General features: G+C 39.3%; 4 protein-coding genes and 2 long non-coding RNA genes across 9 annotated transcripts in view; 4 read left to right on the top strand and 2 right to left on the bottom strand.

The window, feature by feature from the left end:
• The window catches only part of cicb (capicua transcriptional repressor b), a 71435-nt gene extending 67026 nt beyond the window's left edge, over nt 1–4409 (top strand). For both annotated transcript variants that reach the window (XM_022674322.2, XM_049480714.1), the window contains exons 19-21: nt 149–283; nt 374–505; nt 2220–4409. In XM_022674322.2, the coding sequence (XP_022530043.2) occupies nt 149–283; nt 374–505; nt 2220–2509 (557 nt within the window). In that variant the 3' untranslated portion in view covers nt 2510–4409. The remainder of the gene's footprint in view (nt 1–148; nt 284–373; nt 506–2219) is intronic.
• Nucleotides 4410–6084: 1675 nt separating this feature from the next.
• On the bottom strand, nt 6085–20751 carry znf526 (zinc finger protein 526). Its single transcript, XM_007250867.4, has 8 exons — nt 20543–20751; nt 18522–19007; nt 17101–17258; nt 16007–16108; nt 13995–14791; nt 13372–13498; nt 11042–12619; nt 6085–8217 (listed from the first exon to the last, which is right to left on the bottom strand). The coding sequence occupies exons 2-8, from the start codon at nt 18787–18789 to the stop codon at nt 8056–8058; spliced, it is 3192 nt and encodes a 1063-aa protein (XP_007250929.3). The 5' UTR covers nt 18790–19007; nt 20543–20751; the 3' UTR covers nt 6085–8055.
• Nucleotides 20752–22996: 2245 nt separating this feature from the next.
• Nucleotides 22997–44595, top strand: gsk3ab (glycogen synthase kinase 3 alpha b). 3 transcript variants are annotated; one of them, XM_007250866.4, is made up of 10 exons: nt 22997–23295; nt 33206–33393; nt 34088–34171; nt 35288–35398; nt 36464–36594; nt 37508–37712; nt 38443–38538; nt 40247–40433; nt 41570–41647; nt 42868–44595. In XM_007250866.4, the coding sequence occupies exons 1-10, from the start codon at nt 23187–23189 to the stop codon at nt 42933–42935; spliced, it is 1257 nt and encodes a 418-aa protein (XP_007250928.1). In that variant the 5' UTR covers nt 22997–23186; the 3' UTR covers nt 42936–44595. The 3 variants fall into 3 exon arrangements, with proteins under 3 accessions (XP_007250928.1, XP_007250927.1, XP_007250926.1); XM_007250865.4 differs by having other exon boundaries at nt 22997–23361; nt 42871–44595; XM_007250864.4 differs by having other exon boundaries at nt 22997–23361.
• Nucleotides 44596–49561: 4966 nt separating this feature from the next.
• Nucleotides 49562–66705, top strand: LOC125802487 (uncharacterized). Its single transcript, XR_007439620.1, has 3 exons — nt 49562–49683; nt 50664–50746; nt 66596–66705. It is a non-coding gene; the product is annotated as an uncharacterized LOC125802487 (long non-coding RNA).
• A 719-nt stretch (nt 66706–67424) lies between these two features.
• Nucleotides 67425–141615, bottom strand: erfl3 (Ets2 repressor factor like 3). Its single transcript, XM_007250863.4, has 5 exons — nt 140679–141615; nt 81283–81517; nt 70564–70679; nt 68702–69732; nt 67425–68234 (listed from the first exon to the last, which is right to left on the bottom strand). Exons 1-5 carry the CDS (start codon nt 140698–140700, stop codon nt 67614–67616), a joined length of 2025 nt encoding a protein of 674 aa, XP_007250925.2. The 5' UTR covers nt 140701–141615; the 3' UTR covers nt 67425–67613.
• LOC125802492 (uncharacterized) lies at nt 132466–133466 on the top strand. Its single transcript, XR_007439625.1, has 3 exons — nt 132466–132531; nt 133152–133191; nt 133402–133466. It is a non-coding gene; the product is annotated as an uncharacterized LOC125802492 (long non-coding RNA).
• Nucleotides 141616–144179: the final 2564 nt, after the last annotated feature.

Raw genomic sequence — 144179 nt, 5'->3', positions numbered from 1 at the left:
AGCCCTGTAAAAACGATGCACACTGCTGATTCATACTGGATTAAAGCTTTTCTACAGTTATTACTAGAGATGGACAGATCAGTGTTTAGGGGGTCGATCGCCAATCAACAATAACGTTAACCATCTCTATTGTCTTCACGGTCTGCAGATTTGGACTCGTCCACTGAGGACCCCATCTCTCCGAAGAGAAAGAGCCGCCGCAGGTCCAGCTGCAGTTCAGAGCCAAGCACACCCAAAAGTGCTGCTAAGTGTGAGGGGGACATCTTCACCTTCGACAGGCCAGGTAATATCCCTCATACCTTCCTCCCCCTGGAGAGATAAATTCATACAGGATGTCTTACTAAACATCATTAACTCTCTCTCTTTCTCTCAGGTACAGATGGAGAGGATATTCTTGGGGAGCTGGAGTTTGATAAAGTCCCGTACTCGTCTTTAAGAAGAACACTGGACCAGAGGAGAGCTCTCGTCATGCAGCTGTTCCAGGAGCACGGCTTCTTTCCCTCAGGTAACACAAACACACAGACACGTGGTCCCCAAGAGTAAGATTGTGACAAAACTGTTGAAGACAATTCAAGGCGCAGATACTCTGGAGTCTGAGACTAATCTAATGTGAATTAAGAAAATTATTTATTTTTATATAATTTTCTGAGCACTTCTCAGAAACTATAAACTAGCTGCCACCACAATTAACAAAGACAAATCCCAACAGAAAGAAATAATATTCAGCCAAAACAAATAAAAATAAAGGAAATTCCGGCACAAAATAAACTCCAATAAAAAAGACGAATAAATATAAAATTGAAAATGAACCAACTAAACTAAATCCAAAATACTGAAAAAAATATAATCTAACAAATTTCAAAAGAGAAACATTAAACTCCACACAATAGAAAAACAAAAAAAATATATATTAACGAAAAAAAAATTCAAAATTCAAAAGTATATAAACTGTCTAGGTGACAAAACCAAACAAAGAAATTGCGCCGCTCACGCTTAGATCACCGCTAATCTCCTACTGACAACAAGCTATAAGCTAATTGCCACCACAGTTAAAAAAGAAAACAAGAAAAAATCCCAATAGAAAGAAATAATATTTAATCAAAACAAATAAAAAAGGAAATTCCTGCACACAATAAACTCCAATAAAAAAGACGAATAAATATAAAATTGAAAATGAACCAACTAAACTAAATCCTAAATACCAACATAAATATAATCTAACAAATTTCAAAAGATAAACATTAAACTCCACACAATAGAAACAAAAAAAATTATATTAACGAAAAAGAAATGCAAATATCCCAAAGTAAATGAACTGTCTGGGTGACAAAACCAAACAAAGAAATTGCGCTGCTCACGCGCAGATCACCGCTGCTCTTCTACCAACAACAAGCTATAAGCTAACTGCCACCACATTTGACAAAGAAAACAAGACAAACCCAATAGAAAGAAATCATATTTAATAAAAACAAATTAAAAAAGGAAATTCCTGCACAAAATAAACACAGAAGAAAACAATTTTTTTAATAAAAAAAAAAAACTCAAAAGAAGAACAGATATGAAATTGGAAAATAACCAACTAAACGAGTCTGTGTATAATTTGTCCTTTGGATAATCAATTGAGAATCAAAATCATAAAATAAAAAAAAACATTATTTATTTTTTTGTTTTTAAATAAAATACCAAATACAAAAAAACGGCTTGTAATTATTACTTCCTTAATTTCTCTGTGATGTGGAGCTGAAATTAGCTTTCATTAACTTTTATTTTTGCACTATTTAAGGTGGGACAGAAAACTTAGCTAGATACTGAAACATACTACTAGTTTGGTTCTAAATATTTTTTATGCTTATTATGAAGAAAATCGCCATAAAACATAGCGGTAATGTAGTGGCCATTTTTGCAGTGATTCTCTCAGCCCTCTGTTTGGAGTGTGCCTCTAAAAATATTTGTTTAAAGGGCCATGTTTCCCTAACACTACCACCCCTCCCCCCCTCCAACTCAACAAGAATTGGGACACCCTACCCCTAGACATGGTAAAATGGGATTGGGCCTAAGTATACATACTTCAGCATCCAAGACAAGTCAAATGTACAATCACTATTCAAATCATCTGTACTTGAGCTGTAAAATACTGCACTTACTGCTCATCGACTATGATTTAAAGCTGCTGTAATCACCCTGGCCAACTCAGCAACTGTGTTTCTGTCCCCCTGCAGCCCAGGCCACCGCTGCTTTCCAGGCGAGGTACGCCGACATCTTCCCCACGAAGGTGTGCCTGCAGCTGAAGATCCGTGAGGTCCGTCAGAAGATCATGCAGACGGCCGCGCCTTCGGAGAGCATTGGGATTCCAGACCTCGCCTCTTTACCAGGACCTTCAGGGCCGGCGATCAGCGAGGCAGGAGGAGGAGGGATGGAGCTTTCTGAGAAGGAGGCGGGGCAAGAGGAGGAGCAGATAAGCTGCGAGGAGGCCAGGAACGCAGGCGATTCGCTGGACTCCACCAGATGAGTTTTGCCAGGCAAGACGAGAGGAACAATGAAGTTTTTTTTTCATCAGAATTCTCCCCTGGTGCAACATCTGCATAAGACACACACATCTGTAATGCTCTGAGATAAAGAGTTTGAGTGTGGAGTGAGGGGGAGGCGTCCCGAGGTTACGGGATTTTGAAACCGAATTCCACAGTATTTTTCACGTTGTTGGAAAAAGACGTTTCCATGCAGAAGGTCACATTTCCGCAGTCTGCATACACCCGGGACGTATTTACGCACATTTCTACACAACTAAACACACACATACACACCACTGTTCATTGTCTTAAATATCCACACTTGAACTTCAAGCATTATTTTATCTGCTAAGGCTTCCTTCAGACTTTTGTGACTTAAGTACTTGAGGACTTTGGAGTTGTCGGGTGCGACGGCACGAGGCAACGCTGCTGCCGCAGAATCGGGACTCACGAGGGCATCTGTTCAAGACCTAACTGGTCTTTTTCTGTTTTTTTTAAACGTGGCATATATGGAAGTATCGTTATGGGCGCGGATGGTTTCTCCTAGGCTCATGGTTTACCGCCAGTCATTGTGAGGCCGGCCTCCTTTGGCTTGGTTTTAGAGATGATGAAGACTTAACGGACTATATATTTTGATATTTTGATCATTTCCTTTCTCTTCCACAGTGTTTTTTTTTTCTTATGTTTGTTATTATTATTATAATTATTATTTTTTAAAGACTTTTATCTGAAGAGCATTTTGTCAAGGCACTGATTATAGCCCAGCGAGGGACTTACTAGCTAGCTTAGCGTGTTAGCACAGCCATTAGCAAGCTCCTTCTTCCTATGATTGGCTGCAGTAAAGGCTGGGATCATTCCGAAGCTGCCGGGTTTTTTTTTGTAGGTCAGCCATGAAGGAAGACGTTACTGGAAGGGAAGAGAGTGCGAGTCAGTCGGTGGGCACATTTACGGCCATTCGTTTGGACAGGTGACCTTTTTCCATATATATATACATAATTATATATATCTATATATATATATAAATATACAGCGACATATTTAATTTGCCATTTTTTCTCATTGTGAAATGATGCAAGTGAGGAGTCGAGAGGATGTGGGAATATATTCTTAAGGATTTATTATAAGACATTTAATAACTTTTTAAAAAAGAAGAAGCAAAACTTGATTTTTAAATCGACTCGTAAATTTACATTTAATTAATTTTGCATTACTGTTCTTATTAATACTGTTCTTGTGGATTTAATCCGTATATTCTTACATACTGTATTTTTTTCGTCTTGCTTTCCGAGAATCGGGAGTTCCAGGACAAGAGCAAGAGAGAGAGAGAGAATAAAATAATTAATTTTACTCCCAGCTCGTCCTTGCGTACTTCCGCAACTCGCAACTTTAAACATTTCCTTTTTTCTACCCGTAACTTTAGGACCGCTGAGACGTTCTTCTTTTCTCTTTTTTACGTACAAATATTATCATGATCATGTCGTGTCGTCCAGCCCGGTCGTTTAGTTCTAGCTCTTCTCCACTAACATTCCTCCCCAACTCTGTTCCTTCCTTTTATTCATCCTTCCCCCCTCAATCCTTCCTTCTTTTCTTCCTTTCGTCACTTTATTGGTCTTTCTACAACTCAATCACTTTCGGTTGAGAAAAGAGAAAGAGAGAGAGAGAGAGAGAGAGCAGCAAGAGGAGGAGGAGGAATAGGAAGGAGGCTGGGCGTCTGATGGTCTGATTTTTTTAATCGTGCGAGGCTTGTTCGTGTTGTACTTAGTTCCAGTGGAGTCTTGTGGACTCCACGTCATATTAAGGAGCAAAAATAAAAAGCATTATTAAAAAGGTTCAACAGTGCTATTACATGAACTGAACGTGTAAAACAAAAGGAAACAAAAATAAATGACTATGAATATGAAACTTGTTTTGTTCTCTAAATATAAGGGGCACTAAACCCTCTGATTTTTGCTGACTCTGACTGAATATTTAAAAAGGGCTAATAAATGGAAGGGGCAGTTTGGGAGGGGCACGGCTAATGTATGTGTTTAGAGGCGTGGCAGGAGAGAGATCTGATTGGCTGAGCTGCAGCAGCGGTGTTCCTCTGATAGTAGTGAGACGCAAATGGTCGGAGTGGGCGGGAATTTTTGATTGACTGATCTGCATATTGTCATGTGTCTTCGTACCAAAGTATACGGACACATCATCCTCGCCTATACAGCCTATACAAAAAATTAAGAGACCACTTTAGTTTCGGAATCATTTTCTCTGATTTAGCTATTTATAGATATATTTATATATATTTATCCTTGTATCTCTGTATCTGTCATATTTCAGGTATTAATAGAAAAATATGGTTTAGGGTTTAGTTGCTCTTTAAGGTGCTGTGACTGTAATCAGAGGATTGCAGCTTTGAATCCCAGATCATCAAGTGACTCAAATCTGATTTGAAGAAATTGAATTTGGCACATTCACACAGCCATGAAAAAGTCACAGTGAGCAAAAACTCTGATTTGAGTTGCTTCAGCCTGGTAATGTGAACATAGGCTTAGACCCTCCAACCAACTAGCTGCTCCACCTAGCTTCTGTTGGTCATTCTCTAGTCCTTCAACAGTGGTCACAGAACTCTGCCCACAAAACACTGTTGAATGGATATTTTCTGGTTGTTGGAGTATTCTCAGTCCAGCAGTGGCACTGTGGTGGTCTATCCCGTGGGGTCCTCCTGACCATTTAAGAACAGGGTGAAAGGAGAAGGAAAACAAAGTATGCAAAGAAACAGTAACAGTATAGAAATGCAAAGTTGTCCTACTGTATATGCTCAGTGGAGCTCTGAGATAGACACTATGAGCCCTATTTTAGTGATCTTTAGTGCATCGGTCAATTATGCATAATACAGGTTAATTTAAGGCATCAGTGTCTTTGGTATTATGAGGGCGCAAAAAAAAAAATGTACATGCACAAAATGTTCTTAATTAATCAGGGGTATGTGTTTTGGGCGTAATGAATAATTGAATATAAACGTGAAATAAACCAATAAGTGTGCCAGTTGCCATTTCCTTTAAGAGACAGGTGTGCTCGGACTTTGGCGGGATTGTATCTGAACAGCGCGGCACTTTTGTGCATCTCACCAGAGGAAACTGACCTGCATGTTCATGCTGTAAAAGGTACGCCATCAGCTCATTTAAGGGAGCAGCAATGGTATTTTATTCTGTTTAATTCGGGTTTGTGCTCTGCAGTGCATCTGTGTGTGTGTGTAACGAGTGGAGGTGTACAAGGGCTGAGGACGCACAGTGCGCACGCCGCTCCTACATGGCTAAGGTAAGATTGGGGGGCTGACTGTTGTCAGGGTTTTAATCAGTCAGTGGCGCACCGTCAGTGTATTTCCCACCGCCAAGATAGAAACTCACTTCCAGACCACCATGCCCATCAGTGTGGATGTATTCCTAAACGTGAAAACTGACTGTTAATGGGGTTTAAGATAGCAACAAGCATCGAGACGCACCCTGCGCAGAGTGTACGATCCGGCCCTGTATATTATTTGTTTTATCAGCCCTGTTAAACACGCCCATAATCTAGAAAACTCATACAGAGACAAACACAAACTGTTAGCTTTTATTTACAACATATATTTGACAACTTGACACTTGAGCTGATCATATAGTAAAGTAAAAAAAAAAAACAAAAAAAAAAACACATTTTAAGTTATAAGATACTTAAACGGACAAGTACAGACCAGGAGAACAGAGTTTTTTTTAGACTGGGTCTTTATGAGATCTCCTGTCCATCCCCTGTCTGAATTCACATCACTGGGCCCGAGGCGAGAGCTCTACTCGGACCTTCTCGCTTCGTGCCGGGTTTGTCCTGTTTTAGCGTGTTTTCTGCAGTCCGTTCCATCGTGGTTCTGAGTTCATCAGGCTGGTCATGCTGGGCTTAACCCTGGCTCCAACTAGATCGCTTCACTTTTCTGTAGCCCTGTTTTTCTTCTTTTTAGGAATGCTTTACACTGTGACTGATCATCTTCTGCTGCATGTGTAGCATACAGACTATTACCTAATACAAAGTGTGACCTGTTTCCTTGTATCTCTGTATCTGTCAATTTAGTATAGACTGTGTGGCCAAAGTATCTGAATTTCTGCTCCTCCACCATTTCTGCTAAAATAAAGGGTATTTATCACAATATTACAATATTATAGACTTGCTCTTGCAGGCTTCATTGATATCTAGTTTTTATTTCCACTGCTGACAACAGCTTTAAATGTAGGTTAATACATATTGTGGAATCCCACAGGGCTCCGTTTTAGGGCTTATAAAGTTGTCATTAATTGTGACTTTAAGGCGCAATTTTTTTTTAAGTCAAGCTAGCGCTCAATGTTAATCTACACAGAATTCTTTACTTAAAACCTTTCAATTCCTTTTCATAAGGTAAAGCGCTTCTGTTTATCTACAGTAACTTAGATTTCCAGATTTTTTTCGAAGGCTAGCCAGACAGCTCTGCACTGAGGAACCCTGAGTGTTCCAATAAGGGCGATATTAGCTAGCTAGCAGTTTGTCCCACATAGCTTGTTTTAACACAGTAAATGGGAAGGCTACAATCAAATATACTCGCCTCTGAATGGCAAGAGAGCTAAGTGCTAGCCATGGTTAAGAACAGGTTACAGGCAGATAATTCTCACCTCTGAACGACAAAAGAGCTAACTAGTGCTTAGTGCGGTTAGCAGCTAATGCTAATACTGCTCGAAACTATAACCCAGTGGAGAGGCTTTACTGCTACTAACAAATTGACTGGTAAAATTCATATTACAAGGCTTGCTCTTGATTTTTGGGGAAAAATGAAAGGATTTTAAGTGCGCCTTATAGTGCGAAAAATACAGTAAGTGGGCTTACATAATAGATGTTAGGACTTTGCTGTAAGGATTTGATTGTATTCAGCCACATCATAGAGCATCAGTTACTGGTGAGACGTCTGTTACTGGCTGATGTTGAATAAATCATTCTACCACTCAAGTTCCTCCTAAAGATGGCACCCCATCACTCTAGAGTAAGAACTGCAGAGCCCAAATGTCTGAGGCTTTTATTCTATTATATTATAGATTATACACGATTTGTGAACACCTGTTAAAAATAGGTGCAAATGCAAGTAGTTAAATGCAGATGTTTAGAATTCTGGCAAACTCTTGTAATTTAAGCTGAATTGTTTCTATCTTCCTCCTCATACTTTAAAAATAACATTGCCCAAGTTAAAACACAGGGCAGACTCCTCTACATTTACAGTAAGATCTTATATTAATTGAAACAACCACAGAATTTGAGGTATTGGTCCTTAACTGTATGCTTCAAATGCAGCAGACACAGATCAGGTTAAAGAACGCTGGAGCTGAACATCCAGGCATTTCACGCTCACTGTAACAGAGCCAGCAACCTGTCAGATACTCATTTCATAATTCTCAAAACTCCATCCTCCCTCAATATCCCCTCCAGCCAGCTATGGCCCCTCCATTCCTGTAGTTATCCAGCCCAGCCCCACAGTATGACCATCTCAGTATGCCACTATCTGCTCCATCCCTTCATGTCACATCAGCTGCAGGTTGTCCAGTGTGATGGCTTCCATGTTGACCCCGCCCTCCAGTGCAGTGTGGTAGAGCTCTATGGCCTCGGCGAGGTCGCCGCTCGTCTCTATGATGGCTATCGTCTCCCCGAACTCATTACACATGATGGTGGGAGTGCCCTGAGTCTGTCAGATAAGGAGAAGGTAGAAGAAAAAAAAAGTTTTAAAACATTCAAAAATATATAAAAAATAAACTAGTGCACCAAATGTTAATGCCCTAAAGCACACATTATGTTAAAGAAATTAACCGTTTTACCTAAAAAAAAAAAAAAAAAACACTCTTTTACTATTTATTTTACTTTAGTGATGTTAATACTGGGTGGTATGACCAAAAATGCATATCACGGTGTTTTGCAAGATTCTGATGGTTTCATGGTATATCATGGTATTTTTATTATTATTATTATTTATTTATAGTTTTTATAGACTGGGCTTAAATATAGCTTTGTGATATACTCTACTGTTAGGAGTACATAAAATATAAAACTCCTAAGGCTTTATTTACTCTTGGGTTTACTTTGTCCCACAAAATTACACTATATAAGAAAAAAAATAGACTTTATTAGCAAAAAAACGGCTGAAGAATGTGAACAATAGATACTTCAAAAAATTTAATACGGCTTCCTTTACAGAACTTAATATTTGAAATAAAAAAGATAAAACTATAAATTAACCTAAAATACTCAAAATATAGGTATTCAAGAGATATTTGTAATTGCACAAGTAAAACAAGTTTAATATCAATTTAGAATTTGTTATTATTGAAGCCATTAGAGGCATTACAGTATTAAAGCAGCTGTTTGTCAGTTTATCATACTTCCCTTGGTTCTCCAGTCAACAAATTAATTCAGTTCAGTATGCATTAATATTATTCTTCATGCTACAGTATTAATATATTTAAACAGGGCTATAGTTACTCATATTGTAAGGAGCAGCAGCAGCAGAAGCTGAAGTAGGGCTGGGACGACGCGTCGACATAATCAACGTCATCGATTACGAAAATACATCGATTTGCATAACGCGCGTCGGCGCGTCGTAAACATGGCGGTGCCTGTGGAGAGCATGGACTCCGGAGAGCGATCTCCAGCTACAAAAAAACGCCAGCGGGCATCTCAAGTTTGGGAGCATTTCACGCAAAAGGGCAACAATGTGGTCCTCTGCCATATGTGCAAAATGGGGATGGTCTATCACAGTAGCACAACTGCTATGCAGGAGCACTTGAAGCGCAAACATCCAGGAGCACTATGTCAACAGGGTCACACAGTAAGTTACCGTTTACATCAGGGTCTCCGCGGGTGTCCTTAAAAAGACTTAAGGCTGTCTACCAAAGGTTTTAAACCTGCCACAGGCAGAAATTATACATTTTTGGTTTATATTTGTGCATGGCATTTCGCAGTTTCCAGAAACAGTAGCATTATTCATAAGTTCAGGTGTTTAGCTAAGCTAGCTGCCTTAAGTTATTTTAGCTAGAGCCGTCGGCGCTGCGGTGTTACACCGTTTTCTGTCACCGTCGGAATTTTGTGACCAGTGCTCACGGTTATGAGCGTTCATTGGCAAAACAGAAGCTTTCTATACCTACACCTTACCCTCAGCCCTAAACTTAACTGTTTTGGCCAGTCGGGGTAAACATTAGAAACGAACACGTTTCGAATCGGCCAGTGCACCGGTCTGCTGAGAACTACTTGCCAGTGGTCACAAAATCTAGCGGTCACAGAAAACAACACACGGAGGTGGTGTATGGGAGCTTATCCATTTTTAGCGTTATAGATCTAAACAACGTGCTGTACATGTAAGTGATTATAAGTGTGGGGTTTGGTTTAGTAGGCTTGTGTTGTTGTTGTTATTATATATAAATATAGTAATTTATCGTTTGCTTTAAAACGTAAAATAATAGTTATTTAAATATGTTTCTCAAAAAATAGATTAGTCGACTAATCGAAAAAAATAATCGTTAGAATAATCGTTTAAAAAATAATCGTTAGGGACAGCCCTATGCAGGAGTTCTGTTCTCATGTTTATCCAGGTAGACCAGCGTGAGACTGAGCTGAGCTGCCCTTACTGTGCTTCTTTCACGGCTCTCTAAACTTCTACACGGCACTCCACAGCGTCTCCTAGCGATATGGTGGTATGTGAAAAACACGTCAGTTTTAACTTTCTCTCTAGTATACCGCCCAGCACCCATTACTACCGTCTCAAATTTAGAAGGTAGATTAAATTTAATTTATGCTGAAATATGCTTTAAAGGGGTCATATTACGCAAAATGTGGCATCAGCAGATGAGGGTTTTGTGTTTTGCCGTTCAGCATGAGCTAACACCAACGTGTGGTAAACACTCAACGTATACATTGCATTACATTTGCATAGGCTTCAGAGCCTGAAAAGGACTTAAACTTGCAAGAATTGAGCTGAAGAGATCTGTGAGTGATTTTGTGTAAAGAACTTCATAAACATGTTTTGTATAACCCATAGATCTATCATAACTTAATCATAATATGTCACCTTAAATCTCATTAAAAGTAACACTGGCTACCCACCACCCCTCACTTACACACACATACATACACAGTTCCTCATGATAAATGCTAAAGCTCTTTGTTAACCTTTTATTCATCACATTAATAAGAGATTGTAATTCATAAGTCATCAAAACCTAAAACATATATAATAGTATAATAATAAAGTAAAATAAAGGCTCTAGTCTTTGCAAATTACATCACACTACAAAATTATTTTGTTTCCTATTCAGAATACAGCAATGTACCGTCATTTACATTTTACATTACATTTACACCATCGTTTTCCACTCTTACAGTCATTTGTTTATCGACATTAATTTATATATTCACTATATTAAAGAAGGTGAAAAAAAGGTGTCAATAATTGCAATTTACCACTGGCTCAAACATGTGCTCAAGTTCATTTCTTGACCATTCAGTAAAATACGACCTACCTGAGTCAGACCAGACGTCTGGATCTGTATGAGCTGTGGCTGTCCGATCTGGACCCCCTGCTGGCAGAGAGCCGGTACTGCAGTCGCGAGATTCATCTCCGAGGTGTTCAACACGGCAACCGTAGCTACGTTCCCTTCAACTGTGGCCTCTGTGGTGAGGATGTCCTTCACCTGCTCTGCCTCCTGTTGCGCGTGGGCACGCGTGTGGGTCTTGCGGTGGTTCCTCAGGTTGGAGACTGTCTTGAAGGCCTTTCCGCATTCAGCGCAGGAGTGCGGCCTCTCGCCGGTGTGCGTGCGCCTGTGCTCAGCCAGGTGCATGCTCTGCACGAAGCCCCTGCCACAAAACTCGCAGCGGTAGGGCCTCTCGCCAGAGTGCGTGCGCAAGTGCTCCCGCAGGTGCGTGTTCTGCCGGAAGCGCTTCCCGCAGACGGCACAGGGGTACGGCCGCTCCCCCGTGTGGACCCGCTGGTGCAGCGTGACGCTCGAGGCTGAAACGAACAGCTTCCCGCAGACGGGACAAGGATGGGATTTTCCTGACGTGGAGCCTGAGCCTCGTGGGCGACCCGGGCCTAGTCCGTGACTGAGCTGGTGCAAGCGAAGGTTTGCGGGAGAGTTCAGACGCTTCCCACATATAGTGCAGTCAAAGTTCTGTTTGGGTGCCAATGAGGGAGCCTGCTGTGTTGCACCGCCAGCAGTGGATGCCTGCTCACCTACTAGGCCTCCTGGGAAAGGCTGTGCAAGGTCAGGGTGCTCCTCCAGGCAGTGGATGTCTCGCTGCTGCTTGCGCAAGAATCCCTCTTTGCAATGGGAGCAGGGGTATGGCGCCGGTGCTCCTGGGTGCCGCAAGAAGCGGTGAGCTGCGAGCTTCTCCGGTCGGACGAAGGTCGCAGGACACTCCGGACAAGGAGAAGGCGCAAGGTCGCTGTGAAGCAGGCGGTGCTGCCGCAGGTTTGATGACTGGCTGAAGGCGCGGTGGCACACGTCGCAGCGGTACGGGCGCACCCCGGTATGCGTGAGGCCGTGCCTGCTGAGGTTGGCCAGTGAGGAAAATGTCTTGCCGCAAACACTGCACTGGAAAGGGCGCTCGCCCGTGTGCGTGCGCAGGTGGTTTCGCAGGTGGATCTGCTTCTTGAACGGCTTCCCGCAGACGTTGCACTTGAAGCGCCGCTCATTAGAGTGGGCCGTCTGTCGGTGGCTCAGTAACCGGATCTGTGAGGTGAACGCTTTACCGCAGGTGGAGCAGGAGAATCCTAAAGCCTCTCCAGTAACAAGAGTCTGTACCGTGTCCGCCCCTCCCACGCATCCTTCCGTACTGGTCGAGGTTTGGCCGTTAGGGACGTCTGAAGGCACCTGTAATGTCGCAACAACCTGCGTTGCTGGATACTCAGAATCCACCCCGTTCTCTGCTACCACAGCCACCTGACAGGCAGAGGCTGCCGCCTCCAGAACGGTCTCATTCGAGTCCAGTTCGGCAGTTACTGGAGCCATAAGGGCTGCCTGCTTCTCCTTCCTCCATGCAGCCTCACGTTCTCTCGCCCTCTGCATGATGGACAGAGGAATGCGTTGAGTCAGAGGGACCTGCAAAGACAAAATGCAAAACTGGTTCAAAAGATTTTTCCTTTTTTACTGAAGCACTCTTAACACTGAAATACTGTGACTGAAATTCTCGAGGACATCACCCATCCTTCTTCTCAACCATTAGAGCGCGATCATTGAAACTAACTAAGATTGAAACTAAGATGTGCTAAATGTAATTATCATACCAACAGGTATCAAGAGCCTAGGTTCCCTTACAGAAGAAAAAAAATCGTAGCTTTAACTAGGGCTGAACAATCAATGTTATTTTATTGATTTGAATGGGCACGATTTTTCAACTGCGATTTGAATTAGCCAATAGCATGTGTGTGTGTGTCTGTGAAGACGCAGCCTGCTCTTCCAGAGACACATCACGTTGTTGCGGCACATGTGCTGTAATGCTGTGATATCACCATGTTTGTAGTCCGTAGAGTGCTGGGAATTGTAGTCTTTGAGCTCATAGACACGTTTTTTTCCCTTTTCTTGAAATTTAAAAATAAAACTGACAACTGCATTTAATATGAGAACCCTGGGAATATTTTGTGGACAGAAGTTTATAATCATATCTAGGTTTAGGGTTTTAACAGATTAAAAATAATCGCAATTTAAATCACAATCGCAATATTCAGTGGAAAATTGCTATTAGATATTTTGCCCAAATTGCAGCTATTCACATTAAAGAATGAAAGGAAGAGTGAGTGTACTGTCAACTGGCAGCTGGCAAAAGAATAGGTAAGTTGTCTTTAAATACATACTGTGGACGCAGGGTTGGCAGGCTCGCGGTTTGTGTGTGTGCGGCGGTGGTACAGGAACTTGGTCATGTTGGTGAAGGTTTTGGCACAGAAGGGGCATCTGTGAAGAGGCTCAGATGTATGTGATTTCCTGTGAAGTGAAAAAAAGAGGAAAAGAAAGGATTAAATCACAACGAATTTAAACAATATATTTGGAAATATTTCCAGTTACATCTGAATTCATGCTTTTAATCCCAGAAAAAAGGCATTTGAAATCCTGATTAAAGGGATAATTACTGTTGTTTTGCCGTTTTCCTTGGGTTATGAGTGCTCTGCACTGACTCAGCTCTTAATTGACGCGAGGAAATGAGCAGGTGGAGGTGGGGCTGGTGACATCATGGGTGCTACATTGTTTAATATCGCAATATATATCGTCGAAAAAATAAAATGTTAAATGTAAAATTTAAAATTCCAATATCGAGCATCCCTACTTTAAGTAGTTTTGAAACCAGTATTTTTACACTTTTACCTAAAGAGTAAAATGCTTGCGTTGATACTTCTATAGAAGTATTTTTAAAACCCTAGTATCTATACTACTACCTACAGAGTAATGAATGTCAACACTTTTAAAATCCATGTTTCCATACCTGTGTATGATGAGGGTCATTTCTGTAGTAAAGCTGTGTCCACAGTCCACACACAGGAAACGGGCCTCCCCAGAGTGTGTACGCATGTGTGTATGTAGCGATCCCAACTTCTTGAACACCTTGTCACACTCCGGACACTCGTGCGTTCCTTGCTCGTGGACCCTCAGGTGCGCCGCCAGCCGGTTGGCCGTGGTGAACGTCCTGTTGCACTCCTCGCACTGGAGGCTGGCGGAAGACATGGAGGAGTTTAAGCCCAGGTCGTTGGAGCGGCCGGTGTACGATCGTCTTCCGCTCAGGCTTCTCCCCGGTCCCATCCGACTCCCGTTCTCCACGTCCTCTCCATCTCTCAATACAGAACCGTCTTCATACCCGAGCATGACCCCGGTGCCCCCGCTTTCTTTGTCCTGCGCCAGGAAGTGCTCCCCCTGGTGGTGGAGGAAATCTTCCGGAGTGCTGAACAGCAGGTTGCACTCTGAGCACTCGTACGGATGGATGATCAAAACCTCCTCCTCGCCGTGCTTCAGCGAATCAGAGCGCTCGATGGCAGGGATGAGATTAAGCGCAGTCACACCATTCTCAAGCTTGATTGGCTCCGAGGGCAGAAGAGGGGGGAGGAGCTTGGCCTTGCGGAGGGTTGTAGAGGCAGAGCCGTCAGCGATGGCTTGAGCAGAGCAGAACTGCAGGCGGAGCATGGCTGAGGCGGAGCCGGGCAAGGCGGAGGCGGAGCCTGGCAGAAGGGTGGCTCTGGATGTAGGTGCTGGTTTGGGCTGGATCTGAGCCTGCTGCTCTCGAAGAGCCTGGAATATTGGCATGAAAATTTATTAATTTTTCAATTTAAAAGACATTTTTTCATTTTTCAAAACTGATACAGGAAGAGTCAGGTCTGGCTGACCCACATGGAAACAGCACATAAACCTTATATATGGCTAGAAATAGCTAAAAAGATATGTAACATTTTTAAAAACTGCAGCATCATACCTCTCTGGTAAGAATCTGTGATTAATCCACTGTGGAAAACACTCAATTCAAATTTTCTTTCAGATTAACTTTCTGTGATTAGTTTGCTGCTTTATTTCTCATGTCTATTTTAGTATTAACCGCTAACAACAGCGCTGGCTCTTTCGGTGTTCAGAGGTGAGTATATTGGACTGTGGTCTGCATGTTTACTGTGTTAAAACAAGCTACGTGGGACAAACCGCTAGCTGATTGTGCTCTGTCTTACCGGAACACTCAGTGTTGTGCTGCATTTTCTAGCGCTAAGTGCTGCTAACCATGCTAAAGTATTGGAAATCTAAGCTTACTGTAAATAAACAGAAGTGCTTTACTTACCTAAATAAACAATTTACAGGAGAGAAAACTGTGTAGATTAATATCTAGCACTTGTTTGACTTACAGTATTACAGTTTGGTATATTTAGGCACCCCCCCAGCAGCGAGAGCTGCGGAATTAGAAGGGAAACATGGTGACACCCCTGTTCCTTACTAGTGTCGCTTAAAATGTGCCTTGTAACCTGCTGCGCCTTATGTATGAAAATAGACATTCATTCATAGTGCGCCTTATAGTCTTATACTGTAATCAAAAGAATTTTCAGTAGAATTCTTGCTTCCTAAAATATTCAATAGCTGCAGCCCTAGTTTAATTTAGCTACTGTGTTTTTCTTTTTATAACAGCAAGGAGCTCCCACCAACATTACAAGCAGCTTTTATATTAATCACAGTGTAAACTTAACCTCCTTATATTTCAGTTGAGGAAAATAGTAAATTATGTAAATCACTGTCTCATAAAAAAAAGTTCTTTACAAATTTCTTACAAAACAAATGTCTACTGAGATTCCCTCTGCAGCTTCTTTAGTTAAAGAAGTACAATCTTGATTATCACATTTTGAAAATCTCATCAAATCAATATTTAACTATAATTCTATTAATCAAATTAATTCAACTGAGCTTATAGTCCTAAATAGCAGTCAATACCTTCATAGACTTCATAGTTGCAGCCCATTAATCAGCACATACCTGAGCCAGAGTCAAGATCTGTCCCGCCCTCTCGTCATCCAGCACCAGATTCTGTACACTGACCACAGGGGTAATCGAACCATCCGGCTGCAGAACATAATCCTGAAACACAAATTAGGATCAGAATATGCTAGCATTGTTATGCAAAATACTTGTATCCCCATGTATGCATGTTTTACTTTTTGTCGTAACTTCTGTCTAAAGAGACTCATGTGAGACTATTTTAGTAGTCAACTAATCTGTGGATTATTAGTTTGATTAGTCGCAATTATTTATTTTTTGTCCCACCCTGCATTTGTACTTCCTACTAGTGAGGAGAGCTAAACGTTTAGGCCCCAAGCCCAATTTTGCAGTTCATTTTGATTGTTTAACATAGCTTTATTAAACTAAAAATTACAAGTATATTAAAGTATATTATAGGAAACAGTCGGTTATGCCGACTAAGTGTTGCAGCCCTAGATCATACAGGAGAGTTGTTGCTAGGCTTATTTATGGTAAAACCAGCTGCAGAAATAACATACTGTTCTGTATTTCAACTTATATGATAAAATCATACATAATTCATAATCAGAATAAATCTGATTTATATCCATTACAAGATAATTACTTAGAAAATATGTAAAATTTGTGTGTGTGTGTGTGTGTGTGTGTGTATATATATATATATATATATATATATATATATATATATATATATATATATATATATATATATATATATGATTGCATGTTTCATCTGTATTCTGTATTTCATCTGTTTCATCTGTATTTAGCTGTACAGGGCTATAATAGTAACATTAGCTGGGCTTAGCCTTAGCATTTGTGGACACATTGTTCTTTACATTGCATCAGGAGCTAATGATGAATGGACCAACAAAAATACTCCAACATGATATGGAATAAAATCTTTTCACATTAATTTTCACTGAACGCTAAGAAGGAGTTTTGTTCTCAAGTAAAGTTTTTAGAGAGGTTCCAGTGCACTTTCAAGTCAACAACAGGTTATAGGGCTACTCATACTTAATCTAGCAGATGGATATGTTATGTCAGATGCTTTCAGTGAGTTTATAAGCGACTGCTGGGTGTATACTCACAGCCTCGGACATGTTGCTGTGTGTGCTCATCTTGCCGTGTGTCTGTCTGTGTGCCATCCACATCTCCGGAGTGTCAAAGAGGGCCAAGCATTCCAGACACTGGTAGTGGATTGGCACTCCTGCCACTGCAGCATCCGTTTCTGTCACCTCACACACCTCTGCCAAACAATTACACACCAATAACACAGATCACAGTCTGTAACAGTACTGCAGCAAATTCTCGAACAATAAAGAGCAATGAATCTCACAATAAAATATATTCACTATACAATATTATCATGATAATGATGGATCAGAAGACAGTTCTCTATGATGCTTCACAGGATAAAATACTCCTAAATAAGTCAATACCAATAATTACGGATTCTTCATATTCAATATTCTTTATTTTATCTTTAGATTTTAATGCCACCACATGGAGTAATGAAGCAGTGAGTAATGAAGTCAAATTTGTGAAAGAGCTTTAGTTGATTATTTAGTATCAATAAAATATCCGTATTTATGGACATGCATTAAGGATGTGTCGCAAACAAAAACGATCCAATAATTCATATACGATCATACTGATATTTTGTTCCATTTATTAATTATTATATCATATTAGTATCTTAAAAGAAGTAATTTTTGTTTTTAAAAGAAGTAATGTTTGACTTTTTAATACAATGATCACTTGTGAACATTTATGTGTTAAAAGTAATATTTATTTTATAACATTATAAAGTACAATAAATGGACATGACCACAATCATTTTTGCTGACCTCAAAATTGCCTACTCTGTTTAGTTAGCAAAAATAGGCCATTAACAGTAACTGTATTCCATTATGATTTTTTTTGTACAATATTTTAACTTTTTATAATAATCATTTTTATTGATTAGAAGTTAATCGCTCTTTAAATATAATGAGTAAATGCATTTTTACACTACAGTTGTATCCTCATATCAATGCCTTAAAATTGACCAAAACGGACAACAATTTCATTCATCTTTCAATTTGTTTTTTATAATTTTATTGTATCATTTAATTGATTTTTTTTCAGCTAATATGAATGCACCCAGCACTAGAAAGCTGTGGTTTTGGTACAGCATATATTTTTTTTTGGGGGGGGGGGGGGGGGGGGGGGGGTAGCCAGCACACTTCGAGGAAAGCGCAGCAACCCAGCTTTGACACATCAGCTAACAGACGCCTGTGCTGATTATATTACATAAGAAGTGATAAGGGGAGAGAGAGTGCCATCTACCCACCCTGAGAGAACATAGTCAATTGTGCTCTCTCGGACTCTGGCTGCTGAGGGCAAGCAGCATTATATAAGATTTCAATGATCCTCAGTTTATAGTGACAGCACCTTAGTCTGCTTGATACTTCTAAGATAATACACAGTCCGAAACAATGTTAGAGCAAACTCGTTCCCTCATACATACCGTGATCTCCATCCAGCCCCGCCTCCCTCATGTGCATCTCCTGATGCAGCAGCAGTTCCTCCGAGTTCCTGAGGATGGCGCCACATTCTAAACACTGGTACTGGCTCTCCCCCGTGTCCTCTTGGCAGGACACAGCCTCGGCGTCCTCGCCCTCAGCGCCGGTGTGTATCTGCTGGTGTATCAGCACCTCCTCCAGAGTGTTGAAGAGCTGCTGGCACTCGCTGCACATGTACTGATGCTCCACATACTCCTCCTGCTGGTCACCCATGGTCACTGCAGTGTGGAGGAAACTTCGGTCCTGGGTTTGTATCGCTGTTGCTGTTTCTTTTCCCTCGAGTTACAGGCGTGTTCCAATTATTAGAATCAGAACCAGAACACAAAGAGTTCTATAAAGGAAGCTTTTAGTTTGAAGAGTATAATTTTCGATTTTTCACAAAGCATTTTCTTATTGAAGATGGTCCCTTAGATTCATAATGACTGGACAATCTGGAAACAACACAAAAACAAACACAAAGCATTACAACGTGTATAAAAAAGTACTACAATGGTTATCAACATAACAAAATATTACACACTGCAGTTTCCTGACTAATTACTAAAGATGCAGAGCTTTCAGACCTCAAATAATGCAAAGAAAACAAGTTCATATTCATAAAGTTTTAAGAGTTCAGAAAAACAATATTTGGTGGAATAACTGGTTTTTAACCACAGTTTTCATGCATCTTGGCACTTTCTCCTCCACTAATCTTACACACTGCTTTTGGATAACTTAATACCACTCCTGGTGCAAAAATTCAAGCAGTTCAGCATGGTTTGATTGTTTTTTTTTTTATTGCTCTTGTCGGTTAGTTTTTCGCATCTGCCCCTTGAACACGGAATGATTACATTTGCTGTTATAAACTTGCGAGTGCGAGGCGGCTGCAGGCTTTACTAGCAGTTCTTGCAGTTGCGTTTTTTTGAGCTGTGTGTGCCGAGAGACCCTGATTACAGAGCTCACTCCCCGCCCCACACTGGGGAACTGGGTGATGTAGGGGTTTAGGGGCGGAGCAAAAGTAAGAGCTGATTGGGCTGAGCAGTGTGCCTTCGATAGTGGTGAGACGCAGATGGTTGGACATCACTATCTGCATTTCAAAGTACACAGAAATCATCATCCTTGTGCTGCAGAGACAGAACTGACTGCTATATGTGTTTTTTTTAAAGATTAGGAAAGGTTTATAAAGTATTAAGCAGGACTGATATGTTTCATTACTTAAGAAGAAGATATTTAAGCTAACAATTTAAAAATATGGTTTAAGATTTAGTGCCCCTTTAAAAAGACTATAATATAATTTATTGCTGTAATTTATTATAATTTCTGTCACAATATATCATCAGGCCTACATATAGCAAAGGAAATTGATTAAGTATTATTGTATTGAATTATAGGTCTTCAACTGTAAGCTACAGTGCTGATTACCTGTAGAGTCCCTAAAACATCAGGGTTGAAAAATTATATTTTAAGGACTTAAGGACATATTCATAAATAAAATTGAGGGAACTGATTGTTAAATTTAGGGGGCAAATTATTAAATTGAGTAAACAGATCGCTAAATTTCCCCTGCAGCTCCAGTTTTGTTTTCTCTTGGATTTAATAGCCATACTTCTAGATTCCCCTAGTCTGAGCTTAGCCCCCTAATCATAAACCTGTATTATATGTTAGGGACGTCTGTCTGTCTTTATGTGAGGCTTTAAGACAGCGGGGCTCCTAAACCCGCTTATTTACCGGGTAAACTACACGTTCAGACCCGTTAACGCGTCTTTACAGCTCTGTTAGCGGTATTATTAAATATCTAAGCGAGCTAGGCCCGTGGCGAGCAGGTGGCGGCGCTCTCCGGGTTTGCCGCCCTCCTGCCCGGCCTCTCTGCGCCGCGCTCCCTCCGCAGCGTGGCGGTCGTCAGGCGGCGCTCTTCACTTTTCCCCGCAGGTCCGGCGCGCCTGAGTGCGGCCTGCTTCCCCTTCCCCTCAACCGACCAAACGCTTACCTCCCGGCCTCCAGGTCGCCGCGCTGCGCTCTCGCCACTCCGCGGGCACCTCGGAGCCTTCCGCCGCCGAAACGAAAACACGCCGACCACAAACCCCCGGCTCTTCCCGCTGAAACCAACCGCTAAACTCGCGCCGCCGGCGGTGCAGAATTCTACCGTTTCTCCATCCGCTGGGATGCTTCAACGCTGCACACGAAGCACCGCCCCGTTGTATCGACGTAGCCTCTGCTGTTGAGTCTGATTGGACGGTGGGATGCCACTCAAACGTTTGTTGGCGGCAAGTGGTGGCTGCGTCCCAAACCACATAGATAGATAACTACTGTAGTACACTAGTCTGTAAATAGTGCACTAGTGACAGCGCTACAGTTTTTTTTAAAGACCACATTTAAAAATGAGTTTCTTTGATTTTACCGAATTGAAAACTTCTGGAAAATAATCAAGACCAATCAAACCAAACTGAATTGCTTGAATTTTTCCGCCAGTAGTGGCATACATTTATCCTAAAGCAATGTGTAAGACTGATGGAGGAGAACATGCCAAGTTGCAGGAAAACTGTGATTAAAAAACAAGTTTATTGCACCAAATATTGATTTCTGAACTCTTAAACGTTATGAATATGAACCTGTTTTCTGTCTGCTATTTTCTGTCAATAAATGCTCTGAATGACATTATTTTATTTGGAATTTGGAAAAAAAATGTTGTCTGTAGTTTATAGAATAAAACAACAATGTTTATTTTACTCAAACATATACCTTTATATTTTTGTGTATTTATAGTGATGTGAAAGCTTTTGTTTCCTTTTTTTGTTGTTTTTTGCTCATAGTAAGCAGCCCCCTTCAACTTTACATGCAGATGTTATGTTAAAGGAGAACTCCAGTGTGAAATAGACTTTGGGGTTTAGTGAAACATGATAACGAGTACAAACTTTTGTTGAATAGCCCACCTTCATTCACCCACAGCATTAAGAAAGACAGCTAAGTGCATTTAGCTGATGCTCCCAACAGGCTTATAATGCTATTCCACCTCCACTTGCCTCCAGCATTTCACACTTTCTTTTTTTTTAAGTGTACTGTTTTAAACCACATGTAAAAAAGAAGAATGTTGTTTTAATATTAAGTGTAGATGCAACCTCTATACTCTATATAATATTTTTATTTCTGTACAAGTCTGTATCTCTTACTTTGAATTTCTTTAATGAGCCCCTAAATGAACATGGTAGGTGTTTCTAATAAGGCAGAGGTAAATAAGTAATATATTTATGCTAAGGTTTATAGTATTTGGGCAATTAGACAATTTTGATACAATTAATTAAGATCACAAAACAATATACTATACATATATAGAGATTATATTTAATAAATTATATGAAATATATATATATTTGATAAATTATTAAATGAGGTTACAAATCAATTTGTTTGAGTCACAAAATAATATAATATGATGGTGTGGTGTAAAGTATACAGTAAATATGACACAGTATTATTATTTTGTTGGAATATAGCTCTTCAAGTATGGATCTAGTGTATATAAAAAGTATCATGGTAAAATAAATGTGTCTTTAAAACAATTTCATTCAGATCAATAAATCCCTCTCTCACCCTTGAATGAATAGAACATTTTTTAAATTGGGGTAATGCGTCATAAAATTGAGGGAACTAAGGAAACAACTAATTAAATTGAGAGAACAGATTATTACAGATACAAATTATTAAACTGATAGAATCACATTTTTAAATTGGGAGAATGGATTGTTAAATTAAGTGAATAAATCATTATATTGAGGCAAACTGAGAGCACAAATAATTTAATAAAGTAAATGGATTGTTTAGTTGAGGTAATGGGTTGGGGTAATGATTTCAAAAGTAAGAGAGCAAATTATAACATTGAAGTAACAATTTATAAAATTGAGGGAATAATTTATTAAACTTAGAAAATAAATTATTTTATTGAGGGAGCGGATTGTTAAATTGTAGGGACAAATCATTGAATTGAGGAAATGGATTGTTACATTGAGGGGATGAATTATTAAACTGAGTAAACAGATTGTTAAATTAAGGAAACTATTTATTAAATTATTAAATGTATTAATAAATTATTAAATTTATTACATTTTGAGAACAGATAGTTCAGTTGAATAAACAAGGGAATTCATTATTAAACTAAGAGGATAGATAGTTAAGTTAAGTCAACAAATTATTATATTCAGAGAATGAATTGTTCATTCGAGGTAACAGTTTGTTCAAATGAGTGAATAAATTATTTGAAAGGTTTGTGGCCAAATCGAGGAAAACATTTAACAAATTGCGGGAATTATTTATTAAACTTTAATAAAAAAATTCTAACATTTCTAAGATATATATTTTTATTTAACCAACAAACCCTAATCCTAATTCGGAAAGTGATGCAGGTGAACTACATTTCCCAGCAGCCTCTGCGCTCAGCACGCTGCCGCACGTCAGGTCGGACAGACTGGGGGGGAGAAAGAGGAGACGTACCAGCGAGCCGCTCCAGCGCTCTTTATGTTTTATTATTTTTATTATAAAGGTGCTCATATTTTAAATTGGCACCTCGGTTAAGCGCGTTCCTGCCGACACCCTTTTTCCCGCCCCCCCTGCCCCCCGCACTCTCTCCGAAAACCAAAATGAGCGGCAGCGGGCGGCCCAGGACCAGCTCGTTTGCCGAGCCTCCGGGGGCTCCAGGAGCCGCCGCGGCCGCAGCCGGATCGGCCGTGGCCGGCGGGAGCGCTTCGGGTAAGTCCGGGGCTGCACAGGCCTCCGGCGCTAGCTCGGCCGGCTTCGGGAACCTGAAGCTCAGCAGTAAGTATGGAGTCGGGGCGAGGATGAGGCGGGGAGCTTTATTCGCGGGTCGGTTCCAGAACGAGGGCCTGGGGACCGGGTTGATTGTTGGCGTGGTTTCGGCGGTAACCTACTTTAGGTAGCCGGTTAGCTCGCTAGGCTAACGGCCGCTGAGCTTTAGCCTGCCCTGTTTTTGTTAACGGGAGGTGAAGGGCTGAGATTGGGTCGCCCTGGTGGTTAAAGCAGCGCGATAATCGAGTTTAATTCGAGTTTTATGACACATATGTGGGAAAACAAGCCGGTGCTGATCACAGTGATAATTAATTTAACTCCCGTGAAAGAGAAAACACGTAAAATCATCGTTAAACGACGGTTCGCCGTTGGTTTGGAGCTCACTAATAAGAACAAAGCTCAGTAGCTAGTAGCTCCTCTGCTCCTGTAAACAACTAGTCAATTAACTAGTTAATTAACCAAAAGCAACAGCCTTATTTCTGACCTCTACAGTATCCTGATATATGCTCAGCAGCCTTAAGTACAATTTTGTTTTGTTTGTGGACGTTAGACTGGCAGCCAGGGATGTGGGTGATGTGGCAAAAAGGCTGCAACTAACGATTTTAGTATTCGACTAATCGGGCTGTTTTCCGATTAGTCAACGATTATTTTTGCCATCCATTTAATCACTGTATTCTGTGAGCACCACTCCTGTTCCTATTCCTGTTTTACCTCCAAATGCACACATGTGAATGTCACCCTGTTGATCAGTGTCTGCTTTAACATAATTTCGCATTGCTGCTAAAATAAGAAATTATGAAACTTAAATATAAAAGTTATATTCATTTTGCGTTGTGAGGTTGCTGTGTTGTAATTGTGAGTCTTTCCGTTTGATCTGTTTGATTGATTGCCGACACATGGTCACGAATTACAGACTCATCTGGCTGCTAGACATATGCATCTCTCTGTACACAATCCTATTGGCTGTAGGTATTTACTACTCTTGACTCACAATGGCCGACTAGTGTAGATATCAAACCTGCAAGATGTTTGCTGGGCATGTTGCTAGCATCTTTCAGCAGTTCACACTATGTGACTTAGTGAGCGATTATTGATTTGTAATCTCTGTGAGCTAGTCATTATTAGCTTAATCAAATGTGTCTTAGTACATCATTGTCAAATGAAGGTTAACACTACGTGATCTCATGACTCAGTAAACACCTAGCTAGATAGTTTCCTGACCACTGCAATAGCCTAATATTGGCTACGTAATCTCAGCAGCCTTAAACACTATTTTGTATATTTTGGACATTAGACTGGCAGCCAGGGGTGTGGATGATGTGGCAAAAATGCAATACACAGATACATTAAGACTAGGGCTGCAACTTACAATTTTAGTAATCGACTAATTAAATTAGTAAGTTGGTCATTATTTCTGCCAGCCTCTGTATCCTGTGAACAAATCCTGTTCCAATGCCTGTTTTACCTCACCCACATGAGTTACGTTTGCACGTTTGCACCTGTGAATGTCGCCTGTTGTCCAGTGTATACATTAGAAAAATGCCACACAGCAAATTAAATGAGGACTGATAAAAACTCTGAATATTAAAGTTATTGAGTCTTTCTGATATTGTGACTTGCACACTATGTGATGCTACAGGGTCATGAATTAAAGACTCATCTGTCTGTTAGTCACTTTCTTCCCACATTCTTTCTCTTGACTGGTCTAGATATCAAACCTGCTAGACTTTTGCTTGGTACGTGACTCCAATTTGTGATCACTTGGCTTGTAATCACCAGTTCGACTCCGAGCTGTAGATGACTGATAAACCGGGCTAAAATAGTGTAGTGTGGGCTAGTAATTAATAGCTTAATCAAATGTATTTGTAACTGAGCAAGTGACTGAGGAGCCCTTACTCCTTTTCCACTGCGTTTCTGTCTCTGGCACTTTTTAGGGGGTGTCTTTGCTATCATAATGATTGGAAAAGTATGCCTTGTGTGGCACAAAATGCGCAAAAAGGCATATACTACATCTCCTAATTAGTTATGGATGTGTTTTGCCATTCCCTTCAAGTGCCAGGTGCGCTCTGACTTTGTCCGATTGGTATTTTACCATCTGCGCTCACGCTGTGAAGGTGTGTGAGCAGGTCATTTGTGGAAACAGCAATGATTTTATTTATTATTCTATTAATTGTTGGGTTTTATGCACTTCTGTGTGTAGCAAGCAGGGGTGATGAGCGTTAAATGTGTGGCATGTTTGCGATGCCAAGATAGCAATGAGCATCTGATGTTGATGTCTGTCGAGGTTCTAATCAGTCAGTGGCGCACCTGTGTTTTCCATTGGAACAGATAGCATTAAGCCAGAAATTTACCTGAACACAGTGAACACACCTCACATTCAGCCCACTACGCCCATCAGCATAGATATATTCACAAGCATCTTTTGCTATTTTAACGACGCAGGTGCAAGACGTGAAAATAGACTGTGGGCAGGGTGTAGGATAGCAATGAGCATTGCGACCCACCTTGTGTAAGGTGTACAATGCGGCCCTTATGTATGTATGTGTGTGTTTTGATGTCTAAAATTTGGCCAATAGCAGTACACAGCCCATCACAGCCTTTTTCCATCTGTAGATGCCTCTTTAGTTTGCCAGTAATGCAAAGTAATCAAACTAAAGAGAAGGTAGCTGTGGAAACTCTCAGTGTCCCAAACCCTACACACTGGTGCAAACCCTTCCTGTTTAAATTTGCATGTATTCAGGGTGCCTAATCTTTTTCCTGGATGACTGTACACATGGTTCTTTGATAGTTCTTTTCAGTTCCTTTTTCAATCATGTAAGTGGACATTGTTATCATTACTCCTTCACTAGGCCTGTGCTGGTTTACAGGGTACCTCAGGCTCCTGCTGGTCAGTGCATGGGATTGGCCCAGGATTTAGGAAAGGTTTGCTTGCAGTAGACGTGAAGTGTCATGAACAGCAGGCGACATATTTTGAGTTCCTGTCTAATCCTGGCAGGAATGTGAAGGCTTTTAAAGAATATAGCAGCTCATGCTATAGAGTGTTTGGAGAACTGTAGAGTGGAAAGGTGGTTGCATTGTAGACAAGATGTTTGTTATATTATGATAAAATACAGTGCGTTTATACTACTGTGTGCGTGTATCGGTGCCTCTGCGTCGCTCTGCAGTTTAAGTCGCGAAGGCAGGAATGTGTGGGCGGGAGAGCGAGACCAGGTGGACCAATCACAGCTGCGACTATCTGCATTGTGTAGTTACACTTCCACTGCCTAATTAAAGGGTCTTTTATTGTTGTTTTGCTGTTTTCTTCGGGTTTTGAGTGTTCTGTGCTAACTGGTGGGGCGGGGCTGGTGACGTCATGGGCACTGCATTGTTTAATATCGCTTAATATATATTGCTGAAAAAAAGAACATTTGCAATGTACATTTTTTTCAATATTGTGCAGCCCTATCTACAATCCACATTATAATAGTGTTCAGTGTTCTCCTGATGTTCTCATGAACATTAAACTTAGCTAGTGTAAGAGAGAGGCCTTTAATTGCTTAGAAGTTACTTTGGGTTTCTTCGTATCCTCTCAGTCTATTAATAATAATAATAATAGTAATGGTAATAATAATGCATTTTATTTATATAGCGCTTTTCAAAATTCTCAAAGACACTATTGCCTTGATGCCTGATACATGCCTTGATGGTTTTATAAGCTTATTCTGCCTGATGAGCATCAATGAAATTAAATTTAACCATTGATTGACAACACCTGACTCTAATTTCACCTTCAAATGATCTGATAATCCTAATGGTTCACATACTTTTGCCACTCTGGTTCATTTCCTTTAGTAATTAAATGGTCAAGTCTTATATTTTCTCTTATTGTTTTTATCTACATGTTAGGGCTTTTAAGAGGTTTTAAGTCAGGTTTATGTAGGAATATAGAACATTCTCAAGAGTTAACAAACCTTCCAACACTATTACGATGTATTGGATTGTTATTTTTATGTTTCACAAGGTTAAATGTACAGCTGGAGTTAGGGACTGGAGTCTGTAGCAGTGGTCTTTCCCACCTTCATGGCTTAGATGGTGTTTTCAGAGCCATTAACTGTGTGCACGGTAGTATGTCTGTACAGGACATGTGTATATGGTGTATACAGTTGATGATCCTCACTCCTGGATTGGTCATGGGTTGTGTGGAAACTTGGTGTTCAGTGTGGTATCAAAATTCCTGCCCGTATTTTGAGCCACATATTTCCCATTCCTCTGTTGTGGGTGTAAATAAGTGAGAAATTGCTTAATTGTTTTTTTGTTTGTGATTTCCTCTTCGTTCAGACCCATAGACTCCACCTAGTCTACAACCAACCTTGTAATGGATTACCTCAAGTTCTTCCCTCCGCAAAATAAGTCCCACCCCAGAAGGAATAATTTACCAGCAGTTTCAAGAGAGTGTTTGTGCTTTCTATCCAACGATACAGTGTAGGCTCTGTAATCACTTCAACCCTGATTGTGAAGAAGTGGGTAGAAAGATGGATGGCTGGATGGATGGATCGATTAATTAATTAATTTCTGGGAGACACTGTGACCCAGTTGGTGCTAGGTTTACCTCACAGCTTTTGAGGTTGTGGGTTCTTTTGTCCTTAAAGGACCCACATCCAGTCTATTGTAGGTAAAACAGAAGAACAGACAGCAGCACAATCTCTTGCATATCTAAAGTGTAATTATAGTTTTATTATTCAGTTCTGGATTTTAATCTTAGTTTTGCATGGTGCTATCCTGTCAGAGAAAAGAGCAAATGCTGCTTATATGCTAAAGCTTACCAGAGTAAGTTAAATGAGATACACATATATATATATATATATCAGCTTTTGGCCAGGGTGTGAACCTCCTAGAGAATAAAAAAAAATCTATATTGAATAAATATAGCCATACACAGCTTAGGAAAAAAAATGATGCGACCACTTCAGTTTCTGAATCAGTTTCTCTGATTTTGCTATTTATATGTTTATATTTGAGTAAAGTGAACATTGTTGTTTTTATTCTATAAACTACAGAAAACATTTCTCCCAAATTCCAAATAAAAATATTGTCATTTAAAGCATTTATTTGCTGAAAATGAGAAATGGCTGAAATAACAAAAACGATGCAGAGCTTCAGACCTCAAATAATACAAAGAAAAGAAGTTCATATTCATAAAGTTTTAAGAGATCAGAAATCAATATTTGATGGAATAACCATGGTTTTTAATCACAGTTTTTATGCGTCTTGGCATGTTCTTCTCCACCAGTCTTACACACTGCTTTTGGATAACTATATGCTGCTTTACTCCTGGTGCAAAAATTCAAGTATTTCTGTTTGGTTTGATGGCTTGTGATCATCCATCTTCCTCTTGATTATATTCCAGAGGTTTTCAATTTGGTAAAATCTATAACTGGTATCTTATTTTTTTCAGAACTGTACATTGTTTATACTAGTTGCCTACTAGTTGAGTAACACGCCTGCCGGTGACTCTTCGTTAGCTGTACGAGGAATAGGGAGTGATTTTTATCACTTGAGTTGTACTTGCAGGGTAACTTCTAATTCTGTTATGTCACTTACGGTGCTCACTTAACACTGTAGCTAGCATTGTGCTAAGTGAGGAAAGTTGGAGGTCTGTACCCACCCAAAGTAAGAGCGTAAGGCTAGTTGTGCTGTCTGGGACTCCTAGCAATAGATAGCAAAGATACAAGCTAGATATCTTATGTGCTGCTCAAACAATGGCCACTAGACCTTCTCTTTCTTCTATCGGTGTTGTCAGTCAGAATTGCGAACTTCAGTTCTCCACAGAATTCTGCTCGCTTTGATCACTGTTACAAGTCACTGACCCAGAAACTGGCCGCCTAATCTCAGATGTTTTTTTGTAACAGCTGGTTGATTTCCGCCTTTATTCAAATATACAAACGGGTGTGTTCCTGCTGAATCAGTGATAACTTGCACACCGCGCACAGTTCGGACAAATATCAGATATAGGTCACTGGCAGTGTTGGGAAGGTTACTTTTAAAATGTAATCCCTTACAGATTACTGATTACATCACTCAAAATGTAATTTGTAACGTAATCAGTTACATTACTTCAAGTGAGTAACGTAATCTGATTACTTTGGATTACTTACAATATTGTCGTTTTTTTAAGCCTGAATGAATGTAGCAACCACATCTTGCATATTATTCTTTTATTTTTCCTTCCAGTTAATAGATAGACAAATAAAACAGCCTTTTCAATCACCCTATAAAAATACTTATGAAACCATTTAATCAAACAATTTTATAAAACACTTCTATAAATTGATGATAAAATCATTAAACACCAAACAATGTAACAACAACTGTAAGCTAACTATTTGCAGGTTTGCCACTTTCTGCAGGTGGATTTTTTGCCAGGATTATCTAGGGGTATAAATCACAAGATTCATTACGATACGATACAATACGATTATTTTAGTCAGCGATACGATAATTTACGATACCTCAAATTATGTCTTTATACGATACAATTCGGTCCAATAGGATTTAATGCGATTACAATCTGTTCCTTTTCTAAGAACTCACAAATGCAAACAAAATATAATTTGAATGTTTCATTATTAAATGTCAAATGCAGTGTAATCATAAACAGTAAACAATAATTCACTTCAACACTTTAATTTCCATTATTTAAGTTCCATTTGAGAACATCAAATGCAGAAGAAATTGTAAAAAAAAAAAAAAAAAAAAAGCGCCTGTTATATTTAGAGTTTACAATGTGTGTATGGATGTTGGTGATGAATAGTCAATCATTCTCTACATTTCCTGATTCAGTAGGGTCTTGACAAACAAATTACAAAATTTGTAATTTATATCACAATGCATTGAAGAGTTACACTGCATTATATTAGGTGTCCACCAGGCGTCTCTAAAGTGTTCAAAACTTCTCCAGTAAATCTGTCTCTATACAGCCAGAGTTTGTAATTTTTTTGTTTGTTTGTGATAAAATAAATGAATGTAAGTCTATTTCAGAGTAATATTAATACTTTTTGATGAAATGACAAACAAAATCACACGTATGCGCGCTGTGGGCGCACTTATGTTTAGCAGAGGGAATTTGGTGACAGCGGTTAGGCATGCCCCTCCCCCAGCCATTAGGAGACCAATCAGGGAAAATTACGTACCAATGTTTTCGTCTAAGGGTGGACTATTGGTTGAAATAGGTGTCAATCACTTTTGTGACGCTGGAGAAAGGCTATGACCCGATTTGATTGGATTGGACTGATACAGCGCTCACGTTATTGGTTCAAAAGACGATCACTCAAGAAAAATAGTGGTTTGTGGACCGCTGAAAATAAACGCATGTTTGTGAGGAGAAGTGAGCAGGCGAATAAAGGACTTTATGGATATTTTATCTGCGGTTCAGTGCTGTACTGTGGATGCTGTGATAGTAAGTGAATTTTCTATAATGTAATATGATGTTATTTTATATACTTATGATATTTTATAAGGCTATTTTGTTGGGGAGGCGTGTTCCCCATGTAAACAATGTGAAAAAACAGGCTGTTTTCAGTTGGCGATTTCTGGCGACTGGTTTCATGTAGATGGTTGTAAATTTGCATGCAGGTAGTTAAATTAGTACTAAAGAATATGAGTCGGTTATTTGGTCGGTGTGTTTAGAATATTTGACGCTTATAAGCATTCTACTTTACATAGTCAGAACGGGCCCGCCGACGGGCTAGGGGGCGCTTCTGCAGTGAAAACATTCTGAGCAGGAGGTTGTGAATCACAGAATATTCTGATGTCGTGATTTATGTGAATGTGTTTGCGTTTTGTCAGTGTTGGATTGGAAGACCAACAATAGAAAAGTACCGCAATGTAATCCATTTATTTTAGCAGAGTAACTGTAATCTGATTACCATTTACTGAAGAAGTAACTGTAACGGATTACAGTTACTCATAATTTGTAATCTGATTACGTAACGCCGTTACATGTAATCCGTTACTTCCCAACACTGGTCACTGGGGTGGGAATCTTGAGGCACCTTGCGATTTGATTTAATTTACGATTCATAGGTCTGCAATGCGATTATTAAACAATTATCAATGCATCTTGATGCATCTTTTTTTTTTCTCTAAAAATATTTTTTTTTTCCACTTTGTTTCACTTATCGTTATTTCAATTAATGATAAATAATTAATACAAAAATCTCACATTAATGCTGTTAGGATAATGGTTAGGTAAGTTTCAGCTTAACAGCCTCACAATATTAAAAGCAGCTACAAGGAAACCAGAAAAAAAGGTGATTATACTGGTCAGCCATAACATTATAATGTATATACAGAGCTGGTTTTAATGTTGTGGCTGATCTGTATTTGATCTGCATATGAGTAAAGTATTATGCAAAGTATATAATAGAAAGTTACGTATTTTAATAGGCTTTGTAATTTTTTATATACACACAGGAATGGGTTCTTAGAGTGGCTTAACTGGACTTTAATGTACATGTAAATTTGAATAATTGTCCATATAATAATAATAATAATAATAATAATAATAATACCATAAGTACAACAATAATAAACATATTATTTATATGACATTTATTAAATGAACATTTAAAAAAATATAAAATGAAGATAAAAGTGCAATAGCAGCTAATATAGTGTTCTTAAAAGCAGTTAAGATATAAAATGAAAGTAGTAAAAAAAGAAGTAAAATGAGAAGACAGAGGTCAAAAAGAAGAGGTTTTGATGTTTTAGTGGAAGTAAACAGCCAATCAAACATTTCCCTCACCCTTATAGGTCACATTTATTTATTTAAGATTTATTTCTAGTTTTCTCCCATTTTTTCCCCCCAATGTAGCTAGGCCAATTGTCCCACCCATTCATCTGCTAGTCAGCTATATATGCCTCCCTGTCACTGTGATGCCACAACACATGTATCGGAGGAGGCATGTTCTAGTCTTAAACCTCATTGTGAAATCAGACCCCTCCTCTTATTGAACTGCTGCTGATGCCGCATTGCCAAGTAGCATTACAGCGCACTCTGAGGAAAGCGTAGTGACCCAGTTCTGATACATCAGCTCACAGACGCCTTGTGATAATTGACATCACCCTTTGGAGTGATGTGCGGAGAGAGCGCCATCTACCCACTGACTGCTGATGGCAAACTGCATGATCAGGATTCGAACAGCGGTCTTCTGATCATAGTGGCAGCACTTAGCCCGCCAGACCACTCGGCGACCCCGTTTAGACTAAATAAATAAATTGATAAAGGCTCCATCGCTCATTCATGACGCAACTAATAGGTTTTAAAGTCGATGTTGTCGATTACGTTGCCTAATCGTTGCAGCCCTAGTGCTCAACCAATGCACCATAAAGGTGCAGGATATAAGAGGCAGCCATCATGAATATGTATTATTGGGAAAAGTACTAATGGCTAATATACAAAACACAGCTAAACGGTCAAATATAGCCATGAGTTGTTGACCATGGCAAAGTCTTATTTCATCTGTTCCATGCTGTTTACATGCACGGTCTGTGCTGCGTTCTCTACTCGCAGCCACTCAACGTGCTGCGTTTTGTACATCTGCACTGCACGACGTATTGAAGACAATCTGACCTTTTAGAGGAGACAATGTGCTTGCGTTGTTTATTGGTGCGCGTTTTTGTGCGTTTAGATTTATGCCCTTGTGAAACCAAACCAAACAGAGGGAGAAATGCTCCTAGTAAACAAACTCATCCACTGATCTTGACCATAGAAACCAACTACAGTTGTAAAAACACCCTAAGAAAGAAGTAGTCCAGCAGTGGGTTCTGTCCTTTTTCCTGCTCCTGTATTTAAAGTATAACCCTTTCTTTTCAGGGGACAGCGGGAAGGTGACCACGGTGGTAGCCACACCTGGGCAAGGTCCAGACCGCCCTCAGGAAGTGTCCTACACGGACATCAAAGTGATTGGAAATGGCTCTTTCGGAGTGGTGTATCAGGCCCGGCTCATCGACAGCCAGGAGATGGTGGCAATCAAGAAGGTTCTGCAGGACAAGAGGTTTAAGGTAAGAACGTGTGTATATATGTTATATGGCTGTATGTACTGTACTGTACAAAAGGTTTTGTATCTCTTGATCCTAGTCTACAAACTAGCTATGGATATTTTGAAGTAAAGACGAAGCACTGTTGTAAGTAGCTCTGGATGAAGGCGTCTGCTAAGTACCTTAAATGTAAATATTTTAAGCACCTAAGCATTTCAGAATAATAGTATAGTCAACGAGGAGAGCTTTGGAAACACGTTTTAATGAACCTAGTGATGTTAAAATCTTTCAATTTTATTTGTATTTGTTGTAATACTAGTGTTGTCCTTAGAAAACAATTGCAGCCCAGAAAATGAGCTGTACAGTACTTTTATTGTGGACACATTTATGCTCGTGTTAAATCTTTGCATCTAATATTTTTCGTGTTTTATACTTTTTCACATGTGAATCTGTCGGTGGTTCTTTGCATTGTGACAGAATTCATAATGCGTTATTAAGAATGATTTCTCACAAATTGATTCTTAAGATTTTTTTTTTGTATGTTTTATTTTAACATTTGCAGAAAATTTGCTATTAGTAAATCAACACTACTTTTACTACTTTTTGTGGTAGTAAAAAGTCTTGTGTCTCAAATGTAATTATGCTATACTTTCAGGTTTTCTAAAGAGTCTAATTCTCTCTCTCTCTCTTTCTCTCTCTTTCTCTCTCTCTCCTACAGAACCGAGAACTACAGATCATGCGGAAGCTGGACCACTGCAACATTGTTAGGCTACGTTACTTCTTCTACTCCAGCGGGGAGAAGGTACCAAGACTTTACCTTAAAAGTACTTCTAGTACTTCTAGTACTTCTAGTAGCGTGCAGAAGTTGGCCTTAAGTAAAGTTTTTACATTATTTTGAAAAAAAAAATCAAATTTCAGTCAATTCAAGTAAATTGGATTAGGCCTGTTGCAATAATTATTAACTTATGGTACGTTAAACTTGAAAATGACTCATCATTTTGACAAATTTAATATTACCGTTGTGTTAATTTGCATGTATTTATGCAGATACTATTCACCATGTACGCTGCTCTGAAGGAGGAAAGCATGGGAGCAGATACACACAAATACACACTCTGTACACACACAGATTCACTGCTGTTAGTGGCTTTCACACCATTCACCTGATTTCAATAAGGGATACATTGACATCTGTAAATTCTGTTATAACACATGTCATTTCCTGCATGTGCTCTGGGGCAGTGCATGACAGCTAGGGCTGGGTATCACTTAACTTTTTTCAATACGATATTTTACGTTATTTTAAATTTGATACAGTTTTTTTATGCCTTTTTTAAATTGTAAAAAATAAGTAATAAAATTTACATTTCTCACTCATCCTATTTATTTAAAAGTCAGCATGAATAATCTCATTCTCATACTGCCACCACGAGTGAGTGAGCGAGAGAGCAAAAGAGTGACAGTGCCCTTCACACGTTCACTCTCACTCAGCACAGGTGACTGGTCTTTATATCATAAAAATAAACTGATCTTTGACTTCAAAAGTAGGATCTGTTCTGTTCACTGAGTTTGCGAGAACATCCCAATAATAAATTGTTTTATGGCGATGTATCCTGGACCAAATTATCTTCCACCGTAAACGGAAGGCCTTATTGGATTATTATTATTTTTTTTGTTGCAGTCCACATGTGTGACCATTCAGGATGCTTACGTAGCTCAGAACAAACCCCTGCTTATATTTTCTGTACTACACTACACCCCTTTTGCTTTGGGAGACACCCGTCTTGCTCCCTCACATTTTTCAGGCTTCTTTACAAGAGTGCGCTTTTAAAACTCAAATAGTAACAGTCAGTGACGATGTAAGTAACGTTTTTTTTTTACATATGGACCTCTAATGTTTTTTTTCCATCTCTTGTAGAAAGATGAAGTGTATCTGAATCTGGTGCTGGATTATGTACCAGAGACTGTGTACAGGGTGGCACGCCACTTCAACAAGGCCAAGACCACCATACCCATTATCTATGTCAAAGTAAGTGTACAGCATGGTCTTTTACCCCTAAAACAGCATTTATACTGTAGAGCTGGGTTTCGTTACCCCAAACACACTCACAAACTCTGATGCAGATGTGTAGTTATAAACCTGGATCTGGATGTACAGTGGTATTTGAAAGTGTATGAATAAATATGACCTAACACAACATCACAGATGGGATGAGGTTCTTATGCTGGGTTACAGTGTTTTCCTTTTTACAGACATAACACTTCATTTAAACCAAAAAAAATCTATTTTAAGTCTATTAACACATTCTTCCTATATCCTTCTGGCTTGTGCACATGATCTTTAGCAAACTGCACATGAGCAGCAATTTTCTTTTTGGAGAACGGTGGCTTTCTCCTTGCAACCCTGCCATGCACACCGTTTTTGTTCAGTGTTCTCCTGATGATTGACTAACATTAGCCAATGTGAGAGAGGCCTTCAGTTGGTTAGAAGTTACCCTGAGGTCATTTTGAGACCTTGCTGACTATTACACACCTTGCTTTTGGAGTCATCTATGTTGGACGACCACTCCTGGGGAGGGTAACAATGGTCTTGAATTTCCTTCATTTGAACACTGTAATCTGTCTGATGATGGATTGGTGGAGTCCAAACACTTTAGAGATTTTTGTAACTTGTCTAAAATTCTTACTAAGGTCCTCAACAATCTCTTTTGTTTGTGCCATGATACGCTTCCACAAACACGTAATGTAAAGGCTTTGATAGATCCCTGTTCTTTAAATAAAACAGGCTCTTCCCACCTACAACTGATTATCCCATTAAATTAAAATCACCTGACTTTAATTTCACCTTCAAACTAACTGCTATGTAATATTGGATAATTTCCTCAATAAATAAAGCAGCAAATGTAATATTTTTGTCTCATTGGTTTAACTGGGTTCTCTTTAGCTACTTTTACAACTTTTGTGAAAATCTTATGATTGTTTTATGTCATTTATGCAGAAATCTAGAAAATTCTAAAAGTTTCACACTTTCAAGCACTACTGCATATAATAAAACATCTGCTGTAGCCGGTTCTAAACTGTGTCTCTTTTTCAGGTGTATATGTATCAGTTATTTCGCAGTCTGGCGTATATTCATTCCCAAGGCGTCTGCCACAGAGACATCAAACCACAGAACCTGCTGGTGGACCCAGACACAGCCGTGCTGAAGCTGTGTGACTTTGGAAGGTGGGTTTGCTTGCACTAATCGTTTTTCTTTGTGAAATAGTTTGGTAGCTTATATCTTGGTCTTTAACATAGGGATAAGAAAAGCATTCAAATTCTTTAATTATTATTAAAAAACTACATAGAATTTTTAGCTAGCTGTAGATGTTTTAATTACCGTATTTTTCGCACTGTAAGGCACACTGTATTATAAGGCACATTTTGGTGGTTGGGGGTAGCTAACTTAGTTTAGTAAAGCTAAGCTAAGTAAACAAAACTGTGATAAAAAAAGTAAAATGAATGCTGGATGTTAATCTACACAGATTTCTCTCTTTAAATAAGGGTTTATATGAGTGAGTAAAGCACTTCTGTTTATTTACAGTAAGATTAGATTCTCAAATTTCTCCAGCACTAGAGCTGGAGCATTAGCGGCTAACTACTGGCGATTAACGGCTAATACCACCCAGCAACACTACACTGAGGAACCCTCAGTGTTTCGGTAAGCCAGGAATATATTAGCTAGCGGTTCGTCCCACGTAGCTTGTTTTACGTGCAGACTACAGTCCAATAATACTCACCTTTGAACAGAGAAAGGGCTAGCACGATAAGCAGGTAATGCTAATGCTGCTCTAGCAGTGTTAGCCAGGGTTAGGAGCAGGCTACAGGCAGATAATACTCACATCTGCACGGGGAAATAGCGGTTAGCCGCTATTCTAATACTTTTCTAATGCTACTCCAGCCCCTATGCTGGAGAACTAAAATTAAGCTCCTTTATAGCGCTGTACTTCAGTGGAGTAGCTTTACTTCTGCCCCTTACAAACTTTATTAACCTAATTAAAGGATTTTAAGTGCGACATATATTACAAAAAATATGATTATGGACATGACTATACTTCTGCATGTGTAACTTTGTGTTGTGTTTGTTCTTTCTTCACAGTGCAAAGCAGTTAGTTCGTGGCGAGCCGAACGTTTCGTACATCTGTTCGAGGTATTACCGCGCCCCAGAGCTTATCTTCGGAGCCACCGATTACACCTCCAACATTGATATCTGGTCAGCTGGCTGCGTATTGGCTGAGCTGTTGCTGGGGCAGCCCATCTTCCCCGGTGATAGCGGGGTTGACCAGCTAGTTGAAATCATAAAGGTGAGGAGTGTGTGTCCTGACTAGAACTACTAAACACAACCCTGCTCAGTTTTCCCCTTTAACAGGCCAGTTGTCTGTTGTCAGTTGTCTGCCTGATATTACACCACCAAATCTTGAAGATTTTTTTAATTCAAGCTTTACATTAAAAGCTTTCATAATCATAAAATGTCTCTTTTCTGAACTTTTTTTATATCAATATTTTTCTAAATACAAATCAAAACCAAACCATTAGTTTTGTTATGTTTGTCTCGTTTTTACGTCTGTTTTCAAACATGCAGAATTTGGGTTGATCTGGAATTATTAAGTGGAGTAAAGAGAGAAAACAGGAAGCTTCTCTGAGTGCCCTGTAGGAGATTTGAAAGCCCTCAAATAAATAATTTTACTGCAGAAAAAAGGGTTTTGTATCACCTTTTAAAGTTTTTGTCCCATTTTCTCCCTATTACCCAACCCAACATGTTTAGTTCATTTTTAATATATATTTTTTTAATTCTGTTTATGCTTTCCTCACTGTGTGTTCATGAAATATAATGGTATGTTTAGTCAGCATGGAAGCAACACTGATCCATCTGAGCAAAGAATTTAAATATCATATAAATACAATGTGTAACTGAAAGTAACTTGTATATCTGTTAACAATAACTTTTTTTTTAAACTGGTATTGTTACTATGGTAACTCCAGATTCTGTTTAAGTCCAACATGATTTCTGACGGTCCTGTTCTGTTTCTGCAGGTTTTGGGGACGCCCACAAGAGAACAGATCCGGGAAATGAATCCCAACTACACAGAGTTCAAATTCCCACAGATCAAAGCGCATCCCTGGACTAAGGTATGTGTGTTGCGTCTGAGCTCAATTTAATCACACTCTCAACCCATGTCGGTTATTAGGCTTTTCTAAATGTGGTTTCTGCAAACAGTACGTTGGTTGTGACCCAGATTAGCAGGCTAGGCTACCTATTAATCATTTGCATGTAAGGGTTGCACTGAATATGTGGCAACAAAAATTTGGCTCTGATCTTTCAGCTGAAAAACAGCCAGTTTGTGAAGAGATACTAAGTGTGGTAAGTAATGCGGTTGAAATCCCGGTCATGCAGCTTGCCATCAGCTGCCAGAGCTCCAAGAGAGCACAATTGGCCTTGCTCTTTCTGGGTGCGTAGAAAAGAGAGATGGAAAAAGGAAAGTAAATCACCAGCAGAGAGCACTTTTTATTTTGGCACTTAAACACAATCCAAACACTGAATCCCAAAATGTCACTTTGCTATTGTTTTTATTTTATGTTTTCATTTTAATTCTGTCAGACCTGTCAGACATGCAGCCCATTGCAAGGACTTATAATTAAAACGTTATCATTTATTTTATGTTTGACATTTATTATGTAGTTCATCAAGAAAAGGCAAGGTGAAAGTGAACCTTTTATTTTTCTTTTCACAACTAGCTTGTTCATTTTAGATTTGACTGTGAAATAACTTTCGTAATGAAAATAAAATGGCAAAAAAGCTTTTTTATTTTTATTTTTTTTTCCACATATGACCCATGCTCAAATGAAAAATCAAACTGCAAATGAAGTGAATTAAATTTTAGCATATGTCCACACAATTGGGGAAAAAAGTGCAAAACAGTATTTGCATTTTCATTTTAGTGTTTTATTTCATTTTTATTGTTGGAAGGATTTACCTCCCATATTGTGTACAAAGATTTTAAATCCAAAAAATATATATATTTTTTATATCTAAATGGCTGGTGTTTAAAGGATTAATGGAGAAATTTAGTGTGAACTGTACATGAGCTGTAGTGAAACATGATAAAGAGTAATAGTCTTTCTCCATTTACCCCCAGCATTCCTAAAAACAGAATTCAGTGGGCCTGACATTTAAAATAAGGAACTGAGAACTTTGAAAGTGCACAGGTAGTTCATAAAAAAACACGGTTTATACACACAATACCTTTAGGTAGTTCTGTGGGCACCGCCATCTTGAAATTAAGGTACAGTAAGTCAACTGACGAGTATAAAGGAATAAGTAGGAAAGAGGAACAGATAGCTAAATTATTTCACTGGGAATCCATGAATTGCAGCTGTTCCTAAAAATCTCTGTAATGGTACTGTGTGTATAAACAGTGTTTTTAACAAACTATCTCTGTCTTTTTTAAATATCAGGGTCTTTACCACCAGTAAAGTGTGGAGCGTCTTTGAGCTTGTTAGTGGTGAAAATAGTGATTTTTTTTTTTTTTTGCATTAGCAAAGCATTGTAAGAAGTAGTCCGTATAAAGTGAACATTATAAGTTATAAAATTGCAGCAACATCACACAGACAGATTTCAGGTTTCTACATATGAGTAAATGTGAATGTTGTTTTATTACAGATATATACTACTTTGTTTAGTTTTAGAATCTGTAATTTCATCATGACCTGTATAGTACGCTACATGGAGAATAGTATGTTCCATAATTGTAAAGGTTCTCTAAAATGATCTGCAGACAGGGTTCTTAAATACTGCAGGTCTTTATCTGAATGTTTTGTGTCTGTTTGTGTCCGTCAGGTGTTTAAGCCCAGGACGCCTCCAGAGGCCATCTCGTTGTGTTCTCGTCTGCTGGAGTACACGCCGGTGACCCGCCTCTCTCCGCTGGAGGCCTGCGCCCACGCCTTTTTTGATGAGCTGCGCCAGCCCAACGCCCGCTTGCCCAGCGGCCGAGAGCTGCCCATGCTCTTCAATTTCAGCCCTGTGGGTCAGTGCAACAAACCCACACAGACATGCTAACGTTTGGTTTTCGAGTAGTTACATGCAGATCCTTACTCCCTGTGATGTAAACTACATTGTCTACTAAGATAGCATTAGATTTCACATTATATAGGCCTCCAATATAGCGCTTGCCATCTTCTAATGTGAGAACAGCACTTTATTGGAGGAGCTCCTGCTGTTCCTCACTGTATGAGTGTTTATAGTCTAATAAAACAGAAAACCAACAGCAAACGGACAAAGCTTTTGCAAATATTTACTCAGAAAAGAGATGGATAGAATTGTGCAATCGATCCACAGCTCTGAAAAAAGTTCCTCTCTTCCCCCAGTCTAGCCCAGAATCAATCCTGGGAGCAGATTTGCTTAATTTGGGTTTTTAATGGGGTCTTAAAACACCCCAAAACGCCAGATTCGAGGTGTGAAAATATTAAATACTTTAATACTGGAGAACCAAGAGAAAAGTGACTGATAAACAGCCATTTTCATACTTTAATGTCTCCAGTGGTTCATGTTCAAGGTATTTTGAATTGATATTAAACTTAAACTGTGCAATAGAACATTTTGAGAAATATTGGTTTGGAATGCTTAAAACATTATTATAGGTATTATACGTCAATTTTTGCTGTTTTTAGGAATATTTAAAGTGTTTTCTTTTAAAAATGAATCAGTGTTAAAATTGTTGGCATCTCTCTTGTTAAGTTGTGTTTTTAACATGTTTCAGTTTGACTATATCAATTGTTTACATTCTGCCTCTCTTTTTCTGTAAATTCCTTTATATATTGTAATTTTGTGGAACAAAGTAAAGTCTAATCAAAGCCTTAATTTGGAGCCTAATTTGGAGTTTGTTATATGTGCTCCTGACAGTAGAATAAGTCACATATCTGTGTAGAAGCCCAGTTTTGCAAAAATGTATATAAGAAAAATAATAATAAAAATACAGTGATGCATTGTAAATCTGTAAGAATCGTAAAAAAAAAAAAAACAAGATATGAATTTTCTGGTCGTACCGCCCAGCATTAAAAGGACTGAGAATCACCGCCTTATTTGAATAGCTGATAAAGTTACTCTAACCCTGACACAATCACACCCAGTGTATGTGATTCATACGACTCTTCTCTCCCACAGAGCTGTCTATCCAGCCACAGTTGAACTCCACTCTCATTCCTCCTCACGCTCGCTCGCAGACGACATCTGCTTCACACGGTACGGTCTACTCTGTTCTCCTCACCTTATATATATATATATATATATATATATATATATATATATATATATATATATATATATATATATATATATATATATTTATATATTTAAATAAGGCATTTAAAAGTTGGGACACATTTAAACTCTGCTGATATTTCATGAATGATCATGTGACCTGTGGTGTTCGTACACTTTGGTTTGAGTGTAGAGTCGACTCATTAAGTGAATCTATTCACAAATCAATGACTAATGCTTTAATCTGGAAGTTTAAACTGAGAGAAAAACGATTTTCAAAAATACATTGTTAACTGAAAATTAAAGGAGAACTCCGTGTAAAATGGACTTTTGTTGTAGTTAAACAAGATAAAAAGTTCTTACCTTTTGATGAATAGCACACCTTTGTTCTTCCACAGCGTTGTGAGATCCAGAAATTTTAACAGTTTGTCCAAACTCCCTTCAGACTGGGTGATGCAGGGCATTAATTTGCCCTGATAAATCACTTTTTCCACCGTTATCCAGCTCAAAGTAGCTCCACACCTCCTTGCTAGAATCTGGAGAGCCCTGACATTTAAAACGAGGCATTAATAACTTAAAAAGTGCACAAGAAGCTTATTAAAAAACACTATTTACATCCCATAATGCTAGCTTTCAGCTCCGTGCGCCACCATCATTGTATTGATAATGACATAGACATATATATGCATAGACTCCGCATAGCATAGCAGCCAGCACCAGGAGGCAGGCTAAACAAAATCTATGTTTATATGTCTGTCATTATCGGTAAAATGATGGTGGCGCTTAGAGCTGAAAGCTAGCATTATGGGATGTAAACAGTGGTTTTTAATAAGCTTCTTGTGCACTTTTTTGTTAAGTTATTAATGCCTCGTTTTAAATGTCAGGGCTCTCCAGATTCTAGCAAGGAGTTGTGGAGCTACTTTGAGCTGGATAACGGTGGAAAAAGTGATTTATCAGGGTAAATTATGCCCCGTTTCACCCAGTCTGAAGGGTGTTTGGACAAATTGTTCAAATTTCTGGATCTCAGAACGCTGTGGGAGAACGGAGGTGTCATGTTTTACTACACCAAAAGTCCATTTTACACCTAAGTTCTCTTTTTAAATTGTCTTTAAATAAAGAAAATTTCCTTATACCTGCAGATACCCTGTCAGTTCTACTCTGTGTGTTTATGCATTAGTAACGAATGCTCTCTGTGCTTGCAGAAGGCGGTGTGTCAGACAGTCCAGCCCAGTCCAGCTCGGCACCAGGAGCCCTGAGCAACAGCACCTGAGCGTTCCCTCTGTGTTACTGCACCGTTCTCCCCTTTTCCCCACTTCCTCCTTCTCCTTCTCCTTCTTCACCTCAACCTCCCACTCCTCCTTCTCCTCCCCTCTCACTTCCTGTCATCTTTCCCTGGCTCCTGCCTTCTTCAAGCTCCAAATCCAGCTTCCTCACTCGCTTCCACACCCACAACCTTGCCCAGTCTCTGAGCCCTACTGTTATGGCCATGTGTCCACTTCCATGGGAGCATGTTTTTAAACTTTTTTCTTTTTTGTTTTCAGCTCATTGTTGTTTTTTAATTTATTTTATTGATACAGTTTGCCTCGCTGACCCCTAGTGGCAGGAGGAGCAAAGCACATTTAACTGCCCTCATTGTTCGCCCTATCCTGGAGGTCCACCATGTTTTATTACATTTTAGACAGACTCACACAACGCAGATGTAGTCGTTCACTTTAGCTTGCTCTTAAATGTAACGTTGTTGTTTTTAGCTTGGTTTCTTTTTCGTTCTTAAACAAGAGACCATGTCCTTCAAGGGAGTGTGCATTCAGAGTTTTTATTCTTTTTCTTTTTTTTTCCTTTTTATGAATTAGGAATACTTCAGCTATTTATCACACTTCTCTATCTGCTGCACTTGAAGCGTAGGGTCAGTTACCACAGAAACAGTAAAAATCACAAGGTTTCCTTAAATCTTATACTTATAAAAACAAAAATGCTACTGAATAGAAATAAACCTCTTTTGTTAGAATTCAGTGGGCAGATCCTGAATTCCATGAAATTAAGTTTAAAGTGAGCCACTCTGATTCTGTGATCCTCGATATATCGTAAGACAATTCCCTACAATACTTAATAGCATCTGTGTGTGCTAAATAATCAAATACCAGAAATTACAGATTTATTGATGTCACTTTCACAGAATTTTACATCCAATATTTTTCACTGCAGCTTCACTCTATTCGTTTGATTATAGCGCCACCAAGTGGAGTAATGAAGCATTAACTTTAGTAAATCAAATTGGGTGGCGATAATAGTCTTAGGGAGTTTAGAGAGTCTATGCTTCCTTAAAAAAATATTAATATGTGATGCCACAAATCAGTACAATATATTGCGATATCCATATATTGTCCCACCCCTAATCTATGCTATTGTCTGTGGTGATGAACCTTGCAATACATGTACATCAAATAGAGGTCAGGTTCAGAACAGCTGAATTTCTCCTTTAAAGGCTGCTGATCTGGGCTCAGCGTTTTTGTCTTTCACATCCCAGTAAACAGAATGAAATGGGTGGACAGGGCTGAGCTCAGAGCAGTTCTCTTTCTTTATTCTATTTTTTATGTTATGTTATTTGTGAACCCTGTCTTCAGCTTGGTCGAAAAGGATCCAGACTCTAATTACAACAAAATACAAGAACATTTAACATTTAATTCCCCCCCTTTTTCCTGTGCTCTAAGCTTTAGCCACATCATTCCATTGGAGTCTTTATATAATACCACAACACATCTATCAAGTGTGTGTTTGTGTGTATGTGTATGTATGTGTGTGTGTGTGTGTGTTTCAGTAGAGTTAGGATTACGTCTATGTTTAAATGGCTGCTGACCTGTGATGATGAATCTATATCATTGTAAGTATCAGAGCTACACACACACGCGCATATATATATATATATATATATATATATATATATATATATATATATATATATATATATATATATATATATATATATATATATATATATATATATATATATATATATACGTAGACCGATAAAGCATAGCATTATGACCACCTCCTTGTTTCTTATGCCCATTTATTATTTTTGTTCCTGCTCTTCTGATTATATAGGAGAATTTACAGTTCTATAATAATTACAGACTGAAGTCCTGTATCTGTTTCTCTACATATTTTATTATTTTATTATTAATATCCTCCTTTCACCCTGTTCTAAATGATCGACCACTTCTGAGCAGCTATTATTATTTAAGTAATTGGTTTTGCTGGTAGTGGTGTACTGATATAGAACTACAGGATGACTGAACTTGAACAGATTCAAGGTGGAGCAGATAGGTTACACTCATAGCACCTTTCTAGAACCCCAAGGATGCTTTACAATCACGTTTTTCATGCAACCACTTACACTCAGCACTCATTCACCAGTGAGAGATTCACCGGTGGCAGCCAATCGCGCACAGCGTACTCTCAACCAGAAATGACCGTCCACCTGGAGGACTCCAACTGTTCTTGTGGCATTAACATAGGACAGAGTACCAATCCAACCCACCAGGGCAATTTAGAGTATCAAACTGTTCTGATCTCCATGTATTTAGTCTTTGGACTATGGGAGAAAATAGAGGAAACCCATGCAGACACAGAAAGAACATAGAAACTCCACCCAGATAGAGACTTGAACCCAAGACACCAGCGCTGGGAGTCAAACGTGCAAACAACCCTGCTGCCATAAAGTGTCTAACAGAGTGTCATGATAGAGTGAGTAGACACAGTGTTTAAAAACTCCAGCAGCACTGCTGTGTGTCTGATCCACTCACTGTACCAGCACAACACTACTGTACTGTCTTTGGTGATCCTGTGGAGTCCTCAGCATTGAAGAACAGGGTGAAAGAAGGAGGATTATAATAAAATATACAGAGAAACAGATATAAAACTACAGTCTGTATTTATACTGTAGAACTTCTGTAGAAGTGTCCCTATATTCTCAGTAGAACTGTGAACAACAATGGAGAATAGGTGTAGAACCAAAGCAACAGTCATAATGATGTTATGCTTGATCGGTGTATATATATGCATACATACACGTATGCTGACCTCCCTAACTGAAACACTTTACCCCCCTGCATTTGGAGCCGTCTCTCCTGCCCTCCTCCCCTCCCTGTCCACCCCACTCTGTCCTCCTCTCACTGCTAATATGTAAATATCATGTACCTTTTACCTTTTTTGTTATTTTTTTGTTATTATTGTTATTCTATTGTTCTTGTAACTTGATTTTTGTTTTTCTAGTGGAGTAGTGCTGGTTCAGGTAGTGGCCAGTGCGTCTCTCTCTTTCTCTCTCTCTTTCTCTCTCTCTCTCTCTCTCTCTCTCTCTCTCTCTCTCTCTCTTTCTCCTTCTATCTTTATATCTCTCTTTCTATCTCTTTATCTCTCCTTCTCCCAGATTCTCTCTGCTGTACATAACACTTCAACTCTCACCCCCCCTTGGCCTATTGAGGGGGGACTGAACAAAATTGAGTCTCTCTCTCCCTCTCTCTTTATCTCTTTATCTCTCTCTCACACATCTCTCTCTATCTCTCTCCCCCTCCTTGCTTTGTTCATGTGCTCCCCTCATAAATGTTGTTTTGATTATTTTATTTATTGTGTTGCAACAGTTTATTTCCTTTTTAGTTGTCTGATGGGCAAATATCGTCTCTGTGTGTGTTGTATGTGTGTGTATGTGTGTGTGTGGCCTGTCATTAGAATAACATTCATATCCCAAACTTAATGTTATCTTGGAAAAAGTGCTGGACATCATTAATCCACTGTTCAGGCCGCTCTGAGAAACTAGTCATGTAGAATGTTCTGGAAAAGCAGGCGCTCACACACACACACAGACACACACAGTCCTAGCTGATTATGGGGGTGAACGAATGGGTTATGGGAGGGAGAGGGAGAGAGAAACTGTTTTTGTTTGTTGGTATAAATAATTAAGCTCATTAATAAAGTGATGAAAAGTGACTTGCTGTTTGTGGTGATTGGATGTCTGGAAGATAATTGAGAGGTAGGTGTTTTGCTAACAGTTCAGGCTGCTAAGAAAAAGCAGTTCAGGGGAACTGTGGAGGATAAAATGGTATTTTAAAGTGCAATAAACTAAATAATTGGCAAAGAATTAGTTGTAAGAAGCTGTTTCGGCAATTTAATTACGAGGACTTGTTTCTGTTTGTCTAGATATCTATTTATCTACTGATCGATCTAGATATCTCCATATCTTGCAGATCAGAAAGTATTTTTAAAATGAAAGTAAATCTGTGCAGTTTTACAGTTTGCATGTCTGATTTTAAATTAAATATTTACATTTCTTCTGATATGACACACTTCTCTTGGGAATCTTATGGAAAGTCTGTAGTTTTTTTTAAATTTATTTATTACCTCTGGAGTGTTATCAAAAGGAAGCCACAAGCAATCAAACAAATCTGAACGGCTTGTTTTTTTGCACCAGGAGTAAAGGCATAAAATCACCCAAAAGCAGTGTGTAAAACTGGTGGAGAATAACATGCCAAGATGCATGAAAGCTGTGATACAAAATCAGTCATTCCACCAAATACTGATTGTGAGCTCTTAAAACATTACTATTTTTGTTTCTAAATTAATATGAACTTGTTTTCTTTGGTGTTTTTGAGGTCTGAAAGCTCTGCATCTTTTTTCTTTATTTGGAATATTTTTAATTTTCTGTAAAAAAAATACTCTAAATGTCACTTAGTATTTAGAGTTTAGAAACAATGTTGTCTGTAGTTTATAGAATAAAACAACAATGTTCATTTTAGTTGAACTCGAAGAAACCTATCATTTTTAAGTGATCTTTCGATCTATGTGTATAAATTAATTTGCCAGTCTTAGTCATTTCTTTTTTTTACCTTTAAATGTCTATTAGTTTTAAGATTAAAGCTTTTAATAGGTGAGTTTAACTGTGGTTATTCACAGAATATTGTTGAGATTATTCTGATGGATTTTTTTCTTTGACACCAATCTATTTTTTTTTTTTCCAGTGAAAATAAAAATCTCCATTCAGTGTGCTGTATAGCCCAAGACTAGTCCTAGACTGGACTAGTCTTCTCTGTCTGGGAAAATAAATAAAAAATGAACTGTATCATCTCTGTTTCTAATATACTGAGGCATGTTCTCTTAGCAAACGTTGTTTCAGTGAATATCAGATGATAACGTTTGTCTCCTTAGCATCTCGCGCTTGTGAAAGGCCTTGACCTTTGACCTCTGGGCTGACCCTCAGCGTGAGCACGGCCCTACTTGCTTGGCACAGTGGTGTCCCGTCACTGAAGTGTCTCAGAAAACTCCGGGCAGCTGACCCGCTCCCCGAAAGGCCAGACAGAGCGAGCAGTGACGGATGAAGAGAAAGAAAAGAGGAATGACAGACAGAAAGATAAATAGATGAGTGGATTGAGAGATGGAGCTCTGTGGAGCTCGTAAAAAAGGTGATTTCTATCTTCTTATTCATTGATTGATTTTTTACATGGTACATTTAATATTTGAGACATTAAAGCTATATCGGAACACACACACACTTTAAAAAAATAGGCTTAAACAAACCAGAATATATTTTGTACTTTAGATTCTAAGTTGCCACATTTAGCTTTAAGGATTGATTTGTGATAGGAGCATAGTGCTGCCCATGCAAAGAAATCACTATTTTTACAACATGAACAAGCTCAAAATAGCTCCACCCCTTATTGGTAGAATTCTAATTAATGTTAATTAAAAACATTGTATATACACACAGTACCTTTTGGTAATTCACAGATTTTGATGAGCACGAATTAATAGGTAGAATATTAAGAAAGATTGCAAAACTAGTTTAGAGGAAATGCCTGAATATTATAAAGATATTTTTTAACAACAGCTGCAGTTCATGCCCCTATCACTAGCATTGTAAGTCTGTTGGGATCATCGGCTAAAAGTGCTGTATTTTAGAATGCTGAGGGTGAACAGAGGTGGGTTATTCCACAAACGTTTATACTCATTATCATGTTTCACTACAGTCCAATTCACTAAGGATTTCTCCTTTAAGTTCTATAAATTGTAAGGTGCCCATCGCCAAATAAATGCTCTAAATTATATTTTTATTTGGAATTTAGCAGAAATGTTGTCAGTAGTTTATATAATAAAACAACATTGTTCATTTCAGTTAAACACTCCTATTAATAGTAAAAAAAAATAGTAAAAAAAAAAAAAACCCAGATGATTTTAAAGTGATCTGTCGATTTATGTATATAGTTTAATTTGCAAATGTTAGTAATTTTTTTTCCCTTTAAATTTCAATTATTCTTAAAACTGAACTTGTAATAACTGAGATTAACAGCGATTATTCACAGAATATTGTTGAGATTAATCTGATTTTTTTTATCCAGTTACACCAATCTCATTATTCACAGTAGGGTTGCATGTAAATGCTCTAAATGACAATATTTTTATTTGGAATTTAGGAGAAATGTGGTCAGTAGTTTAAAGAATAAAACAACATTCATTGTTGTCTGAAATATCACAGTTTACTTCTCATCAATCACAGTAGAGTAGAATTTTTATCCAGTATGAATGTAAATTGTGTGTATATTTAACAGTCGAAAACTTTTCCAGTGGCGGTGCAATGCATATGTAATCCACTTTTATTATTAATAATTAAATTAGTTGTAGCGACTAAAATTAATATATAATAATTAAGTAAATAAATCATATAAATAAACAAATATAAATATAACTAAATCATTAAAATGAACCAAGTATTAAACTGTTCAGGCAATTAAAGTAAACTACGTAAAAAAATAAATAAAATTAAATTAATGAAAAAACAAAAAAAAAAAACAAGGGGGGTATTTTACGCTGTTGCACCACGCAGCAGCAGCAGCGGCAGCTGCGCATGCTCAGTGAGTAGATTGGTAAACCCAGTTGCAGAGTGGCGGGAAAATAAACGAGCAGTGTGAGCTCTTCAGCCAAAACACAGTTTTCATCTAAATAAACTCACTAATACCCTGATTTTATGATAGGTAAGAGTTCTGAAATATGTTTGGTGCGGTACTCTGGAAGTTCTGTAACTTTAAACGCTACTGTTATGCTGTTTTACTTAAAGTAACGTTAATAACAGTAATGCAGGCTGCTGCTGCAGCGCTGGCTGCGGGCTAAGCGGCTAACATATCTGTGGTAACAGTTAATTTCTGCAGAGTTACGGTTTAATTTGAATAATACACCGTTTCAGTTGTAAAATAATTTATATTTCTTGGTTGTTGTGCATGTATTTATCAGATATATGTGTATATTTGTGTGGATAATTTCGTAACGCTAAATAAGGGAGACACTACAATGTTGTCTAGTTGTTTTCATTTTGTTCATATAACTTTATGCTATTAACAGTTAAGGGAATTCTGAACTGCATGGTTTTATTGTAACAATGAATTTGGAGATGTGGATGTTCTTATATTAACCTTTTCAGACCTGAATTAAGAAAATATAGAAATGCTGTTTTTTGTCTGTAATTTACACAAAAGTCTAATATCCTAATATAAACTGTATGTAAAAATAAAGCTTATTAACTAACTAAATATTGAATTGCTTATTTGATGTCCATTGCATTGGAGGGCTGTGTTTAACATTTGTATTTCATATGTGATATTGATATACCTTTTTATAAAAACAAAATGCATCCATAATCATGATAAGTGTTCTAAATCACATAAAATTAAGTTAAAGAATAAATTTATTCAAATTGAAAACAGGTCTCAATTAGTATTATGTGCAACAAAACATTTTTTAAAAATGTGATGTCCATTGGAATGGTTGCAAGGTCTGAAAGTAACATAAGTAATGTAAAGCAGTTCAGTGGTAAAGTGTCTGCTGTTGCAGCACACATCAACAGCAGTGCATGCTCAGTGAGTATGGTGAACTCAGCAGCAGATTGGTGGGAAAATATCACAGTAAAAACACAGTTTTCCTCCATATAAACTCACTAACTTCTCTAATTTTTTGATAGGTGGGAGACATTGTCCCGTGGTGCGACTGCCCTGTGATGCTGGGTCGCTGCTGATGACGTGCAATTTTTTCATAAGGATCCAAGTAAGAGAGAGCGTGCTTTATGTTCTGTATTTTTTTTCTTATGCAAGATTTTTTACCTGCAGGTAATTATCTATTTACATGTATTTATTTTTCTAAAGAAAGACCTTAAAGTGTAATAAACCCCCTAATTTTTGCTGACTCCCCCCTCAGCTCAAATGTAAAAATTGCTAAAATAAAATGTGTGGGGTCGTTTGGGAGGGGCACTGGATAATGTATGGGTACTGGGTGATGTATGGGTTTAGAGGCGGGGCAGGAGGGAGAGATGATTGGGCTGAGCTGCAGCAACAGCAGTGTGCCTCTGATAACGGTGAGAAGCAGGTATTTGGATGTCGTCACCAGAGGGAGGTGTTATTAATTGATTTGCACAGTTGATCCTGTAAGGACGCTGCAGAGGAGCGTCCTTTTATTTACCAATAAAAGCGTTTTTAAAGGTTTGTAAAATTTTAACACACTGACGCTCATTTCATGGACACCCAGAATCTAATAAGTTTCACAGTGTTTTTTTTTTCTTTTCTTCACTGAACTATTGTGTATTGAATTTATGTTAAGGTATGCATCCTATTAAAAAAGTTAAAAAGAAAACACAATATTGCATCGCTACTCTGAAAGTTGAACTCCTACCACGGTACGTTCAGGCAGGTAGTAGTACATTTATATTTGATCCACATAAAACAGATTTCTTTTTCTTCCTTTGTTGAATGCACAAGTTGATTTGAGCAGTGTTCCTTGTGTACTAGGTTACATTTACAGTGGGTACCCCTTCTGCAACACCACCCACCCGCCTACGGCCCCCACTGTACAGTGTTGTAGGGTGTCAGTATATTCTGCCTTCAGCCCTCCGTATTTTTTTTGCTTTAGTTTGTCAGTTGGGGCAAAACTTGGAGCACTCCTGATCTGGTTTGTAGGCCATTACTAAAAATCTGCAGTTGCTTATTGTAAACAGCAGGGGGAGACAGAGCCAAATATAATTGAGTCTCCATGAATGCCTTTTAGGCCTGTTGCTTCTCTGAAGTTTTAAGGGGCAGTCGAAACCCAAGTGGAAATACAAAAGCATGCAAAAAATGTGTTTAGAATAATATATCCCCTTTACTAGTAAATAAAAGAAACGGCATTGGATTGTCAAAACTAAATAATATTTATATTAGTGGTGTCAAATCATTAAAAAAAATGTATGTGTGATTTATATGCTGGTACTTCCCTCTGTTTGTTCAGAGGTAGACAGTAATAGTGTAATGTGATTTAGGTCTCTGACATTTTGAACTGTATTATAATATCTCAGGATAGTTTTGATGCTTTTTAAATTAGAATATTGTAATGGGCTGAGGTTTGAAATATACATTCATACCTGTCAAGTCTCCCGTTTTGGCCGGGAAACTACCGTATTTTACTCCTCTTTCCCGCCGTCCACCCGTATTAGTATTTTCTCATAAATTTCCTGTATAATATAAAAAATTTAAAATTTAAAAATCGTGGTGCCAGTTCAAGGAGAAAGTCCTGCCTTTCAGGAGAAACCGCCAATCAGCTTGCTGGTTTTGCGGAGCACAAAGGAGGGTCAGTGTGGGGAAGACGTCCGCTCCCCGCTGTGAGTAAAGGCAGCTAGTCGGAGCAGCTGATGGATATACAGAGATTTTTCTAATTATGTTAGGCTAATCATGTAAACTGTGATGAGATTTTTCTGATAGCTGGTTAAAAATACTCGTCTCCGAATCAAAACACAAATTTAAACCTTTTAAAAATAAAAAAATTACAGCTTGTGACTCAGCTTAACTAGAAATGTGGAGAGGACCGAAATTAACTGAACTGATCAGGGGTGGAGTGATCAAAAGAAAGAAGTATTAATTAAAGATTATTAATTGTGTAGGCCCCTTAGGACTACTTTTTACTAATAGAATATATGTGGTCCATGTCCTTTTAGTAAAAGCTCATGATACTATTTTTAGGTCACCAACAGTCATTTTGCAGAATTTGTGCACCCTTTGTTCAATTTTAAATCCATTAAATAAATAAAAAATATATCATATAAAAGAGTGCATTTATGCCATTTTTTAAATATCTAGAAAAGGGTTTTTAAGGGATACTGAACCTTCGTTGGGCTGGTGGGAAGGCTTTAAGCGGACGGAGGAAAATATCCCTTATTGTTAAATCTAAAACTTGACAGGTATGTACATTGAAAAAAATAAACACTAGTGTAACTCCATATTCCACACTTAACTACCTAGAAGTAGGTTGATAACTTGATAAATGTGCGTTAAAAAAAGTTTCCAAAATAAACCTGTATAATAACCTATTAATGTTGACATTAGGGGTGTGCCATATTGTATCATACGCAATAATATCGCCAACATCTTTAAATATGTAAGATATGTGAACAATATTATACCCTACAATATCGTGCCATATCACCCACCCCTTATTATCACATCAAGATACTACTTTGTTGTTGTTTTTAGCAAAATAACAATTTATATTGTTCTCATTTCCCATTATGTATCTACAAGAGACATATTATATCTGTCCAGTATCATTTATTTTACTTTAATCCTGGATATATGGAGATATTTGGAGTGCATTATTATTGTTATGACATTCTGGATCATTGACTTCTGTTATAAATCTGATAAAATTCTTGTGTTTTTTTTAATATCTCAGTTAGAGGTGTGCCATACCATACAATTTTCATTTTGTTGCAGTATTCTGATATTGTATTGTGCATCGTGATATTACCCACCCCTAGTTGACAGACCTAATAGTGTTGTTAAAAAAGTTTTGGGAGGAGGAACATGCCTGAAGGACCTCCCCTTTCCAAATTTAACATCTTTATAAATACACTGCATTTACTCATGTGTGATGATGAGTTTTCACATCCCTACTTTGCCCATCTCCTCCTTTCAATTCTGTTGTCTCTTTATCCTGACTCTACTATAAGAGAGGGGGGAAGGTCTTCCTACAGCCAGCTGAAGCTGCCCAAACTCCAGCCTAAAGTTCTCAAAGAGGGGAGTTTTCTCCCCTCTCATCTTCTCTTCCCAAATAGCCACAAGCTGATGGCATGTTTCAAACAAGCAAACTGTTTATTAAACTGGTGCTTTAGGGAATTTTCGCTGATGTTCTGTAGGGCTGGACCCGAATATTCGGGTATTCGGATATTCGTTCCTTGAGTAGGTATTAGGGCTGGGGCGGTATTCATTTTTTATAACCGCGGTAAAAAACTAACGCATCACCGCGATATTGCGGTTAACCGCGAGACCCCAAACCACCCCCCGCCCCCCCCCCCCCAAAAAAAAAAAAAACACCACAAATTTATTGGTAACAAATCTTTATTCTTCAAACCATACAGCCTACATACAACCTCTACATAAACCATAAATACAGCATAACAAGTGAACATATGCTGCCTGTATAATTCGTCATTGTACAGCTAACCTGTCTTTTTCCGAGCAGACTTTTTGAAGGAGGAGCTTGTCCGCCTCCCCCTTCTCCATCCATAGATCTATTTTAGGGCTGGCCCGAATAGCGGTTTTGAGCTCAGGATATTCGGCAGTAATTGGTAGCGAATATTCTAATATTCGTTTAAAAAAAAACGACGAATTAATCCACAGCAAAATTTTCCACTGACCCCCGGCCCCGAAAAAAATATATTTCTCACCCCTTTCCTCGGGCCGTTCGGGCTCAAGGCTCAAGAAGTCTGTGATAGGCGTCTGTTTTTTTTTTAATTCACACTCTTCTTATTTCTCATTAAATATCTACTAGATACAGATTATATCTGTACAGTATCATTTATTTCACTTCCCTCCTGAATATTTGGAGTGCATTATGTCTCCTTATGTTGTGTAGTTATGTAGTTTTCACCCCAGAATTTCTGCTGCCTCACACCAGGCTTCGGCTGCATCGCAGGGCAGGAGCGCAGCTGCGTTACGGCTATTTCGTTTGAATTGTGCAGTGCAGAGTATTACAGATTTTGTATTTTTGCACTTGGGCTATTAGCTCAATATTAAATATTTCGTTTGTTTATAAATTATTTTATATTCTTTAACCATGTTAAATTATATTCGATTGGAGGAAATTAATTCAGACATCATTTCTTTTTTGTCCCGTTACCGTTCCGCAAAAAAAATCCTTCTTTTAATCCCGCATCAGCCCGCCACATACACAGTTTTGCCGCACCTGCCCCGCGGTCCTAAATAAATTTAATAAATTACATTTAGTGCTTAAAATTAAAAAAATATTTATTAAAACCGAGCTGAATAGTGCGGTCACGTTTCTTACCACATTACAAAAAAAAATCGGTGTGTGTGTGCGCGTGTCGGTCCATTCTCCGCTCCTTTTTTGTGCTTAGGGTTTTTTTGTTGCGTGCATGAGAATCACTGCGTGATTATTACAATTTTCTTAACTATTTATTAATGTGCTCCCACATCCTCTGGATTGATTAAACTCCTGTTCCCGCCAATAACAATTCAGTTCTGTCTGTGCCGCAAGATATCCTGACGGGACCCGCGTCATATAATATGTTGATTAAAATGTCGTGACGTTAAGAAATCGGCTCGCAAGAGACAACCGACCAAAAAAAAAGACATTAGTTCCATTTTAAAATAATAGAAACCTGTCCTTTATGTTTGACAATTTTTGTTTCACTTTACGTGTCCTTACTCATCTGAAGTTTATTTATCTGAACTGAGTTTTATATGGTTATATTTGTAGCGGTTCTGAACTCAGTTCCGCGTGCTGTGAAAGAGACAAGGCGCAGCGCATTTTACCTCAGACTTGGTCAGATAACAACATTTCAGTAAAGATGGTGGTTATAGTTTTATATCATTGCTTTGCTGTTTGAACTACACTTCAACCAACCTTACTATTTTTACCAAGACTGAGGCGCAATGCCGCGCGTTCTCCGCGCGTTCTCCGCGGTGCTCACGCAGAACAGCCAGCAGCCAGACAATGAATTAATATATTTTACTTTCTCAAAATGTGACCACGGAACACCTTACATGGCTCTATGGTTTACCTTGAGGTGGGTGAATTAGTTTGATGTGTTGGCGAGAGGTGCAGACACCACTTTCCGGCAAATCTTGCAGATGATTCTCTTCTGTTCTGAGTCTTTTTCTTCCTTTTTTCTCAACTTACTGAGCCTGCCCTGTAGCTTCCATTTCCGAGCCAATATTAGTGCTGCTAATCTTCACTCTCTTCAGCAGCCTCAATGGAGACGAAGTGAGCAGGAGACTCCAGAGCTGTTCTGACCTCAATGAGTACCACGCACCACGTTTTGCTTAACCCATTCGCTGCCGCGCCAGTGCAGCAGCAGCACAGATAAATGACAACATTTTTTATATTCGATATTATGAATTTTGAGATCGTTTGACACCAATATCTATCGCGATCAAAATATATTTGATATATTGCACAGCCCTATAGTGTAGGACTTACACTTGACATATTAATACTGAATTCACCACAGTTGTGCTTATATGGAGCATTTTACTACCGCTCAAAACGCAGTCAATCAGATTTGACAGCCATAAAAAAAATGCGGTAATGACGGTAATGAGCTCATCACCGCGGTGACGTCCCATAACCGCGGTATTGCGGTAATAAAATTATCGTCACAGCCCTAGTAGGTATTCGGTTTTTAATTTTGGTATTCGGATATTCGTTTTTTTTCTCCTTTCCAGAGTTCCACCTCACTCTAACCACTTCTGTTCTCGCGGGTCCCGTCAGAATATCTTGCGCGCGGGACAGAACTGAACTGTTATTGGCTGGAGCGGGAGTTTAATCCAGACGATGCGGGAGCAAATTAATAAATAGTTAAGAAAACTGTAATAATTGTAAAAAAAAAAAACCTAAAGAAAACTCTCAACGCGCAGGATGGACCGACACACACGCACACACCGATGGTGTTTGGACTGGGGTAAGGAAAGGGACCACACTATTCAGCGCTGCTGTTTTAATAAATATATAAGTAAATTTGAAGCATTAAATGTAGTTTATTTAATTTATATTAGGAACGTGGGGCGGGAGCGGCAGAAATGTGTATGTGGCGGGCGGGCGCGGGATTAAAAGAAGCAATTTTTTTGCGGAGCGGTAACGAGACAGAAACGCGGAGCGTGGAAGAGTGGGTTTAAAAATCAGTCTCGCGCAGACCTCTATTATACATGATAAAAAAAAATGCAGGCTCTTCGAATTTATATAATAAAACGTAAGGGGTAATGTGGCAACAGTAGGGGCTAAATCGGTTACAAAAGCCTGGCCTACAAAAATGATGTCTGAACGAATTTCCTCTTATCTAATATAATTTAAAATGGTTTAAAAATATAAAATAATTTCTAAGCAAACGAAATATTTAATATTGAGCTTATAGCCCAAGTGCAAAAATACAAAATCAGTAATATGCCCTGCACAAAACCTTTAACCGAAATAGACCAAGTACAGTTTACAATGACTGTCCTCTAATATAATCAACAATGTTTAAGAATATAAAATACTTCCTGAACAAACGTTTTTTTGTTTGTTTTTTTAAGCAAATAGCCTAAGTGTGAAAACACAAACAGCAATTTACTGGGCTGGCTTGCGCAGCGGAGAAACCGTGCAGCAGCAGCCTCGGTGTGGAGCAGCAGAAATTCCGGGATGAAAACACAAAGAAATCTGGGCTAAAAACACAGAAAAAATATGGGGTGAAAACACAAAAATCCGGGATAAAAACACCAAAAATCCGGGGTGAATATGTCTCGTCGGTCAGAGCAAATTGAACATTTTTCAGTGGATTAAAGGGGCCGTGATTTGCTTTTTTTTTTTTTTTACCTCTTTTTTTAAAAACGAATATTCGAATATTCGCTTCGAATCAGTGCCGAATATCCGGAGCTCAAAAAACGCTATTCGGGCCAGCCCTAATGTTCTGTAGGCTGCTTGGTTGCAGTGATGTCGCTGGGTGAGGTGCAGGCCCACGGCTGCGGATGTGATGCCCCTGAGGCAGCCTCCAACTCAGAAACAGAGAGAGAGAGCTGGAGAGGAGACATGGCACATTTCCAAGAAAAGTCAGAGAGTCTCAGAAGAAAAAGGGAAGTGGCATCAAAGTGTGGCGCCGCTGTCGACTCCACTGAGCTTTCACTCTCAGTTTCTCGCTGTGAGAAATACAAAACCAACACTATCGCAATTCAACAATGTAGGTCCCAAAAAGGAAGCTCTGTAAATTACTCCCACAGCCACAACATCCAGTATGAATTTAGATACATTGTGTGAAATTTTAAATTCATACTGATTTGTGTAGCTTTTAACAGTCTCACAGTAACAACAGAATCTGCAGTGTGTGTGAGTGATGTTTTATAGTCTGGCAGTAATAACTGTGGAGTGTTTTTGATCCAGTATGAATCTGGAATGTGAGTGTTTTTTAAGAGCCTGGCAGTAATAAATGTGGTGTGATTTTGATCCAGTATGAATCTGCAGTGTGTGTGAGTAATGTTTTAGAGTCTGGCAGTAATAATTGTGCAGTGATTTTGATCCAGTATGAATCTGCAGTGTGTGTGAGTAATGTTTTAGAGTCTGGCAGTAATAATTGTGCAGTGATTTTGATCCAGTATGAATCTGCAGTGTGTGAGTGATGTTTTACAGTCTGGCAGTAATAACTGTGGAGTGTTTTTGATTCAGTATGAATCTGGAATGTGAGTGTTTTTTAAGAGCCTGGCAGTAATAAATGTGGTGTGATTTTGATCCAGTATGAATCTGCAGTGTGTGTGAGTAATGTTTTAGAGTCTGGCAGTAATAATTGTGCAGTGATTTTGATCCAGTATGAATCTGCAGTGTGTGAGTGATGTTTTACAGTCTGGCAGTAATAACTGTGGAGTGTTTTTGATCCAGTATGAATCTGCAGTGTGTGTGAGTGATGTTTTACAGTTTGGCAGTAATAAATGTGGAGTAATTTTGATCCAGTATGAATCTGCAGTGTGAGTAATGTTTTATAGTCTGGCAGTAATAAATGTGGAGTGATTTTGATCCAGTATGAATCTGCAGTGTGTGTGAGTGATGTTTTACAGTCTGGCAGTAATAAATGTGGAGTGATTTCGATCCAGTATGAATCTGCAGTGTCAGTAATGTTTTATAGTCTGGCAGTAATAACTAAGCAGTTATTTTGATCCAGTATGAATCTGCAGTGTCAGTAATGTTTTATAGTCTGGCATTAATAACTGTGGAGTAATTCTGATCCAGTATGAATCTGCAGTAGGGGTGTGCCAGATCATATTGTATGCGATAATATTGCCAACATTTTTAAATATCACATCAGGGTTCTACTTTTTTGTTGTTTTTAGCAAAAGAAAAATTCACACTGTTCTCATTTCCCATTATATATCTACTAGAGACTACTAGAGATTATATCTGTCCAGTATCATTTATTTTACTTTAATCCTGAATATATGGAGATATTTGGAGTGCATAATTATTAGTATCATAACATTCTGGATCATTGACTTCTGTAATGAATCTGTTAAAATTATTTTATATTTTATTTTTTATTATCTCAGTTAGGTGTGTGCCACATCATATTGTATGCCATAATATAATGTAAATTTCATTTTGTTGCAGTAGTGTATTCTTAAAATATTTTTTTTATTCAGTTTTGTCATATCGCCAAGAGTAATGATATTATTTTAGGACCATATCACCCACCCCTAATCTGCAGTGTGAGTGTTGTTTTATAACGTGACTGTAATAACTGTGTAGAGATTTTCATCCAGTATGAATCTGCAGTGAGTGATGTTTTATAGTCTGACTGTAATAACTGGAATTGTTTTGATCCAGTATGAATCTGCAGTGCGTGATGTTTTATAGTCTGACTGTAATAACTGGAATTGTTTTGATCCAGTATGAATGGGCAGTGCAAGTCGTGGTTTACAGTCTGGCAGTAGTAACTGTGGAGTGATATTGATCCAGTATGAATCTGCAGTGTAAGTGATGTAATAACTGTGGAGTGATTTGAAATGTATGTATGAATCTGCAGTGTGCAAAGTTTTTAAATTCATACTGGTTTGTGTAGGTTTTACAGTCTGGCCGTAGTAATTGTGGAAGAATTTTGCTCCAGTATGAATCTGCAGTGCAAGTGATGTTTTACACTTTGATCTTAATAATTGGGGAGTAATTTGAATCCAGTATGAATCAACAATGTCTTTTTATTTTATTTATACTGAATTGTGTAGTATTTCAAATCTGACAGCAGTAATTTTGGAGCAATTTTATTCCAGTATGAATCTTCAATTTGTAGATTTTCCAGTCTTATATAAATAATTGTGAAGTGATATAAATTCAGTATGAATTTTTAAAGTGAATCATCATTTGAGGCTCCAAAATTAGGTTTAAAAAAAGATCCCAGAAATCCCAGCACACAGACGGGTCAGGTGGTATTAACCAGTTTAATTAACCCTGATTACGTTTAAAAACAACACAAATAAAAGAAGAATTAAACGTTACATTGTTATTAAAACTCAACCTGTCATTTATGAGCTGCAGAACCACAAAAATAAAGAGAAGAAATAAGGAAAAAGAGAGAGACCATTAAACAACAAAGAAATACAGTTTTTTTTTTCCAAATTATGTAATCCCACAAATGAAAAAGAAAAAAGCACAAGATCAAGAGAACAGGAACGTTACAAAATAACAATTATATGACATGACTGGAGTTAAAATCATACGCCCATCCCTCCCCCTCTACCTCCGCCTGTCTCATTACATCAGCCTGAATATAATTACAGTTTAGTTCTTATTTTACAACAATAAAAATAAAAGTTGTAAATGTTACAGGTCTAACACACACCGGCCGGTTAACGGAAACGAGAGACTGCTCCCCAGAGGATTCGCTTTTCAGTGATCAACACAAATGGATGATGACACCATGAGAAAACATGATTCATTAAAAAAATAAAATAAGTCAGTACTGATAACTATAAACAGTAACATCGACATCAGAAAAATAAAAGAATAAAACCAAGATGGACCTGTTCACACACACCTCCCTCCATCACACCCACTCAGCAGCCGGTCACTGACCCAGTAAACCCCTGGTAGAGCCGGACTCGGTTCTGAAGCTAAAGAGGTGATCATGGACAACTTAAATCCAGTATGAATCTGCAGTGTGCGTAGTTTTACAGTCTAACAGTAATTATTGTTAAGCAGTGTGAATTCAGTATGAATCTTTAATTTGTGTACATTTTACAAACTAGAAATAACATTTAAGTGATTTTAATCCAGTATGAATTTGCAGGATGTACTTTTAATGGTGCAATTTGAATACACAGTATGAATATTATCACTTGCGTTTATAAGTTGCACTGGAACTTTTAGAGTCCAGTATGAATCTAAATGAGTTCCACAAGTAAACAGTTTTGCTTATCAGTAGAATACAGTAGACTGTTAAAACTACATATACCATTTTATACTAAACGTCATTGGTTCATCCCTGCAGAAACCAACCAACCAACCAATCAAATCACCCAGAAAGACCCAACCTAATCCAGCTCAAACAGGGCTTTAATCGGCCAATTAGAGCAGCCTGTTCAGAGTCTATCAGTGTAGAAACCGTTGGACAGGTCAGAGCGAGGGGGCGGGGCTAAGCAGTCAAGGGAGAAAGCCGATTGGTTGAAGACGGAGTAAGGCAACTGTCAGTTCCATAAAGAGTACATGGAGGGAGAGAGGAGGTGAGGACGTGCAGTCAGGCAGGCTGCCAGTTCCGTAAAAAAAGAAAAACGTTAAATACTGTACAGTGCGAACAATATGCCCAATAAGATCCTCTGACATCACGTGACTTCCTCTACCTGCGGCTCCTGATTGGCCCTCCTGATTGAGTCAATACTGTGCTCACGTGTTCTTCCCACTGGGCTTCAGTTCAGTTCAGTTCCATCAGTTCATCTTTTCTTCTGTAGCCCAGAGGATGAACAGATAAAACACACACACACATACGCACACACACAGCTTGCATGCTAAAGAGTGTTGTGGTTAAAATAACTTGCATCAGGTGAAGTTTAGAGCTCTGTTCGGTACAAATGCATCTTTTTAACCTTTTCTCCATGTCTACCATATATATTTCCAAAGTACCAGTCAAAAGTTTGGACACCTTCTCATTCAGAGTTTTTTTTTTTTTTTTTTCTACATTGTAAATCATTCAGCCTATGAAGGAACACATAAGAAATCATGTAGTAGTGTTTAACAAACCAAAATACCAAAATGAAGCTGTTAACTTGTGGTTTCTGAGGCTGGTAATTTTGATTAACTTATCCCATTTAACAGAGGAAACTCTTGCTTCTCCTTTCCTGGGTCAGTCCTGATGACAGCCAGTTTCATCATAATGTTTTAGATGGTCTTTGTGACTTTGCTTTAGGATATGTTAGGATAAGGTCTTGCAATTCTTTGAATTGACTGACCTTAATTTCTTTAAGTCCTTTTTTTCTTTACCAACTCTGCCTCTTCACAACTTTACAACTGATGCTCTCAAAAAGAAATAGTAATTAACTCTTGAAGTATTTTGTTAAACACTTTTGTTTACTAAATAATTCAATTTATTTTCTTAATGGTTTAGATGACCTTAGTATTAACCTACAATGCAGAACATTTTACAACAATGACATAACACTGAATTTATGGTGTACCCTAACTTTTGACTGGTACTGTGTGTATACTGCTAAACTTTGGTTGGTGTGTTGGGGCTGTGTGAATCCAGTGCTCTTTTTTTACCTGCACTGTCTGGCTCAAACTACAGTTCCCACAATTCTGCAGGAGGTTCACTTGGGTTAGCAGGTTGTGTCTGCCATGCTGGTGCTTTGGTTTTGCATCATGACTTAACTTAAGTGCATTTACAGCATAACGCTGAGCTGCACTGCGTTTTACATTGTAGGCAGTGTGTACATACAAGTGTGTGTGTGTGTGTGTGTGTGTGTGTGTGTGTGTGTGTGTGTGTGTGTGTGTGTGTGTGTGTGATGCTGGTTTAGTCAATGCTTTGGGAGTGAATGCTCAAAGTACTAAAATAAACAGATCGACCAAGCATGCTAACCCTTTAAATGCCTCAACTCCAGTCTCAGTAAAACACTGGTCCAGTCCAGTCTGTGGCCTCGGCTCAATCCAAGCAGTGCTGAGGGTCAAACACGGCCAAGAGTCCAGGAATCTGGCCAGCAGATGAACTGGAAAGTGGGCTAACAAATTTCTGAATGGCAGTTTAGCAAGTGCAAAGAGTACCAAGAGTACATCACCCTCAGCCTGCTTCAATATGAAACCACTCAAGAGACTCAGGGTGAATCCCATGTCTCCCCTTGGCCCTACCCCTTACCCCTACCCCTTCTTTTCGAGTGTAATCCTTCCCCTTGAAACGGAGTTACAAGGGGAAGGGGTAAAATCCTACCCCTAGGAATTGGGACAACCCTTCAAGCACCCGGTGAAAGGTGAATCTTATTGAAAATAGCCTCCATAATATACTAGAAATTGTATATCACACTGGTTCCCAACACTGGTCCTGGAGCAGGTAATGTGTTCCAAAAACAATATAATGTGCAAGAATATGGGTCCTCAGTGACAGAGGAATCACTGGTATATCACAATGATGTTTGTCAATGAACAATAAATACATAAATAAATAGCACTGATTTATGACCAGGCTACTAGCGGTGGTGTGTAGGTGACGCTGCTGGGCTGATGTGATGATAGCAGTGGAGCGCTAAAGTTCAGTAGCCTAGCTGCTGGTTAACTAGTTAACTTTAGGGCATTGTATGTGTACAGAAAGGGGGCAAGATGTGCAGAAATTAATTAATATTGTCCATTCCTTAATTCCTCTGTGATGGGGAGCTGAAATTAGCTCTGATTATTTTTTATTTGATTTATTTTTTCCGTTCCGCCTTAAATGCGGTAGCGCCTGCCGTCTGTTGCACCATTTAAGGTGGAACGGGAAAGTTAGCTAGCTAGCTAGCTACCGAAACGAACTACTAGCGAACTTTTTATGCTTGTTACGAAGAATTCAGCCATAAAACATCAAAACTACACAATAAACTAAGGTAATACAGTGCTAATCGTAATTTTTAACATGGAAAATACTTTCTTTGGTCGCTTGTTCCGCCATCTTACCAGTCATTCTCATACCCCTCGGTACGAAGTGTGGGTCTGGAAAATCTCAGTTTGAAGGGCTAACTAGCCCTACTCCTTACCCCTACCACTTCATCCTAACAGGAATCGGGACACCCCTACCCCTTGACGTGCACGCGCAAAACAGAGGGGTAGGGGTAAGGGGTAGGGCCAAGGGGAGAAATGGGATTCACCCTCACACACACAGTAGGGATGCACCGAATATTTGGATACCAAAAATTTAAGACATTTTTTTTTCTTTATCTGGCAGGTGCTGCGTGTTAAATGCAGCTTGCTTATTTCTACTACCAGGGTCTGTTTTCACACATGCACAGACTGAGACATCCCAGAATTTTTCGGTTAAGATTTTACATGCACTGATAAATGTGAGCTCAGCAAATGTTCTGCCGGGAGACCAGGAGAAAAACAGTTATTAAACTAAAATCTACCTCTCTTAATCAGATGAGTGATTGAATGATCAAGTAACTGCATTAATCATGTTATAATTTTTTTTTTTTTTTTTTTTGCAAACAAGACTGTATTTATACAATGGTGAAAAAGTCTCAAAAATAATAAAAAAAACCTGCTAAGTTCTGTGTTCACCCAAATTATTTATTGTTCTCTTTTGGCCTAATATATTCATTTCGGTGCATCCCTAAAGGAAAGGCTAACGGATTTCTACGCAAAGCTCTCAAACCAGATTCATCCCATCACACAAACAGAACAACAGTGGAGAGTGGAATACAACAGAATCAATCAGGGTGTGGTCCCAGACAAAGAGAGAGAGAGAGAGAGCAGGCGAGAAAAAGAGAGACAGAGAGAGCGAGACAGAGACAGAAAGAGAGAGAGACTACTGAGGCAAGCTGGTTCAGATAGAGATACAGGAGTCCTGAGAACTTACACACAGATCACAACACATGCACACACTCACCCACACACACAGCCATACACACACTCACACACATTGTTAGAACTTGTAATAAGTAGCAGTTATAAGTCTTCTATTCCTAGACTATAATAAAGACCATTACGCTTCCCGGAATAAAGCCGATACAAACGTCAGGTGGGTGGGGATCTGTGTGTACTTTGCATGTTTGTGTGAGTCTGTGTGTGTGTGTATAAAGTGTGTTAGGAAGGGTCCCTGAGGGGTTTGGCTGGTCAAGCTGGTTAGTTGTGTGTGTGTGTGTGTGAGTCTACTGCACAGCTTTTTAGAGCGTTCATGGCAGCCCCTCTCTTTCTGCGAAGCAGGAAAAAAAAAACAATCCCGTCCAAACGAACCACATCCTGCATCCACCTGTGTGTGTGTGTGTGTGTGTGTGTGTGTGTGTGTGTGTTTATGTTGATTACTGAAGTCCACCAATCATCCGGCCTCTCTCACTCCTGTCTGCGGGGGGGGGGGGGGACTTTTTGGGGGGATTCGCTTTGCAGGCACTTCACTGAATAAAAGTTCCTTTCACAAATAAAAGTTGTCCTCCAGTGCCAAAGGTCAAAGACTCCTGAGGGTCAAAGGTGTGTTTGTGTGTGTGAACGTACACATAGTGCTCTTCATAATTGTTTGGAACAAAGAAATTCCTTGATTTGACACCAATCAAATCCATCAGAAGTGACAAAATACACTTTCCAGACCCCAATAATAACCCTAATTTAAGGATACACTTTAGTTAGACCATGATAAAACTACAATTACATAAGAGACAGTTTTAGGGGAGGGTGTCTATTAGTTATAGCATGATTTATATTACTAAATAGATTGGGCAAATTTCAGTTAAAGAAAAAGCACTTAAAAGAGCTGCAGAATTCTTGGAAAAGGAGTGGACTAAGATTAGACCTGATCCCATTTCTCTTTTATACCCCTACCTCTTGTTTTTGAGTGCAATCCTTCCCCTTGGAACAGAGTTACAAGAGAAAGGGATGAAATTCTTGATGTGATAGCAGTGGAGAGCTAAAGTTTAACAATCTACTGCTGGTTAACTAGTTAACTTAAGGGCTTTTTTGTATGCCTTCAGAAAGAGGGCAGGGGGTACAGAAATTAATAATCAAATCCTTAAGTTCTGATGATGTGCAGATGAAATGAGCTTTTATTTTTTTCCATTCCACCTTAAATACAGCAGCTTCTGGAACGAATTTTTTTTTTTATAAATTGAAACTACACATTAAACTATGGTAATATAGCTAGTGGTTAACGAAATTAAAATTTTGGAGGTTTCTTTGGTTGCTTGTGTTGCCATCTTGCTTGTAATTCTCTATTTAAGTGTGCTAACAAGAATCGGGACACCCTACTCTTAGGTGTGAACACTTAAAATGTGTAGGACTAAATGGTAGGGCCATTATGGTAGTGCTAATATTAACTGGGTGACACTGTACAAAAATAAAAGTATTTAGCACCAAATATTGGGCAACGAAAATGAAGTGAAACAACACTTTTATGTGGATTCAGTGTTGAATATTTTTATATTAGTTTACATGTAATACATGTTGGCAACTTAATTTATGTTTAGAAAATGTACGAAAACCTAGAAAAATGTACGTATTTAGTATAGACTTTTTTTTTTTTATAGAAGTTTTGGCCAACATTTAATTTTGGTGCATCCCTGTTAAAATGTGTTCTTGTAATTGCAAGGTTTGAAAAGTGTATTTAGGAAATAAACTGTTTATAATTTAGAGCAGAGATGCATTTTCCCTTTATCATGGAGGGCACTGTGTGTGATTGGTGTGTGTGTGTGTGTGTGTGTGTGTGTGTGTACGTGTGTGTACATCTTCCTCCTTTGTCAGTATGGTCATTGCAGAGTTCATCGGTCGGCTCTGAACACACTTATCCAGAGACGAGTGCAGAAGGGGCAGGAGGTCCTGGTCAGTTGTGTCAGTTCAGGGCTGCTCCTCAGGTGAGTGAGTGCTGGTGTGCATTCGTCTGTCAGTATCATTGTTCTCCAACAAGGCCACGTTCCATCTCAGTCTACAGGAACGTCAGCAGCCATTGTTCTGGAGTGTTGCATGTATGTACACACGTACAGTACTGTGCTGAAGTTCTAGGCCATCTGGGAACATTGCTTTATAAAGCTGTTTATCTGGGCAGTAAGTGCTGAACGTTAGAATTAATGCTAATTATCACTGACATCATACACTGGGGGTTGTGTATGTGTGAATGGATAGGCGGATGTGGCCAGTCAAGGCCTGATACCTTGTGAAGCTCTCACCAGCTCAGAACAATAGAAATAACTTTATAAACTAAAAGGAAAATATTCTACATTTTTAGCTTTTATTACTGTTGATAATTTAAGACTAATTTACAGTATCAGTCAAAAGTTTGGACTTATTCTTTCTTCTTATTCAGTGTTTTCTTTTTTTTCCCCTCCAGACTATGAAGAACACATAAGGAATCATGTTGAACACAATGTGTTAAGTGGCTGGTAAACTTTTCTGAGCTGGTCCTGATGAGAGCCAGTTTCATCATTACATTTTTGATGGTCCTTGCGACTGCACATGTGGATACTTTCAAAGTTCTTGAAATGTTCAACTGTTTTCAAGGCAATTTGGTTGCGATATCAAAAGACATTTTTGTTAGGGGTCCTACTGTATTTTTTACATAATGTATTATTCATATTTATTTGCGTTGATTCTAATGTTATATATGCAAATAAAAACATACTTGCTGCCCAGATTATGGCGTTTAAAGCCGTTTTCTTGAGTGGTCTAGGACTTTTGCAGAGAATTGTATGTCACCAGTCATTCTTAACAGGGAGCCCCTTTGTGTAGATGTGTATAAATGTGTGTTTTTGTGTGTGTCTATGTATCAGCAGTCCTTGTTCTCCAGAGAGAGCTGGGCTGTAGCTCGGTGCAGTTCGGCGCTGACCCTGCGGTGGCCGTGCGGGGGCGAGTTCTCGGCCTCTCCGCCGCCGCCACTCTCGTCTCTCTCCTCCCTCTCTCCGTTCCTCACCTCTCCTCTCACCTTCTTGTCCTCGGCCTCCTCAGTGTGCTGCTCCTGATCCCAGCGCCGCTTGAACCTCAGCTTCAGGGGGATGCACTGAGAGGGGGAGTGAATGGGGGCGAGTCCTGTGGAGGCAGGCGGCGTGTCCGGCTCACTCTTCACCACAGGGCCACCACGCGATGAAGAGGAGGCGGGGCTGAAGAAGAGTGGAGGAGGGGCTGGGGCTTTGAAGACGTCCTCCTCCAGGTCGTCATAGGGCAAGGTTGCGGCGGCCGTGCCGTTGGACTGCCGTTTGAAGCCGTGAGGATGATTATGATGATGGTGCTGATTATGATGATGGTGCTGATGATGGTGGTGGTGGTGGTGGTGATTGCGTCTGGGGGCAGAGAACATTCCAAACTCCTCATCCCGTTCGTCCACTTCTTCATCGCTGATGTCAGTCACCTCCACCTCTTCCTCTGATTCGATATCAGAGATAGGCTCCACCTGCGCAGAAATTATAGTATCATTATTTTTCTTACTATATAAAGCACACTTAAATTTCTTAAATTTTCCCCAAAATCAACAGTGCGCCTTACAATCCGGTTTGTCATATGTATGAATTCTACCAGTCAGGTTGTAAGGGGCAGTGAAGCCACGCCCCTGAAGTGCAGCGTTATACAGGAGTTTCCGTTTAGTTCTCCAGCACAGAGGCTGAAGTAATATTAGAATTAACCGCTAACTGTGCTAGGCACTAGCTTTTTTTGATATTCAAACGTAAGAATTATTGGCCTGTTGCCTGCTGCTGCAGCATTAGCTACTAAGCACTAGCCCTTAAGCTGTTCAGAGGTTCTATCGGCTTTTACATTGAATGAGAAGGTGTGTCCAAACAAAGTTGAACAGAAATACATGATCCACACTGTCCCAGCTTTTTCTGACTTGGAGTTGTACCTAAAAACTAAAATTGATCTTACCTTGATTTTAGGCAGGCCTGCACTGTTAAGTGAGCCGCTGGAGGAGGAGTTGGAGACGAGTCCGGAGCCGCTGGCCGAGCTCAGATCGCTGCCGAATGAGAGCGAGGAGCCAAAGCCTGAGGTGGAGCTGGAGGAGAGCGAGCCCTGCCGACCCTGAGCCTCACGCTGCTTTCGGCCCAGAGGTGGGGGTTGCAGCTTAAACTTGAAGGGTGAAGAGTGGTGGGGCTCGTCGGCAGAGGCCAGAGGGTGGGTGGCAGCTGCTGGGTGGGCGTGGCTTGGGGGCGGAGCCGTCAGGCCGGACGGTAATTGGGCGGTGATCACACCTCTCTCGGCTCCTGTGATAGCCTTGTCGGGCCGGTGCGGCTGGGGCACGATGATGTTGGGGTAGTGGAAGAAGGCGCGGGGGCTGAGGTGGTAGTTATAGACGCTCTGCGTGTGCGCCTGCAGGTAGCGCTGCATGTCTTCAGGGTTGAAGGAGAAAATGGAGCCCGGCATGGGCGAGAGACTGGGTGAGGGACTGTAGGGCAGGTGAGATCCACCGGGGGTCATGGACAGGGCAGGTGAGAGAGGGGGCGGAGCTAGCAGAGCTGCAGAGCCGCCCGGTGTTGCCAAAGGCGACGCAGGGAAAGGTGATAGAGGCTCCTGATGAACTCGATGACCTGCGACTTCAGGTCCACGATGACCCCGGTGGGCCCCGGCCCCACCGTACATCCTGAACAGGGCTTCGTGTGACAGCCGAGGGTGGACGGGTCCCCGGAAGCCTCCTGCTCTTTCAGCAGCTCTCTCCGAGGCTCGCTCCTCTCCTGGGCCGTTGCCGTTTCCCTCTTCGATCTCAGAGTTGACGGAGGTTCCGTCGCTGCAGTCAGAGACGGAGCCGCGGGCCATGCGCCGCCCCACAGTGCCGAAAACACTCGGACTGCGCAGCTCCTCACTGCTGGGTGAGAGCACCTCCGACGGTGTTGATGGAGGGAAACGGAAATGAGTCCCTGCTCCAGTGGGCACCGGAGGAGCACTCTGAGGAACGCCAACACCTAGAGAAAGAAATTAAGACCAGAGGACATATTAATAAAAGATTTTATAAGGGAAAAAAAGTAGAATCTTAATTTTGATAAAGTAAGCCTCTACAGGCATTAATACGATTCAAATACATTCAATGATACTATATATTTTTTTTTATAGTTCTGTGAATCTGGGAATATATATATATATATATATATATATATAATAATATGGACTTAAGAAATAAAGTTGCCTGTAAGTTAGTGTAGAATGTACTATCTAAGACCAGTTTGAGGATGTCAGACAAAAACAAACAGTTGAATTGTTCTTAAATTACAAACAATTTTAAATAAAAAATGATTTACCTTTTTAAAATAAGATTCCTATCATGTTTCCACAATAAATATTTTAACATCTAAGATAAATTCCTTTCTTAATCTTGCCCCTGAAGTGTAAAGCTCTAAATACATTCTATTTTCATTCAATTAAAACTATTTAATGCATCACATTTGATTACAATTATGTAATTTGATGGTACAATTTCAGAAATACACAAGTAAATAAATGAATAATTTATACAGATCTAAAAAATTGCCAAAATGAGCGTATACGCCATTAAACGTTATTTGAATTCTATTCCAACCTTCAGATTGATGCACTATGATGCATCAATGCATTTTCACACCCTTAATAGAGATGGATAGAAAGCGTGAAATAGAAAAACATTAGTGTGTGTGTGTGTGTGTGTCAGCGTATGTAGGAGTGTAAAACACAGTGAGTAGGCAGTTTGTGTGTGTATGTGTGTTGATGCGTGTGTCAGGTCTGTGTAGGAGTTTAAAGACAGGCAGTGGGTGGGACCGTACCTGAGGACCCCATGTCTATGAAGGGATAGTTGACGAGGACCAGCTTGTTGAAGTTGAACTTGTAGGTGAAGCGCTTTCCTTTAGTTTTGTGCAGGATCCTCTTGTTGTAGTAATACCTACACAAACACACACAAATAAACTTTTTACACAGAAAAAAAGGCACGTCAAGTTTTAAGAACAAAAAAAATAGCTATTAATCATGTCTTTCATACTGAGTCTGAAACAGACTGACTGTGTGATTTTTAGCTCTTTTTATTGTATTAATATCAGGCTGACGAATCAGCACTGAGCTCTGTAGAGCATTCTTGCGGAAAAAAAATTAAATCACGGGGACCGAAGCAACACAACTGATTTCGTTCAGATCAAAACACAAAAGCCAATACATTACTATGATTAATGTGCGGACTACAAAAATGCACAGGATAAAAACAATATATACAGCTCTGGAAAGTTTCTAAACAAGTCTCTCCTGCTATTTATAGGTATATGTTTGAGTAAAATAAAAATTGTTGTTTTATTCTATAAACCACGGGCTTTCAGACCTCAAATTATACAAAGAAATAGCCCTGTTTTTTTTAATCAGTTTTTATGCATCTTAGCATCATGTTCTCCTCCACCAGTTTTACACACTGCTTTTGGGTAACTTTTTACCTTTACTCCTGGTGCAAAAATTCAAGCATTTCAGCTTGGTTTAATGGCTGTGGTCATCCATCTTCCTCTTAATTATAGTCTAGAGGTTTTTAAAAGAAACTCATTTTTAAATGGTCTCATTTTTCCTCCAGAGCTGTACGCCAGAGCAGAGCTTAAATGCTGGTAAATCATGTACTTTACTTCGACTTCAAGAGGTGTGAATACATTTGCATGACACTGTATATTACATTACGAAAAGGGTGTGTGTGTTAAGGGTCATTTGAGGACTGCTGTGGTCAGTCTACTTTTGGTTTACATAACCCACTGATAAATTCCCCCCTTTCTTAATCCCTTTATATAATTCTATTCTCTCTCTCCCTCTCTCTCTGTCTATATATTAACCTTTGTCCCTCTCCAGCTCTTTACATAACATCTCTTTTCTTCATAATGCTCCATCTATTTATATAACCCCAAACACACCACCTCATCCTTACAGCAGACAAAGAGGAAGAGAGAGAGAGAGAGAGAGAGAGAGAGCGGCACGATACATGGTTGATCTTCTGCTCTGCCGCCTGCAAGCCACTCATTTGTGTGAATGGCAGGTTTAAGAGGAGATGCTGACAGAGATGCTTTTTAAATGCTTATAGGACATCGCATACCTGTCTGTGTGTGTGTGTGTGTTTGTTTGAGGTGTGTGGTAGATTAAGGCGAGACAGACGGATACAGGGAGAGACGTGTGGTCTATTCTGCTGGTGTGTGTGTGTGTTTTGAGAGTGTGTGTGAGACACAGAGAGAGAGAATTATGGTTATTAAAGGGAGTCGTGAAGACAGGCTCGCTCTCGGTTCAGACAAAAACAGATCAGTGGGCCAGCAGACTGGGAGCAGTTAGTGTATGTGAGTGAGGGGAGAGAGAGTGTTAGACCCACACAGATTGGGTGCTGTAACACATTTCCATATGTACACTTTTTTCCACTACCAAAAAAATGGAAACAGTCGTGGAATCTGCTTCATAAAAACAAGCTTGTGAAAATATAAAGTTTGCAAAAGTCAAAGCACCATCTAGAGTAAACTATGAGATCTACGTTATAAAGAAAATTAGAATGTAATAAATTACCACTTCAAGCTTTAAGGTGACTCTATAGTAGATGTGGTCATCGAACCCCCAACCCTGTGATCATAAATCGGAAAGCAGGGGTCAGATCATAGGGTCCGATATGCCACAGAACGCCTGAAGCAGATAGGGTTATAAGCCAAACTTTGGCATATGTGGGCATCGAACCCACAACCCTGTGATCATAAATCGGAAAGCAGGGGTCAGATCATAGGGTCCGATATGCCACAGAGCGCCTGAAGCAGATAGGGTTATAAGTCAAACTTTGGCATATGTGGGTGTTGAACCCACAAGCCTGTGATCAGAGTTCAGAAAAGTGGGGTCAGAACATAAGCTTATTTATGGTAAAAGGCCCCTGAAAAACAGATTAAAGGACCCAATTGTGGTAGGTGTGGGTATTAAACCCACAACCCTGTGATCATAGTTTGGAAAGCAGGGGTCAGATCATAGGGTCCAATATACCACAGAACGCCTGTAGCAGATGTGCTTATGAGCCCAACTGTGGCAGATGTGGGTATTAAACCTACAACCCTGTGATCATAGTTTAGAGAACAGGGGTCAGCTATGCCACATAATGCCTGGATTAAATGGGGTTGGGAGCCAAACACTGACATATGTGGGTGCTGAACCCACAACCCTATGATTAGAGTTTGGAAAGTTGGGGACAGAGCATAGGGTCAGCTAACCTTGGAACAGACAAGGTTAAAGGCCCAACTGTGGCAGATGAGGGGCAAGAAAATCAAGTTACTAAAAGCCATTCCAGGTAATTGAAAGTCATGCCATTCCAGATGAACACTTCATAAAGAATCTAAGTGTCCAAACTTTTGACTGATACTATAGATGTACAGTGTATTAAGGGTGGTAGTGCTGTGCCCATACTAGCCCATAAAAACACACATTGTCCCACCTCAAAAGTACACAAACAGTCCTGCACTTTATGAATGGCTTTCTATGAATGGAAAAGGAAGTTACCTGCTGCTTTCATTTAACACACACAAAATCACAGATGTACAGAAGAAAATGAGCTTTAAAGCTAAGCTTTCTACTTCCTATACCCACACAATATTAACAAAAGTATCAGGACTCCTGCTTATTCACTGTTGCTTCTGAAAGAGTTTATCCTGCTTTTGTTGGAGTAACTGTCTCTATTGTCAATAGAAGGCTTTCTAGATTTTAGAGCATTGATTTAAGGATTTGATAGCCTTCAGTGACAACTTCTGTCTCAGACTTTACTTTAGAGTGGAGGACAGTGAGTTAAGAACACAGTGATTAAAAACTCCAGCAGCACTGCTGCACTATCTGATCCACTCACTGTACCAGCTCAACATAGACTAACACCTCATACGCCACCAACACCATGCTAATCAGTGTTACTAAACAGTAGTACAGACACACACTCATACATATACACTCTTTCATACATACACACTCATACTCACAAATCTTTTCCCTTATTTTTCCCCATTCATCATGGATTTGGGCTCTACAGTTAAAGCAGGGCTTTGAGAAATGCAGGAGGTTTTCCAGGAAGCAATCAGATCCAGCAGCAGCGAGCGGGATTACCCACCACACTGACACTACCCCGAATCTATCAGCAATCCATAAAGCAGATATACTAAAAATACACAGATTACACAGAAAAAAACATACAAACACACAAAATCTCAAACACAGAATCACATCACTGTGGGTTGGGCGTGGAGAACATTAACGATGTGGCTCTAGTGGTATGCACAGTGTTTTCACTGAATATTCACAATAACATTAAAAAATTCAGAAAACAACAGTAGAGCGGCAGTTTTGCTAAATTACTCTACAAATATTGACATGAAAAAAAGCTTGTAATGCAACAAATGTAATCTAAAAAAACACTTCAAGAGAAGGATGATATTAAGCTCAGCGAGTCTGCCCTTCCCAATAACAGACTAAGCAGCAAAATCGCTGGTGTGAGATTTGATATATGGTCGTGCATTATTAAATGTTTTTAGTTACAAGTTATATACTTCAAGATTTTAGATATACCAGATCTTTATATTATGACACCCAATGCCCAAAAATCAACATCTCAGAAAATTAAATTATTATATAAGACTTTTGGCATTGTGGGCAGTGTACCAAGTCCTGCTGGAAAATGAAATCTGCATCTCCATAGAAGTTGTCAGTAGCAGAGGGAAGAAGCATGAAGTGCTGTAAAATTTTGTGGGAAAAACAAAAACTGCACTGACTTTAGACTTAATAATAAAACACAGTGGATCAACACCAGCAGATGACATGTCTCTCTAAACCATCACTGATTGGTGGAAACTTCACACTAGACCTCAAGCAGTTTGGACTGTGTGTCTCTCCATTCTTCCTCCAGACTCTGCTCCCTTATTTTACAAATGAAATGTAAAATTTACTGATGATCAGTGATGGTTTGGAGAGACATGCCATCTGCTGGTGTTGAACTGATTTACTGAACTAAACTTTTCTATGATATTTAGATGCTCCTGTATATGTGTGGATTAAACATTTAGCTTTATGCGTGTGGTACATGTGTTCTTGTGAAATGGATTGTAGGTGGTACTTGGAGATTTTTAGTTTGGTCATTGTTGGTACGTGGTCTAAAAGGTTTGAGAACTACTGTTGTAGATGACTGGGTCAGAACATCTCCAGAACATCAGGCAGGTCTCGTGAAGTGTTGCCAATATATAGTGGTGAAACAATACTCAGTAATATGGAGTTGGTTTAATTCCAAACATCATCTTTTTTTCTTCACTAAGTGTAAGAGTGTGTGTTGAAGTAAAGGTTCTTGGTAAGCAGATCATAAGCCTGGACACATCCACAGCCTCTACTGACCGCTGGCTGATAAACATCATGCCGTGCGTGTGTGTGAGCGTGTGTTTCCACGTGTCAGAGTGTGCCACGAGTGTGTACTGTGTGCATGTCTCTCGCCCACCGAGCTAATAAAGAACGTATTCTGCCCTTCACAATAAGATGTATACAAGCCTGTCCCCAGGCACACTCTCTCTCACTCTCTCGACTCCCTCACTCACACACTCGCAGTCGTCACCATCCGCCAAACAAAGAACATTATTGTAGCTCCAGATCTGACCCACACTCACTCACACACACACTTGGTCAAACTCAATCAAGAAGCAGAGCTTGAAGGAGACCACTTCAACCCAAACACCTCCAACAACAGTCCGCCAATCGCAGCCCTGCTTAAAACTTCTCAGAGTCAAAGCTGTGAAAAGTATTCCCAATCTTTACTCTGTAGGTGAAGTATAGATACTAGAGTTTAATTCAAGTAACTATTCAATTCAAGCTTTTTACTCTTTTTTACTAAGTAAATGTGTTTAAAACGTATTGCTTTTAAAACTACTTAAAGTATAAAAGTAAAAGTAATATAAGGTAAAAAAAAAAAAAAGCCATTAAAGACAAAAGCTTAGGCCGAACCACAGAGACGTATAGTGCACTACACTACCCCTGCCCTCCCCAAAACACATTTTTCTAAAAGCCATAATGTTCTATTAAAATGTTGATGTTGATAAATGTGCATATATGCCCATTGAAATTGAATGTGGTTTAGTACAATATAAATATATTAAAGTTAAAAGTTAAATCTTAGGAGTTTGTAAAACTGGATGGAGTTCTCTTGAGTCTCTGCACGGATCATCTTCATACTAGACTACATACGTCTGCTATGTTCTTCCTGGAGTGTGTGGGTGTGATGGATCACAGTATAAACCAATAGGGTGTTGGAATGGTATATGTTTACACTTCTCTACATCCAATCACAATTAGATTCACTCTATCTGGATGGAGAGATTTATCTGGATAGGGGTTTTATTTAATGATGAGAAGCCTAAAGATGAAATGAAATAGGAGTTCCAAGGCTATTTTTAAAATGTATGGAGTGAAACTAAAAAGCTGTCTGAAAAATAATTACTCCAGTAAAGTATAGATAACCAACATTTCAAGCACCTCACCTCAAGTGTGAACAAATTGTCTATAGGGTTGGATTTTCATGGCCGATCTGGAACACCACTTTCATCGCTTAATTGTCTACACAAAACTTTTTAATTACTTTCTGCAGTTTACCTGAAACTTGTCTGATACTCGTCGCAAATAGAAATTCTTATCTTAAATAATTTGAACACCTGAAACCAGTGTCCAACTGAAGCTGGTCCTGAGCTTTATTTTTTTGTAGGGATGTCAAATTATGTTTCAACAAGTGACGTCAAAAGTTTGACTACATAAAGGCAGCCTAAAGAGTGACCCTTTGTGCATCGGACACGGTTTCCATTGTGTCCCGGCAGTGGGACGATGGTAGCGGGGCGAGTGGGACGATGGCATCCATCCCCCTCCCCCAACCTAGCCCACCTCCCCCACCCTAGAGCCCATGGGAAGCAGTGTGCGTCCTGACCCGCCATGGAACATCAACACAGGGACAATGCCGTTCCATTCCGCACAGTGCGGGAATTTCCACACGCGCCAGACAGGAAAGAGAGGGGCGTCGGGCCGGAAAGAGCTGTAGGTCAAAGTCATAAAGTAGGAGCTGGAGAGCACCTTCACAACCTCACAAATCACACCACACTCCAACTGTGAGATACTTTATATGGCCAAATGTTTGTGGATATATGTAATAAATGCATTTATTTAAGCTAAAACCATTGCTGACCAGAGGTGTAATAGAATAATAAAGTACTTTGTTACGTTACTTAAAGTGGCAGTCCATATTATTTTGTTTCTAAACTGAAAGCAGAAGCATTTCTTAGTGGAGAAGAGATAAAATAATGTGTTTAATGGTACCAGTGTGCTGAAACGATCATCCCTGCTAAGCCTAATAATATATTCATTCTAAAATCTGGGGTGTCGGCTCGCTTTTCCCTGAAGTTCTTCTGGCCACGTCACACATCTTTACGTACTTATGTCATACGTACAGCCTCTAAAAGAGGATCTGTTTCAGTTTTACTGAACGCGAGCGGCTGGTGGAGCAATGGAGACTTCAGAAGATGAAACAGAGAGCTCAGTAGCTCATTCACTCAAATCCCAAAATTTACAGACATCAGCTTTAAGCAAGAAATGTTGATTATCTATACTTTACTGGAGTAATTATTTTTCAGACGACTTTTTATTTCTACTTCCTACATTTTGACACAGTTATCTGAACTTCCTACTCCTTACATTTAAAAACAAAATAGCTTTGTTACTCCTATTTTCTGTTTTTTTATTATTCAGGCTTTTTATTATTTTTTTTAAATAAATAAATAACCTCTATCCAGATAAATCTCTCCATCCAGATAGAGTGAATCTGATTGTTATTGGATGTAGAGAAGTATAAACATTTACCATTCCGACTCCCTATTGGTTTATACTGTGATCCATCACACCTGCACATCACACAACTCCACCCCCCCACCCCCCCCACCCCCCGTCTTACACACACACTCCAGCAAGAACATAGCAGACTTATGAAGCCTAGTATGAAGATGATCCGTACAGAGACTCAAGAGAAATCGAGCTTTACAAACGTCTAACTAAGCTTTAACTTTAATATATTTACATTCTACTAAAATACATTTATTTTCAATGGGCATATATGCAGCTGAAATACTAGGGAGCCTAGTGCAACCCAAATTTATCAACATTAATATTTTAATATAACATTATAATCATTACAGTGTTTAAAAAAATGTGTTTTGGGGGGGTGGGGTCTGTAAAGCAGTATTGGACCCTGTGGTTCAGCCTAAGCTTTTGTTCTTATTGTATTCTGGTATTTTTTTCACTTTACATTACGTTTACTTGTATACTTTAGGATGTTTTATACTTGTATAATTTTAAAGTGGTAAACATGTTCCTTCATAGTCTGGATTCCTTTACAATGTAGAAGAAACTTTTGACTGGTACTGTAGTTCTATGAGTACAGAGCTATAGAAGTGTGGATTTACATACAGAGTGTAAAGGGTTAAATATGCTTTTAAAATAAAGAAAAAGAAGGTTTTCATGAGCCATAGGCTGCAGTTAACACAAAGCATGAGGTGAAGGGAGTAAGAACATCTGAGAGCCGTAAGGTCATCGGCCCGAGCTAAGCCTCCTCTCAGCCTCATATGACACTGTGTACTCACACTCACTGGATCATTTATACTCAGAATGTGTTAAAACAGACCCAAACTGCTAAACATAGAGAGAAAGAAAGAGAGAGAGCTTAACTTAGCTGTGGATTTGTCAGACTTGGGTAGTATAGCCTTAAAGACACGGTCAGAGCTTATTCTCTCTGGATTAATGACGGAAAAACAGTTATTCACCAACACACTGCACACACACATCCCTGTAATCCGCCATGGCTCAGCTACAGCAGCGTCCTTTCAGTGTTTGTGTCCGTTAAATCGCTTGTTGATGTTCCGAGCCTCGGCCGGTCCCCGGTGGACGACTTACTTACAGGATGTATTTTGACTTGATTACAAACCTCCACAGAGCTTTCATCACCACAGAGGAGGCTGGCCTTTAAAGGAGCAGTTAGATCAGAAATAAATTAAACTAGGGGGTACTTCTGAGGTAACTCTGATGAACTTATCCTGTGCAACAGAGGAAACTCTTGCTCTTCCTTTCCTGGGTCAGTCCTGATGAGAGCCAGTTTTATCAGAACATTGAATTTTTTCAGATTGACTGACCTTCAATTTTTATTTTTTCCTTTACTTAGTTGAGAAGTTCTTGCTATAATATGGATTAGAACATTAGTCAAACAGTGCTATTCACTGTATACCAACTCTTGACTAAAACTACGGCTTATATGAAATTGTTGGTCAAGCTGCACATTTTTGGTGAAACTGAAAATTCAGGGGGAAATGCTAATGCTAACTTGTACACTGTAATAATGTGACAACTAATCAATTATTAAATTACTTGCCAATTATTTTAATATTTAATATTTTAATCAGTTTAATTGATCAGTTGTTGCAGCCCTAATATGTTGTTTTTTATTTTATGTATATATGTTTGTATATATTTGTTGTATGCATGTGTTTCTCTGCATACTAAGTGGGATCATGTACCTAAAATCTTCACTCACCTGGCTGTAAACTTGTAGTCCTACTTATGTGATGTGACAATAAACCTGATTTGATTTAATAAAAAATTACGATCTTGACTGTTTTGAGAGGCAATTTTCAGCAGGTATTTCTATGAATAAGATTTTATATATTTTTTGTTAAACACAAACTGCACAAAACTAGACAAACACGCTGCAGAGCACAAACCTGACTTTTACATCAATGATAAACAGAATAAAGAATAAAAAACATGCTGTTCATTTAAATGAGCTGCTTGCATATCTTTACAGAGTGAATGCACAGGTTAGTATCCTCTGCTGAGACACACAAAGCACTGCACTGTTAAGATACGAACGCGCCAAAGTCAGAGCTCACTTGATTCTTAAAGGGAATGGCAAAAGGCACACTAATTGGTTTATTTCATGTTATGCCCAAAACACAGCTATAATTAATTAAGAGAATCAGTACATGCCTTTTGCGTGTTTTGAGCCGCGCAAGGTGTATTTTTTGTGTTGTGACGATACCAGACACACACTGACGCCCTAAATCAAGCTGCGTGATCCGCAATTGAACGATGCGCAATAGATCACTAAAATGGGGCCCTTTATGCTGAACTGCTTTGCTCTGAACTAGTGTGGGCGATACAGCAAAAATAAAAAAAAATCATTAATACATTTTTCTGATATCGAGTCTTTCTTGGTGTGTGTGAACGGGATGGAATAGAAAAAGAAAATCCAGCAGCTCCACATTTCTAAATAAAAAGCTATGAAAATATTGACAGTGCCGTGTTGTGGGCGACGCTTTACTGCCAACACTGATGAGTCAGCCGGCACCAAACATGGCGTCAGTGCTGTAACAATATTAGCGTATCAGGGCCGAGCAGCCGGGCTGATTTTATAGTGGTGAAGGTGAAAGCCCGGCTCAGGCGGTAAGCGTTTCATGAGGATGAGAGCGGATCTGATAAAAATAGTTAGCGCTGTCGGGGCAGGCCTGGCTTACCCATTCACAAAAAGGCACTGGCGGCTCGAGACCAGGCCAGTAAAGAGGATCAGAGCTAGAAGTCTCTAAAAGTACAGCGGCTGCTCCTGAACCTTCAACATTGGCCCTTGTTTGTGTGTTAATTAGCTCCTAAACACTCTGTCCTGAACTGCCCCTTCACATCAGCAGGTAGAGAAGATCAGGCACATCAGGCCAGTCTGTGTGAGTCAGTGCTGTAACTAGGGCAGACTATACTGTGTTTGGAAGTAAAGGTTTACATTTGTAATTAAGCTAGGATTGGACGGTACAGACAAAATTGATATCACGATATACCTGGTGGAGGCTGGAGGTTGAAACTGGGAAGGAGATTCACCTTCCAACAAGACAATGACCCTAAAGATACAGCACTAGAGAGCTACAGTGGAATGGTTAAGATAAAAAAAAAATCATGTGTTAGAATGGCTCAGTCAAAGTCCTAAAGACCTAAAATCCCACTGAGCAACTGTGGCAAGACATGAAAACTTGCTGTTCACAGACGCTCTCCATCCATGTGCAGATGTCCAAAACTGGTAGAGATATATCCAAAAAGACGTGCAGGTGTAATTGCAGTGAATGGTGACTCTACAAAGTATTGGTATAACTTTTGAATGTCACACTTTTCAGATTTTTATTTAATTAAATCTTTTAATCTTTCTATGATTTTCGTTCCACCTCACACTTGTGTGCGATTTTGTGTTAGTCTCTTTGTGGTTGTAAGGTGACAAAATGTGAAAAAGTTCAAGGGGTATGAATACTTTTGCGAGCCACAGTAGCTGTCAACTCTGTAAACCTTTTGGATGGGTTCTGAATCTTATTCAAAAATTAAAAATGTGTTTACAAATCAGTTATATTATGAAATATATAAAATATTTCTATTCTGATAAATGTTGATATTTATGAAAAAAATAAAAGAGATGGGCTCTTTACCGGAGAGCTCGGCTGAGTTTGTCGTAGTTCATCTGAGGCTTGCACTTGCGCGCCCCCCAGAGTCGGGCCACCTCATCGGGGTCCTTTATCACGAACTCGCCGTAGTCGCCCTGCCAGGCGATGACGTCGTGGTACTCCTCTTTCCTCAGCAGCTCCAGGATGAAGTGCCACAGCTGGATCTGCCGGGACCCCGGGCTCGACTCGGGCTTGTAGGCCCAGTCTGGGAAGGCAAACCCTAAACACAGAAAACAGGAGGGAGAACGAACGTTAATATCACTGTAGTGCTTTCCTTATTAATTCATTTATGATCATGTAGTAATGATCAGTTATAAAATCATCTTAAACACTAAAACACTGAGCTTCTGCACACTAATGTTTTGAAAAGTAAGGCTGACAGTCAGTCGTTGCGAGTCACAGGTGTTTACTGTGTGCAACGTCACCAAAGCGCCATGTTTGAGTTACAGTTACTGTGAGCTGTGCAGTAGAAGTAATAGAAATGAACTTGCTTTTAAGTCTTTTGAGAATTTAAAGCAATAAAACTGGAGAAACAACATCCAAATGAGGTAATAGAGCCTCCAGACAAAGCTGAGCAAAGAAAACCAGAGACTACTTTGGAATAATAAGGATTTATTAACAGCCCTGACTATATAGCAAGCAGACATGCTATTTTTTTTCTGCATCCAGCCTCGCAATATTACTGGATATTACGGATGTTATCTTGTATAAAGCAAAAGTCTTTACACTACTTTAAAACCCACAGACTTTTATTTCAAGCAGAACTTTTTTCCTTTTCAGCTGAAGCTTCAAACACAGTGTCAAACTCCTTGCAGTAAAGATGAGCTGTTGTTAATTAAGAAAACTTGTGTCCATAGCACTGCAAACTTCACTGTTTGTAATAATGTCTGGATACGTGTGGAATTATTATTATTATTATTATTATTATTATTATTATTGTTAGGGGAGCTTTTTCCACTACACATTTTTCTTCAATATTTTAATGATATTGTATTTTTAGAACAGGTTTCATTCAGACCCAAAATCTTCTCAAAACTATGGTGTAAAACGTGTCTCAGACATCAGGCAGTGTATTCATAACCATTTGGGGTAAAACTATTTATATGAGAGAGTTCTTAGAGGTTCAGAAGCTTGTATTACAGTTGCCTCTACTACTATATTAAGATTTTACTAATATATTTAACATTTTGGCTGTAAAAAACAACAACTACAGGGTTAGTTCTAGAATAAAGCAGAAATACTGTTATATAAATCAATAAACAGTGCAATGATATCAAAACATGTGATATAGTCCTAAAGTACAGCAAGAAAAAGTGGACTGCATGATATTCCTTTGTTTTAATGAGAGCAGATTAACCCATTTCTGCTGCCCTGACTGGGTGTGTGTACTAATAGCCTGACTAAACTAAAACAATGAGTGAATGTGATGCTATAGCATTAGCATAAGCTACTTTTGAAGATGGGAAATCGGACAGACTACAAAACTGTCTGATTATACTACAATGGAGCGCCAAATGGTCCAGCGGGGTAAGCGGTGCCACAATGCTCAGGATTGCTGGTTCGAATCCCGGTCATGCAGCTTGCTATCAGCTGCCGGAGCCCTGAGAGAGCACAATTGGCCGTGCCCCCTCAGTCAGCACATTAAATGGATTAAATGTGGATGTGATTTTTGTTTTCACGTTCTCGTAGTGAATTCTTGCCACACACTGTGGTTTACATGGATTATTTCCATCTAATGCTGTACTGTCCATTGTGGGTGGCAGTACTAGCCTTCTATGATGTTCTAATGTTTAAGTCACCTTGCCATGAGCACCTCGCCAGTGTTCAACCTCACTAATAACAGGTGTGGGTGTTCGTTCCAAAGGTAAAAGGCTGTTCCCTCAAATAAAACTTCAATTTCAATTTATATACAGCCATCCCATGACTTCTGTTGTGTCAGTGTATCATATATTGAGAGGTACAGTCTTAGCAGCAAAAAGTTAATACTATTACTAAATAAATATTACTAGTTAATAAATATTATTATAAATCAATGCAATTCAAAAGCTCTTAATATCAACAGCATCCTCAAACACTTCATCACTCTCTTAAATCATCATTATTTCTAGTGTCACCATCATATAAGCTCAGTGTAATCAACCTCAGAGGTCAAATCAGGTCAACATCCAGCCTCTCCAGCAGTCTGATGCACCATCTCATGCATAACCTGTAGATTTAACAGTCAACAGACAGTGAGCTCCTACAAACAGAGCGAATCCATTACTATGAATCAAGTGGGTGAGTGAGAGGGAGGGGAGGGGAGTGAATTAAACAGAGGCTGTGATGAAGAGGAGACCCAGCAGCTCCAGCAGGGTCAGAGCAGGTAAAGACAGGAGCTAATTTAAGACTGCATGACTGAGCTGACCTAACGCTTCTTCAGGATAAAACAGGATCAGCTTCTTTACAGACTGACCACTTACCGGTACTTATTATTCATGTATACAAACACACACACACAGATACACACACTGGTACACAAATGTTTTAGGTCTGATCTGCCAAAATTAGAGGTGTATCCTATTACATCATATCGTGCACAATAAAAAGTGAAAACAAGTTTCATGCAATACAAAACTCCATATCTTGATAGTTATATAACATTAAAATCAGCCTGTTTTGTATTTGTTTTGCTATTTACTGAATGTTTGTCTCCAATGAATGTATAGAAGTTATATTTATACTTATTTAAAAAAAAAAAAACATTTAATGCATACAAAGGGTATTATTTTAGACCAGGGGTCGGCAATTAAGTTTGGCTGTGAGCCAGATATTTTCCAAGCCATTACACAGCGGGCCACAAAAAAAAAATCTGTTTTGGAAAATGAAAGTGTAATGGGACAGAGTGCTACAGACTAGTAGCTCTCCAGCCCAGAGGGTGGTTGAACACAATTGCAGAACAGTTGATCTCAAAGCAGGTAAACCCAAGAAAAAAGGAAAAAAATAAACAAACTACTCCTCACACGGGATCGAACCCATGTCGTCAGGGTCACGGTCTAATGCACTACCGCTGCCCCGGCTAGTGAATTGGGACACAGCCGGAAAAAACACCCTTATAAGGATATCGGGAGCCCAAGAACGGGCGGAAAAACGAAAACGATCAGAAACTAAAGTCACACCGAGTGCGACAGAGAGAGAAACGGGAGGAATGTAAACAAAAGCTCGTTAAGGAAAGCTTTTTATTTATTTATTTTTTTTCATTATAGTTTAAACAACCTCTTGTGCCTCCCCAAGAATAATAGTTATAAAAAAAAAGTAGTAACAGCTACATCTGATCACTTAGTCCACATTTAATCAATCCAACAAGAGAAGCCAGGAATCTTTAATTCTTTAGTTATGAGAACATGAACTTTTTGTAAGCATCTTTGGCCTCAAACTATAAGAACCCAAACACTAAAAACACATATACACTCTGCTCAACTTCCCTAAACCACTTTCAGTTCTTCATTAAGGCTGTACAAACTTCTACAAAATGTGCTTTATTTTGCAGTATGACATTCCCTTTAACCCCCAGCCATCACTCCAGTGAATATGGTCTATTCCATCACTAGCTCACTGGATTAAAGAACAAATTACCAACACAGGTAAGGCAGGGCACAGTGAGGTAGAGGGAGGTGGAGCGAGGGAAAGTGAGGTAGAGTGAAGTAGAGGTAGGTAGAGTGAGGTAGACTGGATACAGTGTGAGTTGGAGGGACGTAAAACAAGGAAGAGGGATGTAAAGTGAGGCAGAGTGAGTTAGAGGTCTACAGTGGATGCTCACTCCAAACTACTTCTTATCCTATGAAAAAATCTTTATTCATCATGATCCACATCAATATCAGGATATCTAACAGTGTTATCACATACTGCATGTTTGTTCATGTTGTTTAACAATGAAACTAGATTATGGGATGTTACTGATGCCATCTATTAAATATAATCAAGCTGAATGATTGCAGAGCTAGGTCAAAACTGACGCTGCAAAATAAACAAACAAGGTGTGAACCACTGGAGTAGACTGAGTGCTGCCAAGAGCAACACACACCCCCACACACACACACTCACACACCAAGGGCTTTCTGATTGCCCCTTTAAGAAGTCAAATGTGCCATGCTCCAGAGATTCTGACAGACAGATCTGGTTTCACGTCGCACACACACACACACTAACACACACACATGAAAAGGATCTCCACTAAGAAGTCTGAGCCAAATTCAATGTCTGTCAAACTCCCCGAGGAACAATGAAAAGGAGCCATTCGAGTCACACACCCACACTCACACACACACACCCCTGTGGCAATAACAGATACACTTTCAGGCCTGTGACACACACACACACACACACACACATATATATATATATGAACCGCATTACAGACTGATGGCCTTCGGTGGTGCTTGTTTGAACTAATGATATAGAAACTCTTCTGGAGGCGTGATGTCTCAGCCCATGTTTCTCTCACACACACACACACACACACACATACACACAGAAAGAGAGAAAGAGAGAGAGAGACTGAAGGACAAAACCGTGCAGGGATATAAAGTGTGTTATTGATCATATTACTAGTTGGACAGAGTCCTGCAGCATCAGTACATTAATATGGGGTGAAATGGAGACCCACCCGACACACATACACACACACACACACACACTCTTTACATATATTTCATTCATCTTAGATTCCTTTTATTTCTGTTCATAAATAAGGGTTCATCTACAGTTACAGTAGATACAGAATCAGTTGGATTCATGAGGTAGAACCTGAAATGGTTGTCCAACTGTTTTAAACTATGTTTAGATAGAGATGTTAAGCTATTGTTAACTGCTTTTCCTTCACTTCTGAATCACGCTCATTTCATTTTCGTCCCAAACCCTGAAAGCCAAACACTTTTTTGTCTACTATCTAATTACATGTGTTCCTTCATAGTTTTTTTAAGTCCTTAATATTAATCTACAATTCAGTAAATAATGCAAATAAACAACAAATATTACTGAGAATGTGTGTCCAAACTTTTGACTTGGACTGTATTTTTGGTAGGTGCTGACTACTGCATACCAGAAACACTCACAGATCAGCCATAACATTAAAACCACCTGCCTAATATTGAGTTATGGAGTTGTTAAGTCCACCTTGTGCAATCAAAAAAGTTCTGACCTTCATCAACACCTCTGAAGAAACACCTGTTAAGTCCTGTAAGTTATGAAGTCATGTGGGGCACGACTCTGGTCAGGGGCAGACCTTCCTTGAAGCACTTTAGAATACAATGAACACCAACAAAATAGCCATTAAAATTAAACCACCTGCCTAAACAGCACCGCCTTCACTGGTCAGTGGTTGTAATGTTATGGCTGATTGGTTTATATAACATAGGCTACATCTCTTATAAATAATGTTCTGTTACCTAGTCTTGTGTAACAACATGAAACGTGTGTGTTTAGTGTTGCAAACCTCAACCAAAGTGTTATCTTATGGGTGAGAGTGTGTGTATGACCTCATCCCCCGGCCCCCCTACTTAACCTCTTTGACCTCCAGCCCTTCTCTCTGTCTCTCGTCCTCTTTCTCTTTCTCTCTGTCTCACTCTTTCTCTCAGCCCCCCAGAGGGAGACACTGGATCCTCACCACAGAGGAGGAGGAGAGGAGGATACACACACACACACACACACACTCCATCAATAATTCAAGATCTTGCTTGCCTTGGTGAGTATCTACGGGATAAGGCGAGTAATCTCTGCTCTGGGACATTAGTCGAACCTAAATGTTCTAGACTCTTTAGAAAGAAAAAACAACAGATCTAACCTACAGAACCAGTCAAAGTTCCTGACTTTGTAAAGTTCTTCTCACCATGATCTACAACCCCAAACGCTTAAAGACTGTACATATGCATGGATGCTGTAGCTCCATTTCCCTACGTTCTGTAGAAAGAAAGCCAAAAATGTCTGCCATATTGTCAACTTTGGAACCAGAATCTCCCCATTAGAGAACAAAGGCAGAGCCAGATCTGACTATTCATTTGGTAGACCCTACATTCCAAAAATAAATTTGGTAAACTACATTGAAGAAGCAGAAGAAGGGTGACTTTTTCCACTGGATACTAGGGGTCGGGCCAAAATATTATCATCACGATATATTGTGTAATTTTTGTTGGCGATTCATGCTAATGCTTCATTACTCCGCATGATGGTGCTAATCAAATAATTGATCAATTTTATCCTCTTCAGTGACACAGATGCCGTAAAGTATCAGAGCAAATTGTCTCTAATATACTGAATATATGTTATCGCTACTATGGGCAACATATTGTGATCTATCGCATCGCAAGATGCCCTGTCCAGTACAAGTAATGTTTTAACAATAAAAGTGCAGTTCATGCATTTTATTGTTAAAGATTTACATTTCCGCCAAATTTACTAGTACCAAAGCTCAGTGCCATTTACTCCATTCACCACATTCAGACATTGTGCTGTCCATGTATTTCTACAGTTATGGGTTTAGAACAGAACATTTTTACAGTACTGGACACAATTTATATATATATATATATATAAAATGAATCTCCTTATCTGAGCAGTAAGTGTTTATTAATTCAGAAAACCACTAATATTAGAATAAATACAGATAACATTTAAGTGAAAGGCAACTTTTTGACATAACATGAATCAGATGTTTATCATAAATAGCTTTTTTAAAGCGTATCATTTCATAATAACCTGGTAAAAGTCAGAGATGAGTTGTAGCACTTCTCTAATTACACTGAAAGTAAAGAAAGAGGAGTGAGGAGTGGATCTAGAAGTGTGAGTGCTGATGGTGGTGGGGGGGTAAAACCACACTGCTGGAGGAGAGGGGCCGGAGGGGGGAGTGGGAGTGAAAGAGAGAGGGAAACAATGGAGGAGGGGTGAAAGAGTGAAAGACAGGGATGAGATCATAGCTCCTCTAGTAGTCTGTTGTCATCCAGGTCAAATTGCTGCTCTCTCTCTTTCTCTCTCTCTCTCTTTCTCTCCCTCTTCTCTCCTCTCTCTCTCCCTCTCCCTCCTCTCTCTCTCTCTCTCATGTAAATCTCAGTGTGTCGGCTGTCCGCAGCTGAACTTCTTACACAGGAGGTATCTGAAGAATCCAGAGCAGCCAAGTATACTACTGCTTTGTTCTGCCGAGGAAGAGCCATTCAGAGAGAGAGAGAGAGAGAGAGAGGAAGAGAGAGAGAGGGAGGGAGGAAGAGAGAGAGAGATGGAATGAGGGAAGGGGGTTTGATCTGCAGAAATGAATCTGATGACAGTGAGGAGTTTGTTGTCGGGCGGCACAGAGGAGAGACTGTCCTGCTTTAGAAAGTGGAGAAGTACTCTTCGCTCGCCCTCTCTCTCTCTCTCTCTACACTTGGGAACCGGTGTCAAATATTAATACATCAAAGGACATCTTAACAATAATGTTCAAAATTAAAAACAGTAATTTAGGCAGAAAGGACAGAGAAAAAAAGAGTGAGAGAGAGAGCGAGTGAAAAAGAGATACAGAGCAAATATATCATAGGGCGACATGTCACAGCCAGAGGTACATTGAGTAACACCTGTAACCTGCCCACTCTATATTTAACTCCACCCACTTAATTGAGTGACACCGTTACTCAACCCACCACATCACATTACACCTTCACCTCATATAACACCTTTACCCTACTCACGGTCCTTTAAACTCCACCCACATCACAAAACAACCATCTTACTCCACCCACTTCCATTTAAATTCCACACACCAATTACACAACGCATTAATATTACACCTAATATTAAGCCTTTGCCCCACCCACTTCATTTTAAACTTCCCCCGTTCTATAAAATGCTCCACCTACTTCCTATAAAAGCCCACCCTCCCCATAAAATTACATCTTACTTCACTAACTTCCATTTAAACTCCACCCACTCCATAAAATGATACTCATACCTGATGCACTAATATTACACCTTTGTTCCACCCATTTCATTTTAAACATTCCATAAAATAACACCTTTACCCCACCCACTTCCTTTAAAAGTCCACCCACTCTATTAAATTACATCTCACTCCACCCACTTCCATTTAAACTCCACCAACTCTACAAAATGACACCCATGCCTGAAGCACAAACATTACACCTTTTCCCCACCCGCTTTAATTTAGCTCCACCCTTTCCCTAAAATGACACCTTTATTCCACCCACTTCTTATTTAACAACTGAAGATTTAATTACTTGCAGTTAATTATTTGTATATATATATGTATATATATATATATATATATATATATATATATATATATATATATATATATATATATATATATATATATATATATGTATACATATATATATAATTTGATTTGATTTGATTAGTATGCGCACTCTGGTCACCAAGAGAAAGTGTATGGATTCACTAATTACAAAACATTATTTTTTATGTATATGAAGAGTGCAAACTGTGAGCTACTGACCACTTTCCTCAACAATCATCACACACACACACACACACACACACACACACACACACACCTCTCCTACTACACAGGCTGTGACAGTGGTGTGGAAGGTCATGGGTTGATGGTGAGAGGGGGATAAAAGGGAAAGAGGAGAGGAGGAGAATCAAAGCCTCTCAGTGACCACCGACCAATCACATTAAACATTCATCAGCCAGAGGGAGAGGAAAGGAGAGAGAGAGAGATGGGATAAGGAAAAGTCTTCCGAGTTGATGTCCTTGAAGTAATGTCACCACAGGACTTTTCTATCGTTTGGATCACATTGCAATATTGAGTTAATGCACTAATGCACTAGCATTTACCTAGTATGATGGCCCCTCCCCCTATTCTCAGCACCCCCTAACATGGGCCATGATGGCCAATGTGGTTAGCACAGTGCTTGTTAGCTATTTGTTAACAGAATTAGTTAATTAGAATTAGTGTTCTCCTCCAAGCGTGTTGTGCTCCGGTGGTGGTATATTTATTAGTAGCAGTTTGAGAGATATGGATTAGCTAGCTTTTACAACACCCAGTATATATTAATTCATATATTAAAGGTATTAATTGAACTTTCATGATAAATGGTTCAATAGGAATGCTTCAAAAATACCAAATGCTCAAAATGGACCAAACACGAATTTTTTGTGGACGATTTATTGTCCTAGAAATGATTGCGATACACAATATTTTTTGTAATTTTAATGCCACTGACATAATGATAACAGCATAGCATAAAAAAGCAATTATACACTTTTTAAAGACAGCGGAAATGTAATTAATCATTTATTACAATAAGTTAGGGAATTATATACTAATTTCTTCACCTACCTTAGTTCACACTGTGTGTATGGAGTCAGTTATTGACGCATAACTGGCTAAAATATTGTGAACAAACATACAAATAAACACAATAGACAATATCACGATTATCAAAAATGATTGCAGTCAGGTTCATTTATTGTACGATAAATCGATATTGCAATTATTGTGACAGGCCTAAAATAAATTTCTGATTAATTGGACCAATCAATGCAAATGCTTCAGAATGACTCAACAATAATCTAGTTGTGAATTTTAACAATGAATGGACTTTCATAAATGTTTCAAAAAAGCTTCAGAGATGTAAGTTTTTTGCCTGAGAGAAGATTCCACAGCTTGTTAATTCAGTGACAGTGTTCTGATTATTTAGAGAATTTGACAAAACATACATATTTATTATTTTGAGCAAAATAACACAGGGCAGTCTTCCACCATGTTTCATGTTTTCAGTGCTGTGTTATGAGATGGATCACAATCATATCATAAAACCATATAATCAGAATATCAATACTCAGTCTGTATCATCAGCGCTTGTGGGCAAGATAAGAACACCGGAAAATCACAGAACGTCCTTTTAACCTCTGAGAATGCGGGAAGTCAGCGAGTGCACGAGAGAGAGAGAGCACAGAATACAGAGAGAGAGAGGGAGAGAGAGAGAAGCGAGATGGCCTTGAGGGTCCAAAAATAGCCATGCGTGCGCACACACACATACACACACACACACACACACACACAGGGGTTATTGTTTGACAGAGAGAAGAGAAGGAGTGAGGGAAGAGTGGAGGTGGAGGAGAGATGGAGGTGAAGGATTTGCTTTCACACCTGCAAAACTTTCTCACACTCCTGCTCTTCTCCAACCAAACCTACTCTTCCCTTTCCAGGAACTCCTCCGGGCACGGACGAGAGAGAGAGAGAGAGAGAGAGAGAGAGAGAGAAAGGAGAGAGAGAGAAAGGAGAGAGAGTAAGGAGAGAGAGAGAGAGAGAGAGAGAGAGAGAGGCAACTAATATGTACAGCATTACAGAGAACAGAATACACACACACTTTATGTACTGACGTGAGACTTTATACACTTCTTCTATTTACACTGACAAACCACATGCAACGTGACAGAAACTAGTATCAGGTCCCATGACTTTTGCCACTTTCCAGTGGAAATAATCTTTATGTGTATTAGTAGTGAGCGATAAGGTCCTAAAATAATATCATTATATTTTATGGTATTCCTGCGATAGCGATACTCTTTGCTGTACGACAAAACACTGAGTTATTTTTATTATTTTTTAAATATTTTAAGAATACACTACTGCAACAAAATAAAATATATATATATTATTGCATACTATATGATATTAAACACCACTAACTGAGATATAATTTTTTTATTCAATTTTTTTCCCAGAAGTCAATGATTCAAAAAGTCATGAAACTAATAATAATGCAATAATATCCAGGATTATAGTAAAATAAAAGATACTGGACAGATATAATATCTCTCTATTAGATATATAATAGGAAATGAGACCAGTCTGAATTTTATTAAGCTAAAAACAGTAAAAAATTAGAACCCTGATGTGATAATTAGGGGTGGGTGATATGGCACCATATTTCAGGGTATAATATCGTTCATGATATTTAAAACTATTGGCGATATTATTGCATACGATACGATATTTGTATATATTACTATATATCCACATTATACTTATATACACAAGTATCTACAGACAACAAGACTTTTCCTAAGCCTTTCTGCTCTTTCAGTTTTAGTTACATCCACCCCCCCACATGCACCATACACACACACACACACACACACACTCCTCTTGTAGGTGACAAATATTATTCCACTGAGCAGAAGCAGTCCCACAGCTCAGAGTATATTTACCTTCACCTCATACACTCCTCCTCAGCCTCATTATCCTTCCATCCATCCATCCACCCATCCAACTATCTGTGCATCACTTACTCTCAAATTCCCTCAGGACTGAAACCTCTCTCTCTCTCTCTCTTTCTCTCTCTCTCGTTTTGTCAGGCAGGTGAGAAACTCTCTCTCTCTTTACTCTTCAAATGCCCTTTTCACCCCAACAGACCGCCTTCACAAAGTGTGTCTAAGTGTGTGTGTGTGATGTGTGTGTGCGCGCACTTGTTCAGTCTGCCAGTCATCTTATCATGTTATAACGTGCCCTCCTGAACTACACCATGGTGTTAAAGTGACAGTAATGAGATAGGTCCTTTATAGCTGCAGTCTGGTGTAATATCAAAACTTGTCCACCTGGCAACCCACCCTGCCTCCCCCCAACCCACCACACATCCCACACCCCAAACACACTTATTCAGCCAAGATGTGCTCACAGCTTCAGTTCTGCACTGGAGCAACAAGGCTAATGTTGCTAACAGGGGATGGACGCTTATAGGTCACCCAGTTTAGCCTGAAATCATTTGAATTCACTACTTAAGTCGATTTTTAGAGCTGATGTACCGGAACCAAGCCGCAGAGGAAGCAAGTCTTCACCCTCCTGGTGTGTTGGGGCATCACTAGTTATAGGGGTCTTTACTAGTGAGTGGGTAGGGTAATTGGCCATGTACAATTGGGGAGAAAATGGGGAAAAAAAAAAAGAAAAAAAAATATATATATATATATTTTTTTTTTCTTAAGAAAAAAGAAGAACAAGTGTGATTAGTCACAGTTAATCACAGAATATTGTTGTGATTATACAGATTTTTTTTGACACCACTAATATACATTAATATATATATATATATATATATATATATATATATATATATATATATATACACATTTATAGGAGCATTGTAAGCATTGTGCATTACCACTGCTGATGTTTTAAGTTTCCCAGCCTTAGGGGCCCCTTGCCTTGCACTTGTCTGGGGCCCCAAGCAGCTGCCTGCATTGCCTGGTGGCAAGCGGCACCTCAGATTTTTATTAGTTATATTTAACAGGTGGTGTGAGTGAAGGTTAGTGCGATTTGAAGATCACACCCACCCACCCTAAATAACACACTCTCGTGTCTTCAATAGAGTAAGTGCACGAGTTACAGTAAAGCATGTGCTTGCATGCATATCACAAATATGTGTGTGTGTGTGTGTGTGTGTGTGTGACGGTGTGTCTTGGTGTTTCCTGGAATGTGTCACCACTGTGGTGCAGGAAGTTAGCAAGTCTTCTGCACCACCACAACAACAAAGCTTCCTGTGCATGCCTCTGTGTGTGTGTGTGTGTGTGTGTGTGTAAATACACATGTAAAGGTCTGTGGGAGTCGTATTGACTCTCAGCATCTGCACTGAAATGTTTGTCGTTTTTTTTTTCTCCTCCACTTTTAAACTGCAGTGTTGCACGACCTGCAGAAAAACTTTTTACACAGAAAGAGACAGAAAGAAAGAGCGCGAGAGCAGCGAAGGCAACAGAGTGCGAGAGCACGGCAACGTGACAAAAGACAATCCAGAAAAACAAGTCACACACCAAGCCTGAGCGCGAGTGTGTGTGCGCGCCAACGCTGACTCAGTGCGTGAGCGTGTTTGTAATTCAGCCTTCACAACGCAAACATTTCTCTCTCTCTCTCTCTTTTTCTCTCTCTCTCTCTCTCCCTCTCTCTCTCTCTTGGACACCGTCTCTTAGCAACCAGACACTTCAGGCCTAAAAATAAACTCCTAGAAATGAACAGAACAAAAAAATAAAACATAAACGACAATTAATCCTTTCAGCCCCGAGAGCCGAGCCTCAAATAGAACAGGTAGGAGCGAGAGAGGAGGAGGAAAACAAGAGAGAAAGAGAGAGAGAAAGAGAGAGAGTGAGGGAGTGGGGAGGGTTGGGTGAAAGAGTGTGTGAGCCAGCAACAGGTATCTGAGAGTTCTTTGCTGCACTGATGCTACACTCTGTGGCTAAGCAAACACTTTATGGACCAAAGTATTGGGACACCTGCTGCTAGAGGTGGGCGATATGACCCTAACATAATACATAATCACGATATTTCATGGTATTTTCACAATAACGATACTCTTGGCGATATGACAAAACACTGAATTAAATAAAAATTGTTCCAAGCATACACTACTACTGCAACAAAATGAAAATTAAAATGTTATTATTGCATACATATTGCACACCCCTAACTGAGATATTAAAAAATACAAGAATTTTATCAGATTTGTAACAGAAGTCAATGATCCAGAATGTCGTGATACTAATAATGCACTCCAAATATCTCGATATATCCATGATTAAAGTAAAATAAATTATACTGATCAGATATATTGGTGATATTATTGTGTATGATACAATATGGTACACCCCTAATGTGTATTATATTTATATATATTACTATATATCCAAATTATATTTGGGGGTGGTCGATATGGCCCTAAAATCATATCATGATATTTCATGGTATTTTCACGATATCGATTCTCTTGGCAATATGATATGACTACTGCAAGAAAATGAAAATTTTAATTGTATTATTGCATACGATATGATATGACACACCCCTAACTGAGATATTTAAAAAATAACAGGAATTTTATCAGATTTGTAAGAAAGTCATAATACTAATAATGCACTCCAAATACATCCATATATTCAGGACTGAAGTAAAGTTAATGTATTCAATAGAAGGGGTATCAACAACAATATAAAAATACATATGATGTACCAGCCAAAAGTTTGGACACACCTTCTTATTCAATGTTTTTATTAATTTTAATTTTACCATTGTACCTTGTGGTTTCTGTGGCTGGTAAATCTGATTAATTTATCCTGTGCAACAGAGAACAATCTTGCTCCTAATATGATGACCTACCTAATGTTTTAGAGATGGTCTAACCTGGTAATCTAGTGATCAAAGTTTGGTTCTTGTTACAGATGCTTAGGTTCTTATGATTCAACACATCAACTTTAAGAACTAACCGTTCACTCGCTGCCTAATAATAGATCCTACACAAAACATGAGCCATGTTTCATGAGCCATGAAAGCAGATCATCAATGTTTTCTTAATCCAAACAGTAACCATTTATCTACAATTTCTCTCTTTTGGGATAAATAATTCATGAAAATTTCATCCAGCAATGGTTTTAATGTTAAGGCTGATTAATATAAGCCCAATTACGTCAAATCTTTAGAAACGCTAATCTTAGCTTACAGAGTTACTTTTCAGTGACGGTTCAGATCTCAACAAAGATAAAAACATTTTCATTAGCACCACACAGAGGAATACGCTTGAAAACATGCTTTATTATTCAAAGGCCAGGGGAAATCGGTATGGTCTGTGTTGACTGAGTAACGGAGGCCTTCTCAGCGGAACAGCTAATGAGCTAACGCTACTTACCAGCGCAGAGTTGGATACTGAGGATGATTAGTGTTTTACTGCACAAGGCCCTTTACCCCAGTGTTCAGTTTTCCCATTTACACCCATTAGATATAACTCCCTCAATCACATGATGCTACCAGTGCTGGGAGGCTGAAGGCTACCATGAGCTTCTACTCAAACTGCTACAATCACAATGCCACTACAGTTAAAGTTTAAATTTTGTAACAAATGTTTGTACTAGCTAGTAATACACTGAGCGATGTGGGAGAGGGAGGGTCTTTAATACAGCCACTTATGTTGACATCATAAATGGCTGCGGCATCATATCAGGAGTGAATGTGGCATCAACAATCTGGTGGCTGTGGCATTAAAGATCACATAAGACTGTGGCATTATGGATAATGAATGGCTATGGCATCACCAATAGATGTGATATCAAGAATAAGTGTCATCAAGGATCAAAGACAGCTGTGGCATCAGAGATCATGGATGGATGTGGCATCACGGATAACAGGTGGCTATAAGACTAAGGACCAAAGGTGACCGTGGCATCAAAGATGGCTGTGACATCATAATTATGGCATTATAAGGCGCACGATTGTTGAATGTCTATTTTCTGGTTTACTTTCATACGTACGACCCACTGAATTATAAGTTGCATTTTAAGCAACACTAGTAAGGAACAGGGGTGTCACCATGTTTCCCTTCTAATTCAGCAGGTCTTGCTGCTGGGGGTAAATAACCCCCACTTGAGAAACTCAAGTGAAACTCCTGTATAATGCTGGCTTTACTGCTCCTTAATACCTGACTGGTAAAATTCATACATAAGGCGCACTGGATTATAAATTGCACCAAATTATAAGGTGCACTCAGAAGGATCAAAGATACCTGTGGCATCACAGATGGATGGATGGATGGATGGATGGATGTGGCATCATGGATAACAGAGGGCTGTAAGATTAAGGACCAAAGATGACTGTGGCATCAAAGATGGCTGCGTGATCATAAGTACAAATGGCTGCATCATCACAGATAATGGATATTAGGGCTGAAAATTTGGAAATATTTTACAATGCAAATGTTCTTTTTTCGACGATATAAATCATATTGCCCCCCAATCCTGCGCATCTCGCGTCCAGACCGATCAAGAGCTGAGTCAGCGCCGAGCTCTCAAAACAGCAAAACAACAGGGATCAGCACTTTAATCAGGCATTTAAATGACTTTTTAAAATATAAATAAAAGCGTTTGTTTTTCTGAGATTAAAAGCGTGAATTCAGCTGTAACTGGAAATATCTGTGCCACAAAACTGTGCTGGACTGAGGTGCACAGCTTTCGATGTGGATGGATACCATGTGGATGGAGGCCTTGTGGTAACCTCGTGTTAACTCCTGGCCCCCTACCCCTTGCGCTCCCCCTCCCCCTTGCACTTCTCAGGCAGCAGCAGCCGGTCACTTACAAAGACTCAGAGACAGCGCTGTGTATCTACTTCTTGCGTCAAGAATCAAAACATTGCAACATCATGCTTAAATGATATATCGTGCAGCCCCAATGGATAGCTATTGTATCACAAATAATACAAGCTTTTGGCAACATGGATAACGGATGTCTGTGGCGTCACAGGTAACAGATGGCTGTGGCATCCCAGATGGTGTGGCATCAAGCATCGAAAATAACTGTGGGACCATTGTTTGAACATTGATCAAATGGTATAGAAGGCTATGGGCAAGACTGATCATGGATGGCTATGAGATCACTGCTGACATGGCTGTTGCATCACGGATCAGAGACAGCTGGGGCAGCTGTGGGATTATGGATGAGTAATGTTTTTAGCATCAAGATTACAGGTGATTTAGACATGCTTTGATTTTTCTCCATTAATGCCAACTAGCCTCTACCTGATCTGGTGTATTTTTTAAGTGATTGAAAAAAAAAAAACACCCCTAGGAATTTTTTGAAGAAGCTTGTTTATCACTGCTGTGTTTGTTCTAAGCCCATATCGGGTACAACAGAACCAATCACACGTGTGCACACAAGCCTTAGGTGGAGAACGCTGGTGCATTCCTGATAGGATTACTATTCACAGAGAGAACAAGTGCACACTCATTCTCTCTCTCTCTCTCTCTCTCTGACAACCACATGCACACATACACTTATTCAACTGTTCTACCATACCATAGAGGGCTTGCACACCTGCCTTGCTCGGTCCAGACCAAAATAGGAGGTGTGAAAATGCAATGTGCTTAAATTTTGTCTGACCAAAAGAGGTGGTCTCAATTGGGATCAACTGAATCATGGTCTGGTTCGTCTGCAGAGTAAAAACCCTTGTTTGGATGCTTTGGACTTTGGACAAGAAAAAGAACCAGTGTGTGGCGCAACCATATGGGTGCAACAGATTACACTGGTGATTCTGTATCTACTGTAACTGTAGATTAATCTGTTACAATCATTCTGCAGCAGGACACACCTGCACTCATAGGCAGTGGAATTTCTGCATGGAGGCAGAAATAGACACAACACCTGGAAAAGCAACTCGCCAAATTACCAACATTTTACAAACCAATCAGTGACAAGTATAGTATAAGGAGGCTCCGCCCACATAGGTGGTGATGACAGACTTTAGTAAAGTTATCTTAGGCCCTCACTGGGCTGCAGTGTGAAACAGAAACTAATCGGAACTAAATCTACAAAATGTAGATGAAACATGGAGCTTGGTTCAGACTCTAAATTTACCATTAAAACTCAGAAACAAAGAGCAGGACTTCTGGAACAGTGTGCTCTGGAAGGATGAGTCTTTAGCTCTGAGCTCTACAGGTGGTATATGACACACAGGCGCACACACACACCAAACACACACACACACACACACACACAGGCATGAGTACACTTGGGGACAAAACACAAGCTGTTATCACTCCTGTGCAAAAAAAAAAGTTTCCTTCCTACTTTTCTGAGCAGTCATTTGATTATTAGGGCTCCAACACACACACACACACACACACACACTGCATGTTTTTGTCACCTCCGTCTCTGTTTGTGTACGGCAGCCTGACTTGCGTCTGTGTGACGTGTGTGACTGTCCAAAAATACACACGCCTTCTTTATCTCAATCAGCCTGCTCCCCACCCCCCTCCCTTCACCTCCATCAATCCCTCGCTCTCTCTCTCCTTTTCCCTATCCCTCACTTGCTCCCGTTCCCTCTCTTCCTGCCATTCTTTCACCAGTCCAATTTTAGATAAGGGGGAAAAACACTGCTTACATCTGTTAACCATCCCAAAGAGAGAGGAAAAGAGAGAGAGAGCACATGTGAAAGAGTGAGAATAGAGATGAGAAAGCATAAAAAATGAGAAAGCAAAAGACAGAGGAGAAGAGGAGTGAGAGCGAATGGAGAGAGCATGTAAAAAAAAAAAATCTCAATAGTAAGAGTCCCAACTGGTTGACCTCTCCGTCCCATCACCAACATCTATTAAAGTTAAATCTCTGAGACGACTTTTTGTATCCTTACCCTGAACAACTATGTTGAACAATCTTTGTTTTTAGATCATTTGAGAGTTGTTTTGATAAAAAATACCTTTTCTCATGATTGGATACACCTGGCTATGAAGTTCAAAGCTCAATGAGGTTACAAAACCAATTTTGTGCTTCAGTAAGTCAGTAAAAAGTAGTTAGGAGTATTCAAATCAATAAAATGATAAGGGTGCCCATACTTTTGCACCGGTCAAATTTTGGTTTAATGCATATTGCACATTTTCTGTTAGTACAATAAACCTCATTTCAATCCTGAAATATTACTGTGTCCATCAGTTATTAGATATATCAAACTGAAATGGCTGTTGCAAACACCCAAATATTTAGAACTAAAAATGATTAAGATTAATAGGGGTGCCCCAACTTTTTCATATGACTGTAAATAGCAAAATCAGATAAACTGATTCGGAAACTGAATTGTTCTCTTAAACTGTTAAACAGTGAGAGCTAGAGTGATGAGAAACAGTGTGAAAGAGAGTGATTAGAGAGAGAGAAAACAATGTAAAAGTGACAAAAAAGCTGAGAAAATGAGAAAGCGTGAGAAAGAGATGAGAGGGAGATCACGAATAAGGGAGGAATTAAGAGTGAAAGGGAGAGCAAGAGAGAAAAAGAGAAGAGAAAGAAGAGAGATATGGTGAGAGAGAGAAAAGAGAGAGAGAGAAGAGAAAGGAGAGAGATGGTGAGAGAGAGAGAGAGAGAGAGAGGGAGAGAAAAAGACAGAATAGAAAGGAGATGGTGAGAGAGAAAGAGAGAATAGAAAGGAGAGAGAGAATAGAAAGGAGAGAGATATCGAGAGAGAGAGAAGAGAAAGGAGAAAGAGAGAGAGAAAAGGAGGGGGGAGCATGTCGGACTGAAGTAAGACTGTAAGGAGCGAATGCCAAACTGTTAAAAAGTGAGAGCTAGAGTGATTAGAGAGAGAAAAAGAGAGTAAAGGTGACAAAAAAGAGATATGAGATATGAGAGAAAATGAGAAAGCGTGAGAAAGAGATGAGCAGAAGAGTGCGAATAAGAGCAGAACAAGAGTGAAAGGGAGAGCAAGTTGTCAAGATGTCTTGGAGAGAAAATGCCAAATGTTAAAAAGTGAGAGATAGAGTGATGAAAAACAGTGTGAAAGTGAGTGATTAGAGAGAGACAAAACAATGTAAAAGTGACAAAAAAAGAAATATAAGAAAATGAGAAAGTGTGAGAAAGAGTTAAGAGGGAGAGCGTGAATAAGAGCAGAACGAGAGTAAAAGAGAGGAGAGAGAGAGAGAGAATGGGCATGACAGAGAGGAAAATAGAGAGACAGACAGAGAGAGAGAGAGAGAGAGAGAGAGAGAGAGAGACAGACAGAGAGAAAGAGAGACAGAGAAAGATAGAAAGAGAAACAGATAGAGAAAGATAAGCAATGTCAGCCACCATCGCCCAGGGTAGAACAGTGTGTCTGTGTGTGTGTCACTATGTGCGTATAGGAAAAAGTGGTGGGAGACAAAGGTTGGAGCTCAGTGTGTGTGTGTGTGTGTCCACTGGTAAACATGAGCTTAGCTGGGAGCCCATGCAGTGACACAGCCTGTCACCATACACACACACACACACACACCTGGCTTCCTAGACTGTTGATTAACACTGGTGATGGTAAGTAAAGGAAACAGTGACAGGCATTATACTGGTGTGTTATATGTATGTGTGTGTGTGTGTGTAAGAGAGAGAGAGAGCTGGTTAAATGTGTCTGCTAAAGCTGATTAAGTCCTGCTGATCTTCATTACATAACACTCACCACACACACACACACACACACACACACACACACACACACACACACACACGCACTATAGGGGGCCAGCATTACAACAGTGATCCTAATACACACACTATATGACCAAATGCTTGTGGTCATCCTTACTAATGAATGAATTCAGCTACTTTTAGTTGCACTACCATTGCTGACACACACACACACACACACACACACACACACACACCGTCCTGTCACGAGAACAGGACTCTCTGGAGGAAGCAGCAGTATACTACATGAATCTACTGAGACCACATCTAAAGCCAGGTGTGGAGAAGAGGGGTAGAAAAGCCCTTCAGTACTGAGGTGTGGAGCGGTGGGAGAACTGTGTTCTCTGGATAAATTGGGGAGCTAAGGATGAGGTGGGGTGCTGATCATCCAACATAATGACCTCACAAATGCTCTTGTTGTTGAACACAATCAAATCCTCACAGCAATCCTTCAAAATCTAGTAAAAACCCTTCCCTGCGCAGTAGAAGCAGTTATTAAAAAACAGGATAAACACTATAATACCCTTAGTTTAAGAAGAAACAATGAAATGAGTGAGAGTTCTTTTCTTTATACATTCTGTCCACCTGCGAATTCTCTCCATTTCAATCTTTCTCTCTATTTTACTCTCTTTCTACATCTGTTTCTCTGTGTATCTGTCTTTATTTCTGTCTATTTTTCTCTCTTTCTATTTCTCTCCATTTCACTCTCTCTTTCTATCTCTGTTTTTCTCTCTCTGTTTCTGTCTATTTCTGTCTATTTTTTGCTCTCTTTATTTCACTGTATCATTCTATCTCTATTTCTCTTTCTTTTTATCATCTCTGTTTCTCTTTGTATCTGTCTTTATTTTTGTCTATTTCTCTCTCTTTCCGTTTCTCTCCATTTCCCTCTCTTTCTATTTCTGTTCATTTTTCTCTCTCTATTTCTGTCTATTTGTCACTTATTCTATTTCACTGTCTTTTTTATCTTTCTATTTCTCTTTTTTTTATTTATCTTTCTTTGTATTTCTCGCTATTTCACTCTCTCTTTCTATTTCTCTCCTTTTCACTCTCTTTTTATTTCTCTCTGGTTCTTTCATCTCTCTCTTCTTCTCTCTCTCTTTTATTATTCTATTTCTCTCTCTCTCTTTCTGTGGGCAGAACCTGGGAGTGTAAAAGAGAGAGAGTGAGAAAGAGAGAAAGAAAAAGAGAGAGAGATCTGTCTGATGTTTTGAAGATGTTCTGAGTCAGTCATCTAGCCATATAACAGTTTGGTTTTTGACAATGGGTCTCAGATTCTTATGCTTACTCATTTTTCCTAAACATAAGCACTGGTGGTTTTCCTTGGCATATCAGTTCCTTTGCAATTAACAATGTAAATTGAACTTCTGGTATTTATTTCCCTGATAGTCTCACCCGATTGGCTGATGTGGTCCTGATGTCACACGATGATGCTGAGAAAATTAACATCCATAAAGTCTGTAGAGTAAACCTAATCGCTATTTTTTATCCAAGCACAATTTCTTAATTTCTTTCAAATATCTTTTGAAAAGTAAAAAAAACTGTTTATTTAATGTGACTCTCAAAATAAACAAACAAAAAAAAAGGAAAAATGAACAGCTGCATGGCACTACATAAAATACATGTTCTCATACTCTGTTGAAAAAAATGGTATTGATGCATCCCTATTAGGGCTAAACGATATATCATTTTTGCATCATCATAGCGATGTGCACATGCACAATAGTCAGGACGTGCGATGTCACTTTAAGGCAATTAAATCAAACAAGTCATGTTGCAATGTTTTGATTTTGACACAAGAAGTAGATACACAGCGCTGTCTCTGTGTCTGTTTGAGTGACAGGCTGCTGCTGCCTGAGAAGCGTGAGTTAGAGGGGGTTGTAAACCTGGGTGTTAAAAGCTGTGCACCTCAGTCCAGCACAGTTTTGCAGTGCAGATATTTCCAGTTACAGCTGAATTCACGCTTTTAATCCCAGAAAACGCTCTTATTTACCTTTTAAAAAGCCATTTAAATGCCTGATTAAACGGCCGATTACTGTTGTTTTGCTGTTTTCCTCGGGTTTTAAATGGTCGGCACTGACTCAGCTCTTGATTGGTCTGGACATGAGTGAGCGTACAGGTGGGGGCGGGGCGGGTCTGGTGACGTCATGGGCACTGCATTGTTTAATATTGTGATATATATCGTCAAAAAAAAAAACATTTGCAATGTAACATTTTTCCAATATCGTGCAGCCTTACTATCTATCAAAAAAAAAAATAATAATAACAGCCGATTGCTCTTTAAAATGATGTAACTGCATTCTAATCCTATTACATCATTATTATATTAGTGGCCTAAAATGCTCTTTACATTTCTGGGACAATATACTGTCCAAAAAATAGTTATCGTGACAAGCCTAGATCAGTGTGCACAAATGCTTCTACACACTCACTTTCTCAGCTACACACACACACACACAGACACATAGACACACACTCTAATTAATGGCAGAAATGATTGAGGCTTGAGTTAATGCTTGGCTGAGTTTTTCTCTCCTTCATACATTTTGTCCATCTTCATGTCAGTTACCTTAGTCTCTCTCTCTCTCTCTCTCTCTCTCTCTCTCTCTTTCTCTCCTCCAGGGAGAGATTACCCTCCTCAGCTGGAGCAAATAAAGCCTACTGCATTACGCAAGACACTGATGATGTAACCACACTCACTAACTCACACACACACACTCTCACACACACTCACACACACACACTCGCACACAGCAACAGCAGCCACACCATGGCAACCTGCATCAGCCGCTCGGACGTACAGAATCAAAACAGACCACATCAACACTGATGTCAGCAGCTCTTACAATCAGTGCTGCTATAGTTAGTTATACACCTCTTTCTATCTCTGCCTCTATCTCTCTCGTGCGCGCACACACACGCACACAAGCACACACACACAAAAAAATGCTGCACCTCTTAGTCAAATTCACAAATTAAAACTCCCCCAGCTGTGAGCCCACCATAACAGGGAAATTCCACATTCATACACATTCTCCAGGCCCACCCACCGTACCCAAAATACAAACACACCCGATCAGTCAAGACAGGCCTGAAACATGATCTCAGGATCATAAGAGACTTTATATTAACTTTTAATGGTACTGCTATCATGTTATATATAATGATAATGTTGCTGTGGATTTCTGCAGCTCCTCCAGAGTGACCATGGTCCCACTTGTGACCTCCTGGCTGCTTCTCTGACCAGTGCTATCCTTGCTCTGTCCTTGTTCCGTTAGTTCGGATGGGAGGCCCTCACAGGACAGGTATATAACAGGTATTCATCATTTATACTGAGAATAAATTACACACAGGGACCCTATTAACTAATTAAATGACTTCTGAGGGTAATTGATTGGACTGGATTTTTTCTCACAGTAAAGGGATTACAATAAAAAAAAAAAACCCTGTATCATTTCATGTGTAATCATCATTCCATTCCACAATCATGCGCTACTTTGTGTTGATAAATCATTTAAAATCTCAATAAAATACATTTAAGTTTGTGGTTCAGACGTCCTCTGAGAAAACTACAGGCTGAATTATCTACAGTTTTTCACTACTAATTTTAGTGTAATAAAATATCTATTTGTTCACTGCTACGCACAGTTATTACATATTGGGCACATGTTTCCATAGAGATTCACAAAAACACAACAGCGAGTGGAAATGGAGGAGCTACTGAACATGATGTCATGTGACCGAGAAAGCCCCCCCCCCCACAAAAAAAAAACTCACTGGTCCACCTGTTTTTTCACTTACTGTCTGGATGCAGGAGTTTTATCACTAAGTAGAAGTGTGAAATATTTTTCACAGACGCCCCCCTGAGAAACAAATCCCATCCGGATACAGATTAAGTTTATTATAAAATCTCAGGGTAGAGTGCAAGAGAGAGATAGAGACTGGGAGACTGCGCGAGTGAGTGAGAGAAGAAGAAACAGAGTGAGTGAGCGAGACAGCACGAGAAAGCGAGAGTGAAAGACAGCACGAGTGAGTGTGAGAGACAGCACGAGTAAGCAAGAAAGGGTGAGACAGCGCAAGTGAGCAAGAGACAGCATGAGTGAGCGAGAGACAGAGCAAGTTTGTGTGTGTCATGGCGCCTTGCTGTGCACACTCTCTGCGTTTGATGTGTTTAATTCAAAGTATCAAAAAAATGGCCACCAATTTTTTTTTTTTTTTTTTTTTTTTTTTTTTTAGACTTTTCAGTACTCGGTAGTACAGAGACATTTCGGTCTGTACCTTTCTGATATCAAATTTCGATACCCGGTCCTAACCAGGACAAAATTTATTTTGTCAATTTAATTAATTTACTGGTGAAAAAAACAACAGAAAATTAAATAAAATAAATGAAAGCCTGAAAAAAACATGTTGTATTCTGCTTACAGACAAATATCTCTGTGCTACACAAACGCAAGGATATTAATAGGAATGAATTCAAAATGACAGTGAGATAGAGGACCCAGAGGTTAAGGTGGTGCAGTCTGTGAATGACTGTGAGCTATTAAAGTGTGCAAAACTTAACCGTGAAGCTGAAGGCTGGGGGGCAAGCAGCTTTAGATAATAGGAGCTGCACTAACTCAAAGCTGAACTCTCTTTAAAGAAGTGATGTTTAGAGTAGTGTAAGCCTGGCTTTAGGCACTGCTCTGGAGTGTGCTGTTAATGAGAACTCAGAATTTGCCATTATTAAAACAGTGTCCTCTGTGCAGCATCCTGTTGGTGGCATCTGGTGAGCACTGACGAAGGAATAAAACAGGGGTTGAACTATAATGAACGATAATTAAATTAAATGCTTCTCTGACGAGCTTTTGTTTACATCCCTCCCCTTTCTCTCTGTCGCACTCGGCATGACGTAAGTTTCCACCCGTTCTTGGGCTCCTTATGTCCTTATAAGGTCGTTTTTTCAGTGGTTTTTCAGGCCAGTTGTAGTGTATTGGACCATGACCCTAACAATACGGGTTTGATCCCACGTGAAGAGCGGTGTGTTTATTTATTTATTTTTTTCATTTCTTCTTGGGTTTACCTGCTTTGAGATCAACTGTTCTGCAGTTGGGTTCAACAACCCTCTGGGCTGGAGAGCTACAAGTCTGTAGCACTTCATCCCATTACACTTAATTTTACAAAACATTCTTTTTTTTGTGGCCCGCCACGTAATGGCTTGGAAAATATCTGAGTGGGAGGTTGCAGGTTCGGACCCCGCTCATGCAGCTTTGCCATCAAGCTGCCGGCACTCAGAGGGACCAAAATTGGCCTCACTCCCTCCGGGTGGGTAGATGGCGCTCTCTCCCCACATCACTAAAGGGTGATGTCCGCAGCACAGGGGGTCTGTGAGCTGAAGTATCGGAATATCGGAACCGAGCCGAAAAGAAGCGGTGGCTGACTTCACATGTATCGGAGGAAGCATGTGTTAGTCCTCACTAGTGATAAGGGGAGTCCTAATGAGTGGGTTGGGTAACTGGCTGTGCAAAATTGGGAATAAAATGGGGAAACATTTGAAATAAAATTAAATAAATAAAAAAATAAAGATAAAATTAGATTAAAAAATAATTTAAATATAATAATAAAATAATGATAATAGTCACAATAATAATAGAGTATATGGTGTGTTTGGTACATGAGCGCACCTAAGTGCTTCTGATTAAGGGAATCCCCAGCTTTATTTATTTTAATCACCTCCTGCTGTGTTCTGTATGGATATCTGCCCTGTGTGTGTGTGTATGTATGAATGCAGGATATGTGCTTGTGTGTTGATGGTTGCTGTTCAGTTGCTGTGTTTTTTTAATCTCTGCTCAGTGGACTGTGCTCCCTGGTGTGTGTGAATGTGTGTGAGTGTGAGTGTGTGTTTGTGTCGGCGTCCCCTCTTTACCCTGTTACATAATGATGTTCACCAGCCGCATGTGAGAGGGTAGAAAGTTCATACAGCTCCAGCCAGCCCTCTCTCTCTCTCTTGCACTCTCTCCCCGCCGCTCTCGCGCTGTGTGTGTGTGTGTGTGTTTATGCGGCAGGTTAACAGCCTGCTGGTTAGTAGGTTATCAGACACCTCAGTGTTAATGAAGTATTTAACTGTGAATGACTGCAGGCCTTTAATGAGACGTGAACGCTGAAGAGCTTCAGTGACCTTGACTAATGGGGCTGTAACGATGCCCTGATACACAATACAATACGATACGGTGGTGTCTCAATTCCATACTTCTTGATCTTCTTGATCCAATAATAATAACGAAAGGGTGAGTTTATTAATGCTTAATCATTGATGTGCACCCTGTGCAAGACGTGTCGCGATGCTCTTTGCTATCTTACACCCAGTCAACAGTCTATTTTCACACCTTGCACTGGCACTGGTAAAATAGCGTTGAAGTTTAGTAATAAATTTACACTGAAAATTCTGGCGTGTTGCTATTTTGTCGGCGGAAAACACAGGTGCTCCACTGACTGCTTAAAACCCTGACAAAAGTCAATCACCAGAGTCCATTCCTATAGGTGCGCCATGCTCTGCAGAGCACAAACTTGTCTTTTAACTCAACAATAAACAGAATAAAGAATAAAATAACATTGCTGTTTCCTTAAATGAGCTGCTAGAGCATGAACATGCAGATCAGTATCCTCTGCTAAAACACGCGAAAGCACAGCGCTGTTAAGATATGAACGCGCCAAAGTCAGAGCTCACCTGGCTCTTAAAGGTAATGACAACTGACACACTGATTGCTTTATTCCACGTTACGCCCAAAACACACCCATGATTAATTAAGAGAATTAGTACATGCATTTTGCACGTTTCGAGCTGCATAAATCATATTTTGTGCATGCATACAACACTAAAGACGCACTGACATGCCCTAAATCCATCCAGCTGTGCCATCTGCAATTGACCAGTAAGCTAACTGAGTGTTACTTCTGAGGTAAATGTGTTACTAGAATAGCAGGCCTGAAGTACATGTATGATTAGAATAGCACTTCTGAGGTAAATGCATGGTTAGAATACCACGTCTGAAGTAAGTTTATGATTAAAACAAGCAGTGCTAAAGTAAATTTATGGTTAGAGTAAGGTAATTTCCGACTAGAACAGCACAGCTGAGGTACATGTATGTTTAGAATAGCACTTCTCTTCACAAGGTCACTGGCATCCCAGGTTTAGTGATGCTACTGGAGGCTCTGCCCACCTCACAACTTCCAGAACTTGGACCTGCTGCTAACGTCTTTGTACCAGATACAACAGACCACCTTCAGAGGTGCTGTGGACCTACATAATATTAAGCAGGTGGTTTACCTGAGAAATGAACAACAGGGTTTACAACAACCTCTAAAAAGACACACACACAGACGCATACGTCTGATTGGTGCAGACAACAGCCTGCATGCTGCTTATGAGCTCAGCGTAGTCATTTATAAAAATACTGCTTACAGTCTGGCACACACACACATGCAAACACACACACACTACAGAGGGGCTAAAATACACCCTGCCAGTTCTGGGAGCACCCTCAGCTCACACTGCACCATCACTCAGGAACAGTAAGAGGCATCCACATTAGCCACTCTGGCTCTTTTTAGAATTTGATTACCGAAGTCTGAGAGGTATAAATGGGTCAAACTCAAGACTAACAATAATTTCAGACAGTAAACCAAGATATAATTAAAACTTTTAAGTATAGCAAAGTATTATATATACAGTGTGTTGGACATTTTCAGATATTACTGGAAGTTTTTGGTGCTAAATGTACAAAACACAATATTTCCAATCTTTCTCTTTACAAATACGACATATATTGACGTCTTCTTATTCACTGTGAATAAGAGACATATTAGTACACTTTTAGAGTGTTTTCACCATTAAAATTGATTTAATCTGGTCCTATTTAGTAACATAAAAATAAAAACCCCATTTGCATCACAACCTACTATATTACATTCTATATAACATTCTCTCTGCTGATTGGTCAGACCAGTCTGGGGCAAGAAAGTAAATACAGGAAGAAGATTCTATGTTCTGGACTAGTGCATATTTGTGATCATGGCTTCATCTTCAAAAGGTAAAATATATATATATATATTAAAAATCTAAAAAAATTGTCCGTGGCCAAATAAAGTGTCTTGTTAAGCAAGGCTTGAGAGAATTCTCTGTAAAAAAATTCTAGGTGCAGACTGAACTGATTCTGGATGGGATTAAAGTGAAACTTAATGTGAAGCATAGCTCTTTAGCACATGTGTGCCACTTTCACAGAGCAAACCGTTCAGATGGGAGATGTCAGATATGGGTCACGTAAAATAAAATTAAAAAAGTGTGAATTGCCGTAAATAATAGATTTGGTCAGAACACAGATTTGGCCACGAAATGCACCTTTTGTGCAAACGATTATATCACGATTTTTACAGTAAAAAGCTGTTTATTGCAATGCTTCAACACTTTGAAATAATAATAATAATAATAATAATAATAATAGTTTTTAATAAAAACTGCTAATTAAATACTCTCTCATACATAGCACAGTGATTTTTATTCAGTTAGACTGTACATCATTTAATTGAATATAAATTCTGAAGTTTGCATGAATGATATTCAAGATGCTTAAAAAGGAATATTGTCCAAGCTGTAAGATTTTTTTTTTATTTTAGCCACTTTCACAACCACAATTCGCAATATTTGATGGTTTTAAAATATATATTGCACTTAAGAACCTTTAAAATGTGTTCAGAAGTTGATAGATCAGATTTTTTCCATTTTTACCAATATGGTTCTTTATTGAACCAACAATGGTTCACCTATAGCATCACATTAGGAAACTTTTTGGAGCACCCTCATGACCTTCTTCCATCTGGCCCAAGGGAACCAAACTACAGGTATAAGCACACCCTCATTTACAGCCTTTCCTAAACACCACTGTCTGTTAACGAAGCATCGGGGTGATCTTTTCTCCCATCCAATCTGTGTGTATATAATTAATGCTCACAGAACCAGAGACTGGATTCTTTGAAGCCTGGATTTTAAGAGCTGGACTGAGCCTAGACTCACACTCAACTGCAGTGCCAATAATGCTGCAGCATTACTGCAGAGTTCTACATATGTAGTGTAAAATTAACTTTAATCTTAAACCCTACTCTGATGGGATCATGTTTGTATGGGGAGGTGGGAGATGGTAAATGTGGTTATTACTGGGGTTTCTTGGTGATGTTAGTCTCGTCCGCATGCTTAAAATTCAGAAATCCATCGGCGGTTCGAATCCTGTTCATGTAGCTTGCCATCAGCTGCCAGAGCCCTGAGAGAGCACAGTTGGTCTTGCTCTCTTTGGGTGGGTACAGTAGTAGTAGTAGGCGCTTTTTCCCCCCTTATCACTCCAAAGGGTTATGTTGATCAGCACAAGGCATCTGTGAGAGGCATCTGTATCAGAATCAAGTCGCTGCGCTTTCCTCCAAACGCAGTGTGATGCTACTCGGCAATGCTGCATCAGCAGCAGTTAAAAAAGAGGCGAAGTCTGAATTCACATGTATCAGAAGAGGCATCTTGATAAGTGAGTTGGGTAACTGGCCGTGTAAATTGGGGAGAAAATGTCATTTAAAAAAAAATCAGAAAACCTTACAACTAAGCTAAGAAGTTTACAATAAATAATAATAAAAAAAATAAATAAATCTGTATCCAATTTATGATGCATGCATTCTTTATTCCAGCGTTTGACACTGGCATCACCAACACAGATATAACTGCATTTTACATTTATTATATTCATTATTTTATTTAACTTTAAATATCCACAATAAAAACTTTCGTCTTAAGAACAATTAATCACATTTAATAAAAGAATATTGTCGCCGATTAATCGGGTTACATTTTTTAACCGATTGACACCACTTATATATAGCCTACATATCTGTTATGAACATATAGCTGCTAGTTTTATAACAATTTCAAACTAGTACTTGTACCAGGTATTGTACAGCAAATGTGGGGTAAATCGAATCAATCCAAATTTAAAATAAGGCTTTAGTCTGTTAAACTGGTCCTAGAGCTTAAAGGGTTAAAGCCTCTGAGGGTTCTGCAGGAAATAAGCTAAGCTAAACAAGTGTTATGCAGATGTGGAATCTGCCATGGTCACAGAACTGCCCACTCACCAGCCAAGTCACACCTTCAGCCCACACTATTTCCCTTAAAAAACCTGCTATCCACACCTTCACCTACACTTCCACCTACATCTGCCACACATCTGTCGGCACACTTTACTTTTAAGGTAAACAGAACACAGTTCTGTAGATCTTACTCCTGAATACGCTGTTGTAGTGCTGGGAGGATAACTAAACTAATCTGATTAATCGTTTTTCTGTTTTATAAATGTTTTTCAAAACGTGATAATCAATATTGTACGTCTTTACATACAGAAGCAGTCACAGGCAATTGCAGTTAGAAACCTGTAAAGAGCTCTTACGCTTCAGTGATTTTCACTTTTTACACTTTTACACTAAAATAAAGGTTCAGTATTAATGTTCCTTGTATGGAACTATATAATATTACTTTTACTTTAGTTATGTAAAAACGAAAAAATCTAAATCATATAAGACTACTTACGTATATACCACTCTGGAAAAACATTTGAGCCCACTAAAAAAAAAAACTGTGTTTCTTTGATTTTACCAAATTGAAAACCTCTGGAATATAATCAAGAATTTAGATGGATGATCACAAGCCATCAAACCACCAAACTGAACTGCTTAAATTTTTGCACCAGTAGTGGCATAAAGTTATCCAAAAGCAGCGTGCAAGTTTTTCTTTACAACATTTTGCAACCTTACAATGTTGACAATCCACTATAGTCCAACTTGGCATTCAGTCACTTTCCTTATATAACAATGTATATTTTGGTGGCTGACAAAGCTGCTTGCGGGTTAACAGTTAAGACCACATTTATAGTTCACAGTTTACCTGCTAATAATACCTACTGTAGAACCACAGCTCTCTATAGCTCAACCAGGAGTGGAAACCACATGGAGAATAAAGACAAAGGAGAACTGTTGAGTCTCGCCGTACCAAACAAGTTTAGATTTTAGATCATGGGTGTTCATGCTCTTTTCAAAGGTGGCCAGATTGGACTATATACCACAATACCCTTTAATACCCATAAAAACCATGCCCACTAAATAACAGTGCTGTACTCGGTCATCAGATCCCACTTGTTTGAAAGCTTTAAAAGTAAGGATTTTTTAAAATATATATATATTTTTTATATTATAAAGAAGTATTCTTAAAATTTGATTTTAACAATTTCAAAATATATATAAATGCTGGGTGGTGTGACCAAAAATTTATTTTTTTTCACATTATAATTTCAAGATTTTAAATATTCAAATGAAATATTTCTGAAATTAAAAGACAAGTTTAATATCAATTTAAAATATGTTATTCTTGAATCCATTAGATGCATTACAGTATAAAAATATGCCACAATTCCCTTTTTTCCTTAAGTTAACAAATACATTCAGTTCAGTGTGCATTAAAATTATTCATCCTTCAAGCTACAGTATTAATATATTTAAACAGGGTTATATTTATTGCTCTTTTTCACCTCATATCCAGTGTTTTAGAAGGTTTTAGCACTTTTGCTGAATAAATGATTCTGTTCCCAGAACTTTTTTTCTGACCTGTGGATCGAATGCGTAATTTCATTTGTCTCTTTCTGAAGGAAAAATCAGATAAAAACACTCATATTGCAAGAAACAGCAGCAGAAGCTCCTCAGATAAAGTGCTGTTCTCATTTCTCTCCAGGAAAAACAGAGTGAGACAAGTGTTTGACTCCACCGAGCTGATCTACTATTAATTCAGTGTGTTAGCTTGTTATGCTAACTAGCAAGCATTAGCTTAGCAAGTTGCACCAGTGTGCTTATTTGGCAGTGCTGTTCTACACACCGCTCCAGAGCACCTCTAGAATCAGGCTGGATGTTACAGTGTAATGGATAACAACACTGCTCTCTCAACGGCAGACTGAGCAACCTGGACAAGGCCACCACGATACACAACAAAATAAGAATCCTTAGGTAAGTAAGACTGTTAATGCCACATTTACCTACATCCAAATGTAAACTGCTCTAGATAAGAGCATCAGGCCAGTGCTATAAATATTAGTCTTAAAACAGCACCTCAAATCTGGGGCTACCTGAATCTGAAGCGGCTTAGAGATTGAGCTTGAGCTGCTCAGACATGTTAGCCAGTGTCGCTAACCTGTCAGTATTAGCGAATGTATACATAGCACCGGAGCTACAGACTGTTTTTAACCTTCAGCAGTCTAAACTTTTCATGGCATGGTCTCCATACTCATTTACAACATCAAGATAATTCCACCATTTCTCAGGTGCTTCTACAGTTTCTTGCCATTTCAAGACTCGACTACTGAACTCTCTAGAGCCTGGTCTTTAGCTATGAGCCACCAGACCTCTGCAACTGACTCATCTTTAATCTTCAGCAGCACGACTTATCTTTAATCTTCAATCAGAACTTCAATGATCATGAATTCTTTATTCCAGCGCTCCTCGTTGTATTTATCTCCCCTCCATCATACAAGTACTGTATATCATCACAGTGTCAAATGAAAAACACTTATCTCCAAAACAGCATCTTTACAGGAGAGAGAAAAAACCTTGTAAACTTTCAATAGAAGTCAATGTAAAAAGAGTTTATTTCAGGTAATTTTGAAGAGTTTCCTATTGGTCTGTTTATTAAGAAATTTTGGGACAGTGTAAGGGACAGTTTGTCTGATCAAATTATGTAGTAAACTAAAAATTGACTGGGCGCCGATAGTCCAGCGGTCTAAAGCGCTGCCACTATGAGCAGGAGGTCACGGGTTCGAATCCCAGCTCATGCAGCTTTGCCATCAAGCTGCCGGCGTCAGAGGGAGCACAATTGGCCCTGCTCCCTCCGGGTGGGTAGATGGCACTCTCTCCCCACATCACTCCTAAGGTGATATCTGCAGCACAGGGCGTCTGTGAGCTGATGTACCGGAACCGAGTTGCTGTGCTTTCCTCTGAGTGCGCTAACTTAAAATCGATAAGTGTTTCATAGGACAGCTACGATATACAAGTATACCACTACTACAAATGTGATTGCATTTTACTCATTTTTTACATTACTTCTTTTATTTACATTTAACTATATTCCACTATAAAAAAACTTGCATCTTAAGAAGAACAACTGCAATTAATTGCAGTTCATCACAGAAAATTATTTAATTATTCTGATATTCTGGTCTGTGTTTAATACATCTATATAATATATTTGAGTTTCACATTTTGAACTGAATCACTGAAATAAAAAGTTTTTTTATTAATTTATTTATTTTTTTTAGATGCACCTGTAGGAAGACCAGTAAAGAGCACTGAAGCAAAGAAGCTACATAAAGCTGAAGCTGATTGGATATGTTCGAGATGTTTAAGCTGCTCAGACAAGTTGTGCAGCATGGCTAACCTGTCAGTAATAGCGGGCGTGTGCGTAGCGCCCGAGCTAAAGCCTTGGCGAAGCTGCTCGCGGGCCGTTGGGGCCCCTCAGCCTCGGCTCAGTCAGAAGCTTTAATCCCCTTAAACAACAATCACTCTCTGTTACGGAGGCAAGACCCGCGTCGCCTCGTACAGCCTGTTGTGCACTGGAGTTTGGCCCGCATGAGCCCGAGCATTGCGTAATCGGCCAAACCATGTCTGTGGCTAAAAATGGCGTGGTTAAAACAATTATGAGCTGAGTGCTCTGGCCAGAGAGCGCATACACACACACACACACATATCTATACACGAGGCAGCTTAAAGCCTGATGTCATCCTCAGGCCAAAATATCAACAGAAAACCAGAGCAGGCCAAAGAGACAGCGAGAGAGACAGCGAGAGAGAGAGAGAGAGAGAGAGAGAGAGAGAGAGAGATGTATGTAACTGAGAGTATGTAACTGTGTAACGCAAAACTACAAAATCCAAATTAGAAATTCACAGAAAAGCATACTTATTTCCCAATTCAAAAAGCAATATTAAAACGTTTGGCCATTGGAAATTAAAAAAACACTAACGAAGTACTAAAGGTGCTAAAGTTGACCTGTGCTTTTCTAAGCATAAATATACCTCACAAGTGCTACTCTAATCATTAATTTGTTTCAGCACTGCTATTCCAGCCATAAATGGACCTCAGCAGTGCTACTTAAGTCACTTAAGGCAAACCAGTCTTTTGCTAAACAACAAAAATGCTAATGCTAAGTTAGCTTAGCTAATAGGGGTGTGCCGAGATCTCGTGTGCTCACCCACACATTTCCACCCGCCTTCACGATTTAAACTGCATAGCAATATGGAATAGCGGACACACGTGGAAGCAACACGTTCAGATTCGGTCACAGGTTGCCAGATCTGTATACAACCCTCAGGAGGTTGTATACAGCTGAATACAGAACCCTCACCAGGAATTTTATGACAAAAGTTCTAAGGTCTGAACAGACTCTTCGAAGACTCTGAAAGCATACTGTTTTGTGTTTTACTGCATATGATAACTTATAGATAATTCAAATTAAAAATGTATTGACATCCATTACAAGATGATTTATTACAGATTAAAAATTCACAGCCATTTTGCATTTTGTCAGTTTCAGTCAAATAAAATGTTTTTTTTAATCATATATTTCCCATATAATTTTAAATTAAAATATAAATCTTGTTAAAATCTTGTCTCGTTCTCATCTTGTGAGCCAAATATCATGTCTCATCTCATGAGATAAGTGTCTCGTCACACCCCTATAAGCTAACATTACTATGCTAGCTCTGTACAACTTATATATATTTCAGATGGAAAACAAACAGTGTGTGAAGCAAATCATGTTTGATGTAGAAAAGTATTTTTGATCATTTTCAATCATTTTGGTTGCCAAATAATCACATCCCTGTATTCTAAACAGTAGCCAAAATAGCATTCCAGTCCAGAGAGCTTAACCTACATTAACTGAAGAGCACAGAGTAAAAAGTGAAGTACTAAAGATATGATTCTAATCAGTGTCTGAAAGACTGAACGGTTTTTAGCAAAACCTCAAGAGTGTGGCCAAGAATCATTAACATTTAATGCCGTGACTTTCCTATAAATACAGCTGCTCTCTTCTCCAATCAGTTATCTATTATTCACCATCAAAACACACTCTTAAACACTACTCTTAAAGTGGACAGGGGCTGAAAGGGTGCTGTGCTTTTATAAGAGGTTAAAAGGTCATAAGTGACAACAGGGGCTGAACATTATGTGGAAAAGACAGATTGTAATATGTTTGTGGCTTTTGTGAAAAGATTGCAATTTGCAGTTTAAATTTCTGCCCAAAATGGAATAGTAAATTAAAGAGTTGTCAAAAAGTCATGGGACAGCAGTATATTCAACTTGTACCACAGGGGAATATGTTGTGAGGTGTTACCGTGCTATCGAAGTCGAACACTGACCAGGGTGCTCATGGAAAGGCAACATAAATCATGGAAGTTGGAGCTTTCAAATATAATAATAATTTTTAATTGTGCTAAACTGCTAATAGGGCGCAGTTTAATCAGATAATATACTGCTATAAACATAGGCTGTCTCTGCTGCTCCATGCTGTTTACACATGTAGTAAAATGTGCAGTGTTCACTGCTCAGATATACAAACTCAAACACAGAATCTTCTTCCTGTATTTACTTTCTTGCTCTTGCACCAAACAGCTCTGACCAATCAGAGGAGAGAATGTGCCTGCGTACTTTGTTGGTGCGCATTTTGGTGCGTTCAGGTTTATGCCTGAGTGAAACCAAACCAAACAGAGGAAGAAACGCTCCAAATAAACACTCAAACTCATCAACTGATCCGGATTATAGAAACCAACTACAGGTGTGAAAACACTTTTTTTATACTCAGCAAATTAAGTTCTAATTCAGAAATCCTTACAACCAAGCTGAGATGTTTATAATAAAGTAAAAAAAAAAATTCAGTATTCAATTAATCATGCATTCTTCATTCCAACGCCCCACGTTGGCGTGATCTCCCCTCAAACATACAAGTATATACTAGTATTTGAATTAAAATCACGTAAAGAGGAAATGGATTTTAGCATCAACATCATTTAACATCAGTTCTTTTGTTTATGAATGGTGGTTGATTGTCCACCTCAACTTCCTGTAGTTGGTTTATAAGTCCAAATCATCTAGAATGGCTCTTTTTATACTGCAGATGAACCAAAGCATAGTTCAACTCATGCAGACCAAGACCACCTTGTGGTTTGCAGTAACTGAACTCAATGAACTGAACTTTGGCTGGGTACTACAGTAGGCTTTCTGTCAGCTCTAACCAGTCTGACCATTCTCTGTTTATCTCTCTCTTCTCAACAAGGCGTTTCTGTTCACAGAAATTAAGATCACTGCAGACAGGGTTCATACACATTTTAACCAATACATTTCCATGATTTTTCATTGATGTTTTCAGGGCAAATTTTCATGACCATACGACCAAAACAGTGCAGATATGGACAATAAAACAACAAAAAAATCTACTAAAACTACAGTCGAAATTGATTATAGTAGGCCTAAAATTAATGACATTATTTTATAAAGTTTAATAATAAAATGTGTCAGATCCTGAGAGCTCCATTGTGCAAATCTAAATTACTGAATTAACTTTAATTAACGCTAAAGTATTTGTTAGCTCAAAATAGATTTTCTCCACTGATTAACTGAAACACACAGATTTGTAGACCAGATTTCCATGACTTTACCAAAACTTTCTGCTTATTTTTGTTTTCCAATTTTCAATTTTTTATGACTTTTCCAGGCTTTTCATGATAGCACGAACCCTGTGCATGTGGGAACATCTGTACATATGAGTATGGGTACTGGGTATTCTAATAAAGTGATTGGTAAGTGAATATTAAGGCCTATATGCTGCAAAACTTCATATTTTTGGGGTTAAAGGGACAAAGGGCAAAACCTGCAACCTGTAAACGAAGTACAGCTTTGACAGATACAAAGAGAGCAAGAGCCACAAAAGAGAGAGGGAGAGAGAGAGAGAGAGAGAGAGAGAGAGAGAGAGAGAGAGAGAGAGAGAGAGAGAGAGAGAGAGAGAGAGAGAGAAAAAGAAAAAGGGCGAGGGAGGTAGAGAGTAATGGAAGATGAGATGCCACTGGGGCATTTCAGCATGGATTGGTGACAGGCCATGAGATGATGAGTGCACAGAAATGGAAGTAGTGTGTGCGCGCGTCCCCATGTGGGGTTAAAGAGACGCGGACATAATCGATGTTTAAAAGGTTTTACTCCACTGGGACACGGACACACACACACACAGCAGTGTAAATACTCATTTGTCTGTAGTCGGCCCAGTAGAACGGTAAAAACATGCTAAATGTCCAAATGTTCGTGGACACTGATGTGCAAATGCAAACGCGTTTACAGTAGGGCTGCAACGATTAGTCGATATAATCGTCAATGTTGATTATTTAAATTTGTTGACTACAAATTTCATTGCCGACTAATCGTTAAGAAGTGTTTACAATCACAGTTTACAATCAACTTATTCTGTGTCTCCAAAAGTGCCCAACTTAACAGAATCCATATTTACTCACTAAATACTTGTAATTTCCATGTTTAAATAACATCTAGACTTTTTAATGCCTTTTAAATCTCATGTTCTGCTGTTTTCTATCTTTTTTTAGAGATGGAGGACATGGCAGAAATAATCGTTGAGTAATCAACTAATTGAAAAATTAATCATCAGATCAGTCAACTACCAAAATTATCATTAGTTGCAGCCCTAGTTTGTCCATTCCCAGTAGAAACAATTCTGCCAATAGATTCTTTTGAGTAGATTAACAAACAAACTTCTGGCACAATATCTTATGCCAGAGATGGGCTAGCAGGGTATAAAGCAGGTGTCGGCAATAGACGGCTCATAAGCATGAAACATCTGGCCTGTGAGGTTGTTTGAACTATAATAAACGATAATGAAAAAATAAAAAAACATAAAATGCTTCTCTGATGAGCTTTTGTTTACATTCCTCCCCTGTCTCTCTCTGTCGCACTCTGTGTGACTTTAATTTCTGCCCGTTCTCGTTTTTTCACCCGTTCTTGGGCTCCCTATCTCCTCATAATGGCGTTTTTTCCCCCCAGTCGTGTCCCAATTCACTAGCCGGGACAGCGATAGTGTATTGGACCGCGACCCTGATGACACGGGTTCGTTCCTGCGTGAGGAGCGCTGTGTTTGTTCATTCATTTTTTCCTTTCTTCTTGGGTTTACCTGCTTTGAGATCAACTGTTCTGCAATTGGGTACAACAACCCTCTGGGCTGCAGAGCTACTAGTCTGTAGGACTCCATCCCATTACACTTTTACATTTTTCAAAACAGAAGTTTTTATGGCCCGCCACGTAAGAGGCCAAACTTAATTGCCGACCCCTGGTATAAAGCCCGTAGCACTGAACAGCCCAGAGTTGGAACGACAGAGACTTTTGGAATGGCAAAATGTCTTAATATTTCACATAACTTAGTGGCTGTATGAATACACATAAAATAAAGGTTTATTTTGTTGTTAATTGTAAAAAAATAACTTTTTATCTTGTTTTTTTTATATAGGTTTTATTTTAAGATACGGATAAATATAGATAAAAAAACACATTTTTCCAAGTGTGAAATATCTGTAAAAACTAGAACACAAAAATAGATTTTTCCACATAATAACCTAAGTCATTACAGTCATTACAATACTGTTGCAGCAGGCAAGCATTTCTAAATGTAACAGAATCAAATACTTGTTCTAAGAGGAAGTTAAGCTCTACTCTATTGTTAATCTCCACACAGGTATATATACACACTCTCTGATTAATGGCAAAGCAATAACTTGAAGTAAGAAAAAGCGGCTCAAAGTTCAAAAGCAAATTTCTGATGTGAGTTTAGAGCATGTTTAAACACAGTCACACAGAAAGAGAGAATGAGAGAGAGAGAGAGAGAGAGAGAGAGAGAGCTCAGGACAGAGCGTTTAAGTTTTAAACATGATCTCACATTCCTGACTGGAAGAGGAAAGGGGTAAAAAGAAGCATAGGGGAGTGGGGGAGGGAAAGAGAGAGAGAGAGGGAAGGAAGGAGGGAGGGAGAGAGGGGGTTAAGATGGCGCCAGACAACGTTTGAATTCCCGGCAGTCGACCACACACACACACACACACAAACACACACTTTTTTTTCTGTGGCACCCGGTACGGTGCAAGAACAGAAGAGGGTATGGTAACTTCCCTTTCAGTGGTATTATTAGAACAATGTCCTCATATTCCCACATACACACACACACATACACAAATACAGCACCCATCCCAAATATGTCCTACACACACCCCTAACACACACACATTCCCAGATAAAAACAGACTGCAAATATGCAAAGACTGCAGGTCCAGTATGGAAGAAGCTGACAGAAGGACAGAATTAGAGTGTCATGACCATTTTCATGACCATACGATCTTTAAAACAGTGCAGATATGGACAATAAACCAAAAAATCTAAAACTATAGTCGAAATTGATTACAGTAGGCCTAAAATGAATGGCCTAAACACACAATGTTTAATAATAAAAAGTGTGTCAGATCCTGAGAGCTAAATTCTAAAGTCTAAATTACTGAATTAACTTTGAGGCGACGTATTTGTTAGTTTAAAATAGTTTTTACTCCTTCGATAAACTAAAACACAAAGTTTGTAGAGCAAATTTCCATGACTTTGCCAAAACGTTGCCAAAAAAATAGCTATTTTCAAATTCCATGACATTCCCAGGTTTTTTCATGAATGTATGAACCCTGTGCAGATCTATGACTAATGTAATAGTGGTTAAATATCTGTACAAATGAGTATGTGTACAGGGTATCCTAATAAAGTGTTGGTTGAGTGAATATTCGGGCCTATGTGCTGCATAATGACACATTTTTGGGGTTAAAGAGACAAATGCAAAGAAAGCAGGAGCCACAAAAGAGAAAGAGAGAGGGCGAGGGAGGTAGAGAGTAATGGAAGATGAGCTGCCACTGGGTCACTTTGTAAAGTTACAGCTACAACTTTAACATTTCACATTTGGCCTCTTAGGGGATTAAAGGGTTAAACTCTGGTCAGTCCATGTGTGTGGTATGAGCTCTTTCCCCTCACTGCTGCTGGAGTAAACCATGGTGCCTTGAGAAACGTGCACACTTTAACACACTGCAGGTGTTACGCTGAGTCACCCTCATGATAACACACACACACACACACACACACACTTACACAGGGTGAGAGAGAAAACAATATGCAGCACTGGCACCCATCCACCGCTCTCCTCTGACGTTCATGAACTTCTGAAGTAGGATTAAAACAGATAGGGGAAAGCTATGAAATCCATTTATTTCATGCTCAAAATTAAGTAATTCTACTTTTTCTTATTTTAGAATTTTTTATTATCAACTCTAATTATATAAATAATTGAAAAATGGCACCGAATTTACGTAAGGCTGAAACTTAGCGCTTTTAGCCGATGCTCCCAACAGGTTTACAATGCCAGTGATCGTGGCATATATCGTTTCCCCTGCAAAGAAATCACTATTTTTACACCATTAACAAGCTCAAAGTAGCTCCACAAATCATTGGTCAAATTCTGAGAGCCCTGACTTTTAAATCAAGGCATTGAAAACTTTGAAAATGCACAGATTATTATATATTAATAAAATGAAGGAAAAAAAAATCTGTGGTTGTTCTCAAGCTACTGTTTAACTCCTTAACTTTTTTTCTTGTTTTCCAATTTCTTCTTTAGCGATTTCATCCGTTTTATTGTTTTATTTTTTTGTCTGATTCAATTTAACATAATATATGTGTAAACAATTAAAGGCCTGGAATTATTATTAACATAATAAAAAAAAAAAACTTTAGGCCACTTTTTGTCGTTTTTACCATGTAGCCTTCTGGCTGTGTATCCAAAAATGAAAGAAACTAGAGGGAGAGAAAATGCAATGTGCTGCTTTAACGCAGAACCTAGCGGCAAAAACTAGATTTACTGCAAGGTTCACAATGCAATGCTTTTCACAGCATTAACCCCTTACTTTCCCAAAACTCTGCTTCTGCGGGAGTGGTTTCGCCTTGTGTTTGAACAGAAGTTACAGATGCCTGTGCATCACTTAATGAAACAGTGTGAAAGACTAAAACAGCAGTAAAACTGTACTGTCTATGTATGTCTGTGTGAGGGGAGCCTACTCCTCTCTCCTCCATAAGAGTTTAGATGAGAGAACAAAGAAGTGAAATCGACTAAAAGCAGCATCTCCGCTAAAATACAAACAAGTGAATCCAGTGGGCAATTTTGAGGGCTGCAAAATTTAGCAAAATAATGTTCATTGATCGCATGATAACGGAATTGTCACGACAGGCCTACAAACTTGTCGAAAATGCACATCATCCATGCATCCATATATCTAGTTGGATTTAGAAGTTTCTTCGCCAGAGGACAGAGGCAGCACTTATAGCTTTGGTGTATTTCACTCACATTTGAATTTATTGTTTATCATGTTTAATTATTAATATGGTTATTGTAAGTGTCTGTAAGTGCCTGTTTAACATTATTTTCTCCTAACAAACCATTATAAAACATAAGATGCATGGTAAAAGAGAGAAGCATGCAGTCTTGTACAGTAAACTCAGTTGTTGAAAGAATATATTGAGTGTTTTGATAATGCACAATGCTTTAATTCTAATTTTGTGCATTTCCACATTTAAAGGTCAGTCTCCCAGACAGGAATTAAGCCTAGCTGTAGACTATGATTTCTTTTCAATTGAAAATCTCCAGTAAAAATGCTGTGAAGTTTAAGATCAGTCTTAATCAGGGTCTATAAAATAATTAAATTCTGCAATCTGTCTCTGTTTCTCTGTTTCTGTATCATATATTCTGAAATATGACTCAAAACTGCCCAAAAAAAAAATCTACAATACAAAGCTAATGTTTATATGACACTTAAGGTCACTCTGCTAGACTTTAATATAAAATGAAGTGTAGAGGGTGATGCATTCTGTCCTGAAATGCTGCATAAATTTTGATTCAGAACTTGAACTGAGCCACAGAATTACTGACGGTGAAAAACAGAAGCACATTGCATAACCTTGTGGAGGCATACCGGGTCACCAGACAGCAGGACTAGAGTCTACTGCTGAGAGGAAGACACAGCACCTAGATACTATTGGTGCAGAGGAGTGTGGGATACAGGAGCAGAGTAGTGCATGGGAAAAAAGGGGGGAGGACAAGAGTTAAACAGGCCTCTTTCTGCTCTGAAGTTGAGACCAGAGTAAAAAATGAACACCCCCAAGCAGTAAACGTGTGCAGACAAGGCTCCAGAGTAATGTCTGTTGTATTAACTGTCCCACTGTGAACATTTCCCATCTCAAGAACTTTCAGCAGTTCAAATTCTAACCATGGTTTGGAGGTAGAGGCTTGAGGCAGTGCGAGGTAGAACAGTGTAAAGTAAGGTAGACATCCACATTGAACACACCACAAGCTACTTCTTAGCATAAAAAATTGCTCACTCATGGACTAAGCTTCTTTCTAACAAAACATTCACTCAGAAGCATGGCTTTATTCTAATCAATCTAATTTACTCATGGACTACTGAGCTTCTTTTTAACTAACCAACTGACTCTCACAACCATGGCTTCATTCTAACCAACCAACTGACTCACGAGTCATGAACCTTGCTTATTCTAGCCAACCCACCAACAACCAACCAACCCACTCACATAGCTAGCTCAACTAGCTTTAATCAAACTGCATCACTCATACTGTGTCTAGTATGTCACTATGATTAAACCGAATCAATGATATACAGCATACGAATGGAGATAAAATAATGAAGCATGCATGCTCAGCCAAATAGTTCCTGTCTGTATTGGCTTATAATGTTTGATTACAGTTGATCATTGACCAATCTGATCTCTTGCTGAATAAGCAAATGTAAACGGAATCCCGGACCCTGTCTGGGGCAGAGCAGAACAGTACGTCTGAGAGAGAAATGAAAGAAAGTAGGCTGAGAAGGGCTTTGAGCCAGAGCCCAGTAGCAGTAGCCCTTAGGCAGCATGACGGAGTCCAACTGTCAGCCAAAGGATTCACACATACAACACACTGACACGCTGACACGCTACCACCACCCTGATAATACATCCAGTCCACTGTGTAAAGGTTATGTCCCCATGTGTGCGTGTGTGAGATGGGAAGCGAGCTTTTCCAAGAAAGAAGTGCAATGTGCGAGACTCTGCATGTGTGTGAAGAAGTGTGTGAGGTGAGCGTGCATGTGTATATGCGTGTGTGTGTGTGTGTGTGTATTTGTGCAAGGCTTTTCCTGGAACAAGTAATGCAACACAGGCTGTAGTGATTTAAGCTTCGAACAGGAATGTGGGAGGTCCACGCTTTCTACCAAAACAGATCAGTGTGTGTGCAGGCGTGCGCAAGTGTGGGTGCACGAGCCTGTATGTGTTCCATACGTGTGTGTGTGTGTGTGTGTTGAACCATAAAGGGACGCTCCCATTATTGGTCATCAATATAGATACTCTGCCCATTATGTAAAATCAATAACCTACTATAGACGGTCACTTACACATAGACTATAATAGTAAATAGTAAATGGAACACAACCAATCCTTTAGACCTTAGAACTAAACTCTCACCACCGTCTAAAGACCTCTACAGCCATTGGACGTCCTGTGGATTAATAACCGATTTTTACGATTTTTTAAGTTCTGTTCAAAACTTCTGTACAATGTACAGTAGAAAAGCATTGACAGCATAATGTCTCAAAAAAGTTAATCCCCTCAGATCTAGCATCTCTGCTGGCTGGTTGCAGTATGACGTGCAGCTCTGCCAATCCCCATGTGTTTCAATGATTAAAACAGCCCCACCCATTTTCAATCACATTTTTGTCCACTAAAGTCTAATTTTTTTTCATCGCCAGTGTCTCAACAATATCAACAGTTGACACATTTTATATTTGATTTAAGGTTATAAAACCTAATTCTGCTATATTGCAAAAATGTGGTGGGGATAGTAATGATTGACAGGCAGTCTTGGCTCAAACAGACCAGTCGTCTGCATTACATGGAGTAGCTGAGTTGTGCCAATTAAATCGTACTATTATTGATCATGTAGCGTTACTGTGCTGTGGACTGTCACATTAATCAACACTCTGTACGAAGTTCTCTGCAGTTTTTACAGTGAATCTCACTGATGGACTTGCTGGACTGTGTAGTATTTTTTATTCAGACTCAGTCAAAGCAGTTAAAACTATTTTTTTTTTCTTCTTTTAAATCCTTTAATCATCACCAGCACATGCTTAAAATAAAACATACTGTATGGCTGAAGAAATACAGAACAGGTTTTAATTTAATTTGCAACTTTTTTCAACACTGAATGAATTAATCAGCCTACATTTTGCCTTTAAAAAAAAGCAACTGCAAAATTAGAATTTTAAAACACTTTAAAACACTCACATAAAGAGATCTCGACAGCTCTGTTCTTGCCAGTTTTAGACCCTTTCAGAATGAGCCGTTTAAAAGCTCTGTCACTTTTAACAAAATAAGCTGTTGCTGGCCACGCCCCATGTATATTCTTAGCATTTACCAGAAGTTAGTGTTAGCTTGTACTAAATTTCAAAATATGAACAAGTTAGTTTATTCTTAACAGTGTTAACGGTGCATTATTTGAAAGTACTTCTATCTCCATCATCTGCTGACTTGCAACAGACAGTAGGTATATATCCCTCCCTTGGACGAAGTCTGCTGGCTAATCCTGCTGTGTTCTGTCTGAGTTTCTCAACCAGCAGACATAAATGGCAGATAAATCAACTGATAAAGTGGGTGGGGCTCTGGTGGAGATTGATGGGTAAATAGGGGTGGTGCCAGGGAGGTTCTATGCCTGTTTCCTTATCGTGACGGCATAATAAGGGTGCTATCAAAGTGGCTCATAGAAGCATGTGACTCTATGAATCGATTCTCTGACACCAAACTAAACTTCCACTGATTTACAGAAAACAGATGGATATTTTTTTTATTTTTTGCACTTGGGAGTGTTTATAGGGTGCAGTTGAGACTCAAGTGGAAACACAAAAGCATGCAAAAATGTTTTGAGAGTTTTGAATAATATTTAATTATTAATGAATTAATAGATTGTATTTATGACTTTACTAAAGTAGTGCCATTATAATCAAGCATTTGTGTCAGCAGTGCTCTTGTAGGGCGAAATTCTGATAGCTACCTGCTTTCATTGTACTATTCTAATCATAATTCTACCTCAGATTTTAGTGCAGTGCAAATTTAGTCATTAATTTAGCTCAGCAGTGCCATTCAAATTATTTGCAGCCACTAAAAAAAAGTAGAGAGAGAGAGAGCCATGACAGCAGGCCTTGCTCTGGCAGCAGTGTTGAGTAAACCCTGGCTCAGTCACCTTGGTGAAGCCATTAGCCTGCATATTTTACCCAGTAAAACCAGGGAGTGTCCCGCTCAGCCAGTCTCAAAACTAGGTCACATCCCATCACAAGAGCCTCTGTTTAACGCTGATCCCAACAGCTGGCCACAGTTATCTGCGTGTGTGCGAGTGTGTGTGTGTGTGTGTGTGTGTGTGTGTGTGTGTGTGTGTGGAGGGGGATAAGTGGGTGTGAGAGAATGATAGCTACTCTACCTGTATAAGCGTTCCAGATCTGAGGTGGGAGGAGAGGGTGCTTCTGTGGAAACTAAAGGAGTGATAATAGAACAGCTTTATTCACCTCCTGAACTCCATGGAAGTGCCGATCCTTCCAGACAGATTCAGACTGGAATTCTTTTAGGCCTTTAAAGGAATAGTTTGGCAAAGAAATCAAATGAACATGATTGATTTATGAGTCCAGATGCAGTCGGTTAGTTGAGACATGTTTGGTTTCTGATCTGGGATTCTTTCATTTAGAACAGGAGATGCTAGGGATACGGAAAGTGTGACAAGAGGAAGAGAGCAATAAGAAAGACAGGGAGAGGAGAAAGGATAGAGAAGTAGATTCAACTAGCTAATCAGTTAGCTAGACGCTTTACAGTTGAAATAAAAAATGTATCAATTATTGGTAATAATGTGCGTGTTGTGTTGTTTCACGGAGCTCACTGGATCCAGGTACTTTCTTTAATTTTTTTTTATTCCTGTAAGTATCTCCATAAATGTGCTTTAGTGCTGCATTAGCTCATGTATGAACTAATAAATAAGTAACAGGAGTATCTGCTCCATGTGCTTTGTGTTTCACCTGCCCCAAAGCTCACTATATTGGTTTGGAGCTGGAAGTCTGAACTGAGACCTGCTCTGGAGCGTTATAACTGGACACCACACACTGATACAGACTGTGATAAGTAATGCTATACTCTTTTTTTTTTCTTTAAATTTTATTTGTACAATGAGTACAAAGTAAAAATGTAAAATTGAACTTCAACCTGCCATTTATTGGCTCTTCCTTCAAGGATTCTACATAGCAGTGCTCAGAAATGATATATGAGGGCACCGAGTGGTCCAGTGGTCTAAAGCACTGCCACTATGACCAGGAGATCGCTGGTTTGAATCCCAGTCATGCAGGTCGCCATCAGCTGCCGGAGCATTGCTCTCTCTGGGTGGGTACAGTAGATGGTACTTTCTCCCCTCATCACTCCTAGGGTGATGTTGATCAGCACAAGGCTGCGTCTGTGAGCTGATGTATCAGAACAGAGTTGCTGCGTTTTCCTCCAAGCACACTCTGATGCTACATCAGTGGTGGTAGCATTGAGGTGAGTGACTAATTAAATTTCACTAGTTCAATTAGTTCAATTAGTCATAAGTATTTTTTTTTTATTTGAACTGTAATAAAACACCATTCTTGAGTGTTTAGATTAGAGACCGACCGATATGGGTTTTTCTAAGGCCGATGCCGATACCGATCATTAGTGGTCAGAGTCAGCCGATGGCCGATGTGACCTGCCGATTTTTAGGGCCGATATGCTATCGTATTATACTTATTTGGCATGCTTAAAATCATACTAGTAAGAGGAGGAACAACAGTTGTAAACTTCACACAATTTATTGAAAATAAGGTTAGCATTTTATAGTGACTTTAATGTTACTATATCACTATATGTTAATAAAAAAAATATTAATTTTATTTAGATTGTATTATCCATAACATTTTATTTTATTCATTATATAACATATGTTCTATATACACTATATATTCATGTTTATAGTAGAAATATTATGTTGGCTATTATATAAAATTTACTGTAGGGGCCTACTAATTAACAAATGTATGACTTGTTGCAGTCTGTTAGTCTATTAATTATTCATTTTAATATGTTTAACAGAGTGCAAGAAGACTTCCATAATGTGACAACTTTAGATAGTTTCTCCAAAACGGCAAAGCTCATTTCTTCTTCAACTCCATGCAGTTGAAAACGAATGGACATGGGAGGACAATGTTATAAAATGTTCACATTAGGGCTGCAGCTATTATTTTACAAAAATGGGTGACGTTTAAATTAAGAATAAAATTATAAATAATGCAAAAACAGACAGGTGCTGTAATTTAAATATAGCTTTATCTGTTTTTTTTTCTTCTTCAAATGAGCTCCTTAGCCAGAGAAACGCGTCTCATCAGCTGTACTGGAGGTTCGGTGCGTGAGCGGAAAATGAGTTGAGAAAACTGAAGAGCGCGGACTTTATAGGTTCAGGATAAAATGAGCTTTTATCAGAAAAGTCTGGAGGGGGTTCTAAAGTAGAACCCGACAAAACAGAAAATTCTGCTCATCGTTTCATTTAATATCTAACACCGCAAACCGCTTTAAACGGGTGAGTTTTACAGCAGAACAGCAGGAGCCGGCATGATTTAATGTCTGTTTGTAGTGAAGGAAAAAGAGATGTTTTATTTTAACTCCATTATTTTAGAAACTATTTGTTTTATTAATTCGTTTACAATAAAGCTTATTTATATATAAGGAGAAGTACAGTCCTCTAATAATCCTGACTAACCAGTAATTATTATTTCAGCGCAGCTGATGCTGCGAATATCCTTAAACAGTTTTAGTCCTGCCCTTTTTCATTTCGTCTAAAAATAATTTAAATACTGAAAATATCAAGTGTTAATTTGATTTTATTTACTTAGATTTTCGTTTCTGAAGAAGAGACGCCAGTTATTTTATACTAGAGCTTATAGATAGGGCTTGCCTTGCATAGTCAGGGCGCATTCCAAATGCACTCCTGCCATCAACGCTAAGCATAGTTTCGTTTGGAGAGAAATGCTACAACACCGATGCAGTTGAAATTCTATTCTTTTTCAGTAAATGAAGCAACATCACAGATTACTAATCATGAGAGAAAATATAGACTTTGGGACACTGGATTGTAAAAATGGATGCCTTACCCGTTGAAAGTCTTGCTCACTCTTGAAACCTTGCGCTGCGTTCCAAGTAGCTGCCCGCAGATGTGCCGGATTAAAATCGGCGCGGCCAAATAAGAAAATCGGCCGATGCCGATTGATAAAAAAATAACAAAAATCGGCCGATTAAATCGGCTGGCCGATCGATCGGTCGGCCTCTAGTTTAGATGGTACCATGAGGGCAGGATGGAAGCGCTGGTCCCTCATGTTATTGGATTTCCAGTATGAGATTTGTGGGCGTGAGTGTGTGTGTGTGTTAGAATGTAGGGTGAGGGGTGCGGCTATAGAGAGCAGGTCATCAAGTCAGGGTCACAAACACACACACATGTGCCTACCCCCCAATCCCCACCCTCCCCACCACACCCCCCATCCCGTCCTGAATTCACACAGAAGGGCCTCTGTGTCTCCTGATGATCCATAAATGACACCAACACATGGACAAGCTCCCGGTTTACACGGCCATCCCAGACCCATTATAGAAACAGGACAGGCATCCACACGCACACACACTCACAGGGCCGTGTTACCCCGTTACACTGAGCGGACACACGCCCCCTATTGTTCTCAAAAGGGAAAATTAAACAAAAACGCATTCAGTCACACAGAGGACATCCCATTCGTCATGCAAGTCCTTTCCACTGCATACACAAAACCCCTATATGTCCCAAATAACACACACACACACACACACACACACTTCCATTACATCACGGCACCTCCACGCCTTCAGAGCTAGTACCAGCAGTAAAACCAGCTCCTATAGTACAAACCTTACTGTTTAGACTGACTAATTTCTTATATGTTGTCGATTAGTGCTGGGCGGTATGACCAAAAATGTATATTTCAGTGTTTTTTCAAGATTCTGATAGTTTCTCATCTTACCACAGTATTTGTCTTTTATTTAATTAAATGTTTTTTGGTATGACTGGGCTTTTATACAGGTTTGTGACTTACTTTACTGCTATGAGTACATCTAATATAAAACACTAAGACTTTAAATTAGGGCTTTGATTAGTACTGAGTTTACTTTGTCCCACAAAACTATACAATGTATGAAAAAATCAGACTTCATTAGCTGAAAAACTGCTGAAGAATGTAAACTATAGACCCTAAAAAAAGAGATACGCCAACAACTTTAACACGGCTTTCTTTACAAAACTAAAATTTTGTTTATAAACATTATAAATGGCCTTAAAATACTAAAATATGTAATAGGTATTCAAAAGAAATATTTCTCAAATGTGCTATAACACAAGTAAGGCACAAGTTTAATACCTAATTACAATATGTTATTATTTAAGTTAACTAATTTTCTACTTTTTTATTTACAGCGCAGTTATAAAATTCCATGTGTGGCATTTTCCAGTTCCAGGACTGTTTTTCTTCATACCATGTAAAACCATGATGGGACATTGTTTGAAAGGACTTTGATGAAAAATATTGTTGAAAGGGCACACCAGCATGTAAACAGTGTGTGAAAGGTGAGTGCAGATGCTCAGCTTGTTCCAGAGCAACTGAAACAGCTGTAAAACACACTGAGCAGCGCTGCTGACTGTACTGAAGAGAAAAAAAGGTAAACCACCCTTACACTGGAAAAAACAGTCAAATCATTCTTTTTTAATTAATTATATTTAGATATGATTGACTGTTTCTTTCTGTGTTTGAGTCACAGTGACACAAAGCTACCTGCACACAAATAACCCGTTAACACACCCAGCCTACAGGCCTACTACTCTAAGCTTCAGTGGAAATGAATCATGATTAATAGTGATTGATGGACAATGGATGTACCGGTAATTACTGCACGGTAATCTGCCACAGTCTTAAGAAGTAAACCAATACACCTAAAATAAAATAATAGTGGCTACGTTGTCTTTCTGTATAATAGGCTGCTTTGTAAGTACAAAATCGCCACAGAAAGCCAGACAAGGCCTATAACACATTGTTTTACACTACTAACCCACCAAAGGAATTCCAGTAAAGCATGAGTATCCACACTGGGTAAAAGGAAATGGAGTATTATATGGAAGGTTTTTGTTTGCTACAATTAAGTAAGAGCTTTTCCACTACACCAAAAACTGCAGAGAACATGGACACTGTGGTTCCTTTCCCTTGTGTTCTATAGAAATGTCCGCCATGTTGTCCAATTTTGAAACTAAAGTTTGTTTAGCAGAAACCAAACGGGGAGTAAACAATGATTGATAGACACATTAAAGCTAAATAAAGCTAAATAACGGCAAACGCAAACTGTATTACTGTGCAGCAACAGAGGGAGCTCTTCACACTGTACACTGCGCTCTGGTGATGTAACTGTGCTGGAGGAAGAGTGAGGTTCAGCAATTAAGGGTCAGTCAGAAAAGGGCCAGCAAGCTAGTTAGGCAGAGTGAGGCAAAATAAGGTAGAAGGAGGTAGAAAGAGGATAAGACATGTAGATCATTTACGATCTTTATCTATCGTGGAATGAGGTAGAACCATGTAGGGTAAGATAGAACAAGACAGAGAAATGATAGGGTGAGGTAAAGTGAGACAGAGCAAGATAGAGTGAGGAAGAGCGAGGTAGAGCGAGGCAGAGTGAGGTAGAGCGAGGCAGAGTGAGGAAGAGCGAGGTAGAGCGAGGCAGAGTGAGGTAGAGCGAGGTAAAGCAAGGCAGAGTGAGGTAGAGCGAGGCAGAGTGAGGCAGAGCGAGGTAGAGTGAAGTAGAGCGAGGTAAAGCGAGGCAGAGTGAGGTAGAGCGAGGTAGAGCGAGGCAAAATGAAGTAGAGCGAGGTAGAGCGAGGCAGAGTGAGGCAGAATGAAGTAGGGCGAGGTAGAGAGAGGCAGAGTAAGATAGAGCGAGGCAGAGCGAGGTAGAGCCAGGCAGAGTGAGGTAGAGCGAGGCAGAGTGAAGTAGAGCGAGGTAAAGCAAGGCAGAGTGAGGTAGAGCGAGGCAGAGTGAGGTAGAGCGAGGCAGAGTGAGGTAGAGTGAAGTAGAGCGAGGCAGAGTAAGATAGAGCGAGGCAGAGCCAGGCAGAGTGAGGTAGAGCGAGGCAGAGTGAAGTAGAGCGAGGTAGAGCGAGGCAGAGTGAGGCAGAGCGAGGCAGAATGAAGTAGGGCGAGGTAGAGCGAGGCAGAGTGAGGTAGAGTGAAGTAGAGTGAGGCACAGTGAGGTAGAGCGAGGCAGAGTGAGGTAGAGTGAAGTAGAGCGAGGCAGAGTAAGATAGAGCGAGGCAGAGCGAGGCAGAGTGAGGTAGAGCGAGGTAAAGCAAGGCAGAGTGAGGTAGAGCGAGGCAGAGTGAGGCAGAGCGAGGTAGAGTGAAGTAGAGCGAGGTAAAGCGAGGCAGAGTGAGGTAGAGCGAGGTAGAGCGAGGCAAAATGAAGTAGAGCGAGGTAGAGCGAGGCAGAGTGAGGCAGAATGAAGTAGGGCGAGGTAGAGAGAGGCAGAGTAAGATAGAGCGAGGCAGAGCGAGGTAGAGCCAGGCAGAGTGAGGTAGAGCGAGGCAGAGTGAAGTAGAGCGAGGTAAAGCAAGGCAGAGTGAGGTAGAGCGAGGCAGAGTGAGGTAGAGCGAGGCAGAGTGAGGTAGAGTGAAGTAGAGCGAGGCAGAGTAAGATAGAGCGAGGCAGAGCCAGGCAGAGTGAGGTAGAGCGAGGCAGAGTGAAGTAGAGCGAGGTAGAGCGAGGCAGAGTGAGGCAGAGCGAGGCAGAATGAAGTAGGGCGAGGTAGAGCGAGGCAGAGTGAGGTAGAGTGAAGTAGAGTGAGGCACAGTGAGGTAGAGCGAGGCAGAGTGAGGCTACTTAGCTACTACTTAGCCTGGGAAAAATAAATACAGCCAAACTTGTGCTAAAAAAACGTCGCTCTTAATTTATCGTTTTAAATTAATCTTGTATCGTCGATAGTATCCAACAGCATTCACAGGGAATCTCACGATACAGTATTATAACGATACATTGCCCATGACAGCGATGACATTACGATACTCTGATTCTACGATACACGATTTATTGCAAGACAATTCTCTACGATACGTCACGGCATCTGCTACTAAAGGATAGGATAAAATACTCCTAAATATGCAAATATCTGAAATTATTGGTCTTAAAAATTCTTAAAAAGTTTAGAGAGTGAAAGTTTCAGTAAAAATATTGATATTTGAAACCACATATATATATAATATGTGTCATAAACAAAAAGAATATGATATATCTCGATATCAATATTTTGCCATAATGTACACTCCTAATTTTCATCTGCACCACTTTAGTTAAATGTGTGAAAGGCAAAATAATAAGTTAATCAGAAAAATAATAAGTTATGCGTTATGGAGAAGTGCGGATACTGAAGTGTCCGTCAAAGAGGAAGAAAAATAATGCTAAGTGGGTGTCTCTTATCAACTCTGATTCATGTGGTGAGAGCGCTTTTGATGAAGCGGATAGAGTCTATGTTACGTAGAGAGAGAGAGAGAGAGAGAGAGAGAGAGAAAGAGAGAGAGACACACACACTTACACACACGTGCGTCTTATCACGATGCACAACCACTCAAGATAAGGCATTGTTTCAGCCTGGTGTTGCCATGGAAAACTCTGAAGCGCTTTCAGAGAAATGGTCTCTCTGTGAGAAGACGCTAAGAACACGGTGCCGTGGGTGAGTGAACTCGCAGGTACGAGTGCAGACTGAAGCCACGCTGAAAAGAATCTGACGAACAGAGCCGCCTGAAACCACATCCTCTTCTCAGTACTGTATCGCTCTCTCACACACTCACGGCACTCCAGCTATTGGGGTCACGGTGCGGCCCGCCGACTCGTAGATTGACAAAACCACAAGGCACTTGTAGTAGTAGTAAGAGCTGGCGGTGGCTGACGTTACCACTTACACAAACACAGCCCTGCTGTACCGCTGTAGGCAGTATGCAGATCATCAGCGTTATTTTAGATAAACACACTCAGATTTATTTCACCAGTAACACTCTCACCCTGCGTTCACACTGACAGGCGACAGAGCAACAAGTGGCAAGCCATTTCCTATCGGAGGCACTAATTTGCAGCTTCGATTTTGCGGCAAGCGACAAAGTGACAAGTAACAGTTGGAGTTGAGATTTTCTCAGCTGTAGGCAAATGAGTTATGAGGCAGTGAAACAACATTTTAACCGTTTGGCCAAACAAATTCCTGGTGCACTTCATTCATATCCATAGCAAGTCATAGCATAGTCCAAGTCTTTGGTCACAAGTCTATGTCAAGTCTGAAATCTTTGGTTAAAAATCCAAGTCAAGAGAATTTTACAGTACAGGTACACAATGTAATGAATTTACATTACGAATTTGCATATTGTAACTCCATGTCAAATCTTAGGTCTTTGTGGGGTGAAAAAATGGTCAAGTCCCAAGTCTTTGTGGGGTGAGAATTGGTCAAATCTCAGGTCTTTGGTCATGAGTCCAAGTCAAGTCTCAAGTCTTTGTGAGGTAAGTCTTGGTCAAGTTTCAAGTCTTTGGTCATAAGTCCAAGTCAAATCTTTGTTCACGAGTCCAAATAAATGTTTAAGTCGCTGTGGGTTGAGACATGTGTCCGAGTTTTTGGTCTTGTCTTTGGTCAAGTCTCAAGTCTCTAAAAAATAAAAGTGTCATGTCTCTTCTGGTTGTAATGAGCCTTCTATCATCTGCAGCTATCCAGGCTGCTAAGAATACTATGCAGCTTTATCTAAGAAATTTAAAGCATTTACTGTCAAAAGCATTTAATTCGAAGTTTGACGGGTATAGCAGAAGCGTTACCAAGTGTTACTAACAACTGAGGTACTACTGTGTAATGTGCATACCTGCATGATATGGTTACTGTGGTTACCACGACAAAAAGGAAGGAGGCTCGTCGGATGTTTTAATGTTTCCTCAATGTTAATACGCAAAAATATAAAACATAATGACTGTTCACAAATTCCAATACATAAGTCCAAGTCAATCTCTCTATGTGCGACTTAAGCGCAACTCGAATCGAGCAACAAACTCAAAAGATTCTTCTTGTCCTGTGTATTATGATTCACATTTCCACAAATTCAGAGACAATTTGTAGAAATATAAAGTGTGGATGAAATTAGCGGATGGCTTGTTGTTTAGCGCATGTGGGTGTGTATCGGCACCACATGCAATAGCGCGAGCAGCCGCAAACACACCCACAAGAGACAAGCTTAGTTTGACATGAGCGGTTTGCTGCCTGTCAATATGAACACAGTGGTCTAAACGATCTGATTATAAACCAATCACAATGTTGCCTGGGTGTTTAAACCTGGCTTTTCATGTGGCTTTTCAAGTGAAACCCAAATGTGATACGAACGTGATCACCAAAAACACTTGTTAATGTCAGGTGTAAACAAGCTCACAGAGTCTAAAGGGGTTTCATTTAGCACTCCCCAGCCTAAATAAAGCCTTCAAAACGTGACTGCATCCCCGAACCCAGTCATTTAGTCTGGTTTCTTGTTTTTCCAGAAGGTTCAACCACCTAATTTAGCTCAAGAAGGGCTTGAGAAGTAGGTAATGGATATAATTCAGTTCTTCAGGTGAACAGAGAAGAAAAAACTGTGTACTGTGGCTAGATGGAAGTGTCTGGGAAGAAGCAGAGCTGAGAATTTCTACTAATTCTTTCTTATTTTCTGGATTTTCAAAATCTTAAAGACTGTTAACGACTGATGAGAAACAGGCCTTTCTAGTCACCACGAGGTGAATCAGTGGTGGTGATGGGAAGCAGATGTCCAAAGTGTTTAAATGCACCTCAGAACATTATTACACTAAACAGATACAATGGTCTATCCAGACAACTCTGGATACACTGTTTTTAGACATATTTTTGAGACATGGGTGCTTTTGCACCTACACCGTTTGGTGTAGACACTTTTTATTGATGTCTTAGTTTGTCAGAACCAAAATGAAGCAGTTTGGAGGCTGCTGCAAATCCAAATCTGGAGCAAAGTACCAATATTTGTTTCATGAAAAGATAAGGCAGGCTATAGTCACCTATTTTACAATAGAAGACAAAAAAAACTGGTGTTGTGCCAAAATTGGACTCCTCTTTATTTGTAAGTGCATGACCCTGCAGTATGGGCTCAACATATTATGCTGGTGACCCTACTGTATCTACTGTAACTGTAGATTACCCCTTATTTATAAATAGAAATAAAATCCATCTGAGGAGAATCTGTTAAGCTCATTCTGCTGTGGGAAAACAGTGCAGTCAAAAGGTAAGGAGACACTGGCAGAATTTGCCACTTGGAACACCTGGAAAAGCAAATTAATGAACTGACAACGCACCGATGTCCAACCTACGCCATTCTACAAACTAATCAATGTCAAGTATACACAGGATGTAGAAAAGTTCTTTAGCTGCTTATTAAACTGTGGCCTAAAACCAAAACTAGTCAGAGCAAATTTCAAAGAATGTAGCAAAAACACTAACCTTGGCTACTAGGACTTTGATCCGGACTTTCTGTAAAGAAAATGTCTCAAGGTTCAGAGAGGACACTTACAATGCACTATTTCACCAAATCTCAACCCACTTTGGATGCTGACACCCCCATTTCTTTTTAAATGTCAGATTGAGTGAGATGTGATATGTTTAGGCATGTCTAGACAGGTGTAGTATCAGATGCTTGAAGTCCATGTGAGTAGTTAGTGTTACTAGCTGTGCCACACAAAGTTAATCACTACAATAATAATGCACTGTGACTGCAGCACCTATTCATTTAAATGACATGCCCCTATTGTCATGCTACTGAAAAAACTACAGTCCTGCCAATGCACAACTGGCTAACGTTGTTAGTGTAGGTAAAATATCCTGTTTTATTATAAATTATGTGTGAATGTAACATCAAACTACAATAACCACAAAGCAAGTACAGTAATCAGGGAACAGTGTACACTTAGTTTTGAACTTGTTTCAACCTGTTGCACATACAGTAGCTACCCAGTACCAGCTTACAGATGTCAGCCTTACAACAAATGATTTTCAAGCGGTTTGTCTGTCGCAGACAAATTTCCAGTGTCGGGTAGTCTTGGGAGTCGGGGAGTCTTGATAGAGTGGAATTGCATCCGCGCTATCTTGATCGTTCAGTGTAAGGTGGTCAGGATTGAAAGTTTAAGTCAGTCTGTTTTTCGTCCTGGAGTTTAGATAAAAATCAACCGTGTTTAATATTATCATAAGTCTTGAGACTTGGCTCACGCGAATAGTAACGTGAACAATATCAACAACCAATAGGAGAGCTATGAGAAGCCGCAAGACAAGCGCATTAACTTTCCATTCCATCTTTTTTGGGGGGTGTTTTTACTGAATAAATCACTGCACACACAAAGGCAGCTGTGACCAAAAGGTGCTTCTGGTTCTGCTCCATTGTTAAACAGGTTCTCTTCCTGTTAAACCTCACCATGAGGAGCATGATGGGAAATAATCTCAGAAAGAATCTAGTTGCAAATAGTGACCCTGCAAGATCCCCAGTCTTTGCTAAATTTAGCCTGTAAGTAAAAAGTCTGTGACTTAGATGTGAGAGGGTGTAAGACTTCTATTTAAAAAATACTCTATTAAAAGTCTTTTCAGAGTCTTTTTGAAGTCTAGTGGATGGTTAGCATGAGCAACATTTTGGGAGTCTCTATGTCTGGAAAATTATGTAAAAATGGAATATGCAAATGCAGTACAAAAAATATAACTAATTTGTGAAACTATGTTTAGGTCAAACGTTTGTTAAAATTAAAAATTATTCATGCTCTCTTAGTTTAATGCTTTGTGTTTATGAACACCTTAATTAACAGTGTCAGTCTGATTAATAACATTTTATTAAAAGACTGGTAAAACTAAGTTGGCACTAGTCTTTTTAACCTAAAATTAGCTGATTAAAGATAAGCATTTTTACAGAAATGATAATAGAAACTTAGTGATTTTTTACTTTTACTTAAGTTGAGTTGAGACTTTTACCTTTTTTTTTAAGTCTGCTGCAGTAATATATTTTCTTGGGTGTCTGTACTTTAACTCAGGTACAGTGTATTATTAATAACTATTAAAGAAAAAAATTAAATGAGGTGGTGTGTCCAAACTTTTGACTGGTACTGTATATCTTGTTTGTATTTTGTTTTATAGCATGCAGTGTGTTATTGAAGTGTAAAAAAGGACATCTGAATAATAATGCTAATTATTATTATAATCATTATTTTTATAAATATTACTTATGCCTAAAAGCGTTAATGTGCGTGTAGAAGAGCTTCGTTCAACCATTTAAAACATTTAAATGAGAGTTGATTCAATGACAGATTTTCCACACAAACTGATAACTACTAGGCAGTGTTAAATAAAGGTTGTTTAAATGTTGTTTTTCATTATTAACATTCAAAGACGTCACGCAATAAAAAAATGTATAACATTTATTCCACGTTTCATTGCTATCATGGTTGTATCTCGCTAAAAAAAAAACACAACGTTAACCGAAAAAAGGGAAATGTATTAGAGTAGTCAGTTCCACCTTAAATTCTGCTTCAGTTCTAATGCGGCGCGCGTACAGCCGCCCGTATTAAACTATTGAACTTTTTAAGGTGGAACGGAAAAATAAAAAAAAGACACTCCAGCTTCGTCAAACCATGTCAGTCTTAGTAAACGCCACATTTTAACACATAGTATATAAGCTCACAGCGTCCCCTAACATGAAAAGTGGCTTAATCAGCTCAGTGAAGTATTCATAAGTATTTATAATCGTTCTGTGTTTACAAAGTCATCGTGATTCAACAGGTAGGCGAGCTCGCTAAAGCCGTGTTGAACTATGTTCCCCTCCTCCCACAAACACCTCAAAAACAAGCAGAACTGAACGTGTATCAACAAAAAACACCTTTTTTTATCTTGTTTAGTGCTTTTTAATAGAGTATACAGATGCTAAAACTGCCTGTTAGTTTTGTGCACCACATTTATAGACAATAATCAAAGCATTGATTGATAAATGCCCATGTAGCTAGGCTAGGTAAGTGCTGGAATGTGAACTCAACTCCCATTCAACCAACACCTAAGTTAAGGTTTAGGTGTGGGCGATATAGTAAAATATTATATCATCATATTTAAAGACATTGTAGATACAATGTAGGAAAAAAAATGCACCAGCAGTGGAAAGTTCTATAAACCTGTTATTTAACCTACAATTCTATAGTTACTAAATATAAAAGTTTATATTTAGTTCCTACACTTTATCCAATTAAACAGGACTAATTACACAGAGACTGTAATAAAATACACCGTTGGTGAGTATGTTCTCTTTAAGCACTGATGTGCATAAAATGCTTATTTACAAAAGTATATTATAAACTTATCATTTACAGTAATTATTGTTATATGCTGCCCACTTCTAGTTATATAGCAAGTGTCCCTTGAAGTAAATAGATATGTTAATGACTAATAAGAATACAAAATATATGGCAATATTGTGTGCCATATGAAACAATATATGCATTTTTTTGTAGGCAGCTACAGTATTTTACCCTTATGATATGTTATTAACCCTCTATGGACATAGTGTTCCGCTCAGGCAACAAAATCATTTTGGTTATTAAGTTACACCAATTCATACCATACCCTAATTTTCTATTCATTTTATAATTTAAAATATAAATATTATGTAGGAGCTTTGAGTGGTCCAGCCAGCTAAACGCTGCCACTACAATCAGGATATTAGCGGTTTGAATCCTGTTCATGTAGCTTGCCACCGGCTGTTGATATATCAACAGGGGCTCCCAAGCTCTCAAAAAATGTGCTTGAATTAATATTTTGGCGTTCCAAAATTATAATAACTTACATGCCATAAAGGTTAAAGTCACACATTATTAGGTTAGGAATGTGCCGCTACTATTTTTTTTTTTATTATTTTGTCAGCAGGTTTGATTAAATAAATATCACGATAAATATTTCGACTATCGTGGAACTGTCTATCGCGTAAATATCGTGATACAATATTTTCACCATATCGCACCTGCACCAGCTCCTGGTAGTTTAGTTTCTTAGCTAAGCTAACTAGTTAAATGAAGGAGAAATAAAGGTGTGGAAGGCAGCGGAGCTGAACTTACCCGAGTCCCCCGGGGTTTTCATGCTGGAAAGTTGTGTGTTAGAGAGCCGAGGAACGGCCTAACTCCGCACAGCAGTCCCAAACCAGCAGCCAAACTTTCACTTCAACCGGCTCTCTGCGAGTTTAGCTAACTTCCAGCCTGCGGTTGCAGCTGAACGCTAGCGGGCGGGAGGGCTGTCGTATCGGTCTCCGTCGCCGTCCTTCTCCTCCTTCTTCTCCCGCGTTTCCTCTCACTCTCACCCCGCGCACACACACACACACCCCTCCTCCCCAACAACAGCACCAGCAGCAGTGCAGAGTTAGAGATAGTTTAAGCTATTAGCTGTTTGGTTAGCTAGTAAGCTAACTAGGTTAATTAGGAGCGAGTGTGGAGTGTGTGTGGAAGTTCAAGCACTCAAAACTACTCAAACTAGTTAACTAGCTACACCAGCTAGCGTTAAGTAAGCTAAGCTAGCAAGTGTGGAAAGTAGCGGAGGCTCCCAAGCGGCTCTGCCCGCAGCCCTGCTCTCCTCAGCGGCGTCCCGGCGTGAGCGGTGCCCGGGCAAAACACCCGGCCGGAGCTCCTCGCTCAGCGCTGCGGCTGCTGTTGCTACGGATACCGCTGTTCACCACACTTGTTGTTGTTGTTTGTTTTGTAGTTTGTTTTGAAGTAGTTGTTTCTGTAGTTGTAGTTTGTTGTGACATCTTCATATCTTGTCTCCCGCTTTTTTAAAGCATCATCTCGCGTCCAAACAAACAAACAAACTCTCTCTGTCTCTCTCTCTCTCTCTCTCTCTCTCGTTTGCAGTAGTATTGTAGTTAGTTAGTCTATCTATCTATCTCACACACAGTACACAGTCCGTTCCCAGCAGCACTACTAATCTCCTCCTCCTCCTCCTTCTTCTTCTTGTTTCACTGTGTGACTTTTCTCTTTTCTTCTTCCTCCACCCTCCTCTCCTCCCCTCTCCACACAGTCACACAGTTCGTAACTCTCTCTCTCTCTTTTTCTCTCTCTCTTTCTCTCTCTTTTTCTCTCTCTCTCTCTTTCTCTCTCTCTCTCTCTCTCTGGTGTCGTGTTTCGCCCACATGAGAAGGAGAAGAAGGAGGAGGGCCGTGTGGGCGTGTCCTGTGCGCGAGTGTAGGCGTGGCCACGGAAGCACGAGCACCGTCATCCTACACAGTACGACGGCCGGCCGTTGCCACGGACACCGTCGCCGTCGCCGCCGCCGGCCGGCCGTGGTAACGTCACGGCAACGTCCTACAAGAGCCCCGCCTCGACGAGCCAATCAGCGTCCTCTCACAGGCTGACGTCAGTGAAGTGTGTGTGTGTGTGTGTGTGTGTGTGTGTGTGTACTTGTTGCTGTCAACCTGTTATGTTAGTCAACTATACGATCAAAAAGATCAGATCATTTTATTGGAGATGATTGGATTTTTTTTTCAGTATACACTATAGGCGTGGTTATCTTCAGTTTGATTGCGATGCGTTTATAAAACAATTATCGATGCATCTTGATGCATCTTTTTCTCCTATTCAGGATTTCTGTTTTCTGCATTATACGACTACTTGGTACTTTTAAAGTAAAGTATCTGTAACGATTTATAAAGAATCCTGATACTTAAAAGGCTCTTTGATGCTATTCTTGTTTACTTGAAGAAAAGCGTAGGTCATTCAATTATTCAAATGATTCATAATATTCTCAGGGTAACATTAAAAGCATCTACGAGAAAAGCAGAAACAAGAAGGTAATCATACTGTTATGGCTGACCAGCACAATGTAATGTTGTGGCTGATTTGTGTGTGATCTGCGTATAAATATAGTATTATGCAAAGTATGTAATAGAAACTAACACATTTTAGTAAGGCTTAATAATACTTTATATACACACAGGAATAGATTTGGTGCTTCACAGTAGGGAATAGTGATTAGTGGTTATTTCCGTTCTATACAATAGTGGCTTTCTTGTTTCGTAAAAAACACGGATTATGGAACATACAGTAGTGTTCAATATAGTGTTTAATTGTAGGTAACAGTGGTAAGGATAAATTTCTGTTCCTTTTAAAAGAGTTCTACATAGTGCTCCAAAGTAGGGAATAGTGATTATGTGATTATTTCTGTTCAATATAATAGTGTCATATACTGTAATCCAGTATAAGGTATATCTTATGTCACTTTATTAGGGAATGGTCACTATAACAGTGTTCTGTATAGTGTTCCAAAGTAGAGTATAGTGATTGGGGTCATTTCTCTTCAAGAAGTTGTGTCCTCCTTATTTTGTAACAGAATATAAGGATGAATTAACTGTAATTAACCACATTTTTTGGAAAGCTGAGTTCAGTTTCACTACTAACTACAACCAGGCCTGATTACTGCCAGACCTGTAGAATTAATTAATCAATTACATTGAACCTGTCTGACAGATCTTAAAAAGCAACACATAATGATAACATGAGATAACATGGAACACTGGTGAATCTTCAGAGGAGTTACTGGCTGATAAAAAATTACTCCAAAAGGGCATGGACAACTAATCCAGGAGGTTTCAAAAGAACCCAGAAAAACATTTAAAGAACTGCAGGCCTCAAAATAAATTTGTAGGGGGCAAATACTTTTTCACAGCACAGACTTGTGTGCTACTGATTCTCTGATATTAACCACAGTGTTTATATAAAGTTTAGCACAGCTCACAAATACTGTACTTCCTAAACACACTAACTAAACTGTTCCCACACCCGCACCTCCTGTAGCCTAACTGCCACATTATGCAAATACTCAGGCAGCTTAGCACAACACAGTGCACATGTAGATTTCAGAAAAACCTGTCTGAGGAATAGGACCTGTGTGTAGTTGTGTGTGTAGGTGTGTGTATGTAGGTGAAGGTATTAGGATGCATTTGGCCTATGGAAGCTGCACAAAAACAGATTCATGAGAGAATATCAGCTATATCTGCTTATGTAATATACTAAAAGACTGTTTGTGGTTGTGTGTGTGTGTGTGTGTTGGGGGGGGGGTGTTAGAAAGCACGCTTGTGTGATTCCTGTGTGATCATTTGAATATGATCTGATTGCTGAAGCATACACATCCTGTTTCAGTGCCAATAACACAAACCATAACAGATTTACACACACACGCACACACACACTCATACACACACACACACACACACACACACACACACAGTATATGCATGTCACACTTGGGAGGTGTAGCTTGTCCCCTCCTGTAGATTAGCATAAGACCTGAACACCTTGAACAGTAACACAGCCCCCTTTACACTGATGTGCAGCTGGAACCCAATCATAACTTAATTAAACTTATAAATGTCTAAATCTGAAAGTAAATACTGAATCATTTATAGTGGATAATATATGAGTTTTACTAGTTTTTTACTAGTTTTAGTAGATATCTTATTAATTCATAGTTGATGTTAAAAAATATTTGTAATTTCTTAATAATCAATAAATTATGTATAATTATGTATATGTATATGTATAAACTGTATAATCTACATTGGATAAACTGTG

Source organism: Astyanax mexicanus, chromosome 6 (assembly GCF_023375975.1).
Source record: "Astyanax mexicanus isolate ESR-SI-001 chromosome 6, AstMex3_surface, whole genome shotgun sequence".
NCBI classification, from domain to species: domain Eukaryota; kingdom Metazoa; phylum Chordata; class Actinopteri; order Characiformes; family Acestrorhamphidae; genus Astyanax; species Astyanax mexicanus.
This window is presented reverse-complemented; position numbering and strand designations above follow the sequence as displayed.

Excerpts from the sequence above, each read along its gene's own strand:
- znf526 (XM_007250867.4), bottom strand. The coding sequence starts at position 18,789 with ATGGGTGACCAGCAGGAGGAGTATGTGGAGCATCAGTACATGTGCAGC. Across the intron at positions 14,792-16,006 it reads AGATCTTGACTCTGGCTCAG|GCTCTTCGAGAGCAGCAGGC; the intron begins GTATGTGCTGAT and ends CCAATATTCCAG. Across the intron at positions 8,218-11,041 it reads AGACGTCTGGTCTGACTCAG|ACTCAGGGCACTCCCACCAT; the intron begins GTAGGTCGTATT and ends CTTATCTGACAG.
- erfl3 (XM_007250863.4), bottom strand. The coding sequence starts at position 140,700 with ATGAAAACCCCGGGGGACTCGG. Across the intron at positions 70,680-81,282 it reads AAACTCAGCCGAGCTCTCCG|GTATTACTACAACAAGAGGA; the intron begins GTAAAGAGCCCA and ends GTGTTTGTGTAG. Across the intron at positions 68,235-68,701 it reads CAGGCCTGCCTAAAATCAAG|GTGGAGCCTATCTCTGATAT; the intron begins GTAAGATCAATT and ends ATTTCTGCGCAG.
- gsk3ab (XM_007250864.4), top strand. The coding sequence starts at position 23,187 with ATGAGCGGCAGCGGGCGGCCCAGGACCAGCTCGTTTGCCGAGCCTCCG. Across the intron at positions 34,172-35,287 it reads TCTACTCCAGCGGGGAGAAG|AAAGATGAAGTGTATCTGAA; the intron begins GTACCAAGACTT and ends CATCTCTTGTAG. Across the intron at positions 37,713-38,442 it reads AGCTAGTTGAAATCATAAAG|GTTTTGGGGACGCCCACAAG; the intron begins GTGAGGAGTGTG and ends CTGTTTCTGCAG.